Source organism: Colossoma macropomum, unplaced genomic scaffold (genome assembly GCF_904425465.1).
Source record: "Colossoma macropomum unplaced genomic scaffold, Colossoma_macropomum, whole genome shotgun sequence".
Taxonomy (NCBI): Eukaryota; Metazoa; Chordata; class Actinopteri; order Characiformes; family Serrasalmidae; genus Colossoma; species Colossoma macropomum.
Window position 1 is genome coordinate 1,512,354 of NW_023494800.1, and position 103,836 is coordinate 1,616,189.

Here is a 103,836-nt window from a genome sequence, read left to right on the forward strand (position 1 = left end):
TGAAGGCAGTTGAAAGTGAACGGAGAGACAATGTCAGGATGTGCGGACTCGTTTAGAAACAAGAGGCTGTTTTCTTTTCTTTCTCTCGCCGTTCTTTCTTTCTTCCTTCTTTTCGTCTTTCCCTTTATTTCTCACCTGTCACCTGGCTCGATACGTCAGATGTGAGACATGTATCACGATATTCAGCTTTCTCACCTGAATCTCTTTCACTTCTCGTTTTCTTACTCTTTCTTACTCTCTCTCTCTCTCTCTCTCTCTCTCTCTCTCTCACTCTCTCTTTCTTTTCTTTCTATTACCCTTCTTTCTCACCCCCTCCTCTCTCTCTCTCTCTCTCTCTCACTCACTCTTTCACTCCCCTTTCTCTATTTCACTCTTTTCTCTCCTCTCTCTCTCACTTTCTCTCCTTTCTTTATTCCTTTTCTCTTTCTCTTACATCCATGTCTCTCTCTCACTCCTCTTTCTCTATTTCACTCTCTTCTCTCCTCTCTCTCCTCTCTCTCTCTCTCTCTCTCTGTTTCTCTCTCCTCTCTTACTCTCTCTCCTCCCTTTCTCTTTCTCCTGTCTCTCTCTCAGTCTCTCTTTTCTTCATTCCTTTTCTCTTTCTCTTACATGCCCCCCTCTCTCACACACAACACCTCTCTCTCTCTCTCTCTCTCTCTCTCTCTCTCTCTCTCTCTCTCTCTCTCGCTCTGTTTTTCACTCATTCTCTGCCTCTTCACATTGTGATTGTGACTGTAGTGCATTGGCCATTAACCAGAGTAGATAGATAGATAGATAGATAGATAGATAGATAGATAGATAGATAGATAGATAGTTAGATAGATAGAATTTTTTAATAAGACTGCTCGCCACATTTAGTTTAGAGGTAATTAAGGTTAATTAAGAGTTAGTTAATTAATGTGTATTGTCTCTAATATCTAATTATAATAATGAATAAGTAAATATATTTGTGATGTGTGTCAGCAAAATACTATTATGATAGTTATAATGAATTGCTTGCTTATTTATTTATAATTTACTGTCGTTATTTGCAGGTAATATAAACCCTCAGCGCCCCCTGAGCTCACTGTCTGTGCCGGATCTTAGAGCCACTCTGAGCTGAACAGTTTTGTGAATCAATCTACTGCAACAGACAGTAACGTCAGCTGAAAAATCATTGGTGCTCACCTGCCCACCGTCCAGGACTTGTACTGCTCCAGAACCAAGAAACAGGCAGTGAAGATCACTACAGATTCCTCACACCCTGGACACAACCTTTTACAGCTCCTCCCCTCCGGCAGGCGCTACAGAACACTGAACACTAAGACTGCCCGACACAGGAGCGGCTTCATTCCTCAGACCCTCACCCTCAGAAACAGCTGACCAGTCATATCATCTGCTGGGCCAGAGCTGCTCCTGTGTTCCCCAGATAGTTACTACACCCACACCATCCACACCATCCACACTATCCACACCATCCACGCTACTAATACACATTACTGTTGTTTGCACTACAACACACTTTAATATATTTATTTTAAGGTCAAGCAACCTGATCTTCTGGCCACATGACCACATTTCCAAGCCGCAGTTTCCCACCAAAATTCAGAGCGATTGATCGGCGTTTTAAAGAGATCTGAGCCAAAGAGTGTTTTCAGGTCATGCAAGTAATTTTTTTCAGCACAAGTTTTTTCGGTTACTGAGCTGTTTGTGTGAATCATAAAATCCAACCTTATATTACTTTAATCACCACCTTTTTTCCTACAATGCAGCACAGTTTAGTAGCAGCTGACAAACTCACAGCAAGTGCAGCTGGGCTCAAGTTCAGCCTCTGCACTGCAGGGTTAGTTCTTACACAGCTCAAATACCTTCAGTACACAAAGACTAATAAAGTAAACTTAGTCTTGTTTATATTTTACTGATGTGTGATGTTTTCATTTGCTGTTCTTCACTGGACAAACAATAAATCTGTCATTGTTTGACACACAGACTCTGTCGGTGCTCATATAGATAATATGTAATGCAGTACGGCTGGATTGCAATGGTTGCAAATATAAAAATATATTCTTACAACAAATAATTATATTGGATTAACTCTGTTTGCACTGATTGATCAGACTTTTCTAGCAGGTGTTAAACTGACCCTCTGTCTGTTACACTGAACCCACCCATGGGCTAAACTGAAACACAGCACCTTCCTCATTTTGGGTGGAATTGTACTGAATGGTAGGAGCTAGAAATAAAGTTCAAGTGCTCGTTTGTAGCAGAGATGTTTATGTTGCTTGTATAAATATATGATTATTCCAGATTACATTTTTTTTATTATTTCACAAAAACCTAAATGTGTTAGGTTGTGCACCACCCTCCCCTATTTTTGTCTTTAATAATATTGTCAGCTTATTGCTTGTACTACGTATATATTGTATATTGTCAGTAAATTATATGTACATTGTTTCTATATTGCATATAATACTAGAGAAACATAAACAGCTGGAACCAACGTCCTTGTGTCTGACAACATACTTGGCCAATGAATTTAATTCTGATTCTGAATTAAATCAGGAGCTCCCACTGCTTATAATCTGACTGAGAATGGACCACTGGCCGCATCTATCTGGACAATGGCCGGGAGGGTCTGACTGCAGAGGCGCAGAGCCACAGATTTACACCAGCAGCTTCAGTCCAGCGGTTTCAGGCCAGTGGAACACATGCGCAGTAGGACAGCACGATTCTACCATGTAAACAGTGTCCTTATAGGAAAGCTGAGCATAACGAGTGTCCTATTCATATTCATACTGGCCACTTTATCAGAAACACCTACCCTGTGGTTCCACCAACTGGCCGCTTTATTAGAAACACCTACCTTGTACTTCTACTAACTGGCCACTTTATTAGAAACACCTACCTTGTACTTCTGCTGATTGGCCGCTTTATTAGAAACACCTACCTTGTACTTCCACCAACTGGCCACTTTTTTAGAAACACTTACCTTTACTTCCACCAACTGAACACTTTATTAGAAACACCTACTTGTGCTTCCTTTAACTGGCCACTTTATTAGAAACACCTAAGGCCGGTCTCCTCATTTACAATGTCTCTGATGTAATATACAAATCAACCACTGGTAACCCATTTAAACCATAAGACAAAACACATTACAAAACCATCAGAAACCAAAGAAACACTTGGTTTCTGTGGTTTTTCCAGCAGTGACACATTCAAAAAGTTTTTGCCTAAAGCTTAATATTATGCTATATTAAGTTTTATTCATGCACATGCAATGTAAGTTAAGTGTAAACATAAAGCCCCTGTATTAAGTGGAGAATTCTTTAGCTATAGGTCTACATAACCCATTAGCTTACCCAGACCACATCAGCTGCAGTTTGTGTAATATTTACCCTGTGAATCTCTATATGTGTTCAAACCAAAGTTTGTTTTAGCCTAAAGCTTACAATATGACATTAGCCAAATGCAAATTTATCACAAATTTATTGTAAACCCACATAAAGTTACTGAAATGTTGATTAGTCCAAAACTCACTAAGAAAAGCCAAAGCAAGTGTCGGTGCATGCTTTGAATGCCACTGGCCTGAACCTGCTGGACTGAAACTGCTGGCGTGAAACTGCGACTCTGCAGACAGATATTATTGACAATGGCAGTGATGTGGTCAGAAACTGACCAATGATGAACGGGGTAGAGGGGCTGATAGGCTGCGTCTGAAACATAATAAACGCTGCTTACTCAGACAGTATTCTGAGGCAGCAAGGCACCCAGTCACGTCTGGATCTAATGTTTGTTCGTCCATTTCTTTGAAGGCAGCATAGATCCTTCATCCTTAAATGTCCCATAATCCTTTGTGTCTGTGCAAATTCAGTTAGGAAAAATAGCAGAAAACTCCAGACACTGTGGACAACATTGCCTTCTAAGGCACTGACTTATGAGACAGTACAGGCAGCAAGACATCAAGACAGGTGCCTTCAGGTTCAGACACGGCCATAAATTGTGCAGCAACAAATATTCTGTAACTGTACGCCTACACAGGGAGCTATAAGACAGGTGTTTCTAATATAGTGGCCAGTGAGTGCAAGCACAAAGTAGGTGTTTCTAATAAAGTGGCCAGTTGGTAAAAGAATAAAGTGTTTCTAATAAAGTGGCCAGTTAGAGAAAGTGCAAGGAAGGTGTTTCTAATAAAGTGGCCAGTTAGAGGAAGTACAAGGTAGGTGTTTCTAATAAAGTGGCCGGTTAGTGGAAGCACGATGTAGGTGTTTCTAATGAAGTGGCCAATGAGTGGAAGCACAAGGTAGGTGTTTCTAATAAAGTGGCCAGTGAGTGGAAGCACAAGGTAGGTGTTTCTAATAAAGTGGCCAGTGAGTGGAAGCACAAGCTAGGTGTTTCTAATAAAGTGGCCAGTAAGTTGAAGTACAAGGTGGGTGTTTCTAATAAAGTGGCCAATGAGTGGAAGCACAAGGTGGGTGTTTCTAATAAAGTGGCCAGTGAGTGGAAGCACAAGCTAGGTGTTTCTAATAAAGTGGCCAGTAAGTTGAAGTACAAGGTGGGTGTTTCTAATAAAGTGGCCAATGAGTGGAAGCACAAGGTGGGTGTTTCTAATAAAGTGGCCAGTGAGTGGAAGCACAAGGTAGGTGTTTCTAATAAAGTGGACAGTGAGTGGAAGCACAAGCTAGGTGTTTCTAATAAAGTGGCCAGTAAGTTGAAGTACAAGGTGGGTGTTTCTAATAAAGTGGCCAATGAGTGGAAGCACAAGGTGGGTGTTTCTAATAAAGTGGCCAGTGAGTGGAAGCACAAGGTAGGTGTTTCTAATAAAGTGGACAGTTAGTGGATCCTCCTCGAGGCAGCACTGAATAGTGCAGTTATGATACCTGTAGGATGAGATCAGAAGGAGGATTAAAGGGAGAATCGTACAGAGGAGAGATATGATGAGGGGGATTAGAGTAGAACGCTCAGTTATGATTGGATCATTTATGATGAAACTTGGCCCCCATTGGCTGGACAGAAACACAGGGGAATCTGTGACCCACTGTGATAAAATATCACCATTCAGCCACATTTATGTATTTATTTATCTATCTATCTATTTATTTATTTATTGGTAGGGGCTATTGTACAGTGAATGTGAGTTACTTAAATAATGTTTCTTTTAGTATAATATTTTATGTAGCTACAGTTAATAAGTATGTAGCAGTCTTTTAGAGAGGGGCAGAGAGAGTGAGAGAGAAAGAGAGAGGGATGGAAGAAACAGAAAAAAGGGAAAGAGAGAGAGGTAAAGACAAAGACTGTAAAACCATTCTAGTGTGTGGACTGATATCTGGACTGATGGACTGATATCTCCTGTTCTAGTGTGTAACAACATCTATTGATGTTGTTTATGGACTGATATCTCCTGTTCTAGTGTGTAAGAACATCCATTGATGTTGTCTATGGACTGATATCTCCTGTTCTAGTGTGTAACAACATCTATTGATGTTGTCTATGGACTGATATCTCCTGTTCTAGTGTGTAACAAGATCCATTGATGTTGTCTATGGACTGATATCTCCTGTTCTAGTGTGTAACAACATCTATTGATGTTGTCTATGGACTGATATCTCCTGTTCTAGTGTGTAACAAGATCCATTGATGTTGTCTATGGACTGATATCTCCTGTTCTAGTGTGTAACAACATCTATTGATGTTGTCTATGGACTGATATCTCCTGTTCTAGTGTGTAAGAACATCTATTGATGTTGTCTATGGACTGATATCTCCTGTTCTAGTGTGTAACAACATCTATTGATGTTGTCTATGGACTGATATCTCCTGTTCTAGTGTGTAAGAACATCTATTGATGTTGTTTATGGACTGATATCGCCTGTTCTAATGTGTAAGAACATATATTGATGTTGTTTATGGACTGATATCTCCTGTTCTAGTGTGTAAGAACATCTATTGATGTTGTTTATGGACTGATATCTCCTGTTCTAGTGTGTAAGAACATATATTGATGTTGTTTATGGACTGATATCTCCTGTTCTAGTGTGTAAGAACATATATTGATGTTGTTTATGGACTGATATCTCCTGTTCTGGTGTATGAGAAAATCTGTATATGTTGTTTATGGACTGATATCTCCAGTCCTGGTGTGTAGAAACATCTAATGATGTTTGTTATGGGCTAATATCTCCTGTTCTAGTGTATAGCAAAGTCTATTGATGTTGTTTATGGACTAATATCTCCTATGGTTGCGTATAAGGACATGTATTGATGTTTATGGACTAATATGTTCTATTATAGTATATAGGAATATCTATTGATATTTTGTATGAACTAATATCTCCTGTTCTAATGTATAGAAACATTTATTGATGTTTATGGACTGATATATCTCCTGTTCTAGTGTGTAGAAAAATCTATTGATTCTGGACTAATTTCTCCTGTTCAAATGAAAAGGTAAGTCTATTGATGTTGTTTATGGACTAATATCTCCTGTTCTAGTGTATAGGAATGTCTATTGATGTTGTTTATGGACTGATATCTCATGTTCTAATGTATAGAAATATATATTGGTGTTGCTTATGCACTGATATCTCTTGTTCTAGTGTATAGAAGCATCTATTGATGTTTATGGAATGATATCATCATTTCTAGTATATAGGAATATCTATTGATTTCATGGACTAATATCTCCTGTCCTAGTGCATAGAAACATGCATTGATATTGTATATGGACTGATATCCCATGCTCTAGTGTACATGAACATCCACTGATATCCCATCTTTTAGTATATAGTAATATATATTGATGTGGTTTATTGACTGATATCTCCTGTTCTAGTGTATAGGAACATCTATTGATATATTAGTAAAAGAACAGTAATTATTCCAATTTTAACATTATACTAGTATATAAGTATACGCTGTGTCTCCAGTCTGTGTTACATTAATGGATATTTCCTCTTAATGGACCAAACAGACACACTGAGTGTTCATAACCATAACCAGCGCTGTGGATCTGCAGTTTATGTAACAGTGATTATGACCTGAACTGCAGTGCATTAAAACCTCTCTGGCCATCTGTTCATCCCCTTTTTATGTTTCTTTCAGGACCACCACTTCTTCTCTACTTCTCCAGGCCTCCAGGGCTTTGTTCTCCACAATCTGCACTGTGTAATCATCATCAATTTGATGGTTTAAAGGTGCAATTTGGCAAAAATGTCATATTTACCCAGTTTCCTCACTTTACCACAAGATTAGTCGATCAGCCAAGATATGTCTGGAGAAAAAAAGCTCATACCTCTCCAATGTTTACCAAATAATTCACAGCAGAACTAATTAATTTATAGTGCATATTACATAATTCATACAAGACATTCAATATGTAGTAGTTACTGAATAATTCATAGTAGATCCTGAATAATTCATAGTAGTTACTGAATAATTCATAGTAAATACTGAATGATTCAGAGCAGATGCTGAATAATTTACATTAGATACTGAATAATCCACAGTAGATACTGAATAATTCATAGTAGACACTGAATAATCAACAGTAGATACTGAATAATTCATAGTAGACACTGAATAATTCACAGTAGTTACTGAATAAATCATAGTAGATACTGAATAATTCACAGTAGATGCTGAATAAATCATAGTTTATGCTGAATAATTCTTAGTAATTACTGAATAATTCACAGTAGATACTGAATAAATCATAGCAGTTACTGAACAAATCACAAGAGATACTGAATAATTCAAAGTAACTACTGAATACTTATAATAGAAACTAAGTAATTCATAGTAGATGCTGAATAATTCATAGTAGATACTGAATAATTCATAATAGATACTAAATCATTCATAGTAGATACTGAATAATACCTAGTAGGTGCTCAGTAATTTATTTTTCTTTACAATATTTAGTAGTTACTGAAAATAACTAGTTCGGTAAAAAACACGGAGAATTAACTCCACTAATGAACTGCTTTAACAATGTCTCCAGCAGAATCTCAACTTGCTTCGGGAAACGCGGATTCCTGCCTAAAATAGAAAGGCGGAGAGACATTTCTCGGATTCGGCGCTTCGTGGTAATGAAACACTGGAGAAAGTGACATGATCAACACCCGAGCACGACTGTAAAACCTGTCACCGCGCATCTCCTCCCCATCCCCACATCTCAGCTGAAACTCGCGCCGTTACAGCTAATCATATGAACGTGTGGAAAAGGCCAGCAGGTACTGCGTAGGCTCCACATCCACAAACCTGCACTGACTGTCATCAGTCAGGACGCCTACACGCAGCAGCCAGCTGCCCATAAAAACCTCCAATTCCAGTTCAATTCAACACAGAGGCTATTTTAAACACAGATAAACAAGCCGATAATTAACCCTCTGCTATTAAAACGTGAATGGGGAGAGCTGATGAATGTATTCTGTGTAGAGGTCAGAATGAAGTGATATACATTGCTTTATTTTTGTCAAGAGGAATATATAGAACACTTATGGCAAGATTACATTACTAAAAGACTATAATTAACCCTCTGCTACAGAAAAATGCAGTGCAGGAGAGCTGACGGCCTGTGAAGCACTTAGAATGAAGTTATGTATATTGTGCTATTTTTGTCAAGACAAAGAACAGAAATGTATTGCGTGATTTTATATAGCTGTGGTTATTTTTGAGGAATTGAGTCAGAACTTTTTATAGTGAGGCTATAAGCTCTCTTTGATGTTGTTGTGAGAGTGATTTGCATTCAAGGTGATGTTTTTAGCTCTGTCAGTAGTGCTGATCAAGGTTTATACTCACTGGCCACTTTGTTAGAAACCCCTACTTTGTGCATCAACTCACTGGCCACTTTATTGAAAACACCTACTTTGTGCCTCAACTCAGTGGCCACTTTATTAGAAACACCTACCTTGTACTTACACTCAGTGGCCACTTTGTTAGAAAGGTCTACCTTGTACTTCAGCTTAGTGGCCACTTTATTAGAAACGCATACTAAGTACTTCAACTCAGTGGCCTCTTTATTAGAAACACCTACCTTGTACTTCAACTCCCTGGCCACTTTATTAGAAACACCTTGTACTACTACTAACTGGCCACTTTATTAGAAACACTTACCTTGTGCTTCCACTCACTGGCTACTTTATTGGAAACACCTACCTTGTGCTTCCACTCACTGATCCCTTTATTAGAAACACCTTCCTTGCGCTTCGACTAACTGGCCACTTTACTGGAAACACCTACGTGGTTCTACCAAAAGGTGACAAACTGACCAGTGATAAGGGCTAGAGGCTAACACAAACTGTGCATCAACAGTGGGGCTACAGTCTCTAACAGTACATCAGCAAGTAGGAACTACAATAGAGAGATTTCTAAAAAATGGACAGTGAAATTTTGTACATCCTTTTTTGGCTCAGAGACAAAGAAAGACCACATCATGCTGCTGCATTTGGAGTGGCCCTGCGTTCACCTCAGCATGACTGTGTCTCGTCATCCGTCGACTACCCCCTCGTCTGACTACACTGCAAAGTACAATTACACTATGCGATCAAGCCTGCACTCCAGGCCAACAATTTGAGGGCTATTTCAGTCTTTTTCGCTTTTGGACACTGTCACGTCCAGCAGCAGCCAGCTATCAGGATTTGAGTATGATGGCTGGAAAACAGGCGCTGTTTATAACAAACAGGAATTTAATAAGTAATTCCTGTCAGAATGGGTGGCTGGTGTGACATGACTGGATATTGTGGGTCAGAGTCTCATTGTGCAGCACCGATTCAGAGCAGTTCTCTTGGCAGGCAGTGCTAGCATCAGGCAATCTGTTTACTGAGAGAATAAAACTGGCCTGGAAACAGCATTCACACTACGGGTGCCTGTGCAGAGGTGCATATTTTTCTCTCTCAGTATGTCAAATAGCTAAAACAACAAGAGAATACCACCACCAGCAACAACAACAGCAAGAAAAACAACACTATCAATAACAACACCATCAATACCACCAACAACAGCACCACTACTATCACCAAGAACAAAACCAAGAATAAAAACAACACCAATAACATTACCATGATCATCACTAAAAATACCAACACTATTAACACCATCACCACAGATAACACTGCTATCACCAAAAAAATACCACCAACACCAAATCAGCAACACTGCCAGGATCAACAAAGCCATCAAAAACATCATCAATACTACTACCAACACCCCCACTCTTAATAACACCAACACCATGAATATCAACACCAAAAAACACCACCAAAAACATTGTCACCACCCTCAGCATCAAAACGAACAAAAAACACATTCAACACAGCTAACATTATGAACAATAATACAACACCAAAACAAAAATGCCCCGACAGCAAAACAAGAACACCAACAACACACCCCACCAACGACACTAACCCCCCAACATCAATGCCACCTAAAAACAAAACCAAATATCACCAGCAAGAACAGCACTGCCATTATCAACAGCATCAACAATAAGAGTGTCACCTCCACCAACATCACAGTAACAACACCAATAACATCAATGCCACGATCAATTACACCAAAAACACCACTACCAACTCCACCATCACCACCAGCAATAACACCAATAACAACAATAACAACACTGCCAATAACAATACTAACCCTGTTCCCTCATCACCAGCAACAAAATCAACAACAGCAGCAACATCAATGACAACACCACCACCAATAACATCACAGCCAACAACAATGACAACACCACCACCAATAACATCACAGCCAACAACAATGACAACACCACCACCAATAACATCACAGCCAACAATAATGACAACACCACCAATGACATTACAACTAACCAATAAAATCAATAAAATACCAACCAATAAAATCACAGCCAACAATAATGACAACACTACAAATGACACCACAACCAACATGACCAAGAACATCGCAGCCATTAACAATGACAACACAACCATAACATCACAACCAACACCACCACCAATGACATCACAGCCAACAACACAACCAATGACATCACAGCCAACAACACAACCAATAACAGCACAGCCAACAACAAAAACACCACCAGTAACATCACAGCCAACAACAACAATGACAGCACCAATAACTTAACAGTCAACATTGACAACACCACCACCAACACAGACAACAATAACACTAGCAATAACATCACAACCAATGACAACAATGACAACACCATAGTATCATAACCAATAATGATGACAACGCCACCAGTTACATCACAGCCAACAACAATGACAGCAACACCATCCATAACATCACAACCAATGCTCCTCAGCTCTTCTCCTGTTGGACAGGCTTGTCTTTTTGGTCTAAGTTATCAGGCTAACAGAGAAATCATGGCTCTCTTTGTTCCAGCTCTGCAGAGTCTTTGGACTGGACTAACTTAAGTATTCATTCCAAACAGAAAACAAAAGCACTTCTTTAAGTCACTTTAGATCAGAGCATCTGCTAAATGCCCTAAATGTAGATGTAAACATCACCAACATCAACAACAACATGACTGTCACACGGTCAGTTTACTGAACCACCCAAGAAGTTTCAGAATTGTGAAGAGTTTTAGTCGCTCTGATGCTCGTTTGTTAGGATGGGGTGACCTGGGGCCACAAACCGAGGCAGGTATGGAATCTTCTCTCTCTCATACACACCTGGACACTCGTCTGTTTCACATCACACTCGTATCAATCAGTGTCAAGCCTGACTGACCTTCTACTGACCGCTGTTACCTCCTGGAGGAACGCCACTGCTCATTACCCTTACAATTCAAGCTCTCTCTCTCTCTCTCTCTCTCTCTCTCTCTCTCTCTCTCTCTCTCTCTCTCTGTTTTCTTTTCTCCTTGAACAGTGTGCACTTCCTTTCTCTTTTTCTCAGTCTGTCTCTCTATCTGTTTCTCTCTCTCTCTTTTTCTGGCTCTTTTATCTCCTCCACTCTCCACACCTTGTTTAAGAAGATAAATGGTGTGGAGCTCCTGCTGCAGAGAGAGACGGATAGAGAGAACCCCCAGGGTTTCTGAGCACCTGGAGGAGGAATGAAAGAATGAAAGAAGGACATGCTGTCTTTCTACAGTCGCAGCCAAGATTGGACACATCTACTCATAGCAGAGCCTTTTTTCTTTGACTATTTTCCATGTTTTAGGATTTCAGTCCAAACTATCTTCCATTTTAGATTCTTTCTCCACTCCTTGCTTTGCTGCAGCTTTACTGTCTCACAGAAAGGTCACATGCATTTCACATGTGATCATCACATGTGGAGTCTCTAAAAACACATCTTCACAAGTAAAACATCTGACATCACGTGAATGACATATAATCACGTGGCATCATGTGAATGACATATAATCACGTGACATCACGTGAATGATATTTAATCACATGTGACAGTATGTGGATGTTACCACACACCATGTAAAAATGTGATCACATGTAACATTGTGTGCATGTGATCATATGTGACATTATGTAAGAATGTGACCCTGTGACATCAAGTGCACATAATCACGTGACATTATGTTGATAACATGTGATCGCGTGACATTATGTGATCAAATCTCATATCATGTGAATAATGTGATTACATGTGACATCATGCATATGTGATTGCAGGTAACATCATGACATTAACCTGTGACACCATGTTAATGCGTGATCACATGTATGATGTGATTAAAATGTAACCATGAGACACCATGTGATTATCATGTGATCATATGCAATATCATGTGAATGATCACATAATTAGTGTGTGGTCACGTGATATGTGAAAATGTGGTCACATGTGACATCACATAATTGGCATGTGACTGCATGTGTCATTGAATAAGGTGATCATATGTGACATCATGTTAAATGGTAAAAATGTGATCACTTGCGACATCAGGTGAATAAAATGTGATCACGTGACGTGAATGTGATCATGTGATATCCTATCAATAGGTAAACATATGAAAAGTGTAAATAATGAATCATAATGTGAGAAATAACATATAGATAAATACAAATGTACATTACATGTGAAATGTCCACATTTAAAAAGGGTCTGAAATAACATATGAAGTGTGTTTGAATTTCAGAGTCGTTCAGAGTGGTTTGGTGTGAAACGCTCTGTTCTACATAAACTCACCGAGTCAGAACTGTTCACAGTGGTGGTGATAGGAACCAGACGTCCACCTCTAAAAGCTCCCTCACAGAAAGTTCCTACATGAAACGGTTATGAATTCACTGCCTGATGACTGAGACACTGTTTTATGATAGTTTAGAGAACTTAAACTCCATTCATGGTGGAGGGATACATGCAGGGCGCTGTCAGGCAAAATAGTCCCCAAAGAAAACTTATTATTTCAGATTTTCCACTATTTTCCATCATCAACATTCCATATAAACTCAGAAGACTCGTGTAGGTTCACTGGTGGTTCTGGATAGTAAATAAAATGTCTATATTTGTGTTGTAGTCATGGCGACCCCTGGTTCCTATCACCACCACTGTAAAGACATCTGAACCATTTCACACCAAACCACTCTGAATCTCTCTGTTTACACCTCAAACACTCAATTATGAAGAAATTACTGTATAATATTGCAGACAAAATTACTCATGAAATAACGTGAAGTGTGAAGTGAAATTCATGTGATTCATGTGACTGGACTAGAGAACATACACATATCAAAAGACAAGAGTGACTCAAAAATAAACTAAAATTTCACACACGCATAAACTTTACTATTTATTTTTGTCTTAGAAAACAAAATTCAAGCATTTAAGTATAAACCTGTGGATCAAAATGTCTTCAACTCTAAATAATATACATTCAGTCAGTTGAGTGATACTGTAATGTACTGCTTAGTCTTTATTCCTTTATTTCTCTTCAACATATTTTATCCTCATGTCTCTGTCATCGGAAGAAAATCTCATATCTCCAAAATAGTAATTTTACAGGAGAAAGAAAAAACCTACTTTACTTTTAATGTAAGTCAATGGAACCAGACTTTTTACCAAGTCATTTTGGGTCGTTTCTTTTGGTCCATTCATCATTAAATTTACATGCAATGTAAAGGGGCATTTTCATATTATGTCAAAAAATGAAAAATGACAAAAATAGAGATTTTCTTCTGACAGGAGCGATATGCTGAATATTTACATATACTTCCAGTCAAAAGTATAAATATGTGTTTATAATCTTAGACATTTTGATCTAAAAATGTAGGCATAAATTGGTTTCTAAGAAAACTATAAATAGTAAAATTGATACCTATGTATGAATTTAGTTTCAAAACAAAAATTTAAATAAAAAAATAAAAATGAATTGAACAACCATTCGAAGATTTGGGCATTAATAATAGAGTACAATGTAAATTTAAATTTTAAATAATATTGGATAAAAAGAATTTTTAGCAGTTTTACTCAATATTTCAGGAATTATGTGAACAAGCAGTTATTAAGTGATAAAACATACACTTTAATTATCTGTTTAATTATCTATTTTAGTTGAGTTATCTGCTTTGAGATTTGATCTCCACTTCTGAGATATGATGAAATTTAGATATTAATTTTATTAGAAGGTGATTCTTAATGTTATTTGTGTTCATTTTGTGTGAATTTCAGATACATATGTAAATTTCAGATTAACATTCAGGTTTAAATGTCTTGAATATGATGAAAAACACAACTTGTGTCTTGTTTTTTTTTTTTCTTTTAGTTTATTTCCTTGTACTGGTTTGTCAGTATCTCTGCTTCTGTCTGTCAGCCAGCATCTGCATCTTTGCATCTCTCCCTCTCTCTCTCTCTCTCTCTCTCTCTCTCCCCCCCCCCTCTCTCTCTCTCTCTCTCTCTCTCTCTCTCTCTCTCTGATATGCTAACGGTGACGTGCCCCCTAGTGTGCAGCATGAACTGGCCCAGACGCTCTTCAGCTGTAGGGAAGCTTTAATCATTCTCTCTGCCTTTTAAACATCCCTGTTATAAGTTCCTGGGTTACTGCGTCTTTGGAGAGCATACAAAGCTGAGCTCACCTCATATTAAATGCATAACAGTCAAGACAATAATCATTTTATGCACTACAATCAAAATGGTAATAGGTTTGTGTTGGCGCTCTGTACGTTCTGTTGAAATCCAAGGGCACTTTAAAGTGAGCCGGTGCAGCGGCGCTCAAAAGTTTCCCTCAATAGTCTTTCAGATGTTAAGCAAGACTGAAGTGGAGGAAACTTATTAAAGCAATAGTTTGGTGATAAATCAAGGAGAGTCTAACTGCAGTACTGCGCTCTCAGAGACGGATATGATGCTGCACAGTGGTCGAGAGGCTGAATAGGCACGGAAGGCAGTGCGTAACATTTTTAGAAATGGTTAAACACTATGGCTCCCAAATGGTTCCTTAAACCCTACATAGTGCACTATGTGAGTTATGTAATTGGGACTTCTACACTACAGTGCAGTATACAGTGGGGCAAAAAAGTATTTAGTCAGCCACTGATTGTGCAAGTTCTCCTACTTAGAAAGATGAGAGAGGTCTGTAATTTTCATCATAGGTACACTTCAACTATGAGAGACAAAAATGAGAAAAAAAATCCAGGAAATCACTTTGTAGGATTTTTAAAGAATTTATTTGTAAATTATGGTGGAAAATAAGTCTTTGGTCAATAACAAAAGTTCAACACAATACTTTGTAACATAACCTTTGTTGGCAATGACAGAGTTCAAACGTTTCCTGTAAGTCTTCACCAGGTTTGCACAAACTGTAGCTGGTATTTTGGCCCATTCCTCCATGCAGATCTCCTCTAGAGCAGTGATGTTTTGGGGCTGTTGCTGGGCAACACGGACTTTCAACTCCCTCCACAAATTTTCTATGGGGTTGAGGTCTGGAGACTGGCTAGGCCGCTCCAGGACCTTGAAATGCTTTTTACGGAGCCACTGATGGAAAGAGGTTTTGGCTTAAAATCTCACGATACATGGCCCGTTCATTCTTCCCTTAACACGGATCAGTCGTCCTGTCCCCTTTGCAGAAAAACAGCCCCAAAGCATGATGTTTCCACCCCCATGCTTCACAGTAGGTGTGGTGTTCTTGGGGTGCAACTCAGCATTCTTCTTCCTCCAAACACGACGAGTTGAGTTTTTACCAAAAAGTTCTATTTTGGTTTAATCTGACCACATGATATTCTCCCAATCCTCTTCTGGATCATCCATATGCTCTCTGGCAAACTTCAGACGGGCCTGGACATGTACTGGCTGAAGCAGGGGGACACGCCTGGCACTGCAGGATTGGAGTCCCTCTCGCCGTAGTGCGTTACTGATGGTAGCCTTTGTTACTTTGGTCCCAGCTCTCTGCAGGTCATTCATCAGGTCCCTCCGTGTAGTTCTGGGATTTTTGCTCACCGTTCTCATGATCATTTTGACCCCACGGGATGAGATCTTGCGTGGGGCCCCAGATCGAGGGAGATTATCAATGGTCTTGTATGTCTTCCATTTTCTTACAATTACTCCCACAGTTGATTTATTCATACCAACCTGCTTGCCTATTGTAGATTCACTCTTCCCAGCCTGGTGCAGGTCTACAATTTTCTTCCTGGTGTCCTTCGACAGCTCTTTGGTCTTGGCCATGGTTGAGTTTGGAGTCTGACTGTTTGAGGCTGTGGACAGGTGTCTTTTGTACAGATAACGAGGTCAAACAGGTGCCATTAATACAGGTAACGAGTGGAGGACAGAAGAGCTTCTTAAAGAAGTTACAGGTCTGTGAGAGCCAGAAATCTTGTTTGTTTATGGGTGACCAAATACTTATTTTCCACCATAATTTACAAATAAATTCTTTAAAAATCATACAAAGTGATTTCCTGGATTTTTTTTTCTCATTTTGTCTCTCATAGTTGAAGTGTACCTATGATGAAAATTACAGACCTCTCTCATCTTTCTAAGTAGGAGAACTTGCACAATCAGTGGCTGACTAAATACTTTTTTGCCCCACTGTATACAGGGTGGGACAAAATACTTTGAAAAAAAAGTAGTGATGGCTGAATATTGAACAGACTGTCCTGAATGTATTTAGTCATTTAATGTATTAAATTAAGAGTAATATATTCATAATATGTAGAATAGTCAACATATTTGTTGTCTGAAGTTTGCTTCTTTACTTTTAGCACTGGATCTATGAGGCTAAGGTAGCTAACAAGGAATGGAAGCTTATACCCCACCAATTAGCAAGGTGCTAACTGCATGCTTACAGCATCACACTTGCCTCAAACTATGTTAAGAACATTTTTCAAAGTTTCTGCATAATTTAATGGTCAAGTTGTAAACAGAGTCATTCTGAGTGGTTCAGAGTGGTTTGGTGTGAAACGCTCTGTTCTAGATAAACTTACCGAGTCAGAACTGTTCACAGTGGTGGTGATAGGAACCAGACGTCCACCTCTAAAAGCTCCCTCACAGAAAGTTCCTACATGAAATGGTTATGAATTCACTGCCTGATGACTGAGACACTGTTTTATGATAGTTTAGAGAACTTAAACTCCGCTCATGGTGGAGGGATACATGCAGGGCGCTGTGAGGCAAAATAGTCCCCCAAGAAAACTTATTATTTCAGATGTTCCACTATTTTCCATCATCAACATTCCATATAAACTCAGAAGACTCGTGCAGGTTCACTAGTGGTTCTGGATAGTAAATAAAATGTCTATATTTGTGTTGTAGTCATGGCGACCCCTGGTTCCTATCACCACCACTGTAAAGACTTCTGAACCATTTCACACCAAACCTCTCTGAATCTCTCTGTTTACATCTCAAACACTCAATTATGCAGAAATTACTGTATAATATTACAGACAAAAGTACTTTAGCATGGCTAAAAATAGTTTAGTCATCTCGAAGCCTGAATTTTTCTCGATACCTATAATTTCTATCAATAGTTTGTGATAATTTAGGCAGTTTTCATGATGCTAATTGGTGGTCTATAAGCTTACATTAGCTTGTTAGCCTCGTAGCTACAGCTAAAGTAAGTTAAAGAGAAAAAACTTTGCCAAACTATCGCTTGAAGAAACTCCACAGAGGTACAAACTGGTCAGAACTCTTTGCCATCTCACTCTGACTCTGAGTTTAATCAAACGTCATTTCTAGGAAAAGGTAAATTATGCTTTCAGGAGCGGCTAAATGCCACCATCTCGCAGGAGGACCATAATTACACTGAGGGCCTCTCTGCCAAACAATCATCCATCAAGGAGCAGGAGAACTGATGAAGAAGGTCAAGTGGTGGGCAGGCTGATTCCTCACCCACGAAAGCCTGGAGAGAGGGCCAAGAGAGGAAGCTTTGCTCCTTCAGCTGTGTGGGTGAAGTGACCTGCATGAGTCAGCAGATCACCACGTCCACCTTCGTCCACTTACGTCGCTAATCCGTTCTTCTCTTAAAGCAACTGTTTGGAGAAAGTCAGCAAGCGCTACAAAGTTTGAACGCCCCCGGTCAAATTAGATGTATCTGTTGGTCTTCTGAGTGTAAATAAGTTAACATACTTTCTACAGAGACACACTTAAATATGACATCTTGCTGCAAATTTTAGTGCACAATTTCTATTTATTTGAGTTTAACATTGGAAAAAATAAAACATATAATGCAAAATGTGCCCTAACTTTTGCACAGGCCACATTTTATGCTTTCCAATATATTAAATACAGTAAATAAACAGTAATTTTGCATTAAAATGTGCAGAAGTGTGTCTCTGTAGGGGATGAGTAACTTATTTACACTTAGAAAATCAACGGACACATATCATTTGACCAGGGGTGCACAAACTTTTGCATATGACTGTAGCTGACTTAGATCTATTGAACATCAGACAGTGAGTTAGTATAAGAATAAAAGTCACAGGTGGTTGTTCTGTTAACTCCCTTTCAAAAGTCATTTAACTCAAAATCAGCCACAAATAATTTGAAATACACGTAAAAAATGGCTCTTCAAGTGTTCTTTAGTAAAGAAAATGGTTCTATGAAGAACCATAAACACTCAAAGAATCCTGTGCATGATTACAGGGTTCTTTGCATCATGAAACATTCTTCAGATTGACGGAAAATGTGTAGTAGATGGTTCTATATAGCAACCAAAAAAAAAAGGGGTTCTTCTATTGTTATGATGTCAAGCTTATTACAATAGAAGAATGCTTTTGGGTACTATATAAAACCCCATTTAAAAAGGTTCTATATAGAACTATCTTTAGCACATTCATGCTAATTTTCAGTCATTCTGAAGAACGCTTTCACCATGCAAAGACCTATTTAATTAGGCAAAGGGTTCTTTGAGTGTTCATGGTTCTATATAAAACCATCGATGACACTTTCTATGAATGTCACGTTTGTAAGCATCTATAAACACATTTATAACATGTTATAATGCATTCATATGCCATTATAAACATGATGATAAACATTTATAAAAATGAATTACACTTTATAGCCATGTTTATTATACATTATGAATATAATGCATTATAAATAATGTTAATAACATGTTATACTGTCAGTGCCATTGAAGTCAGTCCCAGCTTGGAGAGCGTAAAGTAAAGACAAATACCAAGCTAACGGTGGTGAACATTACCTTTCCCACATTGGGTAAAACACTGATGGCAGCTCTAGTTTAAACTCTGACATTTGAAGCCTGTAATGTGCTTTACTGTGAATGTTTTAGTGTTTCAGTAAATCCTTCAGTAAATACTTCAACTTGAAGCCTCACTCTGAACACTGGAGGAGGCTTTAGTACAGTACGCTTCACTTTACTCAGAGCGGACAAACACGACTTATGAGCTCTTATAATTTGTTATGAACAGTACTTATAATGTATTATGTTAACAATTCATAATGCATAATAAGCATGGCTATAATGTTTAATGCATTTTTATAAATATTTATAGCCATGTTTATAATGCCTTATGAATGCATTATAACATGTTATGAATGTGTTTATAAATGCATACAAAGGTGACATTCATAGAAAGTGTTACCAAACCATCTTTACTAAAGAACCCTTGAAGAACCATCTTTTTTAAGTGCGTAATTTTAAAGAAATATTATTGAACTATTTCATGTGTTGCTGGCACTGAGACAGATTATGTTGGACTAATTAAAATCAAAATCTTAATCCAATATTCAAAATCTATTTTTTTTAAAACAACTATTTTTAACATTATATTAAAACACAGAAATCTAGGAAACTTCTGGGGCTTCTGAGTGGTGCAACCTTGCAAATGTTCATTCCAACATGAGAAGATCATGAATTTAAGCCCCAGAGATGCCACAGCCATCCATAAGTGGGAGCCCAAGATGAGAAAATGCCCGGTACACTCTCAGAAATAAAGGTACTAGACTGTCACTGGGTCAGTGCCCCTCTCATCACTGGGGTGGTTCCCTCAAGGCTCCATCTCAGTACCTTTAGTCAGGGAACATAACTGAACCATAATCCACTGAAATGATATGTTCTACGCTGTACTGACTCCACACACCCCGTCTCGTCTCCAGGCTTTTATTTTACTGTTCTGTTTAAAACATTCGGTTATGAAAAGGTACAAATACGAACTTTTCATCTGGAAACACTTATTTAAGGTTCACAATCAGACCTTAGAACCACTGTTGGAGCTTTGAGGGAACATTTACACTGTTTGTACCTTGATGAACGAAAAATGTACCTGAACAGAACCTTTATTTCTAACAGTGTAGGATTATGGGATAGTGTCCCAGCAAGTGGAGAAATTGAGTAAAAATCTAATTCTATAATATTTTGCTAACTAAGAAAATGTGAGCTAGATGAACTTTTGACTAAAGTTAGTAGTCTAAGTTGATCTCTAGTGACTCAAACTGAGTTACCTTAGAATAAGTTAAGCTGATTTTGATTTTTGCAGTGTTACATCACCAGAACCTGCATCCATATGCAAAATAGAGTTGTAAGCTCAAATGCTGATTGTTATTTTAAGGATTATCACTTTTTATAAAACAGTTCGGATGGCACAATGTGATTGGCTGAGCCATTCTGCTGTCCTTTGCAATAACCATATATTTTTCACAGTAGCTTTTTGGTGCGTCTCATCTAAATGGCCGTTGCCAGGTAGAGCACACCTTTAGCAGTGTCAGTCTGCGGAGGAGCTTTTCTCTGCTTCCAGCACCAAATTATACAGTCTATCAAGGTTTCATAACTACAGCAGCATCAAGCTGAAGTTTGCAGTGTTTGAACAGAGAGTAGCTATCGAGGTAAATAAAGAAGAGGGCATTACTGACATTAACCTTCTGGGGTCCACAAACTCGCCTGCCATCAAATTCTCTGTTTCTATATCTGTGTCTGTATCTTTGTGATGATCCAGCACAGAAATCCAGTTCAAACACTTCCTGAATCTGTAGAGTCGCCCTTTCCATTCCATCTTATCACGAGATCATACGACACTCACATCCGGAGTTATGAGCCTATGAAGAGGGGCTGAGATACACATCATCTGCCTCTCACCGTGTGGAACTGGTGGATTGGTGTGTCCGTCTACATTCTGTGTGAAACTGACCAATGGACACTCAGGAGAGCACTAAGGACTGACCATCACGCTGGAAACCTTTCATTCTTCATTCAGTCCACATCGGAGACTCATGTGAAATGGCGTGCAGAGAGTTTACAGCTGCTGAAGCTGCTGAAGCTGCTGCAGCAGTTTTGGAAAGTAGTGATGAAGATAACGGAGCATTTAGATATGAAACATATGAGGATCATATTATATGAAGAGCCTTTAAAGGAGAGTTTAAGGAGATATGAACAAATCAAGAGAATGACCTCAGACCACAGAGGGGTAACCTGACATTAAATGAATGAAATGAGACTCCTCCCCGTCCAAACTTGTAGTATTTTTGTGCCTGTGAAGAGATTTAACATGATTCCTTACAATTTTTTTCATGTTTGTTGAAATATCAGCATATAAATTAGTTAATGCTAGGTAATATTGTGACTTTCATCATCTGTCATGTAGTTTAAGTTCACTTTTAGCTTTGGCTGGTAATGTTAGCCTGCATTTGCCAGTTTTAATTTATTTAAAAGCTCTGTTTTGGGTTCAGCTGTTCCCCTGCCTTCCTTATTATTCGTCAGCTTTGCTAACATATTAACCTTTTACCTTACATACTCAAGTTCATATGACTCAAACTGGTATGCTGACAACTTGCACAGAACTGTTAAAATAGAAATGAGGACAACATTCATTTAAAAATGAACTCTCCCACGCTCACTCCAAACTGATTCTGCTACACTTTCGTAGTAGCCTGATGTGCAGAGGCTCCTGGGAACTCAGGGCTTAAAAGGATACATTGGTGCATCTTCAAAATGTGGACAAAAGAAGGATTCTTTTGAAATGGGACAGTGCTTCTGACCTATGTGGCCAAGGAATAGGACATTTGAAGCTAATTCAGCTTTTCAGATAGCCTGTAACTGTTTTAGCTGAGTTTAACTTTGTCTTATTTATTTAATTTTATTATTATTTCATTAGTTTTTATTTACTTTTTTCCACAATTATCCTATTTGACCTCAATTTTATTATCATTTTTTCTTATTTATTATTATATCCTTTTACTTGACTGTTTTGAATTTTAGTTTGCCTATTTATCCTGTTTGTAACACTGGGTTGACGAACCAGACATTCACGGATATAAAATAAACAGTAAGGTTTATTAAAGTGAGGATTAACCAAATGAACCAGGTTTACACCAAACCAGGCCAAAAACCAACACAGCAAAACACGACACACAGGAGAAGGCAATAGGCAAAGTAGAAAAATAAGTGAGGGTTGAAACCAAACAGCCAAAACACAGGTAATCTAAACCAGAGAGTCGATAACGAGAAACAAAACAAGGTCATAACAGGGCATCCAGCAAAACCACTGACCAGCTCAGTACACACTGACCAGACAGAGACAACACTTTACAAACAAAGAGTGAAGCTGACAGACATTTATACACAGGTAAACAGGTGATGACAATCAGGACTCAGGTAACTGGGATCTGCTGGTGGACGGATGATTGGTTAGCCGTGTCAACTGAGGGATCTTGGGAATTGGAGTTGGTGAGACAGTGTGAGTCTGACTGAGAACCGGGAAACGTAACACTTTAATGTTGAAATCTTAATTAATTGGCTTATTATATTGGAATTCTTTTATATCTCTCCTTCTTAATCAAGTCTTAATAGATCTCTTTATTCTTTACCATTTATCTTGTCTTATTTTTCTGTTAATGTGTTCATTGTAGTCTTCAGATTAGTGGAGAATGTGCTGCAGATGGTTCTGTATAGCACGATAAGGTTCTTCTGACATAGCAGAACACTATTTGGTGTTTTATAGAACCATATACAGCACTTTCTCATCAATCTAGAACCATTTCACCATGCAGAGAACCATTTAAGCAAGAAATGGTTCATTAACAGTAAACTTTGTCTTCCATCATCATCTGCAGCTTCGGTCACTCTTAAAATAACTCAGTGTTAGGAGTTTACAATGTTTTATTTAGTCTAACAGGCTCAATATCAGAGTTTCTCCTGTTTGTTTTCTTGCTTTGAATAAAAAAAATAAAAAAAAAAGGGGACAATAAATTATTTTGTACTCCAGTCATAATAACAGTTTGTGTATTTGGCGTATTTTAAATATATAATCATACCAAAATACTCAAATCACATTATTGAATAAAATTTTAGATGATGCATTTGATCATTTCTTGAAAAATCACAATCAAATTATTGGGAAGTCAGATTTTTACATCCCTACTGTTAATTTAACACAAACAAAAAAACAGGAACAAAGTAAACAAGAAAATAAAAGAGCATTAGAAAAAGGTAAATAGAAAGAATTTAAGAAAGAAAGCGAGAACACAGTGGTAGAAGAGAGAGAAGAGAAGAGAAGAGAAGAAAGAAGGAAAGGAATGGAAACGAATAAAGAAATAAAAGAAAGGAAAGAATGGAAAAAGAAAGAAAAGGGAAGAAGGGAACTGCGCTGTGGAGTTTGTAGAGGTTGAGCAGCTGCTGAGTGGAGCGTCAGTCCGGACTGAAGCAGATGGAGCAGCTCCTGCGCTCCGGTTTGTTTCCATGGTAATGCAGAGTTGACCTTATTTTCACTTAATAGTTTTGTGCCCCCCCAACACAGCACAAACACATTTTCATATAATAGTGTTGCACCTAATCATGTCTCCATATCTATCATCATCTATTACATACATGTAAGTATTTCTATGTAATAATATGCCCCAATGTATGTGTGTGTATATTCATTCATTCATCCATCATCTAAACCTCTTATCCTTCTGGGTCGCGGTGGGGTGCTGGAGCCTATCCCAGCTGTCATTGGGTGGAAGGCAGGATACACCCTGGACAGGTCACCAGTCCATCGCAGATATACATATATATATATATATATACATCGCTGTTGTCAGAACAAAACCTTGTATGTGCATTTTTGTCATTTTTCAGTTTTTGACGTAATTTGAAAATACCCACTGTCCTATACATTGTTTGTAAATTCCATGATGAACGGACCAACAGAAACGACCCAAAATCACTTGGAAAAAAGTCTGGTTCCATTGATTTACATTAAAAGTAAAGTAAGATTTTTCCTTCTCCTGTAAAGATACCATTTTGGAGATATGAGGTTTTCTTCTGACAGCAGCGATATATATATATATATATATATATATATATATATATATATATATATATATATATATATATATATATATAGCCTAAAACTGCACATATGTAGTAGTAATTTATCTCATATGTTTCATTTGTATTATGTATATATGTATATATTGCTGCTGTCGTAAGAAAACCTCGTATCTCCTTTTTTTTTGTTTTTCAGTTTATGACATAATTTGAAAATACCAGTTTCTCTTTACCTTGTTTGAAGAATGTTTCATGAAGTTTCATGAAGAATGGACCAAAAGATATGCCTCAAAATAACTTGGAAAAAAATCTGGTTCCATAGACTTACATTAAAAGTGAAGTAGGTTTTTTCCCTCTCCTGTAAAATAATCAATTTGGAGATATGAGGTTTTCTTCCAACAACAGCAATATGTAAGTATATGTATGTAACAATATTCCAAATGTATTATATATAAATACTTATAAGAATGTGTTTCCTTTTTTTATACATATATCAGTACTATGTCATACTAATAATAAGTCCTACATGTATTATATATATTATCAGTGTCATAACAAAACATCGTATTTCCAAAGAAGTAATTTCACAGAAGTAACAAACATTCTTTAAACTTTAAACAGTAGTTAATGTAAAATGATTTTATTCTATGCCATTTTAGATCATATCTGTTTGTCTGTTTGTTATAAAATTTTGATATCAAGTAAAGAGCAGCTGGTAAGTTCACATTATGTCACAAATAAAAACGACAAAAATGTTTTTGTTACAAAAGCAACCAAGAGTGTGTGTGTGTGTGTGTGTGTGTGTGTGTGTGTGTGTGTGTGTGTGTGTTTTTCAAAGGTTTTTCAAAATTATATTTTTTTAATCTTATTAAAAAGGACATGATGTGCTTTATTAAACCTGCATATATATTTGCATTTATATCTCTGTGCATTTTCTATCTTAGAAATAGTGAGTGTTATTAAAGCATTTAACTGCCTGTTTCAGTTATTAAACTGTGCTGGTCTAGTTGCTCCATCTGACTGACTGGTTGCGCCGCCTGACTTTTCAGACTAATTTCAAATTAAACAAGCATCTGCTTAGACACCCGTAGAGACATTTGTCCTTTAACATGAGTTTATACTTAGACTTTATCAAATAAACAAACATTATTATAATACTTCCACATGTTCATGGTTCTCCTGAGGTCAGACCACCTGACAAGATAAACGGAACCTTTTTAACTGTGACTCAAACATCACATTTTTACTACATTTGTGACCTCGGCATTGCACCATGAAGGTCACTTGGGGTCTTCTTTATAATGCGGTATTCTGGCCCCTCTTTTTAAAAGCATGTCAAATGATTTTGGCTGTGCTTACTAAATTATTTTTTGGGAAAATAATGGACTTGGAGACAAAAAATGCACATCATGTCAATGGTCTACAATGTCTCCTTTGTCTTATACTAATTTAATATTTTTATGTAAGAATATGCCCCGTATGTATTATATACATGCAAGTATCTATATGTAATAATAACATACTCCACAAAACTGGCTCTGGTTTTGGGAAACAAGCTTTAGGGGTGCGGTACCTAGAACAGTGCCATGGGCTCCACCTCCCCTCCCCACCAACCCCCACATGTGTTATTTGTGTTATTTCATGATGGATTGTGGGTTAGTTAGCATGAGTCTTGTGTTTACTGTACAGTGAAGCTCTATGGCTACTAGTGACCTTTCCTGTTATCCCCGGCTGTGTTGATGTCCCTTTTCAGCTGGTGTTAATAGAGAGCACTACTTGTAGCAGATCATCATGGCCTTTCCTGTGTCTCCTTCTTCACCAAGATGCTACAGTATATATATAATAGATATTATTATATGTACCTATCAATAACATGTACTTTCCCATCTGCAGCACATATTTCCACTCAAGCTCAAACGCACGTGTTTGTAATGCAGAGCATGTGCAAATGTGTCCTCGTTGCACGTGTAGACAAATAACCCAAGGGGACGCTGCATTAGCATCAGCATTATCATTAGCATAGCCTCTGTCCAACACACTCCAGCTCCCATCCATCTTCAACCTGATACACACACACACACACACACACACACTCACACACACACACATACATTTTTTTAAGCAATGTCAGGGTCTGATCATAAATAGAAAAAAAATATATATGTATGTAATACAAAATGTGTGTATATATATATATATATTTATTATTTGCAGTATCCACTCTTTCCCTTTATTCCAGCTTCCATTCCTTTCAGGAGACTCACTTTCAGCTCCTCAGAGAATCTGCAGACACACCTCCAAAGTTCAGTCTTAGAAGCTGGTTGATCATTTTCTGAAGTAATCAAACACATTCAGTGGTGTTGAGGTCTGGACTCTGGGGTGGTCAGTCCATCGTTCAGCTTCTTTGTTTGATGTGTCCGTCTCAGAGATGAAAGCTTTAAGTGCTGTTTATCTGATGGGGGCAGTTTTGGGGTCGATTAGGTCTTCCAGGTGGTTGTTAGGAGACCCATTTTCTCTGGAGCTTTTAATAATTTTTGAATTTCAGTTATGGATTTATTTTTAATTATTTTATATCTAAACTCCTTAGAAAAAAAAATAAATATATATATATATATATATATATATATATATATATATATATATATATATATATATATATATATTATGAGACCCATAAGTGGCTCTATACCTTTATTAAGTTTGTTTTATTAAAAACAAATCATGAATCTCATTACTTTGTCAGTCATTACGCTACTGAAACTTTACCAAACTACTGACTGAACATTCCATTTTGTCACTAATAAAACAGTCACAACACTAAACTGTACCAAATGTATCAGTAGTGACTGTTTCAGTAGTGTCTGTTTCAGTAGTGACTGTGTCAGTAGTGACTGTTTCAGTAGTGTCTGTTTCAGTAGTGACTGTGTCAGTAGTGACTGTTTCAGTAGTGTCTGTTTCAGTAGTGACTGTGTCAGTAGTGTCTGTTTCAGTAGTGACTGTGTCAGTAGTGACTGTTTCAGTAGTGTCTGTTTCAGTAGTGACTGTGTCAGTAGTGTCTGTTTCAGTAGTGACTGTTTCAGTGACAACTTTGGCTCATTTTGAGCTCAGAAACTCAGCAGTTCATGACCAGCAAACACAGCTTTGAACAGCTGTTCACACAGAAAATCATCATATTTTACATTAAAACACTAAAAAGTGCTGAACTGCAGGAAATATGGCGATTCTTAATGTTCCACACTGATTTTCAGACTTTGGGACTCATTTACTTCAAAACAATGGGATCTAACTGCTCACCATGTGGCCATGAGGGACAGGGATGCAGCCTCACTTCCTGCTCTAAAATGCTAAAATAAGGCTTTCAGTAGTGATATGAGCATTTCTTTTAATCAAATTTTGAATTTAAAAATTAGGCTTATGATAATTATAAATCTTTTAACCTTATTTTAAAGGAAATCAAAAAGATGTTTAACAAAGCCAAAAATACAAAAAAGGAGGTATTATTTTCACAAGTGTGAATTTAGGGGTTAGGGTTTGGAACAGACACCTCCCAATAGAAAGTACCCTATAAATTATGATGTTGTATATATGTAGCTTATTACTATCTCTATTAATGTCTTGGGCTTAAATAGATCAGAACATAATCCTTGTAAATATCTGAAATCTGAGTACTTATTAATTTTATTATTATTTTTTTTTTTTACTGTGGGATCACAGTTTGAACTAATTCATCAGACTGGAGCACATATATTAAGCACTAATATTATGTCACTGGAATATGTTTAAAACATTTTTGTCCTGAAATACATATAAAAACAAACAAACACACACACACACACACACACTAAATTCAGTAGAACTCCTTCACTAATGTATGAACAGTCCTGAAGAAATGGACGCTTTAGTCTGCCTGGAGCTTTGTACCACCATGTCATGTGTGCTGTATCATATCTTATCACTGATATCTTTTGACTGTGGAGATAAATTGCTTTCTTTTTTCTCTCTCCTTCTCAGCTTGATTTGTTTATTGAGCCAGACAGATCACATGTATCTACACAGACAGAGCGCAGAGCAAGCTGGAACCTGCTCCAACAGGCAAAACTGAGAAACGGTCTGCATGTGCACTCACAATAATATCTTATACCATCTGTTAACTGCACTGAAAAAAAACAAACCAAAACAAAAGACTGGATTTCTAGAACTGCTCAAACAATGTGGAGGTGTTCAGTATCTCTAATAGACCTTTCCTAGAACTGCATGACTCACTGTTATCTATAAACATGGACTAAAGAGGGAAATTTCACCATTTTACCATTGGGGCTAATTTAAAGGGCTCATGTCCTACATTTTCACGTATTTTCACTTACAAAGTTTGTGTTTGACTTAATCAAATAAGGCTGAATGGTGGGGCTACACTGCTGTAGACTGAATGGGTGGGGCTAAACTGCTGTAGCTGAATGGGTGGGGCTAACTGCTGTAGCTGAATGGGTGGGGCTAAACTGCTATAGGCTGAATGGTGGGGCTAAACTGCTGTAGGCTGAATGGGTGGAGCTAAACAGCTGTAGACTGAATGGGTGGGGCTAAACTGCTGTAGGCTGAATGGGTGGGGCTAAACTGCTGTAAGATGAATGGGTGGGGCTAAACTGCTCCAGGCTGAATGGGTGGAGCTAAACTGCTATAGGTTAAATGGGCGGGACTAAGCTGCTGAGGGTTGAATGGGTGGGGCTGAGCTGTTGTAGGCTGAATAGGTGGTCTTAAAATTAACTTGGACTCGACAAAGGTGGTCTTGGTTTTAACCCTAAATTGTACATTACTCACAAAATCTCAAAACAAGGCTATGTGTCCCCAAACTTTTGCCGGACAGTGTATTTCACACGAGGATGTAACACTTTCTGACCGTCCGTCCCACAGGCTCGGCTCGGCTCCCCAGCCACTAAACTTTCGTTCGCACTGAAAGATCATTAGGCCTGCCTGAAACATTAATTGCTGACTATTAGGGACTTGATTGTTCCCACATTACTTCAGTTGGGGGGAGGGGGGGGTGTAGTTACTTATTATCTGAAAATTAAGTGCTACATAATTAGGCTGGGTGAGATATGAAAAGCACAAGTCTCTCTGATTGCTGAACATGACGTTAGGAGACAGGACAATGCTACATGACTCACTAAGGCTTTTTTAGTGACATTAGCATTTAAATGCCTTTAAAAAGCCCATTTAAAAGCCTTTTAAAAGTGGAAATAGCAGTTCCATCATATCACAATTCAGCTCAGGAATCTAACTTCTCAGACTCTCCCTGGACACTTTATCAGAAACCCTGTTTTATACCTTGCTGAAGTACAGTTAGAGACTGAAGCCTGTAAAACACAAGGCCTGCAGGCCAAGCCATTAAAAGTATCTTAATTATAATTCAAAAAGATACATTTCTATTAATATTAGTTTGTTTCACCATGAGCTGCACTACAATTCCCAGCATACACTGCTACTATTAAAATGACAAAAAATGGCCTAAAAGACCCTATACACAGTAGAATTAAAAATATATTGCAAACTTATAAACACAATGCAATGTTAAATTATTGTTTCTAATAAAGTGGCCAGTTGGTGGAAGCACAGGGTACGTGTTTCAAATAAAGTGTCCAGTTAGTGAAAGCACAAGGTAAGTGTTTCTAATAAAGTGGCCAGTTAGTTGAAGCACAAGGTCAGTGTTTCTAATAAAGTGGCCAGTTAGTTGAAGCACAAGGCGGGTGTTTCTAATAAAGTGGCCACTTAGTTGAAGCACAAGGTCAGTGTTTCTAATAAAGTGGCCAGTTAGTGGAAGCACAAGGTCAGTGTTTCTAATAAAGTGCCCAGTGAGTGGAAGTACAAGGTGGGTGTTTCTAATAAAGTGGCCAATGAGTGGAAGTGCAAGGTGGGTGTTTCTAATAAAAGGGCCAGTATGTGGAAGCACAAGGTGGGTGTTTCTAATAAAGTGGCCAGTAAGTGGAAGCACAAGGTGGGTGTTTCTAATAAAGTGGCCAGTTAATGGAAGTACGAGATAGGTGTTTATAATAAAGTGGTCAGTTAGTGGAAGCACAAGGTCGATGTTTCTAATAAAGTGGCCAGTTGGTGGAAGTACAGCTGACACATCATGTTAGCTAAAAAAGGGACGCAGTGAATCAAACAGGGTCATTTGTCAGTGGTTTTGATGTTATTTTTAGCGAAGCCTCATGAGGATTTTTAATTAGACCATGCGGCTCTTTTTTTAAGGACTGATTTGCCGTGTTAAATGAATGCAGTGGCGGCAGGTATGAGCAGAGATAATCTGCTGCTATTGTGGAACACCACAGATAGGCTTATCACCCTCTAGAGAGATAAGCGTCTGCCTGTGAGGATGGGGAGAACTCTTTAGGATGAAGGTATATGGTTTAGAGAGGAGACTTTAAAGCTGAGGGGTGATGTCTGGGGACGCTTCGTGAAGGGTACAGGATTAAATCGAGGAAATCCTGCAGTTATGTAGAGAAAAAAAAGACTCAAAATGGTCTCTGCGGCTCGGTAAAGGAAGTATGCACTCTAAATGTATTTGTTTCAGCGAGCGCTTTGTGCTATTATGGTCAGTAATGTTGCACCATCACCTGCTATGGTGCTGTTATATATTTCATTTATTATCATTTTTAATTTCTGTTATTATACATCTGTACTGCTATCATTGTGTTCTTATTTTTCCATATCTTCTTATTCTATCAGTAAGGTAGGTGTTTCCAATAAAGTGGCCAGTTAGTAAAGCAAAGGGTAGGTGTTTGTAATAAAGTGCAATATATATATATATATATATATATACATACAAAGATGGGAGACAGATTGCAAATCTGATGCCATATGACAGTTCGGTATTTGACTGGAGCTCATGAGTCTAAACGGCATCATAATAAAATAAATATCCAAATTAAAAAATATGTAAAAACAAATAAATAAATACAGAAATACTCAACACAACCATAATCCCATATCTCTTTGTTTTTGTATCTTATTCATTTATTTAATCAATCATTTTATTTATTCATTGTTTGGATCTAGAGATTCATTATTTCATCATTTTTATTATAAATCCTTTTAGTTACATTTTTATTTCCTTCTTTGTTCAATATGTTTGTTTATTTGTTGTTGTTTCCTGTACTTTTGTCCTTGTAAAGCCCTCTGAGCTGCATTTAGTGTATGAAGGGTGCTATAAAAATAAATATAATATGTATTCATTTATTATTCATAATTTCTTTAGCATCTTTTATTATTATTATTAATATTATTTATTTATTTAGTAGACCCATTAGATCTAGTATTAAATTATGCATTATCGACATTTGTAGGTGTTAAAATTACACACATTATAAATTAAGTGAACATATACAACATGATATTCAAACAGAAATTAATTTAAAGCAATTAAACTGCCTTCAGCACCAGAATAAAAACCATTACAGAGTCTTTCTGTTCTTATCTTAGTAGACATATACTGTCTCCGTCAACGTAAACAAACAGAAACCTCATTTGCCGGTAAATTAAAATCCCCCCATAATGTTTAATTCTCACAAATAGACCCGATCAGAGATTCTCTGTGGTGATGGGTAACCCAGGTAACCCAGGTAACCCAGGTAACTCTGTTATTATTATAATAATTATTATTATTATTATTACTTAAAGACATGAGAATTAATACTACATCAGCATGACTATTACAATCACTGGATTATGTATTATAGCACATCTTTCAGATTCAGTTCCACTCTTCACCTGCACCCCCCAAGAACCCCCCCACCAGTCGAGGCAGAGCAGAAGGGGGTCTGGACTCTGGGTGTTTGATTGAGACTCGCTCTCTGAGCTCTCTGAGTGTCTGTGAGGTCACAGAGGCTGCAGGCTGTGCACCAATAGGTGGCACTCTACCCTTTTTGACCAGTGACGGTCACTCAGCCGTCCCAAAGGCCAAGTAGACACACTGTACTCATCCATTAGTGACCACGGACAGAATTTACTGCCTTAATGGCTGATCAGTGGTCAGTGCAGTTTAACCCCTTAAAGGGCCCAGATTTAAAACTACTGAAAACAGACCATAATTCATTTTTAAATGACATCACTTTTTCCCTTACAATTAAACAGGCTGTCTTTATTACAGGGCCACTGATATATGTAAATGAGCTCTGTTCTGATTGGGTATCCTGTATTGTGCATCATTCAGAAAGCAGTCTGGGCTGAAACACTCAACCTCAGTGTGAAATGCTGGCTGTAGGCTGAATGGGTGGAGCTAAACTGCTGTAGGCTGAATGGGTGGAGCTAAATTGCTGTAGGCTGAATGGGTGGGGCTAAACTGCTCCAGGCTGAATGGGTGGAGCTAAATTGCTGTAGGCTGAATGGGTGGAGCTAAACTGCTGTAGGCTGAATGGGTGGAGCTAAATTGCTGTAGGCTGAATGGGTGGAGCTAAACTGGGCTGAATGGGTGGGGCTAAACTTCTGTAGACTGAATGGGTGGGGCTAAACTGCTGTAGGCTGAATGGGTGGAGCTAAACTAGGCTGAATGGGTGGAGCTAAACTGCTGTAGGCTGAATGGGTGAAGCTAAACTGGGCTGAATGGGTGGGGCTAAACTGCTGTAGGCTGAATGGGTAGGGCTAAACTGGGCTGAATAGGTGGGGATAAACTGGGCTGAATGGGTGGGGCTAAACTTCTGTAGACTGAATGGGTGGAGCTAAACTGGGCTGAATGGGTGGAGCTAAACTGCTGTAGGCTGAATGGGTGAAGCTAAACTGGGCTGAATTGGTGGGGCAAGTATGAGAAGAGATGTTTTATTGTGATATTAATTTGATTAAAAGTTCTTGTTTTAAAAAGAAGAAACAATTATATTTTTGCCACATTTTTGGAAACAAACAAACTGAAAAAGTCAAAGGTTCAGACTCGAGAATGAAATCAAATGTAGATGTAATTCATTATGTAACTAATTATGTATTTAATTATTTACATAATGCAAAATGAATGCATAGCATCACAGCAAAAAATGACTCCAGACATGTGATGGTTAACTGGTTTTAGATTTATGAACGCGTTTAAAGGGGAATTCCACTGATTTTTATATACTTTCTGTATAATTAAATGATTAAATTTAACTATTTTTGCCAACATGTTAAATTTAGCAAATAAACAGAAATCATGCACTAAAATTTGGTTTGGTGTGAAACGCTCTGTTCTAGAGAAACCTACCGAGTCTGAACTGTTCACAGTGGTGGTGATAGGAACCAGACGTCCACCTCTAAAAGCTCCCTCACAGAAAGTTCCTACATGAAATGGTTATGAATTCACTGCCTGATGACTGAGACACTGTTTTATGATAGTTTAGAGAACTTAAACTCCATTCATGGTGGAGGGATACATGCAGGGCGCTGTGAGGCAAAATAGTCCCCAAAGAAAACTTATTATTTCAGATTTTCCACTATTTTCCATCATCAACATTCCATATAAACTCAGAAGACTCGTGTAGGTTCACTGGTGGTTCTGGATAGTAAATAAAATGTCTATATTTGTGTTGTAGTCATGGCGACCCCTGGTTCCTATCACCACCACTGTAAAGACATCTGAACCATTTCACACCAAACCACTCTGAATCACTCTGTTTACATCTCAACCAAGCAGAAATTTTGAAAAATCTCTGGAATTGCCCTTTATGTCTGATGATATTAGTACTGTAATATACTGGCATACATGTTTCCCTGAGCTGAGTACTGGATGAACGAATATTTTTTATACTTGTGTTATTCATCTTTTCCATTTTGGGAGCCAGACTTTGAGCACCAGACATGCTAACGAAGAGGCTTTGTTTTCGTGAGAGGCATCAGACTCCAGCCTGGACAAGCATTGCTGACATTCTGATCATTTCACTCCATTCCTGTCTATAAACACTGACAGACAGAATCAACTCCTTTTTTTAGCAGATTTTACGGCCCAGAGAACAAAATTCAAGCTCAATTAATTTCAAAATTCCAGTCCTAATTGAACGTCCTCCAAAATAATGACGCTGTTACCGAACACCACAGTCGCAGTGCGGCATTTATTCTTCCTGTTTTCACTCGTTCTGTGAGGCTGGTTTACTTTTCCCTCATTCACTTTCATCCAGGCACTTCATTAAAGAGCCTTAATGTGACAGATTGGCAGAAAAATCTAATTTACTCAGTTTCATCCCTTTAACACAAACCACACTCTGTAGTTCTACAGCTACAGACTGTAGTCCATCTGTTTCTCTGCATACTTTGTTATCCTGTTTTTCAATGGTCAGGACCCCCATGGACCCTCACAGAGCAGGGTGATGGGTCATTCTCAGCACTGCAGTAACACTGACAAGGTGGTGGTGTGTTAGTGTGTGTTGTGCTAATACGAGTGGATCAGACACAGCAGTGCTGCTGGAGTTTTTAAACACTGTGTCCACTCTATTGGACACTCCTACCTTGTCAGTCCACCCTGTAGATGTAAAGTCAGAGACGATAGCTCATCTGCTGCTGCACGGTTTGTATTGGTCATCCTCTAGTCCTTCATCAGCGGTCACAGGACGCTGCCCACAGGACGCTGTTGGCAGGATGTTCTTGGTTCTCGGTCCAGCAGCAACACTGAGGTGTTTAAAAACTCCAGCAGCACTGCTGTGTCTGATCCACTCAGACCAGCACAACACACACTAACACACCACCACAACGTCAGTGTTACTGCAGTGCTGAGAATGACCCACCACCCAAATAGTACCTGCTCTGTGAGGGTCCATGGGGGTTCTGACCACTGAAGAACAGGGTAAAAGGGGGCTAACAAAGTATCAGAGAAACAGATGGACTACAGTCTGTAACTGTAGAACTACAAAGTGCACCTATATAGTAAGTGGAGCTGATAAAATGGACAATGAGTGTAGAAACAAGGAGGGGGTCAGAATGAAGTGGCTGGTTGGTGTATATCATGTATTTAATAGGAAAATAACAGACTTGGACACAAGTGCATCTCATGTCACTGACCCATATACATACGTTTAATTAGTTGTTCTTAACGTCTGTCCCTCGGTTCAACTACTACACACAGCATGAAACTCAGTCACATAAGCTGACACAACCCAAACGAGTGGAGGTAAAGGTTTCCAGAGGGAATCTAACATGAGGATTTACACACAAAGCATCAGCCGTTCACACAATGAGACAGTAAGTAGGTGTTCACTGTAGTCTTAAACGCCAGAGCTGCCTATAGATAGATGTGGTGCATTGCATCCAATACATTTAGCAACACATATGATTCATACCGAACTAAAGTCTGCTTTTTTCCTGATTTCAGTGCAGGCTGTGAGAATGAACCACGCTAAGAGCAAACGTGCCAAAGAATGAGTCAACCGGAACATGTAGCTGGATATAAATAAACCGCAGTTCTATATGTAAATACGGTGCATTAAGGCGTGTGATTGGACTTGAAACACCTCCACTTAATCGGAAACTGAATATATAATCGTATGCAAATCGTTAAGTAAAAATGGCATTAGGCTTTATTGCACGTGTGGGCTTGAAATCGAACCTAATGACAAAAAAAGAAGAAAAGTAGTCTCTGCTTGCTTTAATTAGGTCTCAGAGACATTTCAAGCCCCACAATGACAGAAGTAATTATGTTTAAAAAAAAAATGAAATGAAATAAACATTCAAACAAACAACATAAATAGATGAACTGATCTGAAAGGAGGCTCGCTGTTGCCGGGAAACCAAACCATCTCTGAGTTTTTTATTTATTTACAGTTATTTATATATAATTTTCCCTTGCTGAGGTAAACTTGGATGGAAGACGGTATTCAGACTGAATGCGCAATCTATATTTTGGGATTCTTTCATTATTATTTTTATTATTTATTTATTTATGGCAGCTTTTATTCCTATTGCTATGAGCTGTTAATGTTGGGGGGGCAAACAATCGTCAGAGTGGCTATTCATTTCCAGAGGCTTTTTAAAGGGCATATGCAGCTGTGTGCATGTGAGATGATGTGTGTGGTGAGATGAACGTATCTACAAAAAAGTGTAAATGAGAAACAGACAGACGTGGTTTTTCGTTTTTTGCACCTTTTCAGGTGCAAATCAGATGCATTCTGCCGGTGCGATCCGTAATTTCACATAAGAAGGAAAAAACTTTCTTAAAGGGGACGTTTTATGCTTATTTGTGTTCCTAATTTTATTCAGAGTAGATTTACAGCTTCACTGTTACAAAAACACATTATTTTCCTCATACTGTTTATCTCTATTCACCCTCTGTCTGAAACGCTCTGTTAGAGCTCCTGTGTATTTAAGCCCTGCCTCCTGAAGAGCCTAGTGTGCTCTGATTGGTCAGCTCGCCCACTCTGTTCTGATCGGTCAACCTCCAGGTTCCGTCCCTGTCCTGCAGTCTGCAGACAGACCCTTCTCTCCTGAGCAGCTGTAACTCCGCGGTGGCTGTTTCTCCAGCGGCGTCGGTTCTGCCATATCAGTTTGATCCAGAGTGGATCCTGAAAGTCCGGTCAGCGTCTCTCTGAACACACTCTTCCTCCTCCAGTAGCCGCTGTGCACTGTGTGAGGGGGCCAAGCTCGCCGGTAGACAGGCAGTAAGGACTGTGTTGTGAGATGATGTCATCCTGTAACAAAGGAAAAGGGCTGGAATTCCAGCGAGGCGTTTCAGGCAGCTGAGAAAAGTGGGTTCTGTGGGAGAGAGTCTCTCCCTCTGGAGGGAACGCTGAGCTCTGGGACTGCAGAACGTTTACATGCACAAAAAGCTACAACACACTAAAGGAAAGAGAAAAAACAGAAAAGCATAATAGGTCTCCTTTAACTTTGAATGGAAGTTAATGGAACAAGATTTCTTTCCAAGTCATTCTGGCATTTCGGACAGTCTGTTCATCCTGAATTTCATCATTTCTTTTTAATTTGATATGAATTTGAAGGAAGATTGTGTAAAATGTGCATTCTAACAAATTTAAAGTGTTTTTGGGGTTTGCATTCATGTAAAATATTGCTTTTGTTGATCTACACATAAAAAAGGTTCTTTGGTAAAGGCAATGGTTTTATTTAGAACCATGAGTTCTGTATGGAACCATTTGCATGCTTAAATGGTTCTTTGCACGGTGAAATGGTTCTTCAGATAGAGAATGTGAGACAGGATGTGTTGTAGATGGTTCTATATAGAATCTTTGTGAAAATAGCACCAAAAGGGCACCAAAAAGGGTTCTGCTGCTGTTACGATCTCAAGCTTGTAACAATAGCAGAACGTTTTTGGTGCTATATAGAATCTTTTTCAAAAAGGTTCTATTTTGAACCATACACAGCACATTCGCCATCAGTCTGAAGAACCATTTCACCATGCAAAGAACCATTTAAGCAAGCAAATGGTTCCATACAGAACTCATGGTTCTAAATAAAACCATTGCCTTTATTAAAGAACCTTTGAAGAACTATCTTTTTTTAAGAGCGTAAACTAAGAATTTGCTTTTACCACTTCAATAAAAACAGTCATTTTTTGGTTTGACTGGTGAACCTTTTTCACACCAAAAGTAGGTGGAGATGTTACACTTACAGCTGATTACATACAGTTGTGTGCAAAAGTTTGTGCACCCCTGTTTCAATTTCATGTTGCTGTTAATTTTCTAAGTGTAAATATGTTAACCCCTTAAATGGCCAGGGAGCACGGGCAGGCCCAAAGCTTTATTACACACTTCTATAAACTAAGAATAGCTGAGCCAGTTTGCATTGAAGTCCCTGTAGTTACTGAATAATAAGCCTTAGTATGTAATAAGACTGAGATTATAATAGGTTAACACATCCTTTACAGAGAACACACTTCTGCACATTTGAATGCACAATTACTGGTTATTTGCTGAATTTAACATGTTGGGAAAAATAAAACAAAAATGTTTTGCGTGAAAAAGTTATGGCACATTTTATATTTTATGTTGGATTTTCTTCCAATACGTTTCCAAAGAAATTGTGCATTAAAATTTATGAAAAATCTTGATGCAGTATTTATGTGTGAAACTTCTTTCACTTAAAAAAATCAATAAAACTTGTAATTTGACTGGGGGTGTTCAAACTTTTGCATACGAATATACATACTGTATATATGCTAAATTTTTTTGTACTCAAAATGTATTCGCCTTAAAAGCCTGTGACGCAAAACCGCTCATCGTGGCGACTTCCACTGAAAAGAAGGTCATGTTGCTCACAAAATTCGCTGCTAAATGCTAGTCTGACTTCGCTGTTACGCTGCGTTCAGGTGCTTATTGGAAGGTTGTACATACCAGGTGGTTAACTAATGAATACGACTCCACAGGAGAAAACACCTGTTCACTGGAATCATATAGAAACACATCAGGCATGTTTAATGTTTCCCCTTCAACACAACAAAAAGTTGTGTTATGTGTCACATCTCATGAACCTATCATCTAGTGTATTATCTAGAACAGTGGTTTTACACCTGTGGGCCCCCACAAAGGGCCGTCGGGGTCCTGGTAGGTGGCCGTTGGCAGTCATTTTAATGTGTGTATATATATATATATATATATTCTGTATATAATATACATATATATATAATACCTACATATTAAAGATGAGCTCAGAGATACATCTGGAAAAATGCATAACCAACACAGACAGCTGGATATACTTATATTTTCAGAGCAAGTCAATGTGCAACATTTCTCTTTTTGATCATTTGGATTTCATCCCTTACTGAATAAATGGCTACAAATAGAAATTTTTAGGTGTTTATTAAGTTGTGTGGTTATACAGTAAAGTGAAATTTGATAGGCTACATTGATTATTGTGTTATGTTTGCATTTGAAGTGATCAGGCAGTTTAAATCCTCTTGTGGGCTGCAAAAGCTTTTCCAGTCAGTTGTGTGAACAGTGAGTGAGGTTGAGAGCTCCTGATCCACAAATCCAATCCCAAAAAGTTGGGACAGAAGGTAAAATGTAAATGAAGACAGACAGTAATGATTTTCACATCATTTTTGACCTGTGTTCAACTTAAAACAGCACAAAGACGAGATATTTAATGTTTCACCTAATGAACGTTACTGTTTTTGCATATATATGCTTATTCTAAATTTGATGGCTGCAACATGTTCCAATAAAGTTGGGAGGGGGGAGGGGGGTGTTTTCCGCTGTGTTACATCCCCTTTGTTTTTAACAATGGTCAGTAATGGTTTAAGAACTGAGGACGCTGATTGTTGTAGTTGTGAAAATGGAATTTTTTCCTCATTCTTGCTTGATAGAACACTTCAGCTGCTCAACAGTCTGGGGTCTCCTTTACTGTATAATGGGCTTCATAATGCGCTACACGTTTTCAAGTAAGGTCAGGTGTGGACTGCAGGAAGGTCAGTCTAGCAACTGGAGTCTCTTACTATGAAGCCAGGCTGTTGTAATGTGCAGGATGTGGCTTGGCATTGTCTTAAACCGGGGTTACACTGCATGGCTTTTACCCTGATTTTAGCCCCGACTCTCAGTCTGGCTGAGTCTGAGCTCGTCAGCTCTAGTCTGCAGATTTTTAGGTCAGTCAGAGTCGACAGTCGTGTGTGAGGGGCAGAGACTCAGATTTACTGCCTCATTGATCACGTTTCAGACCAGTCGGAGTTTCTCAAACATTTTTTCGACCCGACTCTGAGTGTAAACTAGTGTAAACTGGTCAACGACTCCTCCAACAGCCACTGAAAACTGAGAGCATGAAAGAAGAAAATACAGCAAGTGAACAAAGAAAAATGGTAAAAAGTCTTTTAAAAGAGTTTAAGGCACAGTCGAGTTTATGTACATTTAAAACTCTAAAAAATACCAACTGATCATGCTTTTTTAAAATCCATGATCCACTTAAACATGTTTACCTGCTGCTTCTGTACTGAGTCGCCGCAAACGGCAGAGAGAACAGCAGGGTCTCCTAGTAACAGGAGAACACGAGTTCACACGAGTTCAGTGAGCTCCGTTTGGTTCAGCAGTAGCTGAAAAACTGAGTAGTATGTGATCCCTAATCATTTAGTGTGTGATCCCCAATATTTCAGTCACCCCAAAAAACTGCAAAAAAAGTCCAGACTTTAATAATCTGTTAAGACTTTAAAAGTCATGTAGTGAACCCGAGGCTTTACTGAGACAAGCAGGGACGTCCCTGAAAAAGACGTCATCTAGATGGCAGCATATGCTGCTACATAATGCGTATGAACCCCCTTCACGGAAGATGTGCAGGTTACCTACCTAATCAGTATCCACTAATACCCCCTCAACACCATGACAGACGCTGGGTTTTGAACTTTATCCTGGAAACAATCTGGATGGTCCTTTTCTTCTTTGGTGTAGCGAAATGAAAGGTCCATTATTTCCAGAAACAATCTGAAAGGACTTGTCAGACCACAATACACATTTCCACCAGTTCATTTCAAATAAGCCTCAGCCCAGAAAAGTCGGCGGCGTTTTTGGACATTGTGATTATTTAGCTTCTGCTTTGTGTCGTAGAGTCTAAGTTTGCAGCTGTACATGCAGCAAAAAAACTGTGGTTACTGGCAAGACTTGTCTGCAGTGTTCCAGAGCCAATGTGATGATATTAATTACAGAAGCATGTCAGTTTTTACTGCGGCGCAGCCTAGTGTCTGAGGGGTCGAAGTTCATGGGCATTCAATACTGTTTTTTTGGCCTTGCCCTTTATGACCTCTCAGATTCTCTGAATCTCTTAATAATTTTATGCACTGCAGAAGAAGAATCCCTAGATTCTTTGCAATCCTGCCTTGAGAAAAAAACGTTTGCTGTTAAACCGTTGGATAATTTGCTCATGCAGTTTTTCGCAAAGCGGCGAATGAGCCTTTCGTGAACGTTCCTTTCATACCCTTTTTACCTACTCACCTGTTTAGCTGTGTTGCAGGCATCAAATTAGGAATTGGTGCATATTTACAAAACTCAATAATGTTGATAAGGTAAAATATTAAATAGCTCTTTGTGTTGTTTTCAATTAAATACCTGTAAAAGAGAGTTTTATTTACATTTTTACCTGCTGTCCCAACTTTTTTGGAACTGTACAAGCCTGAGTTTCCCTCTTGTAAATACGACTTCTTCATCTGTCGAGTGTAATTTACACAGGAAAACTGATATTTCCCAGTTTCCAACACCAAACACAGCATAAATAAACTGAACTTTAATTTCAGACACGCTTTGCGCTGCGCCTGTGTTCCTGTGTACATCTGGCCATCTATAAGTTGGTTAATTTGAGATTTTGGGGATTTCTCTTTTGATTTGTGTCAACAACAGCTTTTATTTCTATTGCTATGAGTTGTACACAAATAGGAAAAAAAACAAAAACAAAAACAAAACATAAAATCTACAAACGTCAGAGTGGCTACGAAAGACTGCTATCTATTTCCAGAAGCCTTTTAAAGGGCATATGTAGGTGTGGGAATGTGAGATGATGCGCATGTGGAGGTGAACGTATCTACAGAAACGTGTGAAAGAGATGATCTTACCCAGCAGGGACGTTACAGCTTCAAACAAACAAAACAAAAGCTCTGGTTTCATTCCTGGAAGAATCATGTCAAGTCAATGAGTCATAAAGAGAAGGAAAAGCATGATTTCAGGAAAGGAGTGCTGTTAGAAACTCCATACAGACTTCGCTTCAGGTGGATTCCAGCGTCCATGGATTGTGCAAGTGTATGTACAGTGCTGTGCAAAAGTCCACCCTTCATTTATTTAATGTCAAATCAAAATGGTCATTAAATCCAAGTTATTCATTTGAGAGTTAGGAATAACAGATTTTTCAGTATTTCTGCATAATTAAACAGTTAAGATGAAGTCGTTCATAGTGGTTTGGTGTGAAACGCTCTGTTCTAGAGTCAGAACTGTTCACAGTGGTGGTGATAGGAACCAGACGTCCACCTCTAAAAGCTCCCTCACAGAAAGTTCCTACATGAAATGGTTATGAATTCACTGCCTGATGACTGAGACATTATTTACAACAGTTTCGAGAAGATTTTGGCCTAAAATCTTTTGCTGAGTCTATATGCATTCTGACAGGGAAAAATGAATAACTTCTAATTAAACGGGAATTCCACCAATTTTTAAACATTTCTGCATAATAACTGAGTGTTTGAGATGTAGTCAGAGAGATTCTGAGTGGTTTGGTGTGAAATGGTTCAGATGTCTTTACAGTGGTAGTGATAGGAACCAGGGGTTGCCATGACTACAACACAAATATAGACATTTTATTTACTATCCAGAACCACCAGTGAACCTACACGAGTCTTCTGAGTTTATATGGAATGTTGATGATGGAAAATAGTGGAAAATCTGAAATAATAAGTTTTCTTTGGGGACTATTTTGCCTCACAGCGCCCTGCATGTATCCCTCCACCATGAATGGAGTTTAAGTTCTCTAAACTATCATAAAACAGTGTCTCAGTCATCAGGCAGTGAATTCATAACCATCTCATGTAGGAACTTTCTGTGAGGGAGCTTTTAGAGGTGGACGTCTGGTTCCTATCACCACCACTGTGAACAGTTCTGACTCGGTAGGTTTATCTAGAACAGAGCGTTTCACACCAAACCACTCTGAACGACTCTGTTTGGTGGAATTTTCTGTTTTGACTGTAAATTGAATAAACGACTCGACTTCTGCACAGTGCTGTATGTGTACGGTTTAAACTCCATGGTAACCCACAGGCCCAAAAGTGCTCGAACACTTCGAGAGTCCTCTGGAGCCTCGGAGAGGAAAAGGGAAAAGGTCAAGAGAAGCTGCGTCGTCCTCTTCTAGCACAGGAGTGGACACAGGTTCAGCTAGCAGCACGGGTTCATAAATCCCTCCCTCCTCCATCCATCCATCCATCCGTCCGTCCATCTGTCCATTTTATCCCTCCGTCTCCTGAGATTGTGTGGAAGGGTCTATGAGGCCGCTCACACGTCTCTGTCAGAGAGAAACAAAGAGGAACATGATGTTCATATTGCAGTGTTCTACACTGTAAACACAATGATTTGATGTTGTTATCTAAAATTCAGCACCCTGGCTGCCGGAAAATGTTGATTTTCTCACTCAGAAAAGCAGTTTGTGGCACAAACAAAATAAAAAACGACACATTTTCAGCTTTGTTAGATCATGTGCTTTAAATATCATACATAAACGCAACAAGAAGCACTAAGAAATCATGTTATTAATGGAGAAGCACAAATTTTTGTCTTATTTCAGATATATAGTTATATGCAAAAGTTTGTGGGCACCTGGTCAAATTACATGTACTGTCGATTTTATGAAAATAAGCTACCACGTCCTCTGCAGAGAACACACATCTGCACATTTTAATAAATTAATGATATTTGCTGAATTTAATATACTGGGGAAAAGTTCAAATGTGGCCTGTGCAAAAGTTTCAGAATTTATTATTATATATTTTCCCCAACATGTTAAACTCAGCAAATACACAGAAATTGTGCACATAATTTGGAACAAAAGGTCATATTTACAAGGGAATTCCACTAATTATTCAAAATTTCTGTATAATTAAGTGGTTAAGTTGTAAACAGAGTCGTTCAGAGTGGTTTGGTGTGAAACTCTCTGTTCTAGAGAAACTTACCGAGTCAGAATTCACAGTTCACAGTGGTGATGATAGGAACCAGACGTCCACCTCTAAAAGCTCCCTCACAGAAAGTTACTACATGAAATGGTTATGAATTCACTGCCTGATGACTGAGACACTGTTTTATGATAGTTTAGAGAACTTAAACTCCATTCATGGTGGAGGGATACATGCAGGGCGCTGTGAGGCAAAATAGTCCCCAAAGAAAACTTATTATTTCAGATTTTCCACTATTTTCCATCATCAACATTCCATATAAACTCAGAAGACTCGTGTAGGTTCACTGGTGGTTCTGGATAGTAAATAAAATGTCTATATTTGTGTTGTAGTCATGGCGACCCCTGGTTCCTATCACCACCACTGTAAAGACATCTGAACCATTTCACACCAAACCTCTCTGATTCACTCTGTTTACACCTCACACACTCAATTATGGAGGAATTTAGAAAACTGGTAAATTCCCCTGTAAGTTTGCTCTCTGTAGAGGATGTGTTAACTTCTTCACTTCACAAAACCTGTCATTTTAACATGGATGTTCATATCTTTGCATACGACCTTTAGTATTAAATGCTCTCATGCTAATTTAGTATCATATACAGTACAGGAACTGATCTGATTTGACACTGTTCTCCATATTTAGATCACCTAGACCACCACAAATCAGTGTGGAGTGAAAATTATTGCCCCTACATTCTTAAAAAAGATGGTTCTTAAAGGGTTCTTTAGTAAAGAAAATAGTTGTATGTAGAACCATGAACACTCAAAGATCCCTCTGCATGATTAAAGGGCTCTTTGCATCGTGAAAGTGTTCTTCAGATTGATGGAATATGTGTTGTAGATGGTTCTATATAGAACCTTTTTTGAAAAGCATTTTATATAGCACCAAAAAGGGTTCTGCTGTTGTTGCAAGCCTGACATTGTAACAAGAGGTATATAGAACCATATACAACATATTCTCCCCGAGAACCCTTTAATCATGCAAAAGGTTCTTTGAATGTTGATGGTTCCTCATTTAACCCTTTTCTTCACTAAAGAACCCTTAAAGAAACATCTTTTTGAAGTGTGTACTACTACTGATAATAATAATAATAATAATAATAATAATAATAATAATAATAATGCATTTTATCCTGTAGTGAACAGTGATGATTAGAGTTAGGCTTCCTATTGAGAACCTAAATGTCTCTCTATGATAAAGCCAATTTCTGCTAGCGCCCCTATGGGAAGTCTTATAGTATGTGAGTACTAGTCTAACAGCAATTCATGTTATATTAATTTTACAGTGACTCTTTCAGTAAAGAGTTCTGACATAGAGCTGCCACCACTGTTTTACATTCCTAACAACTAACCAGAACCTACTTAGACTACTGCTTCCATACACTGACGTATCTAGAACCTACAGGACTACAGTGATGTTTTCTCTCATAGTTCCACTCACTGTAAGTCAAAGTATGATTGTTTGGTTTCTCTATCACCTGCCTAAATATGTTGGTAGTTAGTCTAACGTGTGAGGCCTTCAGTCCAGCTGCTGCAGTCCTAACCAATGGGAGAGCAGCTCAGCTGTATCTACCCAGATACCACAGAGAGAACAATCCTGATTGGATCATTTTCTGTTGACTGTTATAAGAATGCAACTCTCTCATTTCCAAACAAGATTTAACGATGAAATAAGAGTATTACAACAATACATACAACCAGCTTGATTATTCTATTTAATACAAATGTGCATTTTTGTGATTTGACAGAAATCATTAGGCCTTCTCTGAATGGTCTGTACAGATCTCTTAGTGTATGTGGCTTTATTTCATCATTAGCCATTCATCAATGCACCATAAAACACTAAGAATTAAATGCATGAAGTGCTAATAATGATTGAAGGCTAGGAGGCGCCGGACAGCATCACACAGACGGGATCATACTAACGGGGCTCCTTTAATTCTTATTGAATGTTACTATAATGAGCATTTATTGGAGAAATAATCCTTTAAGCCTTCCTCTGTGTGAAGGTCTCTGAATTGTTTTTACTAGCGAGCAGCTCCACTGCTATTATCTGATGGAGATCCGGTATTGATTGGCCATTTGCTGGCTGAGAGGGAGCGAACGTTACCTCAGAGGACCTCACATAAAAAGTGCTGAGCACTTTGATTCTGAATGAATCTGCTCTTTTTTCCTACTGCACTAAAGTGTTCAACTGTACAGTGCAGTATAATCCAGTTATCAGAAACTTCCCATCATCCAGTTGGAAACTGGACCTTTAACCCATCAGCTTATCAGGCTTATTACATCGTCGGGTGGATTATTCAGAAAATATATGGAAAACAAGAGTAATTTTTAAATTACAGCAATGAGGAATGGAAACCTGCAGATCCTGGAGGATATTTAAGGGGTTAGAACAAGCATATATGAGAATACAGATGTAATAATAATATGCCCTACATGTATTATATATACATTCAATCGATCAATCTTTATTGAAACTCGGGGGGAACACTAAGCCTCATTTACAGTGTAGCCGAGCATTATGCAAAAAAGAAGGGACTGAAAAGAGTAAATATGCATTTGTGATAGCAAAAGTGTAGGAAGGAAAATAAAAAAATTAAATACGACCAAGCAATTATTATTAAAACAGCAGATGAAAATAAAATGATAGGAAACTTTAAGACAAATAAGACGAATTAGGACAAAAATTAAAACTATATAACAGCAAAAATATATAAATATATATATATATATATACACATTTGTAATAAAAATAAATAAATAAAAGTACCGAGTAGTACTCAGTAAAAAACAAAACAATAGAAAATATTACTAAAAAGTAAAAATCTTAAAATGATAAAGTAATAAAAAATGCAATACCTATATTTAATTATTATGTGTCTCATATGTATTATTTGCCAAGGGTTCCCAATCTCCTCCTGACCCACTGGACCCAAGCCACAAGTGGGTTATTAATTAGTTAATGAGTTGAATCAGATGTGCATTATATATATATATATATATATATATATATATATATATATATACACACACACAATGAACATTGATATTCATGTATGTTCATTCCATATATATCAAAGTTCATCTATTAACCTGTCCCATATGTACTGTGCTAAAGTCTTAGACACCAAAGCACATTATTAAAGTCACTGATCTTGACAATACGAGTTTTTTCGTTGTAGAATCACCATATATATTTAAAAGAAACATAAACATACATTAAAATACATTAAAAAGTAATAAGCAGTAGAGGGCTTCTGAGCTAGTTTGAAGAACAGTTTGGTTCCAGATTTCTCCTGGACGCCCTCACATTTTTATGAGTTAAATTCAAAATCAGCACCACCTGAATAAACACTTTAAAATAATAATTGATTACCAGCTTTTGGATAACGGATTAGAAAATGTTGAGGATATTTTTGCACTGAAAATATAGGAAAACAAACACGCGCAGCCCTAACAGTGCGGCTGAGCACATCAGAGCAGAATGATGATAAATGTGGCCGGCGTCCTGCGCTGCACTGACACGTCTGGCTGGGCCGTAATTGAATGATCATTACAGTGAAGCTACAGCAGAGCGAGAGAAAACGGAGGATCCGCAACCGACTGACGTTTAGAGCTTCTGATTTATGAGAGAGATTCTCCCCCCCAGTCTGGCACTCCGGTGGGCAATAAAGAAAGGAGCTTATCGCCCGCAGGTACACGCACACACACACCGGCGCATCAGACAAATGTGCTTCCTTAATGTTTGAGTCTGAATGGAACTATCCGTTAAAAAGCCACCACAAGGCCTTTCAGCCTGCATTCACTCAGCTTTATGTGATCCTTTTATTCCACAGCGTCTCTCCTCCTCTTTTCTCTCGGCCCTTTTTTCCTCCTCGTGGGTTTCGAAAAGGGAGCGAGGCCGGAGATAACGTGACCTACAGAGTCTGAGTGCACTTACATTAAAGCGATAGTTTGAAAAAAAAACATATCTAACATTTTTCCTCCGAAAACCACAAGTTCGTCATCCAAGTCATGTTTGTTGTCTGTAGTTTATAGTTGAAAATAAATGAAAATAAGTTGACACACCCACTTTAACCACATCCTTAAACATGACATTTTTCTGCAAATGTTACTGCACAATTTCTATTTACGTAATAAATTTAACGTATTGGAAAAAAATAGAACATATATAAAATGTGCCATAACTTTTGCACAGGCCACGTTATGTTTCATTTTTTCTAATTTGTGAAATTTAGCAAATTCACCCTAAAACCTAATCCTAAACCTAACCTTAACCTCACTCCAAAGCCTAATCCTAACCCTAACCTCAACCTCAACCTCAACCCACAACCTAATCCTAACCCTCACCCTGGGCCTAATCCTTACCCTAACCTTGACCTCAACCCAAAACCTAATCCTAACCCTAACCTTAACCTTAACCCACAACCTAATCCTAACCCTCACCCTGGGCCTAATCCTTACCCTAACCTTAACCTCACCCCAAAACCTAATCCTAACCCTAACCTTAACCTTAACCCACAACCTAATCCTAACCCTCACCCTGGGCCTAATCCTTACCCTAACCTTGACCTCAACCCAAAACCTAATCCTAAACCTAACCTTAACCTCACCCCAAAACCTAATCCTAACCCTAACCCTGGCCCTATTTCTAACCCTCACCTTCACCTCAACCCAAAACAATGTTAATGTTAATGGAGCTTTCACAGATAAGCAGGTTACTCACTAACACTAATACCTCCCCTCACCATGACAGATGCTGGATTTAGAACTTTACACTGGTAACAATCTAGATGGTCCTTTTATATCCATAAAGGACTCGGCCTTTCATGGATGCCCCTTTTATATCCAAGCTTGACCTGTTTAATGTGTTTTTTGATTTCACAATATTTCTAGTTTAACATTTTCCCTGTCCCAAAATTTTGAAATGTGTTGCAGGAATCAATTTCAGAATGAGCATATATTTATCAAAAGCAGTATACTGTTAAAACAGTAAATATCTGAGTCTAAAACTCTCTTTGTACTATTTAAAAACAGGTCAAACAGAATCTGCTGATCACCGCTTTCTGTTTCGATTTGCACGTCACATACCGTCCCAACTTTTCTGCAAGTAAAGTTTGTATAAAATTCATGTTGCTACTGTTTTTAGCTACACTAATGTACTTTAGTCCATGTTTACAGAAAGCAGTGAGTCATACAGAGTCAGAAACCACATATTATAGTCTATCACAGATACTGAACATCTCCACACACTTTGAAGCGGGATATGATTTAGGCATGCAGTTAGCACCATGCTAACTGGTAGCACATAAGCTTCCATTACTTTTAAGTTATAATAGACTTAAATCTCCAGAACTAAAACCAAAGAAGCAAACTTTAGACACCATTCGGGTAATTTTTCGCCAAACTATCACTTTAAGATGTGAAGTTAAATAATAAGGTTAAAGAATAGAGTTTTATATATATATATATATATATATATATATATATATATATATATATATATAATGTTATATAAAAGTTCTACAAAATTAACATCTAGATTCGTTACAGTAAAAGTTAATATCCATAATGAAATGACGTTCTAATAATGTTAATGTCAGGAAATTAAGTTTTAATAAAATGAATATTCCAAATGAAAATCTAAGAAAAAAATATATTAAGAAAGATATTTATAATAAGACCGCTTGTAAATGATATTTGTTTTTATTTATTTGTCAAATGTACATCAATTATAAAATTATTCATTATTACTTCAAGTATTGAATAAAAAAACATTTTGGCATGCAGAGTACTTATTTACATCTTATAATACATTTATATTATAAAATACATATTGTATCTGGATTATAAATTACTGTTATATATAAAATAACTAAAATATTAACATGACAGCTGATTCCAAACTTTTGAACACTAGATTATATTCTGTTATTTAAGTTTATATAAGGTATTATTTAAGATTATATAAGTGTTTTTATCCACCTGTTTGTCATGTATGCGCGGTGAGGGGGCTGCCGGGGGGCTCTGACAGTCCCACTGCCGTCATGTGATATAAATACGGCCGAGCGGCCCGAGGCTCTAAAACATCAGAGTGTGAGTGACTGTTTGAGACGTATTCTCCTGTCAGAGCTGAGGAACCTGCTGCTGTCCACTCTCTACTGCGGCTCTTTTAACTCCTGCTTGTCAAAACCTGAGGTTTCAGGACACAAACTGAGTTTCTAGAAGTTTTCACGCACCTACAGTGCCCATCAAAAGTTTGGAGACACCTAGCGGTAATATTTTACTCTTGGTGGAAGTTATAAAGCCTTTGTAATGCTTTTATTAATCATTACAAAGTAAATAACTGCTAATTGGCCAGCTGCTTATTACTACACTCTATAAAAAGATGGTTCATCAAGGGTTCTTTAGTAAAGAGAATGGTTCTATATACAACCATGAACACTCAAAGAACCTTTTTCATGATTGAAGTGTTCCTCAGCTTGATGGAGAATGTGCTGTAGACAGTTCTACATAGAACCTTTCTGAAAAGGGTTCTATATAGCACCAAAAAGGGTTTGCTATTGTTACAATGTGAAGAACCCATTTTGGTGCCATATAGAAGCCTTTTGAGAAAGGTTCTATATAGAACCGTCTACAGCACATAGAACCCTATATAGAAGCCTTTTTGTGCTATATAGAGCCATATATAATACATTCTCCATCAATCTAAAGAACGCTTTCATGATGCAAAGAACCTTTTAATCATGCAAAGGGTTCCTTGAGTGTTCATGGTATAGAACCATTTCTTTGCTAAAGAACCCTTGAATAAGCATCTTTTTAAAAGTGTACTTTATTAGGCAAATATATCCAAAACATTTACATATTATACATCATAATCTATGATGTGTTTATGGGTATCTGTTCGAGTTGCAGTGCTCTTTGGCAGGGATTAGGGGGACGTAATATGATGACATCATGATAAATTACCCCAAAATATGCCTTTCTGAGAACATCATGGACAGTGTCAATACTCTAAGAACAGTGAACTGCAGCACGGTACATGAAATGTTGAATAAAAACCACTGTATTCAGTTTCTGATTGTATTTTTTAAATGTGGCACTGCTGCTTTTTTTGTTTTTTTGTTTGTTACAATTCTTAAAAACTCACAAAAACCAAATATCCTAACACATATCGTGTGTTGTGAAAAACCAAATTTTTATATTTTATTTATAATGCTTTTATATTTTCATATCACCCAGCCCTATCTGGGATTACCAATTCCAGTTTATTTGTTTGTTTGTTTTTTAAAATACAGTACACAAACATCTATTTACAATCAATTTACACATTTTGTTGATTTTAAGTGAAAAGAAGTTTGCACCACCTCCACATGGAACAAACTTAAATGATTTGTTTTTGAAAAAGGGTGAAAAATCTTAAAATGTGGCATGTGCAAAAATTTAGGCACCCTTTTGGCTGAACTTGCAGCTTTTGTTTGGTATTTTTGTCCACTTTTCCTTGCAGAATGTTTCAAGTCCAGAAATATTCATGGTTCATCTTGCACACAGCAAGACCAACCCACAAATCAATAATACTGAATTACAGTAAAGTCAACTCCAAAATCCTCCTCTTTTGTTTTGTTGATCAAAAAATTCTTCTTAAAACACACTTACGCAGTTTTGACGAAGATTCTGACATTCGCCAGTGTTTCTGGGATTTGTTCTTAGGCAAGATCAGAATCTACACACACTCAAGAGCACAAAGGTGAGAACAGTTCTGCGCTTTAAGGACACGTCATGAATCTGACGTTGTTATGATTCGATATCCAACCTCTTTTCATCTTCAGTTTCTTCAGTGACTGCTGGCATGTCCTGAGCCACACAACCCCAAGGCATAACAGATTCAGCCCACTGTTTAACAGTTGGCACGGAGTTCTTTTCATCGAATACTGCTCCTTTTTCTTTTCTTCAAACATGCCTTTGGTGGCTGTGTTCCATCAGACCAGAACACTTGATTCCAAAATCTATCTGGCCTATCTATATGTTGAGTTGCGGACTTCAGACAATGACTTTGTGATGAGACCACAGTTAAGGTTACGTTCCGATAACTCTTCAGTGTAGATGATATTTGTCCGACAACACTGCACAGTGGGCCACAGTATCGCTACTCCCACACCTGCGAAATCTTCCTGTGGATCCTTGGCAGTGATGTGGGGGTTTTGCTTTGCATTCCTGACCAGTCTATCAGCAGTTTTCTCTCAGATCGTTCTTGGTCTTCCAGATCTTGTCTTAGCTTTCACAGTCTTCTCTTGCTTTGTAAGAGTCAATTATCTATAGTTTTAGATCCTTAGTCTGGTGCTTAGATGAAGCCATTGCTGATATTGAGAAGTCACAGAATTTATTATGTTTTAATCATGTTTTTTTTTATTTCTACTATCATTTACTTTACTTTTTTTTACTATTTTCTGACTGTATTTTCTCATTTGTAAAGCAATTTGAATGACAGCAGTGTATGAAAGGTGCTGTTTAATTAAACTTGCCTTGCCTTACTATGCTGTGGAATTATATGTACCTGACTTGGACTAATAAGCCAAATAAGCTCTGAGACCTTACACAAAAAAATCACTAGTAGATCAACAAGAAGCCCAACTTTTGCACAAGCCACATTTCATGTTTTATTTTTTCTGATATATTAAATTTAGAAAATAAATAGCAATCATGCATTAGAATTTGTAGACGTGTCATTTCTAAGTTTGTACCATGCACATGTTGTTTTAACTTTTTTCTTCACTTAGAAAATCAGAAATATGTAACTTAAGCAGACATGCCTAAACTTTCATGTACAATGTCTAAACATTTCTGATCAAAAACAATATGGGCTGTAATGTATACACTGTTTGACGCCAATAACGAAAAGTTCCAGTGGGATTTTTTGCTCAACTGTCACTGATTTAGAGCAGAAATCCATCAAAAATGGTCAACTACATACAGTGTGAAGAGAAAATTGGGTCAATTTGTCTTTTTCAAACTGTTCCTATGAGTTCTATGAGTTTCCGAACTTTTCTTCTTCCCAAGAGATTTCCCTTTCCTTTCTGGTTTTCATTCTCTTTCATATAAAAAACAGAAGAATCCAGACAAACATCTCCATTCACCAGCACGAAGCTATAAAATATAAATGCCATCTTCTCTTTTTTCCACCATCAAAACCAGCTGGCTCGATTTCTCCAGTCTTTCAACAGGACGCTCGCTCTCTCTCTCTCTTCCTCACTTTCTCTCTCTCACTTTAATGCCATTGCAAATCTGAAATTGTCAGAATCAACTTGAAAAGTGCTGCTGATGCCGAGTTACTGGCAGCGCGTCTCCGGCAGCCTCTCTCAGGATCAATGGAGCGCTGTTAGCCGCGAGCCGAAAGGCCGGAAGATTCCCCCTGTTATGTAAGAGCATCGACTTACATTGTAGGAGGAAATGCTCGCTGGAGCAGGACGGCGGCTCACGTGGCTTCATATCGACTCAAAAACACAACCTGAAGACCTTCATTTCCATCACACCGGCCTCGCTGAAACAGTTCTCCTACAGTTTAATGACATAACTGCCTTCGTTTTGAAGGAATGACTGTTTACATGCTAAGATTTTTGCCAATCTGATTGAATACATTCCGATTATAGATTAAAACTGAGGTGTTTATTCTCACTCTACTCAACAACCTGATGAAAATCTCCGTTTACATGCTCACTACAAGAAACTTGATCCAAAATTACACGTGTGTAGAGAACCGCTTAATGTAGACGTTACCATGACAACCAGCATCAAGTGAGTCCAGTCCGCGTGAGACGAGCAGCAGTGAGCAGCGCTTGTGTTTTTAATTGCTTTAAAATGACGTCAGACTCAGGAAAACGTCCTTCACATGTCCTTATTAAAGAAGGCCGAGAGGAAGACGTCGTGTTCTGAGACACATAAGCTGGACGTCCGTCCCACCGCCGTCTTTTAAAGATCAGAGCATAAACTTCGTCTCCTCTGCAGACCAGTTTCTGCTCCGCCATGTTGAACGGTATAAACTTTCACTATGACGCGACGAACATGATCAGAACGGACTTAAACTTTCCGATAGGGAACGTAATCAGATACAGGCGTTTACACGGATATGCTGCACCAGTTAAGGTGGAACGGGAAAATTCAAACAAGAAGCTGGCGAATAAGAAGCCGACTTCAGCTTCATGTTGTTCTCTGAGGCTAAAATCAGGCCAATATGTATCGTCGCTGTCCTGCCTCACGCGTGCAACTCAGAAACCCTAAATACTACAGAAAAAAAACTTTGGCTTTATGCAGTGAAGTTGTCTGGTTGTTGTGCATTCCCAAGCTAACAGTGATGCTAGGTAAATTCAATGGTTACCGTAAACAAAATAATGGCTAATTTAAATGTTTTAACATATTTTCTACTCTTTTCTGGAGTGAAGGCAACAGATAAATGGAGTAGCTGCTCCCATCTCTGTCATTTAGACTGAGACTTCTTATCCTGTGCAAATCACTCATAAACATTATAGGCGTCCTGAGGTGAACTGGTATTGTCCACCTCTCTGCGGAAAACTAATCCCATCCAAATAGAGCTTAAGACACAACTAGGGCTGAACTAGTTGGGAAAAATATCTAACTGTGATTTTTCTGACCAATAATGCAATCAAGATTTTTTATTTTCTATAAATTATGTTTAAGTCCTTTTTTTCCAAGTCCAGCACATTTTTCAAGCTTGAGGCTTGAATGCTGAACACAGTGCGCCAGATGGCCAGTTCACAAGCTCTGTGTTATTAGGTTCAATTTCCCTACTTAAAACATAAAGACAATGTTGAAAAATGTACAATATATATAATTTGGAAATTCAATATGAAAACAATTTCAGCCTTAGACACTCATCCACGTCATTGTTCCAACGAATTTTATCGTTCATTAATATTGTTTTTAACAACCTATGATCTATTTTAATCCCTAATTTTGTTCTTGTGTTTTATTTATCTATGTTTTAAAAGTCTGGTTCTGGGTTAAATTTGGTGAACCTCAAAAGAAATCTGGCTTCCTGTTTGCCAGCTTCTTAATCAAACTCTCCTTTCCACCTTAACCTGCTGAGGTCCATAAACTCACCCGTGCATCAAATTCTCTGTTTCTATATCTGTGTCTGTATCTTTGAGATGATCCAGCTCAGAAATCCAGTTCAAACACTTCCTGAATCTGTAGAGTCGCCCTTTCCATTCCATCTTAACACGAGATCATACGACACTCACATCCGGAGTTATGAGCCTATGAAGAGGGGCTGAGATACACGTCATCTGCCTCTCACCGTGTGGAACTGGTGGATTGGTGTGTCCGTCTACATTCTGTGTGAAACTGACCAATGGACACTCAGGAACTCACTAAGGACTGACCATCACGCCGGAAACCCTTCATTCTTCATTCGGTCCACATCGGAGACTCATGTGAAACGGCGTGCAGAGAGTTTACAGCTGCTGAAGCTGCTGCAGCGGGTTTGGAAAGTAGTGATGAAGATAACGGAGCATTTAGATATGAAACATATGAGGATCATGTTATATGAAGAGCCTTTAAAGGAGAGTTTAAGGAGATATGAACAAACTGAGAACATCACCTCAGACCACAGAGGGCTAAATGGTTCCCTAATTTCATTAAAAAATAAAGTTTCTGGTAGTTTGTAACTAAACCCATAGGGGCCAACAGCAACACGCAAAAGTACTCAGGGCTTTTGTGTTCACTCTCTGTCTCTGTCTGCTTTTGCCAAACTTATCTGATCAGATTTTTGGCTTACGGACCGGATTAGATCCTGAAATCTCTCGACGTGGCTTGCTGGTTCAGAACCAGAACCAAAATCCGGTTGAATAAATATGGAGAAGAGAAAAGCCCCCAAATCCAAGCTTGCTTTAGTTGAAACTGTTGTTATTCCACAGGCACAAACAAAGTGTTTCTGCAAATAAACCTGAATTCCACTGATTTTTCTCAATTTCTGCATAATTTAGTGGTTAAGATGTAAACAGAGCGGTTCTGAGTGGTTCTGAGTGGTTTGGTGTGAAACGCTCTGTTCTAGATAACCTTAATGAGTCAGAACTGTTCACAGTGGTGGTGATAGGAACCAGACGTCCACCTCTAAAAGCTCCCTCACAGAAAGTTCCTACATGAAATGGTTATGAATTCACTGCCTGATGACCGAGACACTGTTTTATGATAGTTTAGAGAACTTAAACTCCATTCATGGTGGAGGGATACATGCAGGGCGCTGTGAGGCAAAATAGTCCCCAAAGAAAACTTATTATTTCAGATTTTCCACTATTTTCCATCATCAACATTCCATATAAACTCAGAAGACTCGTGTAGGTTCACTGGTGGTTCTGGATAGTAAATAAAATATCTATATCTGTGTTGTAGTCATGGCGACCCCTGGTTCCTATCACCACCACTGTAAAGACATCTGAACCATTTCACACCAAACCACTCTGAATCTCTCTGATTACATCTCACACACTGAGTTATGGAGAAAATTTGAAAAATCTATAAAATTTTAGTCACTTACTCTCTCTCTAAACCCCCCCTTTCTCTTTTTCTCTCCTTTCTCTTCCTCTCTCTTTCTCTCATTCTCTCTCCTTTCTCTTCCTGTCTCTATCTCTCTATTTATCTTTCATTCTCTCTCACTCCCTCTCTCTCTCTCGCCTCTTTCTCTCTCTCTCTCTCTCACACACACACACACATATTTCTCTCTCCTTTCTCTTCCTCTCTCTCATTTCTCTCTCTAATTCTCTCTCCTTTCTCTTCCTCTCTCTATCTATTTCTCTCATTCTCTCTCTCACTCCCTCTCTTTCCCCTCTTTCTTGCTTTCTCTCTCTCTCTCTCTCTTTTACACACACACACATTCTCTCTCCTTATTCTTCCTTTCTTCCTCTTTCTATCTCTTTCTCATTCTTTCTCTCTCTATATATATCTCTATTTGTCTCTCAGTATCTCTCTCACTCCCTCTCTTCCTTTTCTGTCTCTAATTCTGTCACTTTCTTTCTCTCGCCCCTCACTTTCTCTCTCTCCTTCTTCCTTTGTCTCTCCCCTCTCTTCTTTCTCTCCTTTCTCTTCCTTTATTCCTCTCTATCTCTTTCACTCTGTCTCTCTCACTCCCTCTCTCTCTCTCTCTCTCTCTCTCTCAACTCTCATCCTCTCTCTCTCTCTCTCTCTCTCTCTTAACTCTCATCCTCTCTTGCTCTCTCTCTCACTCTCTCTCTTAACTCTCATCCTCTCTTCCTCGCTCTCTCACTCTCTCTCTTAACTCTCATCCTCTCTCTCTCTCTTAACTCTCATCCTCTCTCTCTCTCTTAACTCTCATCCTCTCACTCTCTCTCTCCCTCTCTCTCTCTCTCTCTCTTAACTCTCATCCTCTCTCTCTCTCTCTCCCTCTGTAGTTAGGAGAATAACTTCTCGTCACTCTGAGGATTGTATATCGCGCTCAGTGGTCATTAGCACCCTGTGGTCAGTGCGTTAGTGTGACCGGAGGATCTGGCTGTGGTTATGGTTGTGGTGTGTGTTCTGTGAGCGCCGAGTCCGGGTCAGTGCCGTCTCTGAGCGGTTACGTAATCGGAGGATAATACACTGTCAGCTCTGTTTAGTCTTCTTCCTTCTGAATGAGTGTAACAGATCTTTCAGCAGCTCCAGCCACTTCAGCTCAGCTCAGACCTCCAACCTCAGAGGCTCTGACGCTCAGACACCTACAGAGTATCCTCTGTCTGTCCAAAAGTACCCAGAATGCCTTACTAATCGGTGAACTCTGCAACTTCAAAGGGAAATTCCACTGACGTTTCCAGATTCCCCCATAATTCAAAGATGTAAACAGAGAGATTCAGAGTGGTTTGGTGTGAAATGGTTCAGATGTCTTTACAGTGGTGCTGATAGGAACCAGGGGTCGCCATGACTACAACACAAATATAGACATTTTATTTACTATCCAGAACCACCAGTGAACCTACACGAGTCTTCTGAGTTTATATGGAATGTTGATGATGGAAAATAGTGGAAAATCTGAAATAATAAGTTTTCTTTGGGGACTATTTTGCCTCACAGCGCCCTGCATGTATCCCTCCACCATGAATGGAGTTTAAGTTCTCAAACTATCGTAAAACAGTGTCTCAGTCATCAGGCAGTGAATTCATAACCATTTCATGTAGGAACTTTCTGTGAGGGAGCTTTTAGAGGTGGACGTCTGGTTCCTATCACCACCACTGTGAACAATTCTGACTCGGTAAGTTTATCTAGAACAGAGCGTTTCACACCAAACCACTCAGAACCGCTCTGAATAACTCTGTTTACATCTAAACCATCTAATTAATTTTGGAATTGCCCTTTAAGGTGCACTCATTTCTGACACAGGCTTTCATGTATAGTGTGTAATTTGATATGGTAGTTTATATATACTGGTTTATATAAATTCCTCTGACATCACAAACATAACAAGACTAACAAAAGCAAGTGATCAGTGTATAAACTGAGTTTACCACAGAGAATTGTTTTTCTGTATATACACTGTTATTTGTCAACAAGCATTTTCCCATTAGGTGCATCCATCAATACTCACTTGCCACTTTATTAGAAACACCTACCATATACTTCCACTCATTGGCCACTTTATTAGAAACACGTACCTTATACTTCCACTCACTGGCCACTTTATTAGAAACACCCGACTTGTGCTTCCACTCGCTTGCCACTTTATTAGAAACACCCGCCTTGTGCTTCCACTCGCTTGCCACTTTATTAGAAACACCTACCATGTACTTCCACTCATTGGCCACTTTATTAGAAACACGTACCTTATACTTCCACTCACTGGCCACTTTATTAGAAACACCCGACTTGTGCGTCCACTCACTTGCCACTTTATTAGAAACACCTACCATGTACTTCCACTAACTGGTCACTTTATTAGAAACGCCTACCATGTACTTCCACTCACTGGCCACTATATTAGAAACACATACCTTATACTTTCACTCATTGGCCACTTTATTAGAAACACCCGCCTTGTGCTTCCACTCACTTGCCACTTTATTAGAAACACCTACCTAACTAACTGGCCACATTCTTAGAAACATCCGCTTTGTACTTCAACTCACTGGCTACTTTATTAGACACACCCACATTGTTCTTCTGCTAACTGGCTACTTTATTAGAATATCTTTCCTTTTTTCAGCCTGATGGACAATTCATCATTTTCTGCTTTGGTCTGAACCAAAAGAGCCCAACGACAAGTATAAACACACCATGAACAGTAACTGTATCCTGAATGCTGCCTTTGCAAAATGTAACTTGGACTGAACACAGGTATTTGATTTCTGTATTCTGAATACTTGTCTTCCGTTACTTTTCAACCCTGGTGAGCAGTTGTGTTGCCCTACCTGGACTCCATGGTGTCTTTGGTCAGATAGACGATCCAGTAGACCAGGTTGAAGGCGCCGAAGCTCAGAGGGAAGAGGATGCGGGAGTATTTATCGATGATGCTAGTTCCCGCTAGCATGGCGTTAGCAGGCACAGCGGAACCCTGCTGGCGGAAGTCCGGCGGGGGTGGTGCGGAGAACCGGGGGGGCGTTTCCCTCTGAGACAGAGAATTCAACCTCTTCTTCAACACACCTCCAGGGTCCAACGGAGGCTGAACACACAAAAACAATAAAAATAATTATCAACTTCACTGATAAACAGATAGAGCACAATGTCAGACTGTAAAGGTGTTTCAATGCTAGGCTGTCAATTCAGGATATAAAAGTCAAAACTTGGTCGAAAGACGAAGGAAAAACCCAGATCAACGATAATGCTAACTTCTGCTAGTGTCCCTAGAGGATTCTGGTAGTTTGCTAGCACTGCGCTATTGCTTGTAAGCAATAAGCTAATTTGCATTAATGTGTTTTGGCTGTTTCAGATTAAACACAAACATCTCAAGCTTCTATAAGACGTTCTATGTTTTACTTGGAGACAGATGTTTTAGCATATATTTTACCTTTAAGTTTCACAGCTCCTGATACTGTTTTCCATTTGTGTGCACCATTTTAAGAGAAGGAACAACCATGAACCCACACCAGCAGGAGCTCACAGTGCACAACTGCAGTTTTCAAATTAAGATGTGAAACAGTTTATTACCAAAAGATGCTGAGTTACTTAATACAGTTTTGAGGATTGATATATTAGCTTGATGTATTGTAGCTCCAGTGCAAAACCAAAAAGGCAAACTTTGGACTGCAAATATGTCTTAGCTCATTGGCTACATTCCGGACATGAACAATAAAGCTATACAGGACCTATAACAGTATCTTACTGAATATGCCAGGCTTATCATAAATATATATATATATATATATATATATATATATAGATATATATATAGATATATGTACAGAAATGAGTATGAAAAGTCAGTATGAATTTGCACTGAACATTACTATTACCAAAATAAACACAGCTAGCTTTTAGAAAATGCTAGTAAAGTTACACACAATGAAAGCTAACGATAAAGACGTGCTGTTTGATTGTATCTAACCAAATATGTAAAGTTTACCTTAAAAAGGTGGGATCCCACCTTTAGACACTCGAGACACCCTAGTATAAGCTTCCACTACTTGTTAGCTACATTACCCTGCTGCAAAAACCAGCACAGACCAGCACATGTTGTGTTTTGGATGCTGGTATGGTATAGTGATGCTGCTCGACCAGCTAAACCAGCACCAGACCAGCACTACACCAGCACAAACACGCACAAACCAGCTTACACCAGCATGGAATACAGGATGGTCTGTGCTGGTTTTTGCCACAGGGTTCATCAATACTGACATTTTTTTAGCAAGAAAAAATATTGTGCCAATTATTTTTAGATCACAGAAATGAAGCTCTGCTAATCATTCTAACACAGTTTTAACAATAAATAGTCTTAAACACTGGAGAACTGCTAATTCACCCTTTAACCCTGAAGACTGGTGCACAGACTGCTGGTCACCATAGCAACACAAACAACAATCTTGCCTAGCAAATAGCTAATAACAAGACAAAGAGAGAGATTTAAGATGAACATCGATAATTTGGAGACGAATGGACTGATTTGCGTTTATAATCACTCCAGCTGGTTTCCTGATACGTTTAATCTGCAACGAGAAACTGACAAACACTAAAAAGTCACGAAGCTGAAGTCAGTTTCTCATTCGCCAGCTTCTCATTCGCATTTTCCTGTTCCACCTTAAATGGCACAGCAGTTACATTCTGGCACTTTAGGCACCATTTAAGGTGGAACAGGAAAATTCGAACAAGAAGCTGGGGAATGAGAAGCGACTTCAGCCTCGTAAAAAGTCGAATGTTGAGAGAAATTTCACAAGAAACTGTTCTACTTTTGAGGAAAAGTTTCCTGCTGGAGATGTGAGAAAAGCAGCTATAGCTGAGCTAAAGCTTAAAGCAGAGCAAAGTAAGTCTGTGTTTTTGTTTATATTTTTAGCCTATACTAGTACATTATCACACACTGAGACATATTTACAGCCAAGATGGTAAAATGGACATAAAGTGTTGTGGCTTCCAAGGTGGTTTGATTTTGCTGAAAGGAAAAAATGGCTCTTCTTAACATTTGGGTTGCGACCCCTGAGCTAGTAGATAAATTAGCCGCATTACTTAAGAAGCTAACTTCAAAAAATCAAATATATCTTGACTGATCGACTTCATTTGGGGTAAGGATGAAAATTGAGTAAATTATTGATTTTTTTGCCTTCTCCAGTAATCTTTTATCTACTAAACTGAAGTTGTTCAATAACTTAATCACTTAAAGTATAAAATAAAACACAACAGTGACCAGGTTTGGCTCAAACTAGCAGTCAGTCCTCCATGGCATGCATTACGGGAGCGATCGCTCTCTGTAAAGGGCTTTCTGGTGTTTTTTTCTGGCAGTGTCTGACGGCTCTGACTGGGCTTTCATGGCTGAGCAGGTTTTCAGAGCTGCGTGTCAGCTGTGTATCTCCGTGTGGCTCCTGGCTCGGCCTGCATTAATGCTGCTGCTATTTTCACCAGCGCACCAGGCAGCGCTCAACCTGGGCTAAACGCCCGCAAAGTCGGACGTTCACACATAGAGATTTTCTTTCTTCTCTCTTTCACTGTATTCTGAGCCAAAAGTAGCCAAGGCAGATAACAAGCTCAATGTGTTTCAGTCACAAATGATATTTTCATAGTTTTCAGGTTATTTAGACATTAGTTTAGGCTTTTAATAATGCTTTGAGAATGTATTAAGTGAAATGTGAAACAAAATTCAAGCTGCTGCTACTGTTTTTAGCCATGATAATGTTCCTTTTGTCAGTGTTTATAGATAAGAATGTGTCATACAGTGTCAGAAACCTCATAATCAACTCAATCAGATTGAGATTAATTTCAGCATAAAACTACCATTTAATATGTTGTTGTGTTATGCTGTAATTCACAGTTTTATAAGCCTTTCATGTTTTCATTCATCACTACAATTCCCAGCACTAGGGCACAACCACTGGGAATCCCTGTGGAGTCAACCAATCAGTTAGACTAATAAAGACAACCAAACTAGCATTAGTGTAACTCCTACCTCCATCATCAAACAAAATCATAAAGATAACAGTGGCTTCTTTCCCAGCTAACAAAATTACGTTCTCAGAACGTTCCCCTAACGTTCCATTTTGGTTGTGGGAACGTTGCATTGGAATGTTCCCTCAACGTTATTTTGTCCAGTTTTCTTAATGTTCTCAGAACGTTCTTTATAAGTCATGAAAACGTTCCTAGAACGTCACCTCAACCATATTTGCAACAATTATTTATTTTTATTCCTCTGGAATAAACCGGAGAAGACTGGCTGCAACCACCGAATCTCCGTCACCATGGCAACAGTACTCAAAACAGGCTGTGGAAAACTCGTTGTTTCTAGTAACAGCAGTTTCAGTTTTTAATGTAGTTTTTATTAAATGCATTCAGAAAAAAAAGAAGAAAAAAGAAAAGTAATAGCTTATCTCAAATCTATTATTGAATTAAATATTAGGTTAAGCTAAAAAAGTCCAGTAGAACAAAATGGATTCGGTTTTCAACTGTGCACCTCATCATCTCAAAAAATGGATGTAAGACAGTTGACTAATGTTTCCTAATATGTGTCTAAAGAACATCATGCATACAGTCCTTTAAACTATTTATTTAAAAAAAAACGTTAAAAGAACGTTCCTTTAACGTTACACTGAGAACGTTTCAGACTAACATTGTGAGAACTTTGATCAAGGTCACATAACGTTTACCGAACGATCTATTGACATTACTGTGAGAACGTTTGCTCCTAACATTAGGAGAACCTTTACATAACGTTAGTCAAAGTTGTGGGAACGTTCCCTGTTAGCTGGGTTTCTACTGCAGGGCCGAATGGTTCTGAGCACAGAGGGTAACCGTTCCAGTGGCGTTTCCACATGGACACGGTTTGACACGGAACATTTAAAAACGTATGGAATGTTTTTTCAGCACGGTTAGCTAAACGTACTTCGGTCCACAGAACCGGTGGGATGACGTTGCTATTCGCTGACTTGTTCTATTTTTATGTCGGTGTTGTGCCACAGTTTCCTGCTGCATTAGTTCAAACTTGAAAACAATTAAATAAGTTCAGTTTGATCACACAGACGGAAAATAAATGAAAGCATTTTAACCCCCCCAATAGCAAGAGGACAGTGGGCCACTGTCGGCCCACTGATGGCAAAGCTGGTGGTCCACTGGCATTTTGCTCAGCGTTTTACAGGCGGCCCACCAGTGTTTAAGCAAAGTAATAGACAAAATTCCACTTAGCATCACTCATTTTCCACTCACAGTCCAATTTACAGATTTTTTTTTCTTCCTTCATTTCTTTAGTTATACTTAAACATAAATTAGTTTAGTAAATAATTTTAATCCGGCACAGCGTCAGCAACACTCTATAAAATCATTTTATATCAGGCCTGGTCTTTATTTTTTTCTCTCAGTTATTTGTAATTTTTGTCTAAGTTTATTTTCTAAAATAAAAGCCTCTGTGCGTTTAAAATCTGCTTGAGGAGATTAAAAACTAGTTAGAGCTTGTATGCAGGACTGTAATCTGGGTGGTCCGAGGGTGGTCAGCAGGGTGCCGACCTTATCAAGCTAGTGGACAGATACATGCTCACTATCTGAGCCACCATTCAATAAACATCAAAGCTTCAATTTCTAAGTATTAAACGGTGCTGATAACCAGGACAGAGTAACTGGTAAGCATTATCTTAACTAGCATGCTGCCAGCTCTGCTCACTACAGAACAGGTTCAATTCTGACTAACAGAAGCTTTACTGACACATGTTAAGATGAAAATGACTCAAATCTGAGGAAGCGAAGTCGAGTGGCTGATTAGAGGGACAGAAAGCCGATATTAAACCTGTTCTCTGGTGTCTGGAGCTGTGGCCTCCTAGCTAAGCTAATGCTAGCCGTTCCTCTCTCCTAGTTAACTTAGCATAGCTAAAGAGATCCAAACACCCCAGTGCAGGTTCAATTCGACTAACTGGTGCTCTGTTATCACAAGTATAGATGATAAAACTTATAACAGCGAGAGCAAAGTCGACCGAATGATGGTGGAGCGACAGAAAGACAAAATCGAACTTGTTCTGTAGTGCTTTAAGCTGTAGCCTGCTAGGCTAAGCTAACGCAAGTGCACAGTACCAGTGCAGGCTCAGTTCTAGCGAACCGATGATTAAAAACACCCGTTTACAGGATAAAGACTCGTATCTGAGAGCATAAATTCAAATGACTGGTGTTGAAGTGACAGAAAAATAAAAATTTTCTGTGGTGCTTTGAGCTGCACCCTGCAGGGCGACGCTAAAGCTAATGTAGCTAGTTATTCTGCTACAGGTGAAACCCACCGCAGTACAGGCTGTTTCAGTAACAGATGCTCAAATAACCCCCGTTTAGAGGATAAAAAGGATGAGAGCAGCTGAGAGACTGGAGTTTGAGTGACAGACGGAATCAAACTTGTTTTGTGGTGGGTGGTGTGTGCATGGCTATTAGCCTGTTAGCAGTTAGCCACTCATTTGTGTAGTTTCCTTGGGTTCCTGGTTCTGACTTAGTGGTACAACAGATGGAAAAAGAATCCATAACCGGCCTCACGAGTCCGGACCAGCGAGGAACGGCCCAGTACGGCCCTGAGAACCATTTACCTCGACAGTGGAAAAGCGGCCAGTGTTTTTACCTTTATTCAGCACTAAATGAACACCAGAGACATGTTTATGTACCGTTTTAGTCAGAAAAAAGTAGCCTAGCTGAGATTAGGTATCTAGACAGCCTGCTAATTAGCTAACGTTAGCTTCAGTAAATTTTAATGATGATTTTAAAGCAGTTACTACAATTATGCAGCTGCAATGAGGTATTTGGCTTCATAGTAGTGATGTCCCAGACAGTGAGCATATATCGGCCCGCTGGCTTGGTAAGGTCGGCACTCCACGGACAGTTTGTCACTGCTGGTCCACCCTTGGATCACCCAGATTACTGTCCTGCATACAAGCTCTAACTAGCTTTTAATCTCCCCAAACAGATTTTAAATGCACACAGACTTTTATTTTAGAAAATAAACTTAGACAAATATTACAAATTACTGAGAAAAAACAATAATGACTAGGCCTGATATAAAATGGTTTTATTTAAAATGTAGCTGACACTGAGCTGATTAAAATTCTTTAATAAATATAATTTCTAAAGTATAACTAAAGAAAGATAAGATGGTAAAATAAGTAAACTGGACTGTGAGTGGAAAATGAGTGACGGTGAGTACTCTGCTCAAACATCGGTGGGCCACCCAGAAAACGTTAAAATGCCAGTGGAGCATCAGCTTTGCCAACAGTGAGCCGACAGTGGTCCTATATCCTCTGCCTCCCTTCTAAATTGACAAGCTAACAAAGAAAAACAGTCAACCACCAAAAATTCACCGCAAAGTAACTTGTTTTCCTCCCAGCTTCAACATACATCAGATATAGAAGGCATTCCTAGTCCTGAAACAGAAAAATCCCACTCTAGTGACAGATGCAGCTCAGCTAGGATGCGAGTAGGCATATTTATAACAGACGTAACAATGATTAGATTTTTCATTCAGGCTGAAGTGTCATCTAAACAACTCGACACAGTTGTCTGAAGGTTAAAACACCAGGCTGATTCATGGGGTTTCATCTTCCAGCCTCAGAGCTCCAGTGCAAAACTAAAGAAGCCAACTTTAGGGACCAAACATGCCTTGGCTGATCGACTACATTTGGGGTAAGAGGCAAAGTTGATTTATTGCCAAACTTTAAGCTAACAGCAGCAGGTGGAAAGGGAGATAGAGCAGAAGTGGTGGGGGGTTTAAGGAAGAGTGAGTAAGCCACACTTTCTTTGTTCCTCCACAAAGCTGCAAGGCCTTTCCACCCACCAACTCAGCCACCAACTTAGCTACTGCAGGCATTGTGAGCAAAATACAAAACCAACGCGTCAAACACACCAACACGAGATCTCCCACTGACGTCAGGAGACGGAGAGAAATCTGCACATTTCTTTCACCCATTCATTCATTTATTATGTCCCTCACTTTCTGTCCTCTCTCTCGCTCCCTCGTTGTCACTGTGGCGTTTTTTTTCCAAAGGTCACCGCGGGGTTTTGCCTTTTGCTCTGCGGCAATCTGAACATTTCCCCCTTTGTGCTGCGTTTAATCGAGCTTCTTACGTAATGATACTCCACTGGCTGTCTCTTCCGTCTAGTGAGCTCCTCATCAAAGAGAGAGCGAGGGATGAAGGGGAAGAAAAGGCTGCACTGAAGCAAACCCTACACAACAGGGTGGGGTTGGGGTGGCGGACATGGAGAGAATTGCCCCACAGTTGGAACATTGTTCCTCTTCAATTGGAATATTGTGTCCCCTCACTTGTAATACTCCCCTCCCCACCTCAATTGGAATATTGTTCCCCTTCAGTTGGAATACCCTCCCCCTTCTGTAGAAATACTGCGCTCCCTCAGCTGGACTATTGCTCCCCCTCAATTGGAATCTTGCCCCCCCACCCCCACTTAGTTAGGAAATTATTCAGACTCAAATGGAATATTGTTTCCCCTTAGTCAACATACTGTCCCTTCATAGTTGGAATACTGCCTCCCTGAGTCTGCAGTTAAGTCCCCTTCAGTTGGAACACTGTGCCCCTTCAGTTGGATTCTTGATCCCCTCAACTGAACAACCGCCCTTTGAGTTGGAATACTGTCCTCCTTCAGTTGGAAAATTGTTCTCCCTTAACTAAAAATATACTTCCGCCTCAGTCTTAATATGGTTTCCCCTTGGTTGGAATACTGTGCCCCCTCGTCCCTCATATTCTTTCTCCATAGTAGAAATACTATGGCCGCTCATTTGGAATACTGCCCCGAGCCCTGTGTGGGAATAAAGTCCCCATTTAGTTGGAATACTGTTCTTCCTCATTTGGAATACTGTCCTCCAGTCTGAAATTTGCCCCCCTCACTTGGAATGCTGTTGTCCCCAGTCAAAATGCCAATCAGATAAAGCTCTCTACCCTTTGAGCAGGAATACTGTCCTCCTTCAGCTGGAATATTGTTCCCCCTTAATTAAAATATCATTCCGCCTCAGTCTGAATATAGTTTCCCCTTGGTTGGAATACTGTGCCCCCTCGTTTGGAATACTGCCCCCAGCCCTTGGACTATTGCTCCCCCTAAATTGGAATCTAGCTCCCCTCTTTAGTCAGAACATTGAGAATATATTTCGTCCCCTTTTTTGGAATAAGTCCCCATTCAGTTGGAATACTGTTCCTCCTCATTTGGAATCCTGTGCCCCAGTCTGAATTTTGCTCCCCTTTAGTTGGAATATTCTTTCTCCACAGTAGAAATACTATGCCTGCTAATTTGGAATACTGTCCTCAGCCCTCAGTGGGAATATTGTTCACACTCTGAAGGAATATTTTGCCCCTTTTGTTGGAATAAAGTCCCCATTCAGTTGGAATACTGTTCCTCCTCATTTGGAATACTGTCCCCCGTCTGAAATTTGCCCCACTTCAGTTGGAATATTCTATCCCCATAGTTGAAATACTATGTGTGCTCATTTGGAATACTGCCCCCAGCCCTCAGTTGGAAAATTATTCCCACACAGAAAGAATTCTGTTGTCCTCTCTAATTTGGAATATTGTTCCTCCTGACTGCTGTTGTCCCCAGTCAGCTGTGTGTCACCAATTTCAGGTTGGTTCATTTTCTCATGAAGTATCAAAATGTTTTCACCCTTCCTTTTATAATGGATCTGGCTGAGACTTAAGGATGAGGACCCTGTTGCCATGGAAAACACATCGTTACCTATTTTTGTAATGATCAATTATCAAAACAGGAAAGCTGTTATTGGAGTGGAGGTGTCCACTTCTGTCATTTCTTTTGCCTTATTGTCCTAATTAACTTTGCCACCAGGCCTGCACTAAAGTGAGAGGAAGTGGATGAGGAAGAAGAGGAGGAGGAAGATTACCGAAACAACTTCCCCGTCGCTCCCAGCAGCCGTTGCCATGGTAGCTCGAGCGGCATTGGCCCGGCGAAGCTCCCGATTTGCCTGCAGAGTGGAGAAATAATTGACAGCGGCGAACTCGATGAGGGCGGAGAAGACAAAAGCAAAGCAGACGGCGATGAACCAGTCCATAGCAGTGGCGTAGGACACTTTAGGGAGGGAGTGACGGGCGCTGATACTCAGAGTGGTCATCGTCAGTACTGTGGTGATGCCTGCAAGAGAACACACACAGAAACAGGTCAACTTACAACAAACAGCAGGAGTGAAAAGTTTGGACACGTGCACACAGAAGAATATTCACTATTTTCAATAAAATCGAACACATGAAAGCACCTTCATGAGGAGCCATCTGAGATGCTTCTCCAACAGCACTGAAGAACATATACCTACCAGCCGCTTCATTAAGTCCACCTCCTTGTTTCTACACTCACTGTCCATTTTATCAGCTCCACTGGCCATATAGTTTCACTTTGTAGTTCTACAGTTACAGACTGTAGTCCATCTGTTTCTCTGCATACTGTGTTACCCTGTTCTTCAATGGTCAGGACCCCCACAGGACCACCACAGAGCAGGTATTATTGGTGGTGGTGTGTTGCACTGGTGCGAGTGGGTCAGACACAGCAGTGCTGCTGGAGTTTTTAAACACTGTGTCCACTCACTGTCCACTCTATTAGACACTCCTACCTTCTCAGTCCACCTTGTAGATGTAAAGTCAGAGACGATAGCTCATCTGCTGCTGCACAGTTTGTCTTGGTCATCCTCTAGTCCTTCATCAGTGGTCACAGGACGCTGCCCACAGGACGCTGTTGGCTGGATATTTTTGGTTGCTGGACTATTCTCAGTCCAGCAGTGACACTGAGATGTTTAAAAACTCCAGCAGCACTGCTGTGTCTGATCCACTCAGACCAGCACAACACACACTAACACACCTCCACCATGTCAATGTCACTGCTGAGAATGATCCACCACCCAAACATGACCTGCTCTGTGGGGGTCTATGGGGGTCCTGACCACTGAAGAACAGGGTAACAAAGTATCCAGAGAATGGACTACAGTCTGTAACTGTAGAACTACAGAGTGAAACTATACGGTCAGTGGAGCTGATAAAGTGGACAGTGAGAGTAGAAACAAGGAGGTGGACTTAATGAAGTGGCCGGAATAGGCAATTTGCATTTGCTTTGAAGGGTTAACAGTGTAATTCCATATGTAGAACTACAACGTGCTCCTATATGGTCAATGAAGCTGACAGAGAAAGGAAGATTGAATGAGAGAAGAGAAGAGAAGAGAAGAGAAGAGGGGTTAGAGGGCGAGAAGAAATGGATCTGTTGGGCCAAACTGGGCTCAGTGATGCGTGTTAGCATTACTGGTCATTCACTCAGAGAGCAACATGGACTCGTATGGAATAGCTCCAGGATAAACACTAGCTGTCCATTTATGTATCCACACAGAGAGGAATGAAGAGCATAACAAGACACAATGGAGTCCAGGTTATTAATGTCATTGTTTTTTCTGGATAGCCTGCTGTTAGTTACTGTGCATCTTCATTAATCTTCATTAAGGTTCCTGAGTGTTTTCACTCACTCAAAAACCATAAAGACACATTTCACACAGCCATAACGAGGGAGATCTGTGTAGGCTGTGGCAGAAGATACAGTTATATTGAGATGTAGTACGCAAATGTGTATACTGGTTTTCAAAGTGTCCTTGTCACACATATTCTCGGTCAGAGATGCAGCAACACCAGCACTAAATGACCAGTTCAAAACACATAAACCAGAACATCCAGACCATAAACTCAGAGCAGGGTTGGAGACCACTGAGGGTGTTTTTCCACAGCACAAAGTTGCGGAAACATTGCGCACCACAAAACTAGAACTAGCTTTTTCCATTGGTCATCAGTCCAGTACTGAAGGTTCCAGTTTCATGGCTTTTTGGTACGTGCTCATGATTGATACCATCAGGACTTAATGGTACTTGAGAATGTTCTCTTCTGACTTTGGTAACACTTGCAGCTGAGGCTAACAATTCAGCAATTTCTTTACTTTTACAGGTGAAGATTAAGCCACTGAGCACTATTACAACGCTCCGGAGCCGCATGCAGCTCTTTTACTGCCCTGTTGCAGCTTCACAGCTGAATCTGATTTGTAGGTAAAATTAAAATAATCCTCCTTTACAGTAAAATAAAGCTCTGCTGATCGTTCAACACAGTTTAACAATAAATGGTCTTAAACTCTGGAGTTAATGTAGAACTGCTGATTCACCGTTTAACCCTGAAGATCAGCACAGACTGCTGGTCACCATAGCAACACAGACAACAGTCTCGCCTAGCTAGTAGCTAACGAAACGGCAAAGAGAGAGATTTAAGATGGACATTGATGATTCACAGACGAAGGTACTTATTTGCATTTATAATCACTCCAGCTGGTTTCCTGACACGTTTAATCTGCAGTGAGAAACTGTCAAAAACTAAAAAGTTGCGAAGCTGAAGTCAGTTTCTCATTCGCCAGCTTCTTGTTCGAATTTCCCCGTTCCACCTTAAACGGTGCGGCAGTTACATTGTAGCACCTCAAGATGTAACAGGAGAATTCAAACAAGAAGCTGGCGCGTGAGAAGTGACTTCAGCCTTGTAAAAAGTCAAACAAGACATTTTACAAGAAACTATTGTACTTTTGAGGAGAAGTTTCCTGCCGGAGATGCGAGAAAAGCGGCTATAGCTGAGCTGAAGCTTAAAGCAGAGCAAAGTAAGACTGTTTTCATTTGTATTATATTTTTAGTCTATATTAGTGCATCAGCACATACTGAGACACATTTACAGCCAAGATGGTAACACGGACATAAAATGTTGTGTCTCCTAAGGTGGTTTGATTTTTGTTGAACCTTTGGTTTGCAACTCCTGTCCTGGATGCTTCCATTTTACAATAATAACACTTACAGTTCACCAGGGCAGATCTAGCATGAACTGACTTGTGTCAGAGGTGTCATCCTATGACAGTGCCACGTTTAAGGTCACTGAGCTCATCAGTACGACCCTCTACTTCCAGCGTGTGTCTATAAAGACTGCATGGCTATGCGCTTGATTTTATACACCTGCTTGCACTCAGGTGTGGCTGAAACACCTGACCTCAATAATGAGGAGGGGTGTCCACATACTTTTGGCTATTGTAGAACTAAGACCCAGTAGTTCCCATTTGGGTCAGTTCTTGTGGGAAGTGGGAAAACATGACTTCAGAAAAACTCACACCAATAATCGCTGATCTTGAGCCTAAAACATCTGCAAAACTGTCTTCAGTTAATCACTTATTCAGTCACCTTAAGAGTCATCACAGAAAACTACAGCCAAATAGTCAGAGAGAGAAACACAGACCTCATTGTCTCTTTGCTCCAGCACAGCCTTTGGCTCACTGTCCACTCAATAATTCAGCTGAGATAACGGTTAAGTCCCTAAAGGTCTGCCCTGCTCTACCCTACTGCCTGTGTGTTATCCCTGCAAAGAAAACTAAGAAAGAGAGAACGGATAGAGGAAATGAGCTGTTCAAAAATGCTAATGTGGCTAAAACAAGTTCAAGGATTTGGACCGTTAAATTGGGACAAAGCCAACAAGCCTGATATCTTATATTAGCTTTTTATTAACTACTACATAACATGTCCCTACGATACTAACAGAGCTGCAATACCGTATTTCTAATAATTCCTATGATGAGTCATTGTTTTCTTCATTTTGAGAAAGCCTTAAATGTCCTACGCCTTGGTTATTACATGTGGTAGCACTGAAAGTGGGTAACAGTCCTTTTAGAGACAAACTGGGAAACCAAAATCAATCACATTTCAGCGCCAGTAGTTGCAGTAAATTGTCATTTACTACATTATAATAAACAAATGAGCCAGTGTTTCACCAGTTGGTTTCAATTAGAGATGCAATTTTTTCTCCTCTTCTGATATCTGAAATACAGTTGTATGCACAAGTTTGGGCACCCCAGCAAAATCCCATGTTCTTCTTGATTTTCTAAGTGAAAATAGGTTAACACATCCTCTACACAGACACACTTCTGCACATTTTAAAGCATAATTACTGTTAATTTACTGAATTTAACATATTGGAGGGAACTCCCACAGTAACTATTTAAAAAAGTGAAGTATTCAGATCTTAGATATTTACAAGGATTATGTTATGATTTGCTTAAACACAAGGCATTAATAAAGGCAGTAAACAGCTAAATATACACAAAATTATAATTTATAGGGTTCTTTCTATTGGGAGGAGTCTGTCCCAAACCCTAACCTCTAAATTTACACTTCTGGAAATAGTACATACTTACAATACTATACATACAAAATAAAAATAATAATTTTTCTGAAGGGATCTTTTTGATTTCTTTTAAAGTGAAAGATGAAAGATTAAGATTTATTATGAGTTCAATTTTTAAACAGAAAATTTCATTCATGAATTCGTATTCAAAAACTGCTCGTCACTACTAAAACACAGAGTTTTAATCTGCCTTAGAGCAGGAAGTGAGGCTGCATCCCTGTCCCTCATGGCCACATGGTGAGCAGTTAGATCCCATTGTTTTAAAGTAAATGAGTCCCACAGTCTGAAAATCAGTGTGGAACATTAAGAATCGTCATATTTTCTGCAGTTCAGCACTTTTTAGTGTTTTAGTGTAAAATATGATGATTTTCTGTGTGAACAGCTGTTCAAAGCTGTGTTTGCTGGTCATGAACTGCTGAGTTTCTGAGCTCAGAATGAGCTAAAATTGTCACTGAAACAGTCACTACTGAAACAGTCACTACTGAAACATTTGGTCACGATCAATCATTAGTTTTAATAAAATAAATATTTTTTAAGGTTTAGAGTCACTCAGAGCAAAAGGATTTTAGTCTAATGCTCAAGATCTGTTAAAAGCCCCAAATTTGTTTCAGCTCTGACTGTAAACCAGTTCAAGAGAATCATCTGTAAACTGTGTACGGATCTGATACCAGTACTTTGTTCAGGCTCTCAGTAACATTAAAGATCAATAATCACACTTCTAAAACCACAGTGAACAGCAGAAGCTCTGATATTGTTTTTATTCTGCATAATTTAGTCATTAAGATGTAAACAGAGTCGTTCAGAGTGGTTTGGTGTGAAACGCTCTGTTCTAGAGAAACTTACAGAGTCAGAACTGTTCACAGTGGTGGTGATAGGAACCAGACGTCCACCTCTAAAAGCTCCCTCACAGAAAGTTAGACTCTACTTACTTCATAGTTCAGATGTAAACAAAGTCACCACTGTGAACAGTTCTGACTCGGTAGGTTTCTCTAGAACAGAGCGTTTCACACCAAACCACTCTGAATGACTCTGTTTACATCTTAACCACTTAAGTAGGCAGAAATTTTGAAATTCCCTTTAAGGTGCATCCACTGCTGACACAAGCGTTTACATATAAAATTTAATATACTGGTTTATAACTTCCTCTGACATCACAAACACTAATATAAGCAAATGTTGCATTATTGTCTAAATTGAGTTTACCACATGCAATTAATTGTTTCTCTGTATACACTGTTATTGTGAACAAGCATTTTCCTATTAGGTGCATCCATTTAAACTTACTGGCCACTTTATTAGAAACCCTGACTTTGTGCTTCCACTTACTTCCACTTATAGGAACCAGACATCCACCTCTAAAAGCTCCCTCACAGAAAGTTCCTACATGAAATGGTTATGAATTCACTGCCTGATGACTGAGACACTGTTTTGAGAAGATTTTGGTCTGAAACATTTTAAATTCGCTCATGGTGGAGGGATACATGCAGTGCACTGTGAGGCTGAATAGTCCCTAAACAAATCTTCTCAGATTTAGCAAATCTGAGTCTCTACAATGAAGCGTTTCACACCAAACTACTATGAATGACTTTGTTTGCATCTTAACCACCAAATTATGCACTCATTTCAAACAATGGGTGGAATTCCCCTTTAAATAATATAAATATTCTAGCATTGGGTGGAGCTACCCAGAATTCTTTGTGACTTTGGTTTCTGGTGTTGTATTGTTCTTATTTTGCATTGGTTCTCTGCACATTTTGCGAAGTTACGATGTTTTCACCAATACCGATAAAACTGTGGGTTGCCGATATTATCGGCCAACCAATATATCGGTCGGGTTCAAATCAGTTCATTAACGACTTTCAGCAACTTCTGAACCAGCTTCCCACATTAATTCCCACTGCAGCACTGACTCCACACCACACCTCGCCACAGCACTCGCAAAACCACAGAACCTTCTCTCGCCCTGAAGGAACCTGATATCAGCGCTGCTTTAGCCTCTCTGTCCACACTAACCTTACAGGTTCTCCGTATTTGTTTTGGAGGGATTTGCAAGAATGGCAGAACATGTAGGAGGGCAACATGCATGATGAGCGCCTAAGCAGGCTGGAGTGAAATGAGTTTCTCCTTGTCTGTGCCATGGAGACAGGAAGCCGCTGTGCAGTGCCGAGGCGGCAGCCCACGTATCCGCGGAGGCAAGAGTTCCAGATAAAGAAACATCCCCTGCAAGAGGCTCCTTAGAGTAGGAGAGCTGTTTCTAGGGTAGTTATTCCCATAACAGTGAAGGTTTATTGAAGCGATAGTTCATGTTTGGTGTCTGAAGTTTGCTCTTTTAGTTTTAGCTCTGGAGCTACAAGGCTAATATAGCTCACAAGTAATGGAAGCTTATGTCCACCAATTTACACTGTGCAAACTGCATGTCTAAATGAGGGAAACTCTATTTACTGCATAGTTCAGATGTAAACAAAGTCACCACTGTGAACAGTTCTGACTCGGTTAGTTTCTCTAGAACAGAGCGTTTCACACCAAACCACTCTGAATGACTCTGTTTATATCTTAACCACTTAATTAGGCAGAAATACTGGAATTCCCCTTTAAGGTGCATCCACTGCTGACACAAGCGTTTACATATAAAATTTAATATACTGGTTTATAACTTCCTCTGACATCACAAACACTAATATAAGCAAATGTTGCATTATTGTCCAAATTGAGTTTACCACATGCAATTAATTGTTTCTCTGTATACATGATTATTGTGAACAAGCATTTTCCTATTAGGTGCATCCATTTAAACTTACAGGCCACTTTATTAGAAACCCTGACTTTGTGCTTCCACTTACTTCCACTTTATTAGAAACACCCACCTTGTGCTTCCACTCACTGGCCACTTTATTAGAAACACCCACCTTGTGCTTCCACTCACTGGCCACTTTATTAGAAACACCCACCTTGTGCTTCAGCTAACTGGCAACTTTAATAGAAACATCTGTCTTGTGCTTCCTCTAACTGGCCACTTTATTAGAAACACCATCTTGTGCTTCCACTCACTGGCCACTTTATTAGAAACGCCTACCTTGTGCTTCAGCTAACTGGCAACTTTAATAGAAACATCTGTCTTGTGCTTCCACTAACTGGCCACTTTATTAGAAACACTCACCTTGTGCTTCCACTCACTGGCCACTTTATTAGAAACACTGACCTTGTGCTTCTGCAAACTGGCAACTTTAATAGAAACATCTGTCTTGTGCTTCCACTAACTGGTCACTTTATTAGAAACACCACCTTGTGCTTCCACTCACTGGCAACTTTATTGGATACACCCACCTTGTGCTTCCACTTACTGGCCACTTTATTAGAAACACCCACTTTGTGATTCCCCTAACTGGCCATTTTATTATAAACACCCACCTTGTGCTTCCCCTATATGGCCACAATATTGAAAACACCCACCTTGTGCTTCCACTAATTTGCCACTTTATTAGAAACACCTACATTGTACTTCCACTCACTGGCCACTTTACTGGGAACACCCATCACCACTGTGAACAATTCTGACTGTAAGTTTCTCTTAAACAGAGCATTTCACACTAAACCACTCTGAATGACTCTGTTTATATCTTAACCATTTATTTAAGTTGAAATTTTAAAAAATCAGTGGAATTCCCCTTTAAGTGATCTAATGCTCCAGTGTAAAACTAGAGAAGCGGACTTCAGACACCAGACATGTCATGGCTGAATGAGTACAGGGGTAAAAATTATGTAGAGTTGTTTTTTATGCTTTTTAAGAGTCACAGAGAAGCATCTCAGAAAAGCTCCGCCTTCCTGCTTTCAGTTTCTTGATGCATGATGATGGAAAAGAGGACTATGGCATGCGCCCATCTCCTGGGCCCCGATGACGGCCGCGAGAGTCGCAGGAATGCGGGGCCCGAACTCTGAGCGAGTACATAGCCCGGCACGGATGGCGGATAGAGGAGAACCGCAAGTGAGTGGGGGGCGGCACGCAAATTCCAAACACCGCCAAGGGACGCGAGTGATGGTGGCAGGAGGACGTCAGCCGCCGAGACCAGACTACGACGATGACGGCCACAAGAGACACAAAGGCGGGATGTGAGTCCTGAACTCCGAGCCTGGGCCCCACCTGCTGTTCCACAGTGAGGCTGCTTCACTTCACCTCACGTTTGATCCAGGCGGCCGAGCTGCGGAGCGGGGGCGGTGACGAGGAGGCGGAGCAACAAGCTCTCGTTCTCTCTCGGCTCGGGTGCTCAGAGCGAGCGCCTTTTAAAAGACCGGAGAGGGAACAGAGAGAGAGAGAGAGACGAGCAGCAGCAGCAGCAGAAAAGCCTGAAGAGCCGAAAAGCTTAGTTTGGATAACAGGACTGAGAAGTCTAGTCTGAAGCCACTGAAAAGTGACCAGCGCAGGTTTTGGTTGTTTGGTTTTGTTTTGGTTGTTTGGAGTGAAAATAAAATTGATGGCTGCTGTCCAGCATCCTTCACGAGCCCGGGGTAGCACAGGTTGTGCTGCAAGGATATTTCTTTCTGAATTAGATGAGCACGGTGCTTTGGGATGTCGTTGTTAGATTCAGTCATTCGGGCCTAAAACTAGAGTTTAGTATGTGATGTTTTTTCATGTTCATTGTTATTGCAGTATTCTGTAGAGCAGTATTACATCCTTCAGCCTCATCAGTTTGACAGAACCCCAGATTTTATATTGTTATTATGTTTTCATTCATCAATCTCCTCTCACTACACCCAGCATGCATTATGCAAATATATCATTGGGAATCTCTGTGCTGCCACCCAGTCCTGACTGTTAGCTTAGCCACTGAGCTGTAGGCTAACACAGTGGATCCTAAACTATGGTTGGTGTACAGCAAATAATTGAACCTTCATTTAATCTTCATTTCATGGATATTAATAACATACAGTACATGACAAATATGTGCTCTTCATTTATTGTTATTTGTATAAAAGGCTGTATTGGTCCTTTCTGAGTGTCACACGTTCTGGATAAACTACCTTACAGTTTATTCATTAGTTTATCATCATTTTTTTTATCTTTTTACCTTTTTTTTTAGTTTGATGATCTGAAACTTTCAAGCGTGACAAATATGCAAAAAATAGAAGACATTGGGGAGGGGGCAAATAGTTTTTCACAGCACTATATACACTGATCAGGCATAACATTCTGACCACCTCCTTGTTTCTACGCTCATTGTCCATTTTATCAGCTCCACTTACTATATAGGTGCACTTTGTAGTTCTACAGTTACAGACTGTAGTCCATCTGTTTCTCTGATACTTTGTTAGCCCCCTTTTACCCTGTTCTTCAGTGGTCAGGACCCCCATGGACCCTCACAGAGCAGACAGTATTTGAGTGGTCTAAGTGGATCAGACACAGCAGTGCTGCTGGAGTTTGTAAACACCTCAGTGTCGCTGCTGGACTGAGAATAGTTCATCAACCAAAAATATCCAGCCAACAGCATCCTGTGGGCAGCATCCTGTGACCACTGATGAAGGACTGGAGGATGACCAACACAAACTGTGCAGCAGCAGATGAGCTATCGTCTCTGACTTTACATCTACAAGGTGGACTGACAAGGTAGGAGTGTCTAATAGAGTGGACAGTGAGTGGACACAGTGTTTAAAAACTCCAGCAGCACTGCTGTGTCTGATTCACTCATACCAGCACAACACACACTAACACACCACCACCACGTCAGTGTTACTGCAGTGCTGAGAATGATCCACCACCCAAATAGTACCTGCTCTGTGAGGGTCCATGGGGGTCCTGACCACTGAAGAACAGGGTAAAAGGGGGCTAACAAAGTATGCAGAGAAACAGATGGACTACAGTCTGTAACTGTAGAACTACAAAGTGAAACTATATGGTCAGTGGAGCTGATAAAATGGACAATGAGTGTAGAAACAAGGAGGTGGACTTGAATGATATTTGTCTAAATTTAACACTGAATATTATGATTTTAACTGTAAGACTTTAATGCTGCCTGTATTTTATTAGTGAATTAAAATAACCCAGTGTTGGGTCAACATAACCCTGTATCAGAGTAACTCAGCCTGCTGGGTTATTAATATAAAGCGGCAATGCTGGGTCAGATTACACCAGCATATCTTCTGTTATAGAGCGGCTGTTTTCAACCCCGAATGTTTTTAAACCACTTTAATAAAAACAGCCTGTTTACTTCTAAGAGATAAAGAGAGGTTGGAAAACGGTCACTTACAAATAAATTCAAAATCCATTGGTAAATAAACACAGACGGAAGCCATAAAAGGATCTCAGGGGAATAAAAAACTAGAGAACTGATGGATCTGGTCTTTTTAATCTTTCCTAAAAAGGGGCGAGAGGTGTGGGGCGAATCATGAGGTTGTTTAATTTCTTTAGAAAACTCATTGCTGCAGATTTACTTTGCTGAACTTTTATTCCACCCACTCACTCCCAGTGGGTCTGGAGAACAGTCTCTTCAATTAGTCAAAGAATAAACACAACACAAAGCATGATTTGCATTGTTTTCCATGTACAACAAAGACCACCATCATGCTGTCAGCAGCTTATTGAAAGATGATGATGAGTCATTACAGAGAAGGAAAAAAACAACAGAATCCAGATCAGTATAGAGATGTACGATATCGAGAACGTATCAGTGTTAGGACTATACAGTTACATACACTGATCAGGCCTAACATTATGACCACCTCCTTGTTTCTACGCTCATTGTCCATTTTATCAGCTCCACTTACTATATAGGTGCACTTTGTAGTTCTACAGTTACAGACTGTAGTCCATCTGTTTCTCTGATACTTTGTTAGCCCCATTTTACCCTGTTCTTCAGTGGTCAGGACCCCCATGGACCCTCACAGAGCAGGTACTATTTGGGTGGTGGGTCATTCTCAGCACTGCAGTGACACTGACGTGGTGGTGGTGTGTTAGTGTGTGTTGCGCTGGTCTGAGTGGATCAGACACAGCAGTGCTGCTGGAGTTTTTAAACACCTCAGTGTCGCTGCTGGACTGAGAATAGTCCAGCAACCAAAATTATCCAGCCAACAGCGTCCTGTGGGCAGCGTCCTGTGACCACTGATGAAGGACTAGAGGATGACCAACACAAACTGTGCAGCAGCAGATGAGCTATCGTCTCTGACTTTACATCTACAAGGTGGACTGAGAAGGTAGGAGTGTCTAATAGAGTGGACAGTGAGTGGACACAGTGTTTAAAAACTCCAGCAGCACTGCTGTGTCTGATCCACTCGTACCAGCACAACACACACTAACACACCACCACCATGTCAGTGTTACTGCAGTGCTGAGAATGATCCACCACCCAAACAGTACCTGCTCTACCTAGCACATAAACATCCACCAAGTTCATATGCAATGAAGCACACAACATCAGGTCCACATGAGGCGCAGTGGACACAATAATTGTATTTTTTAATAAACGATACATTGTGCAGCCCTATTTCAGTGCTCTCTTGGTACATACATCTCAATTGGAGTTAAACCTGAATGTGCAGACCTGCTTCTTTATTCCTTTCTGGTTATGGGGGATATGAATGGCGGTGTAAAACGGGTCATTAATATAAATCAGCAGAGGCCTTTTTGGAACCCATCTCCACCAGTATAAAAGCACTGGGACTGAAAAGAAGGAGCGATTGGTGAGTTTTGGACCATTAAAACTTCACACAGATCATTTGCAGACTCATGGTCCTCTTAACAAGCCAGACTGATGGCTGCCTTCAGCTAAAATCACTCCAGCGCTCCCTCATTACCAACACGGCTTAAAATCGCTCTGACGGACGAAGCTGAAAGAGGAGTAAGTCTTTTGCTTCTACTGCTCTACATGTGGCTCGAGGGAAGCACGGGAGAAGGAACTGCACACTGATGTTTGGACAGAGGATCAGACAGAGGTGAGGTCAGACACTGTTGGAAATAAAGGTTCTGTTCAGGTACGTTTCTCGTTCATCAAGGTACAAACAGTGTAAATGTTCCCTCAAAGCTCCAACAGTGGTTTTAAGGTCTGATTGTGAACCTTAAATAAGTGTTTCCAGGTGAAAAGTTCGTATTTGTACCTTTTCATAACCGAATGTTTTAAACAGAACAGTAAAATAAAAGCCTGGAGACGAGACGGGGTGTGTGGAGTCAGTACAGCTTAGAACATATCATTTCAGTGAATTATGGTTCAGTTATGTTCCCTGACTAAAGGTACTGAGATGGACCCTTGAGGGAACCACCCCAGTGACAGGAGGGGAACTGACCCAGAGACAGTTTAGTACCTTTATTTCTGAGAGTGTTTGTTTCTTTTACATATATGCTCTTTCCCAATTTGACGCCCAGAACACATTCCAAACAACATGGAACAGGAGCATGTTTACCACTGTTTTACACAACTGTCCTTTAACAGTACTTAATAATCAAAACTAAATCAGTTTTAAAAGTGGAATTATTTGTTTTTCTATTATACAAGTCTTCGGCTATGCAAACAGGTCCTTCATTGTTGTATTTTTGCACTTATTTTCAGTGGGAGACAGTTCTGGACTGCAGGCTGGTCAGTCTAGCACCTGCACTCTCTGATTACACAGCCGTTGTATGTTATAACACGTAAAAATGAACATCCCTGAAAAAGACAGTGTCTAGAAGGCACCATATAATGGTGCTTTCACAGATGCAGGTTACCCACTAATGCCCCCCACACACCACACTCTCAAAAAGCTGATAAACCAAACATGAAAATAAGATTCAGGGTTTTCCAGGAAACATTCAAGCTCCCCAAGCTCATGGAGCAAACCATCCCCAACCATTCAGTCCAGCAGTTAAACCAAGAACGCTAACTCTGCAGCGTCAGGCTGGATGAACGTCTGTCTCCTCTCAGTTTGTGTGAGAGAAGCAAAGAGGGGCAGCGAGGAAGTGAAAGCAAAAAAAGAAAAGGAAAAAAGGAAGAGGAAGATGCGCTGGTAAAAAAGCAGCGCTGCAGGCAAAGAAACGCTTTTATGAGCAAGAAAAAGTTGGTCCGAATTAACCTCAGTCGATCACGTCCCTGAGCAGAGCGCTCTGGGAGATTTCAGCTTTTAGTGAAGGTTCTGTTGACATGGCTGGAAGAGTCTTACAGTCCCTTTCAATGTCTCTCGCTCTTTGCTCTCTCTCTCTCTGTCTCTCTTTTCTCCCAAAATGAAGACATAAGTTAACGTGGAGGTTAACTGGCTTCTGCTGATGTCTCAGTCAAAGAGGGAAGAGCTTCAGTTGTAGACTTTAGTCGGAGGTTCATGCAATTACAATCAAGCTGAACCAGCAGACAGTCCAGATCATCACATTCCACCCAGCAAAATTACAAAAGGCACAAAATGAAATCAAAAGCTTGAACCACAGCATTAACAGGCCTTCGGTCCCGAGGCTGCGGCTGATTAAAGCTCATCACAGTTTAACATACAACACAGCTGAACTTCAGCTGAACCCAGAGAAAAAGCGTCTTCTCTCTGAAATCGGACCGATTTGAAGATGTTTCTGTCCGATGCCGATTTTAAGAGACTAAAGTTTCTGATAACAGACAATAGAGATAATATACACTCCTAAAAAGATGGTTCTTCAAGGGTTCTTTAGTAAAATGGCTCTATGTAGAACCATGAACAATTACAGACCCCTTTGCATAATTTGCATCATCAAAGGGTTCTTCATATTGATGGAGAATGTGCTGTAGATGGTTCTATATAGGACCTTTTTGAGAAGGGGTCTATACAGCACCAAAAAGGGTTCTTCTACTGTTACAAGCTTCACATCATGACAATAGAAGAACCCTTATTGGTGCTATATAGAACCATATCCACTACATTCTCCATCAATCTGAAGAAACATTTCACCCTGCGTTTTCAAAAAGATTCTATACAGAACCATGAACACTTCAAGAACCCTTTGCAGGATTAAAGGGTTCTTCAGATTTATGGAGAATGTGCTGTAGATAGTTCTATATAGATCCTTTTTGAAAAGGGTTCTATATAGCACCAGGAAGGGTTCTTCAACTGTTACAAGCTTGGTGCTATATAGAACCATATCTACTACATTCTACATGAATCTAAAGAACTATTTCACCATGTGTTTTCAAAAAGGTTCTATATAGAGCCATAAACACTTTAAGAACCCTTTGTACGATTAAAGTGTTCTTCATATCATAAAAGCGTTCTTCAGATTTATGGAGAATGTGCTGTAGATAGTTCTATATAGATCCTTTTTGAAAAGGGTTCTATATAGCACCAGGAAAGGTTCTTCTCCTGTTACAAGCTTAACATTATAACAAGACAGGAACCCTTTTTGGTGCTATATAGAACCATATCTACTACATTCTCCATGAATCTGAAGAAACATTTCACCATGCATTCTCAAAAAGGTTCTATACAGAACCATGAACACTTCAAGAACCCTTTGCATGATTAAAAGCTTCTTTGCATGGTGAAATCATTCTTCAGATCGAAAGAGAATGTGCCGTAGATGGTTCTATTTAGAACCTTTTTAAAAAGGAGTCTATATATAGCACCAAAAAGGGTTCTTCTATTGTTACAAGCTTGACAACGTAACAATAGAAGAAACCTTTTAGGTGCTCTATAGAACCATGTACAACACGTTCTCCATCAATCTGAAGAACGCTTTCAGGATGCAAAGAAGCTTTTAATCATGCAAAGGGTCCTTGAAGTGTTCATGGTTCTACATAGAGCCATTTTCTTTACTAAAGAACCCTTGAATAACTTTTTTAAGAGTGTAAAGCTGATATAATTAGAGATTTTTTAGGGACACATAATCAGAATCTGCCAATTATTACTGCAAAAATTATTCAACGATCAGTCAGATCAGTTTTCTGATTTGGTCTGATCCGTGTTGCATGTTTAAGGTACATAAGGTGAGGCAGGGAAGCACCTCGATCCATAACTATCCATGACTCACGGGGCTGAACAGCCAATCGCCTCTTAATTTTAATGTAGCACTTATCCGAGTCACGTTCTTTAAACAGGCAACTGATTTTTCACTTGCAGTGAATCTAAAATGCTAGTTTGTCCCGTCCTTTCCAGAAAAGTCACACAAGTTTCACAGGTGAAGTGTGAAAAAACCATCATACACTCAGAAACAGGTATTTTCTGATTCCTCACAACGATGATACCATATTATCCTCCCTGTTTGAGAGAGAATACAGCAGAATGAGCGAGCCTGCGACTGTAATCCATCTGCTTTCGTCCTCCTTTACCACGCCACAGAAAACGAGCCACTCTGAGTGATTCAGGTCCATCATCAACTTCTGCCAACAGTTGTGCATTAAGCTAATGAAGCTTACTTTATACACAGACATAAAAGTACAAAAAACGTGCCACGAATGCCAAGTAACTGGAAGAGCGAGTACAGCTCCCCTCCTACTGTAAATCTTCAGATTAGCATTCCTTAACTAGAGTCCAGACATCCCACAATGTAATATAAATACATCTGTTTTTATTTAATAAGATCCAGCTTTCAGGTCGACATTCTCCAAGTAACGATGCATCCTTGGCAACCCACCCACAATAAGGCCCCCACATTTCATAGCAGCAAAGCGTGGTATAATACATATGTGTGAGTATATGAGAAGAACAGTCCTGCTAAAAAAGCAGTTTCCCAGAATTGTGATGAAACGTAACAAATACCTGAAACGTGATTACTCATGATTACTGATTACTGATTGGTGATAAGTGATCACTGAGTACTCGAGTCCCCACGCACATCCCCACTATCGAACCAATGGTTAATTTTATCCCTAACAGCAAGACACCAGGAGGACAGATTAAGAGAAATCCACAAAACGCTGACCTACCAAATACAGTCCTGGCAGGAACGGATTCTTTATTGATCCAGAAAGACACCTGAGCGAGGATGACGGTCATGATGCAGGGGATGTACGTCTGGATCAGGAAAAATCCCATCTTCCTCTGCAGGTGGAAGTGAACCGTCATGACTATGTATTCACCTGCAAGAGACAGGACATGAGCGAAGTCGTACACGCCATTCCAACATGGAATTTGACTAGGGGTGCACAAAATTTTGCACACGACTGTATACAGTGGACCTCTGAGGTAGGTCATGGTAGGTGGAAGCACAAGGTGGGTGTTTCTAATAAAGTGGCCAGTAAGTTGAAGTACAAGGTGGGTGTTTCTAATAAAGTGGCCAATGAGTAGAAGTGCAAGGTGGGTGTTTCTAATAAAGTGGCCAGTGAGTGGAAGTACAAAGTGGGTGTTTCTAATAAAGTGGCCAGTGAGTGGAAGCACAAGGCGGGTGTTTCTAATAAAGTGGCCCGTGAGTGGAGGTACAAGGTGGGTGTTTCTAATAAAGTGGCCAGTGAGTGGAAGTACAAGGTGGGTGTTTCTAATAAAGTGGCCAATGAGTGGAAGTGCAAGGTGGGTGTTTCTAATAAAGTGGCCAGTGAGTGGAAGTACAAGGTGGGTGTTTCTAATAAAGTGGCCAGTTAGCAGAAGCACAAGGTGGGTGTTTCTAATAAAGTGGCCAGTAAGTTGAAGTACAAGGTAGGTGTTTCTAATAAAGTGGCCAATGAGTGGAAGTGCAAGGTGGGTGTTTCTAATAAAGTGGCCAGTGAGTGGAAGTACAAGGTGGGTGTTTCTAATAAAGTGGCCAGTTAGCAGAAGCACAAGGCAGGTGTTTCTAATGAAGTGGCCAGTTAGCAGAAGCACAAGGTAAGTGTTTCTAATAAAATGGCCAGTTAGTGGAAGCACAAGGTTGGTGATTAATTGATTACAGAAGTAATCGTTAGTTTACAGATCATGTTACCTGTGTTGGACTTTAACCTTTCACTCGAAACAGTCTGTCCTATGAGGTCGTACTGCAGCAGGTTGGACGACTCCTGAGGAACTTCCACTGAAAATAACGGCCCTTTCTTCCACGTGTACACGATTTCACTGACGGGGTAGGCGTCTGCGGTGAACAGAGGCAAAAACAACAAGCTCCAGTTGTGCTCAAATCACCAGATGCCTCTACAGTTGACAGTACGAGCTTTTACAGTTGACTTACAGCTGCCGAATTTCAGGGGACAGGAGTGACCGTCCATTGGGAAGTTTATCAGCCTCATTGGACATTCTGCATTGATGGTTAGTCTGCATGTGAATAAAGACAGAAACAGCATAAAGCAATGAAAACGTATGAAACAACACCAATTTTTTTTTTATTATCACCAAAAAGGTAACTTTACAGGAGAAGGAAAAACGTTCTTAACTTTTAATAAAAGTAAATGGAGAAATATTTTTTTCTAAGTAATTATGGACCATTTCTGTTGGTCAATTCATCATGAAATTTTGACATAACATAAAGGACAACTGCCTTTTCCAAATTATGTCAAAAAATAAAAAACAAAAATGGACATACAAGGTTCTGTCCTGACAGCAATGATTTGTAGCTGGAAACAACCGTAAATACAGTAGAAAATACAGCAGACAAATTTTCAGTCACTGATTAGTGCATATTCATAAATTGCAGCAAATTTAATTTTTGTGCCACTACAAGTGAAGTGGAGGAACATATGACACTTATAAAAGCTGTATTCAATTCATAACTTAAAACTGCATGTAAAGTTACAAATTAAAATTATAGTAAAATACACTAAACATGTTAAAATTACAAATGTAAATAAAAAATGTTGAAATAAAGCCAAAAATGAGGACAAACTGGGTCACTTTTGTACAATTGCACAAATGACCGTACATTTATATTGCTTCATATTTATGCTTTTCAATGAAAACTGAAAAATAATGAATAAGGACCTGTAGTATTGAGAAGTACTGTATATTACAACTATTGCAACAGTATATTATTATTATTATATTAGATATGGAGGCACTTGGCCCATTTATTTTTTTCTGTTAATTTCTTTGCCGTTTTTACTCTTTCAGCTATAAAAAAGTGTCATTTTTGGTCATTTTTGGCCAAATATTCTGGCACACCCTTCATAGCGATGATTTATTGAGCATTCCGTACATCTGCCAGCCCTGAGCAGAGCGTGAGGATGAAAGGGTGAAGGACTTTGCTGCTGATTTGGGAAGCGCTGGGCTCTGGCAGTGAGTCTTACCGCATGGTGTAGAGGATAGTTCCGTTCTGCATGATGCGGAACAGCTTGTTGGGAGTGGTCATGTTGTGGGAAATGGAGCGTTTGCCATTGCGGAAGAACGTGTCCGGAGTCCAGATTTTGCTGACCATCAGGTTGTTCAGGCGCAGGATGTCGATGGGGCCCTCGAACTTGAGCCGCTCGTCTATCCACGTCTGCCGGAAGAACACGTCCATCGTGTATTCCTGAGTGACATGGATACGTGCCGTTTTATACAGTGAAGCAACGAAGCACTTTCCATAACAAAAGTCTGGGAACGCCGACTGCTTTTAACACAAATCATCAGGTCAGTTTTAACTACAGGTCAGTAGAAAACAACAGATATAACAACGAATCTCTGCCAGTTGATCACAGATATTCTTACAGGTACTGTTTGTAACCAGAAGTCTAGTCTTTGGATGGATGTTTAAATTAAATTCTTTATTTAATTGTGAAGACATGCAGGATTTTACTACATAAGATTATTAAAATCTCTTTGTTTAATTATTATAAAACATTTTCAGCCATTTTGTAGCACAAAATATAGAATTAACCCCTTATAATTCCAGGCTTCCCTTACATACCACGGCTTATTACTACTGCATGGACTACAATGCAAACTACACTCAAAAATGATGGTTCTTCAAGGGTCCTTTAGTAAAGAAAATGGTTCCACATAGAACCATGAACCTTCGACTAATTATACGATTTGACCAGGGGTGCCTCAATTTTGCAAGACTGTATGCTAAGAAAACCTTTGCAGATGTTTCTACTTTAGCCTGAAAATCGCCAAAGACATTTTAGGTGTCCCCAAACTTTTGACCGGCAGTAATGACCCAAGCGGTTTCTGAGCCACACACAGCACAGCGACCACGACTCTGCCTACAGATCAGAAACGCGGCCAAACAACAGAGCCAGGCTGCTTTTACTCAACACGACTGTTGTTGTGTTCCAGAGCTGCGCGTGGAGACTTATCATCCATACTGCCTATCGGATTGTCGGGGCGGATCACATGGCAGCGTGGAGGATAGTATAGCACAGAGGGGAATAAAAGTCAGCTCAGCCGGGACCCTCACTGACAGGGATTGTCAACCAGATTAAAATCGCTAAGCTAAGCTGCTCTAATGACATCCTGCCCAAATGCCAGAATAATGAAGGCTGGAATGGACATGACTTGAGGCAGCGGACGTAAAAGAACTGGAAGCAATTACTGCAGACATTCTAGCCAGTGGTAACATGATGAAACACTGGTATATGTGCATATATACAGTATATACTGCTTAAAACCATTTATCTCAGCAGTAAACACTCCTACTGAGCTTTAGAATAAACGTAAACAAGCGCCATTTCAGTTGGTTTTAAACAGTAGTTGATATCTTGTGAGCTGCACACTTAAAAATGACCATTTTCTAAGGGTTCTTTAGAAAAGAAAAGGGTTCTGTATAGCACCAAAAAGAGTTCTTCTATTGTTACAAGCTTGACATCGAAACAAACAAAGAACCCCTTTTGGTGCTACATAGAACCATCTAACACACCCTTTCATGATGCAAAGAACCCTTCAATCATGCAAAGGGTTCTCTGAGTGTTCATGGATCCAAAAGGGTTCTATATAGCACCAGGAAGGGTTCTTCTCCTGTTACAAGCTTAACATCATAACAAGACAGGAACCCTTTTTGGTGCTATATAGAACCATATCTACTACATTCTCCATGAATCTGAAGAACCATTTCACCATGCATTCTCAAAAAGGTTCTATACAGAACCATGAACACTTCAAGAACCCTTTGCATGATTAAAAGCTTCTTTGCATGGTGAAATCATTCTTCAGATCGAAAGAGAATGTGCCGTAGATGGTTCTATTTAGAACCTTTTTGAAAAGGAGTCTATATACAGCACCAAAAAGGGTTCTTCTATTGTTACAAGCTTGACAACATAACAATAGAAGAAACCTTTTAGGTGCTCTATAGAACCATGGACAACACGCTCTCCATCAATCTGAAGAACGCTTTCAGGATGCAAAGAACCCTTCAATCATGCAAAAGGTTCTCTGAGTGTTCATGGATCCACAAAGAAACATATTCTTTACTAAAGAACCCTTGAGGAACCATCATTGTTAAGTATGTAGTTATAAAAACACAGGTTTGGTTCCTGACTTCTCGCTGCACTCCAGCCATCACATGGATTTGTTCAATTCCTTCACCTGATTTAACACTGACTAAATTGAAGTATTGATTAATTATTGATAGACCAGGTATTGGATGATAGCGCTAGGCTTCCTCGAGGAGAGCTTTGGAAATGATTAAGCAAAAACACTGACATTCATGAAACTGTTACTTACTGTATTTGGGCTTCATTCTAAAATTAGTGTTTTATGAGCAAATAAACACTTTGTGATGAAATTCAAGTTGACCAGCTTTGTGATTCTATTTTTTTTTTATTTCAGACGCCTATTTGCGCAATATATCATCACTCCTGAAACCAAATCATGTATAATAAAGAAGATTTTTAAAAGTGAATAATTTTTTAATGTAAGTTAATGTAATAAGGTTTTATTCAATGAAATGTTAGACCATTTCTGTGGGACCATTCATTATGAAATGTGAAATAATGTAAAGGACAACTGACATTTTAAATTATGTAAAATACACACACACATATATATAACTTTCACGATATACGATGCCTCGAGCTTTACACAAACAACAAATCAGCATATCATGACTGCTACCTTTATAAGACTATAATAGAATACATATATATATATATATATATATATATATATATATATATATATATATATATATATATATATATATATATCTCACTGTTGTCGGAAGAAAAACCTTGTATGTCCATTTTAGTAATTTTTCAGTTTCTGGCATAATTTGAAAATCCTTGTTGTTCTTTACATTGTGTGTAAATTTCATGATGAATGGACCAAAAGAAACGGCCCAAAAATGACTCGGAAAAAGTCTGGTTCCATTGACTTACATTAAAAGTACAGTATGTTTTTTCCTTCTCCTGTAAAGTTACCATTTTGGATATATGAGGTTTTCTTCTGACAACAGATATATATATATATATATATATATATATATACACTCATGCTTTTTCACAGTATAAGCATTTTAAAGCATATTCTGTTCCACTTGCTGCATCCATACCCTGTACAAGTGAAGTGCGCTTGACTTTTACTCACGTACCATTTCCACATCTGACACTGGACCAAAGCTGGTGACAAAGATGTCTGTTTTGACCTCGGTGACAGGACCTACACAGAGATGACATTGTGTTTCTATAGAAAAAATACATTTTTAAAAAAGGAATAAAGAAATAAACACATCCACCAGTGCCTGCTGGACCTCATACGTGTTATAAACAGTGCTGAACTGAACTGATGAAAACAATGAGCCTAAAGTGATGAAAGAATAGACTAACAATCACAAACTGCTTTCTCTGTTGAAAATGAGTGGTGTTCATTTATTCACTCATTCATTCATTCATCCATTCATTTCACTAGACTGTCAGTGTGTCTGCTGAGATTCGACTGAATGAGTCACTGTAAAATCACCCACAATTGGCTTCGATTCACGACGCTGTGCTTACCAATCGATATTCTCTCGATATTGACCATATTGACAGCTGCAATCATGTAACTCACTAATGACACCAGCGCTGGGCGGCGGGAGGAGAGCTGGAGTGAGGCGTCCTAACAATGCGGCCACAATAGCCGGCATAACTAACAGAATGTCTGTCCTCAATGACGCTCACCGTCACAGTTCTGCATCCCTAACCAGAACAGTAAATATGCAGAAACGTAACTTTTAAAGAGGGAAAATTAGCACTCTCAAAAACAGAGGTGTCAGATGGAACCAAATAAGGGTTCTCTGGGGTGATACCATTCACTTCCCTAAGGAACCTTTCAATGGATGCATTTTTGATGTGTGTTTTAAACTCCATGCAATATAAAATTTCTACACCAATGAAATGCCTTTCCTAGAACCACACATTCAAGCCAAGAAGAACTGAAGAACCATTATTACATGTTATGAGTGTAGCGCTGGTTGATATACTGACTGGTATACGGTGATATTTCAACACCATCATATGGCTCGTTTTTAATTTTTGCAATATTATCACTGATGTTCAATCTGAAAAAAGATGCTGCGTAAAGGAAATGGTTCTATTTAGAACCAGGAGTTCTATATAGAACAATTCATGCTTAATTGTTCTTCAGACTGATGGAGAATGTGTTCTCTATAGCACCAAAAAGTTTACACTGTCAAATTTGTAACAATAGCAGAACGCTTTTTAGTGCTATATAGAACCCTTTTCAAAAAGTTGCTATATAGAACCATCTGCGGCACATTCATCATGCAAAATACCCTTTAACCATGCAAAGGGTTCTTTGTGTGTTCATGGTTCAGTATAGAACTATTTTCTTTGTAGTAGAACCCTTTTTGGTGCTATATAGGACCCTTTTTAGAAAGGTGCTATATACAACCATCTGCAGCACATTCTCCATCAATCTGAAGAACCCTTTCACCATTATACAGAACCATTTTGCTTACTGAAGTGTTCATAACACATTCTATATCGATCTGAAGAACAATTTCATCATGTAAAGAACCATTTTAGCAAATAGAACCGTTCCCTTTACTAACCCTTGAAGAACCATCTTTTCTAAGAGTGCATGTGATACAGATACAGAGCTTATATCCATGTTAATGTCCATAAAATAGCATAAAGCAAAGCATTACTTGGAAACCGGTGCTCAACAGAAGGATATCGTCATGAAAGAACACTTCTCAACCAAACAGACAGTTTTATGATAGTTTGGGCCTAAAATATCATTTCAAACTCATACATACAGGGCGTTGTAAACAAAATAGTCCCCACAGAAAAAAATCTGCAGGTAAACAGAGTCGTTCAGAGTGGTTTGGTGTGAAACGCTCCATTCTAGATAAACTTACCGAGTCAGAACTGTTCACAGTGGTGGTGACAGGAACCAGACGTCCACCTCTAAAAGCTCCCTCACAGAAAGTTCCTACATGAAATGGTTATGAATTCACTGCCTGATGACTGAGACACTGTTTTATGATAGTTTAGAGAACTTAAACTCCATTCATGGTGGAGGGATACATGCAGGGCGCTGTGAGGCAAAATAGTCCCCAAAGAAAACTTATTATTTCAGATTTTCCACTATTTTCCATCATCAACATTCCATATAAACTCAGAAGACTCGTGTAGGTTCACTGGTGGTTCTGGATAGTAAATAAAATGTCTATATCTGTGTTGTAGTCATGGCGACCCCTGGTTCCTATCAGCACCACTGTAAAGACATCTGAGAGGGTCATTTTTGGTTTATGTTGTTCTATTTCGTGCACTTTAATCATTCAGTAAAGGACCTGCAGACACTGTGAGCGTCAGATTGTTTGGAAAGAACAGATTAAAATCTATTAAACTTAATAAATAGTAAGTTCCTACTATATAAATGTGGTTTACAGTTCTCTGTTGTGAGCTGATGCAATATTTACAGCTGTAAGACAGATTTGAGGTGGTCAACTTTATTCTCTCACACTTAAATATCAAATATAAACATCTGATGTTGTGATGCAACGCGATATGTGATGTATCAGCACTTTAATTTGCAGAATTAAAGTGAATTTGAGGACAAATGTCTGCAGTACCTCCAAATCCCGGTCGAAGCCTGTTGTCGTATCCGTCCAGTAACCTGTCCAGTATGCGCGTGATGTTATCCAAATAGATGCTGGTTTCAGTCGGTGCGCTTGACCAGACCTGCCGCACACTGCAGAACGCGCGCGGGGGGGGGTCAACATTTTCATTTTTCTTCACAAAAAGCTGCTGAAAAAGTTCTCCATCTTTTTTAAAACTCACTTTACTGCATCACTCCACTCACACACGGGCACAGAAACACGGCCAGCGCCGCGCAACAGATCCACACACCGCAAATACCGTCCGCATTACAAACACACCAGCACTGCGCGCGCTTACAGCGGCGAAACAAACAAGCACGAGCGCGAAAAGACAGCAAAAAGTGCACTTTCTTACTTACCAGGAGAGGAAAACGCACGTGCACATCATCCAAGCCATGGCTCTCACTCTCTCACTCTCTCTCTATCTCTATCTCTGTCGCGCGCTGTGGCACGAGGAAGGGTGGGTGGTGTGGTGGGGGTAGTTGGTGTGGGGGGGTGGTTAGTAAACTGCCCCCTTCAGACGCTTGCGTGCGCTTCTTCAGTGAAGGAGCTTTTTTACGCGCACGCGCGCGCGCCGGAGGAGGCATGATGGGAGATTCTGAACTGGGGCTTCTTTTATGTTGGTGCCAGTGTGCGCGCGCACAGATGGAAAGAAAATGAAAGCAAAGGCTGGCAAAATGTGTCATATGTATGCTGGAGATTGTTTCTGCTGAAATGATGATAGAAACCAGTAAAAGGTTCTGCACAGTGTCTAATGGTGTTCTGTGTTTTCCTGATGGGCTGATATCACCGTGTGAAGGAGTCTGATGGTTTAACACAGACTCGAGCACTAAGAGGGCCTTATTTAAGAATCTGAACAGCTCAGTGGGACCGAGAACATCTAGGTTTATTCCAGTTTTAAGTAAAAATTTGTTAGAACCTGAACTGAAATGTAGCCACTTGTAGCAGACCTTGAAATATTACATGAATACTTGAAATATTAAACACATTATCTGCCAATATAGTGAAATAAATGTACTCAGTAAAATGACCTAAAATAAGGTAAATCATTTTAAATCGGTCTTACAACAATCTCAACAGGAGACACATTAGATTTATTACTATATTTAAGATCATTTTACTCGACATCATTTTTTGCAGTGTATATATATGTATATATATATATATATATATATATATATATATATATATATATGTGTGTGTGTGTGTGTGTGTGTGTGTGTGTGTATAGTAGCACTGCTGTGTCTGATTCACTCAGACCAGCACAACACACACTAACACACCACCACCACGTTAGTGTTACTGCAGTGCTGAGAATGATCCACCACCCAAATAGTACCTGCTCTGTGAGGGTCCATGGGGGTCCTGACCACTGAAGAACAGGGTAAAAGGTGGCAAAATGGACAATGAGCGTAGAAACAAGGAGGTCGTCATATATACATACACACACACACACACAGACACATATATATATATATATATATATATATATATATGTATAATCTCCATTTGACCTAATTTGAAAATGTCTGTTGTCTTTTACATTGCATTACAACCCCAATCCCAAAAAAAATTTAAATTGGGATGCTTTGTAACATGTAAATAAATGTAAATAAAAACAGAATGCAATGATCTACAAATCTCATAGGCCCATATTTTATTCCCAATAGAGCATAGAACACATATCAGATGTTGAAAGTGAGACATTTTACCATTTCATGAAAAATATGAACTCATTTTGAACTTGATGGCAGCAACACATCTCAAACAGTTGGGACAGGGCCGAGTCTACCACTGTGTAGCATCCCCTCTTCTTTTAACAGCAGTCTGTAAACGTCTGGGAAGTGAGGAGACCAATTACTGGAGTTTTGGGAGAGGAATGTTGTCCCATTCTTGTCTGATGGTTTTTGGTTTCATGATGAAATGTTTTCTATTGGTGAAAGGTCTGGACTGCAGGCAGGTCAGTTCAGCACCCGGACTCTTCTTCTACGAAGCCGTGCTGTTGTGATGATGCAGTATGTGGTTTATTGTCTTGCTGAAATATGAAGGCCTTCCCTGAAAGAGACGCTGTCTGGATGGGAGATAATTGTTGTCCTAAAACCTCTATGTACTGTTCAGCATTGATAGACCCTTTCCAGATGTGTAAGCTGCCCACACCATAGGCACTAATGCAGCCCCAGACCATCAGAGATGCAGGCGTTTAAACTTTGTGCTGATAACAAGCTGGATGGTCCATCTCCTCTTGAGTCTGCAGGACACGGTGTCCATGGTCACAGAACAGTTTTCCATTTTGCCTCAGTCCATTTTAAATGAGCGTTGGCCCAGAGAAGACGGCGGCGTTTCTGGATCATGTTGACATATTGGGGATGCTACACAGTGGTAGACGCAGCCCTGTCCCAACTTTTTTGAGATGTGTTGCTGCCATCAAGTTCAAAATGAGTTAATGTTTTTCATAAAATGGTAAAATGTCTCACTTTCAACATCTGATATGTGTTCTGTGTTCTATTGTGAATAAAATATGGGTCTATGAGATTTGCTAATCATTGCATTCTGTTTTTATTTACATTTATTTACATTTTACACAGTGTCCCTGCTTTTTTGGGATTGGGGTTGTAATGCAAAGTTTTACGATGAACAGACCAGAAACGGCTCAGAATGACTTGTAAAAATGTCTGGTTCCATTGACTTACATTAAAAGTGAAGTGTGTTTTTTTCCTTCTCCTGTAAAGTTACCATTGTGGAGACACAAGGTTTTGTTCTTACAACAGCAGTATATACATACAGTTAAACCTTTTTAAAAGAGGAGGTCTTAAAACCTACCGTTGTGCTTGATATAGTCACCTGGCGCCTTTTCTTTGCTGCAAGCTAGTTTTGCTTTAGAGTTTTAACTTTTGTGGATGCAGTGATGAACTGTTTTCACAGACATTGTTTTTCAGAAGTGTTTCTGAGTCCATGCAGTGATTTCCACTACAGAATCATGTCTGTTTTTAATGCAGTGCTGCCTGAGGGCCCAAAGATCACGGCCAGCAAATACTGGTTTTCAGCCTTGTTCCTTACATACAGAGATTTCTCCAGATTCTCTGAATCTTTTAATGATATTATGTACCGTAGATGATGAAAAGCAGAAGTTCTTTGCTGTTTTATGTTGAGAAACGTTATTCTTGAATCGTTGCACTATTTGATGGTGCAGTCTTTCACAGAGTGGTGAACCCCTCCTCATCTGTACTTCTGAAAGACTCCGCCTCTCTGAGATGCTCTTTTATACCCAATCATGTCACTGACCTGTTGCCAACGCAACTTTACCAGTCTTTTGTTGCCCCTGTCCCAACTTTTTTGGAACGTGTTGTTGGCATCAAATAAATATTTTTCAAAAACCAATCAAATTTCTCAGTTTCATCATTTGATTTGTTGTCTTTGTACTATTTTAAATGAAATATAGGGTTTAAATGCACAGCGTCCCAACTTTTTTGGAAATGGGGTTGTATTTACACAGAAATGTGCAGTAACTCTTACACTATGTGGAAGAACAGAGGGGTCAGAATGCTGTGGAGGTCACTGCTTTATCCAGCACTCCCACCACACAGACTTCACCGCCAACGTCGCCGGTTTTGGATGAGACCCGGTCAGACCTCTAGTTTGTGGGACAGCTTTAAAAATGAAGTGGTTGTTGCAGAAGAATGGCGAGAGAATTTTTGCTTGTCGAGGATGTCGCTGTTGTCGTTGAGCCGCTGACCGCGTGTTTCTGTGTTTTCATGTGGACAGGATTTTTTTTTAAAACAAAAGAGGTAAAAATAGTCTTGTACACGTGGACTAAGCCTGAAGTTATGTAGCTGCTTTTGTCTCTGCTGTGATGATGTAGTCGATTAAGGCCGTTCTTCCTGCTAAAATCAAAAACAGCAGACAAGCTAATGAGCTAACGTACTAAATAGTCTCAGATAAGAAACCCTCCATTTTTCTGACTATAAAGGACTTTGTAATTATGACTGTGTAGGTGGAGACAGTGAAAGTGTAATGATAATAATAATAATAATAATAATAATAAGGGCATTTATGATGTAGCATGGTGGTTGGTATAGTGTAGTGGGTAACACCTCTGCCTTCTATGCTGTAGACAGGGGTCCAACACCCTACACTATACCAATAAGAGTCCTTGGGCAAGACTCCTAACACTGCCTTCACTTACCTGTGTAAAATGATCCAATTTTAAGTCGCTCTGGATAAGAGCGTCTGCCAGATGCGTAAATGTAATAATAATAATAATAATAATAATAATAATAATAATATGTTTCATTTAAATGTGCCTTTCAAGACCTCAAGTAAAGTGGTAAAATTAGTGATTAAAGGTTAAAGTATAAAATGTGGTTTAAAAAGTCAGGATTTTGGATTATTTATTTATTTATTTACAAAATGTTTCCTTTGTCATATGTTTAAAATTCTATGGGCCCCTTTTTAAGGACTACTGTAAGCACAACATCAGCACTCCAGCACTGCTAAGACAATTCGGTGAACTGCTTGTCAGATTTGCTGTCTCATAAACGGTGGTTGTGCCAAGTTGAAAGGTTCATGTAAGTGAGCCATTAAGCAAACCTCAGCCTGCACTTTGCTTTCAGTTGTTTCCGGCTCTTCCATGCAATATTTTTCCAGTGAAGTTTAATGCAGGGCGTTTATGATGTAGCATCTAAAGTCAAATGGTCTGTATTGTCATTCTACAATATAACTTGTATACATTGGAATACATATATACATATATATATATATATATATATATATATATATATATATATATCCTGTGACCACTGATGAAGGACTAGAGGATGACCAACACAAACTGTGCAGCAGCAGATAGTCAGAGCTATCGTCTCTGACTTTACATCCACAAGGTGGACTGACAAGGTAGGAGTGTCTAATAGAGTGGACACAGTGTTTAAAAACCCATCCACTCGTACCAGCGCAACACACACTAACACACCACCACCACGTCAGTGTTACTGCAGTGCTGAGAATGATCCACCACCCAAATAGTACCTGCTCTGTGAGGGTCCATGGGGGTCCTGACTACTGAAGAACAGGGTAAAAGGGGGCTAACAGAGTACGCAGAGAAACAGATGGACTACAGTCTGTAACTGTAGAACTACAAAGTGCACCTATATAGTAAGTGGAGCTGATAAAATGGACAATGAGCGTAGAAACAAGGATGTAGACCAAATGAAGTGGCTGGTTAGTGTATATTTCATAAATCTTAATTTAGAGGGTACCTTCTGATGGGAAGCCCTAAATTTAAACATTAGCATTTTTATTTAATGTTGTCACTTTTTTTATTTATTTAAGGTTTTTGTTTTTAGATTTTTCATCAGTTCAGTTTTTAAATAAAAAAAGATTTTTAGTGTATAGGTGAAGCTGTATTTTAGCCATATATATGTATATATGTATGTATATACACACACAGACACACACTATATGGACAAAAGTATTGGGACACCTACACATCACACCTACAGGAGCTTTTATGACTCCCATTCTGAATCCATAGGCATTAATATGGAGTTGGTCCCCCTTTGCAGCTCTAACAGCTTCCACTCTTCTGGGAAGCTTCTACAAGATGTTGGAGAGAGCCTTTATGGAGCTGCTTTGTGCTCTGGGGCTCAGTCATGCTGGAACAGGAAAGGTTCTTCCCCAAACTGTTCCCACAAAGCTGGAAGTGTACAGCTGTCCAAAATGTCTTGGTGCTGAAGCATTAAGGTTTCCCTTCACTGGAACTAAGGGTTCTAGACCAACCCCTGAAAAACAGCCCCATATCATCATCCCTCCTCCACCAAACTCTACAGCTGGCACAGTGCAGTCAGGCAGGTAACGTTCTCCTGGCATTCGCCAAACCCAGTCTTGGCTTTCATACTGCCAGGCAGTAAAGTGTGATTCGTCACTCCACAGAATGCGTTTCCACTGCTCCAGAGTCCAGTGGCGGCGCTTTACTCCACTCCACCCGACACTTTGCATTGGGCATTTTGATCTTAGGCTTGTGTGCAGCTGCTCAGCCATGGAGATCCATTCTGTGAAGCTCCTAACGTGCAGTTGTTTTGCTGATGTTGCTTCCAGAGGCAATTTGGAGCCCTTTAGGCACTGTGCACTTCATGGTGTACCGCTTCATGGCTGAGCTGTTGTTTCTAGACGCTTCCATTTCACAATAATAGCACTTATTGAGGTGGCCACCTGGTTTATCCATCTGTTAGGTGTGGCTGACACACCTTAAGTTAATAATTAGATGTGTCCCAATACTTTGGTCCATATATACATATATATGTATATATATATATATATATATATATATATATATGTATAATTTATGTAATGGCCCTGATTTTCATCATGTAATGGAAAGGAATGGCTATAAAGTACACTATGCCCCATTTCTATTGACTTATATGGAGAGATATTTTTTATTTATGTAGTTTCTAACACCTGATGCAATGCCAGTACAAGCCAGGCACAAATATAAAACCTTCTAGCACAGCTATAGCAGCATCGCTATCACAGTAAACATTGCAGGACAATATGACTCACTCTAAACTAATGGATGCTGCGCTGGAGCCAAGCTGGCTCTATGGATGGGAGTTTATTCAGATCGCTGTAGTGTGAATCTGTTTGGCATTGGATCTAATGCCAGCCACTGAAAGAGACACTGGGCCATTACCCTAATCCACCGGCATGAATGTGAGGTTTTAAAGCGTCAGCCTACTCGCTGCCACTTGATTCATTTGGAACGTAATGGGCCATTTCCTCAGTATTGGCAGCAGCCGGCCCTTATGACCTAAAATTGCAACCGGTATGATTTCCCATAAGTACTGGTTTCATTATAGCCTCTCCCAGTATGGAGGATAAGGAGAGCTGATCCAGTATCTACTTTTTCCAGTCAAGCTGTCCACTCCAATGAGGGGCGCTGAAGCCAAAAACACATTAGAGTCACATTAAAGGAGTAGTTTGGCACAATTTGCATGATTTCTTTTGCTTCTGTAGATTTTTTTAGTTGTGAGCTGGAGCGACGATGCTAACAAGGCTTAGAAGACCATATCCCACCAATTAGAATCAGAATCACAGAGTACCAGGTGGACAAGGAATTTCTCGTGGTGCAGGTGGCAGCATAGAATTAAATCCAATGAAATAAACATAGAAAAAGATATAATATATTGTAGCAGCTGCCACTGGCTTCATTATGCTTTAGGGAGCTTTGTAGGCGCAGACTCACCCGATAATGCTACGTTCACATTACAAGCCTCGTTGCTCAGATCTGATTTTTTGCTCAAATCCGATCTCTCTGATACGATGGTTCACACTCGTTTAGGTGATTCAAATCGGTCATTGATGCGACGAACCGGCGTCCTGAAATGACCCTCATGAGCACATCCTACTCAGTAACGTCACGTGAATGAATCACGTTCATCATCAGCACAAACTAACGAGCAGAACGAGCTTCACTGAGAAGATCATTAACTCTGATCAGCTCTCAGCTTCATTATTAGAGCGAGACAAAGGAGAAAAAGGTGAGATGAGCTGCTTTTCCACCGTTTACAGGCTTTAACTTCTGTTCGGCGCTGTTGCCATGGTAACGCTGAATTATGGCGCGGTGGAAAAAAACGCATAAATTCCGATCTGAACGTTTTCATTAAGGTTGCATGACCACAAATCGGATACGTATCCGATCTAGGACCATATATGAAAGTGTCTCAGGTTGGATTAAAAAGATCAGATTTGTGTCCACACAGCCCTGAAAACATCAGATCTGAGTCACATTAGGGCAGAAAATAGGATCTGTGCCACTTCAGCCTGGTAATGTGAACACAGTGACATTTGTTGTTGTTAATGTTGTTTTTGTTGGGTTTGATAAGCGTTCGTGTTTGAAGTGCTTTTAGTTTTTGCTCATCTTCGTACATCTCAGCTGTCTGATTTGTACTCGGTTATGTTGTCTTCGTTGTGCAGCTGAATGTGCTGCACAGACTAGACTTTATAGCCTTACAGTGAAGGCGCTGCAGTCTTGGTTGTGTTTATTTGAATCCAGTGTTTGGGTTGCACTGCTGTCAGCAATAGACTATAACCTGATGTTATGACACTGTAGGATGTTTGGAAATTGCATCTACCAAGCTGGCCTACCCAAAAGTGCATTTCTGCTAATAATGTCAGTGACGCTTATTAACACTGTAAATCATCAGTTTATTACAGTTATGTTGATCTTTATTATTCCTGCATGCAAAGAAAGACATACAGGTTTACACTGTTTATCATGAGTTCTAGGTTTTAGTGCTCTGGTTGATCAGCTGAGCTTAATGCGTTTAGTTTTAGTAGTCAGTTATGGATTACGCTTCGTATTTCACCCCATCCTGTGGAATTAAAGGTTCGACCCACCTGCAAATTTGTCACGTCCACCCAAAAACAGCAATCCTGGCACTGCTACTGATTAGCACCAAGCTAGTCAGTAGCCATAAGCTTCCATTACCTGTTAGCTACATTAGCCTTGTAGCTCCAGTGTTAATATTAAAGAAACAAACGTCAGACACCAAACCTGTCTCAGCTGATCAACTACATTTGATCTAAGGGGGCGGAACTGCTCTGATGTTTGGCCAAACTTTCCCTTGAATGGCGGTGCTGTGAGGGAATATAAGTGCTGGTTTTGATGTCCCAATCGAAGAGCTTGAGAGAGAAAGACCTGAACTTTGGCACACTGAAACCCAGCGGAGCAGAAAGAAGCTGAAAGCCCGGAGATCAGCCAGGCGGAGCAGGAACTGGGAGGAAAACCAAAGCCAGGCTGGCCACTGGAGTGTGAACGCGGGGGCTAAAGGTGTGCCAAACGGCCGCAGACGCCACGCTGCTGAGCCCAAATGTTTTGCAGTCGCTCCGTATGGAAGTGCATGACACCGTGCTGCAGTCAGAACCGACGAAAACAAACACAAAACTGACACTCACACACAAAAAAGACAAAAAAATACATGTAAACAGAAAATATTGGAACAGTCAGGGTCACTTTCACAGCGCGGTCAAATCAAAACAGTCTGTCTGGCTAGCGCTGCACAGCTGAAATGAAACGAGGCCTGGTTTGCATGCAGACTGCTGCCTGTGCGGTAGATTGTTTAAAAATGCACAATTAAAAAAGGCCTGATGATTTCAGACCAACAGAGGCATGAATGTTTCATTTCTGTCCTAGATAATCCCAGCCGTTATTGACTGTTTCCCTAAATGAACCTCCTCAAATGTGCTTCTTCATGGATAATGCATCGTTTTGGAGACACGTGCTCACTGGAGACGGTCATCAAATGACACGCCATGTTCTGACTGTTAACAAAGTGGAAAAAAAACACAGGTTGTGTTTAATGATGAATCAGCGGCTCTGTGCTGATGATTTGGGTATATTTATATGCACTGTTAGAAATAAAGGTTCTGTTCAGGTTCATTTTCTGTTCATCAAGGTACAGACAGTGTAAATGTTCCCTCAAAGCTACAACAGTGGTTTTAAGGTCTGATTGTGAACCTTAAATAAGTTTTTCCAGGTGAAAAGTTCGTATTTGTACCTTTTCATAACCGAATGTTTTAAAACTTTCATTTCTTTATTTATTTCTTTTATTTATCTTATTTATTAAGTTACTATGTTGTTGTAATTTTAATGGTTTATTGATTTTTTTTTACTACAATGATTTTTATTACTTTTTAGCGTTTGTTATGTTTTTACTATTTAACTTAAACTTAACTCAATCCCTGATCTCTGTACACTGTTAGAAATAAAGGTTCTGTGCAGGAACATTTTTTCTTCATCAAGGTACAAACAATGTAAGTGTTCCCTCAAAGCTCCAACAGTGGTTTTAAGGTCTGATTGTGAACCTTAAATAAGTGTTTCCAGGTGAAAAGTTCGTATTTGTACCTTTTCATAACCGAATGTTTTAAACAGAACAGTAAAATAAAAGCCTGGAGACGAGACGGGGTGTGTGGAGTCAGTACAGCTTAGAACATATCATTTCAGTGGATTATGGTTCAGTTATGTTCCCTGACTAAAGGCACTGAGATGGACCCACCAGTGACAAGAGGGGAACTCACCCAGAGACAGTTTAGTACCTTTATTTCTGAGAGTGTAGATGTCAGCCTCAGATCATGGGCCAATATCAGTGCCAATCATTTACCCACTTAGGTAGCGAATCACGACAGAATCCTGCAAAAAATGATGCCTGAACTGCTCTGGGAGTAATTTACTCAGTAAAAAGGTGGATAAAATTATGTTTCTAAACATGTGAGCAAATAATCAACAAATTATGCACGTTCAGCTGATTAACCAGCATATTTAAAAGACATGTTTTGATGTGTTTGGACTGAACATCACACCAAACCTTCTAACTGCTGCTGTAGGAGGAGGAAAACTCACTCAGCAGCGTTTCAGATCAGATTTAACTGGCACTGAAATCAAAACAGCCTCTTCTTACAAAATCAAGTTCCATGTTTGGTGAATCCACCTCCTGTGTGTGGAAAGCAGGTTTAGATTGTAATTCAGATCAGTGATGAGTGATTTGACATGGTGAGATTTTAACTGCATGTTCGGATCATTTTACTGCAAGTTTTTACTCCAATTTACAGTTTCACTGGTGAAAATTCATTTCTATGTTCAAAATTATATTTTTACCAGATAAAATGACATTTTTACTAGTGAAATTTTAATTTTCACATGTATAAACTGAATTCCTAGAATCAAGAATGCAGGAAATAAAAGCTAAAACAATAATTATAGTTAAAACATGTAAATTCAATTTTTAATTCTGTAGAAAAAATGACCACATTTTAAACTTTAATTCATGTTAGTAGAAATTGTAACTGCCATTAAAATGAACTTTTAATTTTTTACTGATGAGAAATTAAATCTTACGTGCTAAAATATAATTCTTACAATAAAATAAATGATATTTAAGATGTTATAATCTGTTTTTTATGCATCTTTTTTTTTAAATAA

The 103,836-nt window shown here is 39.3% G+C and overlaps 1 protein-coding gene across 1 annotated transcript; it reads right to left on the bottom strand.

The window, feature by feature from the left end:
- Positions 1 to 43,209: 43,209 nt before the first annotated feature.
- On the bottom strand, positions 43,210 to 93,296 carry gabra6b (gamma-aminobutyric acid type A receptor subunit alpha6b). The gene is made up of 10 exons (XM_036588094.1): positions 93,221 to 93,296; positions 92,835 to 92,953; positions 90,348 to 90,415; positions 87,130 to 87,350; positions 86,079 to 86,161; positions 85,839 to 85,982; positions 84,871 to 85,023; positions 68,695 to 68,942; positions 59,612 to 59,862; positions 43,210 to 43,537 (listed from the first exon to the last, which is right to left on the bottom strand). Exons 1-10 carry the CDS (start codon positions 93,256 to 93,258, stop codon positions 43,528 to 43,530), a joined length of 1,335 nt encoding a protein of 444 aa, XP_036443987.1. The 5' UTR covers positions 93,259 to 93,296; the 3' UTR covers positions 43,210 to 43,527.
- Between the last annotated feature and the right edge of the window lie 10,540 nt (positions 93,297 to 103,836).

Bases quoted from the DNA above. Each gene is read 5' to 3' on its own strand.
- gabra6b (XM_036588094.1), bottom strand. From the start codon at position 93,258: ATGGCTTGGATGATGTGCACGTGCGTTTTCCTCTCCTG. The intron at 92,954-93,220 runs GTAAGTAAGAAA...CGCGTTCTGCAG, and splicing joins ACGTGCGTTTTCCTCTCCTG to TGTGCGGCAGGTCTGGTCAA. The intron at 85,983-86,078 runs GTAAGTCAACTG...TGTTCACCGCAG, and splicing joins TCCCCTGAAATTCGGCAGCT to ACGCCTACCCCGTCAGTGAA.